At 38.2% G+C, this 144,179-nt stretch overlaps 1 protein-coding gene across 5 annotated transcripts; it reads left to right on the top strand.

Annotated features, from left to right (window-relative positions):
* Nucleotides 1-33,842: 33,842 nt before the first annotated feature.
* On the top strand, nt 33,843-135,713 carry OSBPL3 (oxysterol binding protein like 3). 5 transcript variants are annotated; one of them, XM_014054348.2, is made up of 23 exons: nt 33,843-33,963; nt 75,354-75,479; nt 92,306-92,422; nt 92,731-92,784; nt 92,964-93,077; nt 94,635-94,808; nt 95,693-95,816; nt 98,092-98,195; nt 98,310-98,402; nt 103,757-103,913; nt 104,545-104,675; nt 112,672-112,779; nt 118,361-118,495; nt 118,977-119,070; nt 120,376-120,626; nt 124,108-124,245; nt 130,308-130,371; nt 131,083-131,161; nt 132,113-132,257; nt 132,336-132,480; nt 132,993-133,119; nt 133,342-133,464; nt 134,682-135,713. In XM_014054348.2, exons 2-23 carry the CDS (start codon nt 75,387-75,389, stop codon nt 134,776-134,778), a joined length of 2,667 nt encoding a protein of 888 aa, XP_013909823.1. In that variant the 5' UTR covers nt 33,843-33,963; nt 75,354-75,386; the 3' UTR covers nt 134,779-135,713. The 5 variants fall into 5 exon arrangements, with proteins under 5 accessions (XP_013909823.1, XP_087568922.1, XP_013909825.1 ...); XM_014054349.2 differs by lacking the exon at nt 33,843-33,963 and adding an exon at nt 34,978-35,097; XM_087712796.1 differs by lacking the exon at nt 92,964-93,077.
* The last annotated feature ends 8,466 nt before the right edge of the window (nt 135,714-144,179 follow it).

Below are 144,179 nucleotides of genomic sequence, written 5' to 3'. Positions count from 1 at the left end.
TAATGTTAGCTAATTAGTCTTATATAATTTTTCAAAGCAAACATTGTATCTACCAGAAATTTTGTTTTTACCCATATACATTATTTCCATCTCACTTGACAATAATTTATTTCAATAATAGTTTCAAGCAGGAATGAGTCAATTTTAATTATTTAACAAACTTTAAACGATGGAAACAAACCATGAAAATAAATTGCTAGGGAAAGATTGGTTATCAATTTATTCACGCCAAGGAAGTGGGTGGATTATAGCATTTTTTCATGATTAAAGATGTGAAGTGATTTTGGAAACAAACTCATCTTACCAGAAGCATCCAAATGTTGTGATGATGGCCTTCTTAAAAAATATTAAAACATTATCTAAAATATAGGACTGAAAATAAAACTTTGAAATTCTTGATTGATTCACATAAAGTTGATAGTAATACACCCATCACTTATTTTCATTAACAAACACTCATTTAATGTCAATCCTTGACCTTTTGGGGGATCAGATTGTGAGTCAAGGATTTAAAGTAAATGAGTCAATGTAGATCACTGATTTCATGAAAAGATAATGTTGGCGGCTTCTATATAATCTACAACCTACAATTGTTCAAATAATCCACTGGTCTAGCTCCTGCTTTAGATTAAGAATTGAATGAATGAATGTTGAATGTTGATTTTATTTATATGCTGCCCTTTTCCCCCGAAGGGGACTCAGGGCGGCTCACAACTCAACCAGGGAAGGGGGATACAAACAAGAATTTAAAACGACATAAAAAACAATGCATGATTAAAACACAACAGTCATACCAATTCGAGACGGGGGCAACAGTTCTTTAGCCCCAGGCCTGTCAGAACAGCCAGGTTTTAAGGGCTTTGCGGAAGGCCTGGAGGGTGGTGAGGGTTCGAATCTCCATGGGGAGTTCGTTCCAGAGGGTTGGAGCAGCCACAGAGAAGGCTCTCCTCCGAGTAGTCGCCAGTCGACACTGGCCGGCGGATGGAATTCGGAGGAGGCCTAATCTGTGGGATCTAATCGGTCTAGTGGAGGTAATTGGCAGCAGGCGGTCTCTCAAGTACCCAGGTCCAATACCATGAAGGGCTTTATAAGTGACGACTAGCGTCACTTGACCTAATTGTAGGTCAATTAACCTAATTGTAGGTCAATTTAAAAACTATTCAGCTTGCCAACTAGTAACAGGAAACTTTCCACTCTAATATATTTGTCTTTGGATTTTTACTAAAAATGAAATCCAAACAGTAGTTGACAGGGAGGAGAGCATTATTTCTTCTGAGCATACTTGAAATGGCCAGTGCTTGTAATTTTTCCCTAGATCCTCTACACTCATGAAAGTCCAAATTTCTCACAATGTATTGCTTCTTAGGCTGACATATGGGACATTTCTTTGGGAAGGCAAAGCAGGGAAACAGGATTTTTGACCACTTTATACATTTTCAAGAGTTAGAATTTTTCTTTTCTAGAAAAGATAACATTAATAACTATCTGTATTTTTATCATTTAAGGTGACTTACATAACACTTTCTTTTCCTATTTTCTTCCCAATCAGAATCCTGTGAGGATATAGTGGGAACTGATCCAAAATCACATAACTAATTTCTCTGCCTATTTTATTTTTGTTCATATTCACTTCAGCAAGGATTGACTAGGAACAAAAGCTCAAATAATCTTAGTGATGTCTAGAGGGAAATTATTTTCCAATTCTAGCAGAGGAGAATTTTCTGATGAGCAAGATTTAATCTGCATTAAACTTTAAGCTTCATTTATTTTCATGCTTCATACTGAAAATTTGCAGACAGAAATATCACAAATAAAGGCTATATTAAAATGCACACTCTTGGTGGGATTGCTAAACTATATAATAAAATTAGGATTTGACATTCTGTGTATGATGTTTTATGAGTTGGTTCCAAGAATGAGATTTCTTGTTTCTCATTTAGTCACGACTAAAGTAATTCTAAGCACTGAGAATATACGAGTCTGCACACATTTATAGGAATATATGAGGAACAAAATTATTCAGCAGGCTTTATTAACTCTCACAGGCAATTCTATTAATTCTGCTTAGTCTCGGCCAGTTGCCATAAAATAGACTGATGGCTATCATGATTTCTATGATTTACCACATAACCTGTATTTACATAAAATAGCAGCTGTTGCATTATCAGAAACCATTTTATTCCTGTTAATAATCAACTTGAGTGTTGAGTGCTGAGAAAATTAGAAATAAATTGGGCTACTAGAAAAAAAAAGATATTTAGCATATTCAGTAGAATTCCCAGATTTATATATTACTAATAATAGTTCCTTAAAAATACTAAGGAAAAAGAAACACCCAACACTCCCCCTCCCCCTTCCTTTCTCCAAAAAAACAACAACCAAAAAAACAAAATTCAGTCAGAGCATGCTCAGTATCCATGAAATGTTGACTATCAGAAAAGAAAACATATAATAAAGTTTTATTTGTGGAGAAATGTTCAGTTTGATTTATTTATCACTTATAACTGTCAATAACCTTTTTCAGTGATGGATCTTAGATAAGGTGACCAGATTTTCAGATTGGTAAAGAGGGACACTCCCAGGGGGGAGGGGAGGGGGCTTGATTAAAAATTTTATACGGAGCAACAAAAATTTTCATACAACACAAAAATAATATTGTAATATTTTTTTTATTTCAACATAACTACAATTTACAAATATAAATTGTAACTGTTGCCAAACATCAAAAATGGAAATATTCAGTCCCTCAAATAACCAAACTTATTTATTGAAAGGCTTTGAAGGCAGCAATTAGTATTCTGAATTGCATCCAGAAGTTGACTGGTAATGAGTGCAACTTGCAGAGCAGTTATAACACATGGGCAAATTGCAGCATGCCCATAACTGTCCATTTCACTACAATCTGGACTAGTTTATCTTTAATGGCAGCTCCATGTAGAACTCACTGCATTTGTGAGGTGATTAGGGCACAAGTGACTGACTGGAGGGCTTTCTGATCAATACAATACAATACAATACAATACAATACAATACAATACAATAGCAGAGTTGGAAGGGACCTTGGAGGTCTTCTAGTCCAACCAGCTTTCTGTGCAATGTCTCTTTTGGCCACCCCTGCCAGCTGCTCTTCCTTGTTCATTTATTTAGTCATCATATTTATCACTTGTCACAAATGATTTTATCAACAAAGTTATAACAATTACAGCATGCAAATTAATATTTAATGGTATGAATATTAAAAACTTTAAAATGATAAAAGGCACAGTACTAAAACCAAATAATGAGATTAGGTGAATAGCCAGATGTTAATCACATTGGAGCCATCTCAATGGGTCCCCTGGGTCCTCAAAACTGAAAACAAAATCAGGTGTTGAGCTACTTTTGGTAAGTTAAAAAGAGGAAGCCAGTCTCAATTCAGACAGAAAAACATTCCATAAAGTGGGATCATAAGACTCATAACTGAAAGAAGTCCTCCACCTACTATCCCCCAAAGTTTCTTAGCCAATGGGACCTGCAGTATCTCTTTTCTGCTGGATCTGGGGGTGGGGGGGTAGGTATATGTAATCAGGAAAAAGACCATTGGCTTACCTGAATGGTCGTTCTCGAGGCGCTGCGGAGTGTCCAAGCTCGGGTTAACTTCAGCTTGCTGCCCAAGGAACGGAGTTTGAAACTTTGTTGTAGCTCCACCTCCTGGTTGCTCCAGAGGCTCAGTTTTAAAAAATGAAGGAGATCAATAGTCCATGACTGAACTAGTCCAAGTCCAAGTCCAAGACACGAAGGTGCTAAGAACACACCTCGTGGCCCCACCTTAAGGGTGGGTTTGGACACTCCGCAGCGCCTTGAGAACGACCATTCAGGTAAGCCAATGGTCTTTCTCCTAGGCGCTGCTTGGAGTGTCCAAGCTCGGGACATGCCAAAGCTATGTCGAAGTTGGGAGGGAAGAAGAAATGTCTGGGGCCGCGGTGCTTGCCACGACCCTCTGTAGAACTCTCCTCCCAAAGGACACCTCAGCGGAGGCGAAAGTGTCCAGTCTATAGTTGCATATAAATGGAGATGGACCAGACCACGTTGCAGCACGGCAGATTTCTTCAATTGGCGCTTGCGTAGCCCAGGAGGCCGAAGTTGCAGCGCTCCTCGTAGAGTGTGCTGTTATGCGCGAGGGAACCGGTCTGGCCTGAATCTCGTAAGACAACTTGATGCACGCTCTGAGCCAGCGTCCGATGGTAGAGGACATGACTTTCTTCCCCATGGAGGCTGGCTGGAATGACACAAATAAGGCCTCCGATTTAAGGAAAGGAGCCGTTCGCTTGATGTAAATACGTACTGCCCTCCGTACGTCCAATTTGTGCCAAGTGACTTCCCTCTGGTGCTTGGGACGAGGGCAAAAGTCAGGGAGTATCACTTCCTGCGCTCTGTGGAAGATGGTGTTAATCTTCGGGACAAAGGCAGGGTCCAGTCTCAATATGACTCTGTCGGAGTGGAAAATGCAAAGGTCGCCTCTGACAGACAAGGCGGCCAACTCCGAAATTCTGCAGGCGAAGGTGATGGCGATGAGGAAGGCGGTCTTTAGCGTAAGGTGGCGTAGGCCCACCGTCCGCAACGGTTCAAAGGGAGATGCAGTCAATGCCTGCAGAACAACAGTCAAGTCCCAGGTAGGGTACCTGTGAATGGTGGACGGGCAAAGGTTGGACCCCTTTACCTGAGGATGTCATGAAATCGGTAGCTGAGAGTCAGAAGACAGGATGGTACTCAGGGCTGCCACCTGTCTACGGAGAGTGTTTGGTGCCAGCCCTTTCTCCAAACTGTCTTGAAGAAATTCCAGGACTTGCGGAATGGTCGCGGAAGATGCCACAAGGTGATGGTTGAGGCACCAACTAGAGAAGGCCGTCCATGTAGCCTCGTAGATTCTGACGGTGGACGGTCATCTGGAGGCCTGGATTGTCTGAATGACTCTGTCGGAGAAGCAATGAAGCCTCAGGAGGTCCCCCTCAAGTGCCAGATGGCCAATTGCAGCCACTGAGGCTCCGGATGTTGGACGACCCCCTGGCTGAGGGAGATTTGCTCCTGAGGTATGCGCCACGGCCGGGACACCGACAGACTGACCAGGTCGGCAAACCAAGTCCTCCTCGGCCAGTGAGGAGCGACTAGGAGCACCTCCGCAGCTTCCTCCAGAATCTTCCGAATGACATGTGGTATCAGAGGGAGCGGAGGGAAGGCGTACAGCCGACTCGGGGGCCAGCGGGATCTTAAAGTGTCCGTGCCCTCCGCCCCTGGGCAATGGAACCGGGTGAAGTACCTTGGAAGTTGGGCATTGGCCGGCGAGGCAAACAGGTCGACAACCGGGTGGCTGAGCTTCTGAGACAGCTGGTAAAATAGTCTTGGGTGCAGACGCCATTCTGAGTTCTGGATGGTTGTTCTGCTGAGCCAGTCCGCTGTCACATTGTCCACGCCGAAGATGTGGTCTGCTCGTATTGACGCCAGATGACTCTCCGCCCAGCGACCCAGAGTCTCTGCTTCCGACATCAGTGCCAGAGACCGCGTGCCGCCCTGATGGTTGATGTAGGCTTTGGCGGCGAAGTTGTCTGTCAGAATCAGTACATCGCGGCCTCTGACCTGGTCGATGAAGTGGCGCAGGGCGAGTCTTGTGGCCCGGAGCTCCAGCCAGTTGATGTTGTGGGCGAGCTCCGCCTGCGACCACCTGCCCTGCACCACCGCTGTTCCCAGATGAGCACCCCAGCCAAAGAGGCTGGCGTCTGTGGTGATTATCAGCCTCTTTGGCTCCCTGAAGCGTGTGCCTTTGAGGAGGGCTTCCGTCTGCCACCACCGGAGGGAGCGGAGGACATTCGGTGGGACCCGTACCACCCATTTGGAGTTGCTGGCCTTCCTTTGGAGAGGGAGCAGGAACCATTGCAGTTCTCGCGTGTGCAGCCGCGCCCAAGGGACCACCGTGATGCAAGACACCAGTTTCCCCATCAGTTGTGATAGAGGATCGAGGCTGACCCGGTCGAGCGGATGCTCCTCACCAGGGTCCAGATGCTGTCGACTCGCTCTTGAGTGAGGAAGACTTGGCAGGTTTTGGAATCGAGGATCGTTCCAAGGTGCTGGGTCCTGCAGGTCGGGTTCAGATGGCTCTTGGTGAGGTTGACTGAGAACCCGTGAAGCTGCAGGGCCTTGATGGTGGTGGCGAGGTCTGCTTGGGCTTGCCCCCTGGACGACGAGTGGATAAGTATGTCGTCCAGGTAGCATTCCAATCTGACGGGCAGAGACCGGAGTCGTGCGGCTACAGCTGCCAGCAGCTTGGTGAAGGTCCGCGGGGCCGACGAGAGCCCAAAGGGAAGGGCCCTGTACTGGTAATGGTGATGGGCAAACTGGAACCTCAGGAACTGGCGGATACGCCTCCTTCAGGTCGATCGATGTCAGCAGATCGCCCGGTCTGCCGCAGCCCAGGATGGTCTGAAGGGACTGCATCTTGAAGCGCTTGTACGCCAGATGCTTGTTCAGTTTCTTGAGGTCCAGGATCGCCCTCACCCCCCCTGATGACTTGGGGACCAGGAAGAGGATGGAATAAAAAACCCTGCCTTCTTGCCCTCTGGGGACCTCCTCTATGGCTGCTATCTCTAAAAGGTGTTGTATCTCCTCCCTCATCAGTTGTAACTTGTGGGCAGACCTGGGGATAGGGCAACGGAAGAAGGTTCTCGGGGGGAAGGACAGGAACTCCAGGGTCAGCCCATGGCGGACCGTGTTCCTGACCCAACTGTGCGTCATTGTCTCCTCCCACTGGGCGGCATAGAGCTGGAGCAGGCCACCTATGGGGGGAGCCCTGTGATGGTCACTTTGACTTTCTAAAAGGCCTGTTGGAATAGCCTCCCCGGAAGGGTTTGCGGAAACCCTGCTGCTTCCCTCTGTCTCTAAAGGAGAGTCTATCCTGGGCGCGATCCTGTGAGGTGCTGTAGCCTCGACTAGGACCGGCAGTGGAAGTGGAGGGCTCACTATTCCGAAAGGAATTTTTGCGAGAGGGCTGACCTTTCCATTCGTGCTTTTTTGTGACCGGAGGGAGCACCTTGCGCTTATCCTTATTCTTGGTGAGGAATGGATCTAGGGCCTCTCCAAACAGCTTACCTCCCTTGAAGGGGGCGGAAGCCACCTTCCATTTCACTTTAACATCAGCCTGCCAGTGGCAGAGCCACAGCAGGCGCCTTGAGGTGACATTCGAGGCCAGCGCCCTGGATGAAAATTTGGTGGCGGCCAGGGACGCATCAGCAGATTACGCCACGGCGGCTATGATCTTGGTGATGTCCTGCCTAGTCTTGAAGTTGCCTGCCGGGAGGCCAGCCCGCAGTTTGCGGAGCCAGAAGAGGGCTGCCCTGCCAAAATAAGAGGAGCTGGCGGAAGCACACATGGCCCAGGCGGTGGCCTGGTGCGTCTTAAGAGCCGTGGATTCCGCCCTCTTGTCCTCTGCCATGAGGCCTTCCAATAACTCGGCTGGAAGGGAAGTGGGGGATGTGAGAGCCATAATTGGATCGTCCACCTGAGGAACCTTGAGGAGCTCCTCCAGGGGAGCCTCCATGGTGAATAGCTTCCTCTCCGTCCCACTGGGAGTGGCTTGAGTCCCCGGCTGCACCCATTGTCGCTGGATGATGTCCAAAAATAACTGGGGTGCCGGCACAAGGTCCAAAAGCGGAGGAACCTCATTAAAAAGGCCTGCGCCGGGGTCCTGGGGCCCTATGACTACACCCGTGACCAGATCAGATATAGGCTTTGCTGCGGGAGCTGGAAGACCCATCTGGGGGCCTGCAGCCCTGGCCTTCATAAGGAGGGGCTTAAACATGGCCGGATTGAATAGGGCTGAGCCCGTGGCCTGTTCAGCGGCAGGTTCCTCATCCTCCGATAGGACCGGAACTTCTACCTCAGGCTCCTCCTGATCTGACACCTCACTAAGGCCCGTGGGGGCAGGAGAGGGTGCCCTACCTTCAGAAGCCTTGGGGATCTTGGCCTGACTGGGGGCTGGCTTGTGCGCCACAGAGGACAACTGGGCCACCAGCTGTACCATGGCATCTGAGATGCCTTTGGATATGGCCCGAGCTACCACCTCCTCCATGGCCCTGGATAGGATGGACTCCTGACCCTGCGGGGGAGGGGGCTCCAATTCAGATGGAGCTAAGGATTCCTCCTCAGCATCTGAATCCATGTCTGCTAGGGAATCCATAGCCATGGAATGGGTAGGGGATCCCAAGGAAGCCCTATGAGGGTTGGGGGAGAACCCAAAATCCTCACTGTCTGGGCCTAGAGGGGATTCCCCTTGCTGGGATTCGCCCCTGGGAGACCCACCCCCGGTCTCGATGGGGGATGGCTCCATAGAAATCTTGCACTGTGCGGCCTGGGCCCTCTGGAACTGTTTCTCCAGGGCCTTCTGACGGTGCAGTGCCATTTTTTCCTCAGCCTTGGAGGCCGGGCCTACCTTAGGCTGCTTCTCCCTTGGGGAAATACCCCCCACAACTCCCTTGCCCAATGGATTGGGCCTGCTACGCTTACTGGGTGTGGGCCTGGTCTTTTCCCCTTGCCTCTCTTCCATGCTGATAGTACTAAGCTGTTGCTCCATTCTGGCAATGGCAGTAGACCAGGCCTAGGGTAGGCCAGAACCTCATCCACACGCTGGGCCTTTAAGACTCAGAGGCCTAGCCGGCTGAAGAGAGGAGAGGGAGGCTGGAGCTGGCTGAGAGGATCGGCCTAGCACCTGCGGATCCGCGCTGAAGGCAGGTAGGCGGGGGTTTGAAGCCCGGGTTCCCTGTGGTCGCTGGAAGGAGAAGGAGGGCAAGAGACAGCATGAGCACCCCACGTGAGTCTCCGGGCTTAAGGCAGCCCTCCGCGGCGATCCGCTGTTCAAGGGAGGCTGCGCGGCAAGAATAGAGGCCTGGAAATGAAAGCGCGCCAAAACGGGCCATTTAAAATGGCAGGCTCCCTTGCCGCGCACGCCTGGAGCGTTGTCGGGCCGGCACGGAGCCTAGCGCTCCTGTCAGGGGCTCAGGAAGGCTTTAGCAGCCGAATCGCCCCCCCCCCCCACGTACTCACTGAACCAGCGTTTTGGGAGAGACCCGACCTAGAAACAGCCCAGGTGGAGGCTGGGCTGCGATCACCCCAGGGAGCCTGCCTGTGCGATGGATTAAGGCAGAATTCTCGAAGAAGTAGAAAAGCAGGATAAAATTACCCTAACTGCAACCTATCTATCCAAACTAGCAAAAAAGGAGCTACAAACTCTCTAGGAAATACTAAATTGGGGTCCAGCTTGCTGCACAAGGACTGGAGCCCCTGGAAATACGTCCTGTTGGGCGACTGAGTTTTTTAAAACTGAGCCTCTGGAGCAACCAGGAGGCGGAGCTACAACAAAGTTTCAAACTCAGTTCCTTGGGCAGCAAGCTGAAGTTAACCCGAGCTTGGACACTCCAAGCAGCGCCTAGGAGAATCCAGTCCTTTCCAATAATCTGGTCCCATGCCATGTAGAACTTTAGAGATTAAATACGACACCTTGAATTTGACCTACAAATAGATTGGTAACCAATGCAGTTCAAGAGCAGAGATATAATGTACATTCCTATACAGGTACACATCACAGCCAGTACTGCTTCTAGATAATCTTCAAGGGCAGCCCCATGTAGATTACATTACAGGAATCCAAGTAGCCGATGATTAGGACCGAGTAATCATGAGTAGAGTCCCTTGATCCTTTATCTATGCACAGCTGATGAACAATACAAAATTGAGCAAAGTACTTATAATCACAACTCCCCCTCAAACAGGAATTATGAGTCTAGGTCAGGATGGGCATTTAATTTTTCCAAGGACCGTTGTGGAGGCTGAATCAATAGGGCTGCCACTGCCCTCCCCCTCTATTGCCACAATTCCTGCAAACCCCTGCACTGCCGCCATCACTGCCTCATGCTCCTTCCCTCATTTCAGATAACAAATTTTAAAGGAAAAAGAACCAAACAAGCTTACTGTGGTCTGAGCATGGTCAGTGGGCACAGAATCCTGAAAATGAAGAAATAAATTACAGAATGAGGAAAAGGAACGCAATAGATTTTGAGATGTTTTTATTTTATAAATTTAGTCTTCTCAATTTATTCCAGTATATCTATGTTCTTAAAGGAGTAAGTTTTATTTTAACATAATATAATCAATGTTGGCTTTGATTCCTATTAACTATCGTTATAAATATTGCTTTTTCAGAAAATTATTTTGGATTTCAAAAAAGAAGTAATACATAGTCAAAGACAATGAAATGCATGAATGAACTATATTTTTAAAGAAAACCTCATATGCTTTTCATATAAGTAAATCTATTACCATTTTGTTTCTTGTTCAGTTTCATTCACATTTTTTGGATTTATCTTTCTTAAAAGTATTACATGATGCTTTTTAAAAATTCAGTTGAAGTGAAGGTAGCTTATAAATTTCTAATGAAGTGGTACATTCTGGGGTTACGTAATTTATTCTGTCATATTGTGTTAAATGTATCATTCTTTAGTTTTTATGAGTCCTTCCATTTTTTATATAAAAACAATGTGACTGATTGTGTCACACAGCGTATTATTTAGATTAAATTGTAGACTTTTACTGCCTGACTCAATTTTAATAATATTTTCATCAAACATGAAAAACATATAAGATTTGTTTGAATCTTTTTGATACTTTATCCCTTCAAGGGAATTGGCAATGATGAATCAATGAAAAGAGATGATCTTTGGAATATAGTAATAATGCATGGACTGGATCTATGATCTTTCTTGTTAATATTCCCCAAGCAATAGAATGTTGTAGTGAAAAAGAGAAATGAGGTGATAAAATGCTTACTGAGAGAGAATCATGCCAAAGCTATACAATGAACATAGTTGCATATGAGACAATGACAGCAATAACATGAGACTGTGCAAAAACCGTAATTGTAAATGAGATATAATATCCCAATAAAACCCTATAAATCAGTAATGAAATTTCAAGGTATTACAAAAAGCAATGTGACAAAACATTTCTGCTAGATGAATAATATAGAACCACAATGGCAAACCTATGGTACTTATGCCACAGGTGGCATGCAGAGCACTCTGCAGATATGCAAACTATCATTCCAGCTCAGCTCTATAAGTATAAGTATAATCTTCATTGTCATTGTATTTAAAATGAAATTGGTTTTAACCTCAGTGGTACAAAAGTATAACAGAAACGAAAAAGAAAGAAAAAGAAAAAAAACTAGCGTGTGCATGGAGTGATTGTGGTTGTATTTAAAAGTCTCACAGCCCAAGGATAGAAATTATCTTTAAACCTGCTTGTTCAGCTGGCTATACTTTGATGTCTTCTACCTGATGGTAGAAGTGCAAAGAGACACTGACCAGGGTAAGAATCATCTCTGAGTATCTTCCTTTCTCTGCTAAAGCAGCGAGATCTGGCGATGTCATCCAGTGGTGTCAGAGGGCAACCAATGGTTTCTTGTGCCGAATTGATCACTCTCTGTAGTGCCTTCCTGTCCACAGCTATTAAACCAGCATATCATACTGTAATACAATATGTGAGGAAACTTTCTATGGTGGACCAATAGAAAGAGGTCATCAACAGTTGTTCCACCTGATTTTTTTGCAGGACTCTAAGGAAATGAAGTCTCTGTTGGACCTTTCCAATCACCAGAGACGTGTTGTTTTTCCAGGTGAGATCTTGACTAATAAGCACTCCCAAGGATTTAAAAGAGGAAACCCTCTCCACACAGCCCCCCTCAATATACAGTGAGGTAGGTTCCTCTCTGTGCTTCCGGAAATCTAGCACCATCTCCTTTGTCTTACTAGTATTTAGATGTAAGTTGTTTCTTGAGCACCATGTGGATACCTTCCGGCCTTCTTCCCTGTATGCTGATTCATCCCCTTCAGTTATGAGACCCAGCACTGCTGTGTCATCTGCAAACTTTATTATGATGTTGGATGGATCAGAGGATATGCAGTCATATGTATACAGTGAATACAGATAGGGGCTGAGCACCCAGCCCTGAGGGGAGCCTGTGCTGAGCTTCAGCATGGAAGATGTAGAGGACCCAACCCTTACTGTTTGTGGACGATCCATCAGGAAGTATTTGATCCATTCACAAGTAAGGGGAGGGAAATTCAGGTCAGTCAACTTTTCAATGAAAATACCTGGTAAGATGATGTTAAAGGCCGAGCTATAGTCTATAAAAAACATTCTGACATAATTCCCAGATTTCTCAAGGTGGCTCAGTGCAATATGTAGAGCAGTGGTGATGGCATCTCCTGTCGACCTGTTGCTTCTATAAGCAAACTGGTGTTGATCAAAATTTGGTGGAAGACAGGACCTGAGGTGTTGTAGGACCAGCCCTTCATCACTATAGACTTCAGTGCAATGGTCTATTGTCATTCAAGCTTTTTATGGCTGCTTTCTTAGCCTGTTGAAGGGAGAGGTTAAAAATCATTGTAAGGACCCCTGTTAATTGGTCAGCACAGGTTTTTACCACTTTCCCCAACACCTCGTCTGGACCTGCAACTTTGTTGGGATTTACAGCCTTCAGCTGAGCTCTCACTTGAAATTCATCCAGAGCAAATGGCTGGAGGTTACACATAGTTGGGCTAGAGCCACAGAGACTGATCTTTTGACCTCAAAGCAGGCAAAGAAGCTATTTAGCTCCTCTACTAGCAAAGCATTAGCATTGGCTATTTTTTTTTGTATTGCCCTTATAGTTGGTTAGGTGTTGTAGCCCCTGCCGCATCTGTCTTGAGTTATTATCTTCCAGATACTTCTCTACCATTTGTTTGTATTTCTGTTTAGCCACCTTAATTTCAAGTTTGCCCTGGCTTCATTGTATTTGTCTTCGTTTCCGTCCTTGAAGGTGGAGTTTCGTGCTCTCAGAAGTGATTGTACCTCTGCTGACATCCAGGGTTTACGATTACTATAAACTTTGATGCGCTTATTCACTGTTACATTGTTTGTGCATGTTTTAATGTATGAGAGTACAGTGTCAGTGAATTCTTGCAGCTCCAAATGTTCAAATATACTCCACTCGGTAGTCTCAAAGCAATCCTGTAACTGGCAGAGTGCTCCCTCCGGCCAGTTTTGACAGTTTTCAAGACTGGTCGTATCCTTTTTCCAAGAGGGATATACTTTGGGCACAATAGCAGATAGATGTGGTCAGACATACCCAGATGGGAAAGGGGAATTGCTCTATATGCCTGTCTTACATTTGAATATATATGGTCTAGAGTATTCTTACCTCTGGTGGTACACTGCACATACTGCACAAACTTAGGGAGAACACACTTTAGAATGGCTTGATTAAAACTCCCAGCCCTGTATGTGTGTGCATTTTCCACTGGCCAGCTGGTTTTAGAGACTCTGCTGTGCATGTATGGGGAGCAGGGGGCATGCAGGAGATGTGTGGGCATTCATGGGGGCATGTGCAGGGTCGCATGCACATGTGTGGGGGGCTGGAGGATTGCAGGGGTCATGCACGCATGCGTGGGGGCAAGGGGAGCATGGGGAATCACATGAACATGTGGGGTGTGGGGCGCATGGGGAGGTTCACACGCCTGTGACAACCAAAAGATTAGCCATCACTGATATAGAATAAAGTACTTAATGAAAAAAGCCTTTGTTTTTCTGGTGATGTAGAGGGAGGGGTCACGGCAGGGTTTTATCACAGCCTGATTGGTCCATTAGACTGAGAAAAAACTTCTTAGCCTTCAGCTATCCCATTGGCTCCCAGTTTCCTCTCAGTCTTTCTGGTCCTAGGGCTGTTGATTTGGCTCCCTAGGTAGGAAATGTTTTTACTAGTGAGATTTCTACAATTCCTTGCTTTAATTCGTGTTATTGGCTATTCTAAATTGTCTAAATTGCTTAAATTGAGTAAATTCGGCTGCGCCCAGATAGGACAGTCCTTGCTGCCCTAAAATGGTGGGGAAGGCCCGTAGGGCAGCTCCTCTTTCCTTCCGTGGGCCAGGCTCCCTGTGCTGATCCCCAGGGCCATTGTCGGGGGTGCTGGGGGCTGTTCGCAGCCGCGGAAGAGCCCACAGCACGGGCAGCTCAATTTGGAGGCTTTTGGCGCAAATGAGGCAAGGGGGAACCGAGTGCATCGCGCGCACTGATGCGACCTCCTCGCACTTACCAGCAACCCAGCCGAGCCTAACAGAGAATTTCCAGCCGCTTCTTCGTCGCAGACCCCCTCTGAGTCCTCAGAAACTTTTCGGAGGCTGTAGTGAGCCACCAGCAACTAGCTCTTTCAAGCGGCGGTGAAGCGGAGCATTTTAAAAACTCCGACGGAGCTCTGGTGGCCATTTTGGAATTGACATGTGGCCTAGCCCTAATGGTTGCCTGTGCCTTACCAGACCAACCCAGGTCCCGGTCTACTGCACCTAAGCCAGCTTGCAGAAAGGTCCCGGTCTACTGTACCAGACCATCTTAAAGAAGAACCGGCTGGAGACGCATGAGTGCCACAAAATGGTGGCCAGGGCTGACTTTCTGCCAGTGGAGGCTACCCTAACCCCCATGGGCATGGAGAGCCTCCCAGACCAACCCAGGTCCCGGTCTACTGTACCAGACCAACCCAGGTTCCGGTCTACTGCACCTAAGCCACTGGCTAGCACAAGAGCATCCAGAGCGGTTGAAAAGGATGAGCTTAGAAGGCAAAAGGCCTTGGAGAAGACAATTGCTAGGGCAGAGAAACAGGACTAATCCAGCAGGCCCTGATCCAGGTCTAGGTCCCCAGTAGGGCCAGATCCACGACATTCACCTTCTCCTCGGGGTCGCTTTAGTCCTTCCTCCCCATCAGCTTCCCCCTCCAGATCCTACATCAGTTCTAGGAGGGAGGGGTCTCCTTACTCCCTGCCAGGGTCCCCCCCTACCTCAGGTGCAGGAACCTGAAAACCCCTTGGGGGTTCCTCTAGAGGCGTCCGTCCTGGGTCTCATCAACATGATCCAGATCCCTATCAGGACATGGAGGATCTAGAACGCCTCCCAGAGAGTATCAAGAGGTTGATCTCAACTGCCATATCTCGTGGCATTGTGCAGAGGGACAAACCTTCTTACCATACCAAGTCTCATTATTCCTCAAGGACTCAGTCCAGGGACGTCTCTCCTTCCCTAGTTAGCGAGGGTTCCACGAGGGGTGATGGAAACAAAGTGATATGGGGTTTTCCGAAGATGAGGACTCCGCTCTGGATTCCCCATCCTCTTCTAACCTTCTTCCACCCACAGCCTTCAAGACCTTGCTTCACAAGGCATGCAAGACCACTAAAATAGGGATCGGGGATCCCACTGTTCCTCCTTCTAGGGATCCTGACATGGCAATGTTCTTCAACACTGACGTCAATAAAGAGGAGATTCCGGCTCCTCCGCTTTTTCTGGAGGTGCTCAAAGGGCCTTGATCTCGCCCTGCTAACTTCTCCACACCGAGAAGCAATGATCGTCGCGTCTACAATCTGGAGAAGGCATTCGCTCAGGCCCTGCAGTTGCCTGCAATCAACACTCCGATTGCGGCCCTTGTCTCGTCTTCCCCGGTCATATCAGGGGACGCGCCGGACAAGATGAAACCCGAAGATAAACAGGCAAAGCTTACCATCAGGAAAATTTTTAAGGCCATGGCCTGGGCAATTAGGGCCACAGCCGCAGCATCGTACTTTAACCGTAATACGGTGATGTGGCTGTGCCAACTCCGTATCCCGATAGAAGACAAGGAATTCCATCAGGACATCACCAAAATTATGGCGGCCTCATAATACTTTGCCAACGCCACCTTAGACACAGTCAGGTTTTCCTCTAGCGCCCTAGCCACATCTGTCACTTCTTGCCACCTGCTCTGGCTGAGAAGATGGCAGATGGACAATAAGTCCAAATGGAACCTGGCTGCCGCACCATATATGGGCCCGAGCCTCTTCGGGAAGACCCTGATTTTGGTAGAGAATAAGGAGAAGAAGGTGCTACCTTCCACGGCTAAGAAGTCAGAATCCCATCCCCACCCCTACCACAGACCATCATTTAGGGGCCCAAACCATAATAATTAGGCCAGATTCCAGACCTTCAGACAGGACAGGCAGTTCCAGCGGTCCACATATCAGGACCACAACAGGTACCAGCCACAATCTAAGCGGCCCGTTTGCAGGGGGGGGCGATTGTCCTTTCCGCAGAGGGAAATGACTCGAACCCAAGTCAACCCATAGGTGGCCACTTCGCTCCATATGCAGATCAGTGAGACAGGATCACCACAGATGCCTGGGTCAGAGCCACAGTTCGCCACGGCCTGAGGCTGGAATTCCTCTCCACTCCTCCGAATCTCTTTCGGATCTTCGCTCCATCCAGGAACCCAGAGCGCTGCCACCTGATGGATCTTGCTGTAGCCCACCTGCTAGAGATCAGGGTGGTGGAAGAGGTTTCCCCTTGGGAACGTGGACAAGGTCACTATTCGCACCTGTTCGTGGTCCTCAAGAGCTCGGGGGGTGGAGGGCTATCCTGGACCTCAAACGTCTGAACCAGTATCTGGTTTACAGATGGTTCAAAATGTCATCTCTAAAGGCCATCCTCCAGGGCATCCGCCAGGGGGATTTCCTGGCCTCCGTGGATCTGACGGAGGCCTACTTACATATTCCGATGCTACAGACACACCGGAAATACCTGTGGTTCTCCCACGGAGAATGCCACTTCCAATACTGTGCACTCCCATTCGGTCTTCACCTTCCTGAAGATCCTGGCAGCATTGGCGGCTCACCTCCGCTCGAAACCAGTGAGACTTCAATGCTACCTAGACGACGTGTTGGTTCAAGCAGGTTCCCTCCATCAGGCAATACGCAGTCTCCGGCTTACCATCCAATGCCTCCAGTCCCTAGGGTTCTCTGTAAATTTCCCGAAAAGTCATCTGTCCCCATCCACACAGATCCTTCATCTAGGGACGATCATAAATGCAGAATCAGAGATAGTGCAGCTCTCCCTGGAACACCTAGCCAGTCTTCGCCAACTAGTAGCTTCAGTCCGCAGAAGGCGGTCCGTTTCCATCCTGATCTTGTCTCAGCTACTTGGCAAGATGGTATCCTGCATAGGGATTGTTCCTTAGGCCAGGCTGCACCTATGTCCACTCCAGTGGGCCTTGATCCCCTTCCAAAAGAGGCACCTGAGCAATTCTAACTGAAGTTTGCGCCTGACACCAGAAGTCAGCTCGTCCCTCCTGTGATGGCTATCCCCAGCGGTACAATGAGGGGGCTCGTTCTGGGAGCCGGACAGGGTAACCATAACAAAGGATGCGAGCCTCTTCGGCTGGGTGGCCGTAATGGACACCAACATGGCCCAGGGTCAGTGGTCTGCCGCGGATCTTCTCCACAATATAAACCAGCTAGCACTCTGACACTTCCAGCATCAACTTCAGGGCCAACACATCCTACTTCTCCCGGACAACGTGGCCACAAAGGCACACGTAAATCGACAAGGGGGGACACATTCCCAGGCCTTGTGGCAGGAGGCCCTACGGCTGGGGATGTGGGCTGAGTGACACCTAGCCTCCATAGTTGCAGAGCACATCTCCAGGGAGATGAATCACCAAGCAGACTGGCTGAGCCAAGTGACTCTGGACAATGGAGAGTGGCAGCTCATTCCAGAACTATTCCAGAAGGTCTGCCAGAGGTTTGGCATGCCAGTGGTGAATTTATTTGCCACACCCAGAAACGCCCAACTACCGCGCTTCTTCTCCCGGTTCTGGTCCCAAGAGGCGGAGGGCACGGATGCTCTCAGGAGCCACTGGCCAGCGGGCCTACTTTATGCATTCCCTCCCATCCCCCTCATTCCTGGGATGGTCAGGAAGAGTCAGGGAACGGGCTCAGGTCATCCTACTTGCCCCCTACTGGCCCAGGAATCCATGGTTTGTGGACCTAATCCAACTCTCGGTCTCCCCACCCTGAAGGATACCTCAGGAGGAAATCGCTTTGTGTCAGGGGGTCCTGGTGCACCCGGAGCCCCAGTGGCTCCACTTGACCGCCTGGCACTTGAGCAGCAACTCCTGAGGAGCGTTAATCTGTCCGAGGGGGTCATTGCCACCATCGAAGCATCTAGGCGGCCTTCCACTACCAGAATATACAACTCCACTTGGAAGACATTTGTGTTCTAGCCATGACCTTGATCCCTCCAGGGCCTCAATCTCCATAGTCTTGGAATTCCTGCAAAAGGGTTTCGAGAATGGTCTGTCCCAAAACACTTTGCGCAAACAGGTGGCAGCCTTAGGCACGGTTTTGGAGGGGGAGGACTCTTATACCCTCACACATGCTCCCCTCATTAAATGCTTTCTAAAAGGGGCTGCAAACCTTCGTCCACCCCCAGTCCATAGATTCCCTACCTGGGATCTCCCGCTGGTCCTCAGAGCATTGACAGGGGAACCGTTCGAACCACTCAGGATGGTTCATATGTGCCTAGTCACCCTTAAGGTGGTGTTCCTGGTAGCTGTCACCTCAGCCAGGCATATATCTGAGTTGGGTGCCCTCTCTTCTAGGGATGACCTCTGTCAGTTCCATCCTGGCAGAGTGGTCCTCCGTCTAGATGCCACATTCCTCCCGAAGGTGAATATCCTGTTCCATAGGGCTCAGGAGGTTATTCTGCATAATTTTTGCCCGGATCAGTCCCATGAACGCAAACAGCTCTGGCATAGGCTGGACGTTCGCCGGGCTCTCCGGATTTACTTAAGAAGAACTGCGACAATTTGCAGATCAGAGGCTTTGTTTGTCTCCTTTCGACCGGGGTCCCTGGGATCTAGGGATTTTTCATCTATCATAGGGAAGTGGCTGAGACAGGCCATCATGGCTGCCTATGAAGCATCAGGTCAGGCTTCCCCTGCAGGCATCACTGCCCACTATACATGCAGCGCCGCCATGACTGCGGCCTGGGCCACCAGGAGCCCATTTGAAGACATCTTTCGAGTGGCCACGTGGGCCTCTCCGACTCCGTTTATATGACACTACCGGCTGGACATCTATGCCTCAGCTGAGGCATCCTTTAGTAAAAGGGTCCTTCAAAGGGTGGCAGTCACTCCTCCCTTGGGTCCTTCTCCTTCCCTCCCTGGGATTGTAGCTTAGGTATGTCCCTGCCGTGACCCTTCCCTCTACATCACCGGAAATAGAATGTTGGTCTTACTTGAATGTGTCTTTTAGGTGATGTGGAGGGAGGGGTCATGTTCCCACCCTAGCTAGTTGAGTTAGGGTCCGGGGGAGGGCCGGGAGGTCTCTCCTGGGATCTCTGTGGGTTTTGTTTGCAGACAAGGACTCTGTTCGCCATCGAGGAAACTGGGAGCCAATGGGATAGCTGAAGGCTAAGAAGTTTTCTCTCAGTCTAATGGACCAATCAATCTGTGATAAAACCCTGCTGTGACCCCTCCCTCCACATCAGACACATTCAGGTAAGACCAACGTTCTTTTTCTATTCACAATTAGTTCTTCAAAAAGGGCAGATTTTAGAAAATCATTATGATTTGCAACTTTTTCTTCCATCAAATAAAGGAACTTTTTATTCCATCTATTATACTCAAATCTTGCATATTTTTATTTCTAACAAGACTGACATAATTAATCTTGTCCCCATTCCTATTTGCGCTCTTAAAAATAAAATAATATATATGTTAATTTGGTTTTCCCTTGGCTTTTCCCCCTTCTGACTTTACTCTCATGTAGTCTATTTGTATATGATGAAATGTTTAAAAATGAGAAAAATATTCTCATTTTTAAAAAGAAAATTAACTGAATATTTTTTTTAATCTGGCCATAATCTACCCCTAGAAAATTCAAAGTGCAAATATTGATAACATAAGGATGCTAATTTAGCACCCATTTCATTGCTGTTAAAAGCTAATGATCCTGTCAAAAAATAGTGGTTGACATTTAATTTAATACCATAATCATGACTGAAAACTTAAAAGATTTGTACCCAGATTTTCAATATTTAAATGAAAATTTGACAGTGTAATAACAAGCAATGGCTGTCATTCCCCTAATAAAATAATGTAAAATCTCATGCAATGTAATCTAATTGAAATGTCTTGATATTTTCTTTATTTTTTTGTATCTTTTACAGTGTTTCAAAAATTTGGTGAAAAGATCATGGATGACTTATGCAATAAAGTACATGATACTTGACTAGAAGATGAGCTCTGACTAAATACTTTGAATGTTTTGGTAAATTTATTTATTTATCTGCATTTATATCTGCATTTCTTAATGTATTTTTTTCTTTTGTCTTTATGACAAAGTTGCAAACTTTATTAACAAAACATTGTTACTAAAGTCTTACTAATGAACTAGTGATAGCAAATAAAATGGTCCTGCATTTTAAAATAATTTCTCATTAAATTACAGGAGAGAAAATATGTTGTGGAAATTGCTGGAGAAGTTCCTATTTTTCTGGAGAAAACCTGCAAAAATAATCTCTTTTTTTTGGCCCCAAACTCAATGGAGAATTTGGAAATATAATTTTTGCTTAGGTTTAGAAATAAATCAACCACGCCCAATCTTACTTATAACTTAACAGCTTGTTTATAACTGCTTGTTATTTGGTAAATTTCTGCAAAATAACTCTCATAGAAAAATATTTAAGCAAGGTTCTATATTGTCTAACTAGAAAAAGGACTAAATGCACAAATACCCAATTTCTTTAGATTGTTTCTATGTTGCTATGAAATTTTCTAGCCTTTTCTTATGTAAAAGCTTCCATTTGGCAATTCAAAAAATATATATTTTTCCTGCTGTGAAAGGGGTCTGAGGTGAAAGAGGGAAATCCTTCTCCTGTACAGGGTTTCAATCAAAAACTCAAATGGTTTTGTTTTGTATCCTCTGAAGTAATAGATTTCTTATATAAAAAAATAAACTGGGAGTCAATCTCGACAAAGCAGAAAAGCGGGAGGGTGGGAGGAAAGAAAAAGAATAAAATGGTCTTCAAAATGGTCACATAATGGTCTTCTAAACTACAATGTACAGTGAAAATAGTGAATATAATTATGTCCTGTTAAAGGTGAAATGAGATCGATCATAATCCTTTAGAAAGTACATTTGAATCCATTTGTAGCATTTTAAATGTTGTGGTCAATATGTACCAGGACACTATGATAGAAAATAACTTAAATATTTTATTTAAGGAAAATCTAGTATAAACCAATTAAGGCAGAGATTGCAACAGATAAAATAAATGGTTTTTCCAGCAGTAATATATGCCAGTGAAAGCTGCTCCCTTAGGAAAAAAAATGAGGCAAAGAAGAAAATTCTTTGAATTATAGTTTTGGCAACAGTTACATTATGGACTTCAAACACTATCAAGCAGTTGGTACTGGAAGAAATAAAGATTGACTGTTCCCTTGAGGTGATCATTAGCAAGCAGAACTCACATAATTCAGGCATGTGATGCAAACTAAAAGAAAAAAAAAATGCTTGGCAAGGTTAAAGGAAAGTCAATTGATCAGGGACGGATGGAACTATCGATCCCTGACAGAAGAGATCAGGTATGTCTCTAGAACAGTGGCAAATTATTAGTGAAGACAGATCAGGATGAACAATATTCTTCATAACATCAGGTTAGTAAAGTCATAAATCCTGTGTAAAGTTTTCTGCAGTGGGGAAGTACTTTGCATTAAAGATGTGTGTGAAGAAGTAACATTGCTCCCCAATAGTCAGGGACAGCTGAATTTGGTTTCATTTAAAACATATTTAAATGATGCATATTATATGATTTATATTATCTACCTATGTTTAAGTAATTTTTCTTCCATCAAGTTAAACTACAGTGTGGACACAGATACATTTCTAGAGATTTAGGTTATATATTACTACTGCAAATATTTTGCATTCATATTGGAAATTATGGAATCATGAGTATTAATTTTTAAAAAATATATATGATGAAAGTTGTTTCTGTGAAGTGTTTGTCTAATACAAAACATTTGACAAAATACTACTTCATCATGAAGGCACTTCAGTATGTTTTAGAGTGTTAAAGAATAACAGAATATCAGAGTTGGAAGGGACATTGGAAGGCTTATACAGTGCAACCCCCTGGTCAAGCAGAAGACTCTGGACAAATGGCTATCAAATCTCTTATTAAATATCTCCAGTGATGGAGCACTCGCAACTTCTGAAGGCAAGCCATTTATCACGACAGCAAAGCTTTCATGAATCAGCTACATGTTATTTCAGAAAGTATTCACCTTACTTAGTACAAAAGAGGGACAAAGAGATGATAAATGGTATGAAGATATGGCAATGAAAAGTAAAAAATAAATGCAGAAAACGTGTAGCATCAATAAGCAGGTGTGTAGCTTGGGGAGATCCAAAATAAGCCAAGTCCAACAGAAGAAATTATTCATAATTGAAGTACAGTAATAAACTCTACCAGTTCACACCATAATTCCCAGATGGATTCTATATATCTCAAAGACCAGTCGGGAATTTTCAGTTTTAGAAGGAATCCCAAAATGTTTAGCATATTTAGTTCAGTTTTTTTTAAAGGAACATTTATCATGAGAACTGTATGTATGGTGTATATTTTTACCATTATAAATCATTTCAGTGTTGATTATGCCAATGTTCTTCCTAGGGAGAAAGTGACAAAGTGCCAGAAATCTAGCTATTTGCTGAAGTTGTTTTCACAATGACTTGTGAAAGATGATTGTTGAATTATCTGATTATTGAAATTGTTGTTCTGTTTTGGAAATAACACCAGAAAACATCAAAAACACGAAGTGGGAGAAAGAAACACTAGCTACACAGTCTTGTGTTCCTGTAATATATACTGTGTGTGTGTATGAATGAATGAATGAAAGAAAAAGGAAGGAAGGAAGGAAGGAAGGAAGAAAGAAAGAAAGAAAGAAAGAAAGAAAGAAAGAAAGAAAGAAAGAAAGAAAGAAAGAAAGAAAGAAAGAAAGAAAGAAAGATGAAATCTTTCTGGTACCTTTCAGTTCTTTTGGACTATATACCAGGCAGAATTGACTGTGAATAATGCGAATTGATTAATTCAAAAGATTTATGAGACTTGAAAACCACATAATAAGACCATCAGTGGGGAAAGTTGAATTAATTAACTGGTCAATATGCTGAGTGGATACTAGCATGCAGCACTTAATCTATACCAAGTAAAGTTTCAGAACCCAGAAATCATCATGGGGAGTGGCTAAATTATTATTTTTTTACATAGACCTGGAATAGTAGATTAGTAACTCACGGGAATGGTGTTTTCCAAAGACTGAAGGGATAGGGTGAGGTTAGATTCCCCTCTCCCATTTCAGGAAATAGTGTCACAGGGTCAAATTGTAGTAGGATACCATCTAAAAATAGTCAAAAACTGTCCCACTGATTTTTGCCTGTAAAATATTGGATTTCAGTATGTGGTATAAGGGAGCTCTAGGGAATGCAAAAAAAAAAAAAAAAAAAAAAAACAATAAAAGCTTATAATGCTTTTTTATTTGTCTTCTTCTCTGCTAGATCACTGTATTCCACGAGGGAAGGGGGGGAGCTCTTTACTGCTGTATATTCATTAAATCCATTCTGAACTAGCAATAATACATTGACTATTACTATGGAACATTGGTTCCGGTGTTGGAACAATTCCCTATTACCTTCCTCCCACGCTGAAAATAGGTACTTTATTTCTCCTCTTTGTCCTTTTATGTCCTTGCTAGTTTTAAATTAATGATTAGCCCAAGTTGTAATGTTTCTTCTACCAACTTCTGTCTATGTATAGCCTCTAAAACTTAACCAAATTCTCCTTATTAATTTTGCTTTGCCCTTTGTTCTACTTCTATTATTTATTTGGTGGCTGTTGTTTTAGTATGGAGTGAGAAGAAAAATTTGGTAAGAAATAATCATATAGCTGAAAAAATTAACTTTCAATTTTTTTTCTAAGCAGCCAGTATTTCTTGTTCATAAATGACTTCTTCTTTCCAGCTGTTGCATTATTGCTCTATTATGTTGTTTTCTTGAAAGGCGGAAAGAGGAAGAAAGGAGGTAGATAAAGAAACTGCCTCCATTCTTGACATAAGCATCATCATAATTAACAGGACAGGCTGTTCTGTGAATCTCATTTTCAGGTAAAGCATGTGCACAAATATGATATTTTCTCGAGATATTATTCAATAATGTCTTTCAGTGAGACATCAGAGCGGGTTGATAATGCTGCCAGAAGTACAAATTCAACTCTTCAGTTCTGGTTAGTGGACAGCCTAATCCTTTGTTAATAAGTGTTATTTGAAGAGGAATAGGTTTCAGTGTGGATTAGCTTTCACTCTCTCTTAGCTTCTTTGTTTTCCTTCCCGCTGTGTTAGTAGCAGAAATGTGTTGTAAGGTCCCTCTGCCCTCTTCTTGTTAAGAATATCAAATTGAATCTCTTAGATTCTGGCACTTACAATCTTATTCCTAATGGCATATCCAGATGGAAATGCCACGGAGAAAACATATCTGCTTCTGTTTTTCTGACTATAGGTGAATATTTCTGAAAAGGAAATAAAGGATTTGATGTAAGATCCAATATAGGTCTACTTTCAAGTTACGTTGTTGATGTTTTTTTGTAATTTGCAGTGTAACATTACAGTGTAAGATATACTTGGTAAACATGGCAACAAAAATTTCACGTATAACACTAAATATTCTACAATTTCAAAGTATTATAGTAATTTAATCCTAAGAAGCTCTCCCATCCTAATTTTGGTATTCCACTATTGCAACAATGAAAGGAATTGAGAGAAATCATCTATCCATTTGGAAACATCAATATGCTGGTGATATGTAATTGTATATCTCATTCCTGACTGCGAAGGTGAAAATGTCCTGCTCCATTGTCTGCAAACTGTTTAGGTCTGAATAGGAAGGAAAAGTCTCAGGCTTAATTCTGATTACATTGAGCAGGACTGGAACTGTTTTGGATTTCTAAATTTGGGGTGGTTTTAAATTGTTGACCTGGAAAGGATTGCATTTCCCCATTCAAGAGGATCCTCCTTGATTTTCAGAAACTGCTGAAGTGTGACAGAAAGCTGTAGGCAGGAGGACATTTGCCCACAGGTTCATCTAATTCACCAATTCCATCGTTTAACTGACCAACAAAGAGGTCTATTTAGATGGTCATTCGCGCACTGATAAGGCACTCTACATGGATTGTCATTAAAAACCATATGGAAGCCACAATCATTCCAATTGCATCAGTGCAAGCTGTAGTGTGCATTTCACGCCCATCATGTAAACTTTGCTTGACGAGCTGTACTTTTACCAGTTGGCTTTCAATTGCAATTTATGTTGTTGGTTGTCACCTTATAAAGTCCTCCATGGGACAGGGCCTGGGTTTTTGAAGGAATTGTTGTATCTAATGATTTCTGCCTTTCAGATATGATCAAACAGAGGAGGTGGTGCGCTCAGAGTGTCATCAGTTAAAGATTGTCATTTATAAGAACCAAAGAAGTATATCTTGTCTGTCATAGTGTCATCCTCTGCAATATTACCCCAAGGTACATATGGCTTTCACCCTTCAAATGTTCTTTATATCTCTGAAGATCTAATTGTGCTCCCAGGCCTGGCTGTCCATGGAGCCCTGGTAATTCTTGTCTGGCTGACTTGTGAAATTCACACAGTAAACTATAGTCATTAAAAGATCTAAATTGAGCCACAGAATTCATACAAAGTGTGTAAAACCAGACTATTCCTTCATCTAGCTGGCCATTGTCTATTGTCACTTGCTTGTCTGGAAAGGGGTGCACCTATGTCCCTCCCCAGACACTGTATGCAAACTAAAGAATTTTCTTCAACACCCCTAAGGATTAGAAGAGGGTGGTGTTTTTTCAATCTACTTTTAGTCGCCCACCCTCTTTAACAATATATCTATCATATCAAAACCTACTTTGAATCTCTTTCTTATGGTGTTCTATAACAACTAAGCCTGGTTGGTAAAATCTCACCATTTAAATGATCATTTTTCAGAAAGAAAGAAAAAGAAGGAAGGAAGGAAGGAAGGAAGGAAGGAAGGAAGGAAGGAAGGAAGGAAGGAAGGAAACCTCAAAGAAACTAACCCACACAAAACCAAAATCAAAATGGTCAGAAGCAGAATGGCTAAGCAACTCTTCTATCACTATATTTCTCCAAATCTTCCAGCCTTCCTTTTTCTCATAAAAAGGAGCCGCTTGAAATTGGTTATAGACTTTGAAGACTACTGTCCATTTTATTTATATCACTATACTATAACTGTCTTCATTTTGTGAAGATCACACATCTGGATTGACAGCCTCCTATTGATACACATGATGCTATAGGGGACGACCTTTGATTGGGTGAGTTTCCAGGCCCAAACCTGGTGATGATCTGTTAAGTTCTATACAGTTTAGTATCAGATTGCATCAGGCATCATTTGCCCAGCTGGTGAGAACATCTTGAGAGCCCTATTAAGCCCTATTAAGAATGTTCCCTCTATTTGAAGTGAGGGAGATATAGACTTCTTGCAATAACCCCATACTCTCCCACAAGAATCTATGGTCCAATTTGACACCAATTCTCCTGAATTTGGAGCAGGATATCTATTTCTATTTTGATTAAACTCTGTATTGAAGCTTAATTTATTTGTATTGCTAGTTGAACATTTTTAGTTCTGCATGGTTAGAAATGCTGTACTTTGTTTATTTACTTATTTAACAAATTTATATAGTTACCCAACTCACACATAGGTGACTGAATGAGCTGCTCTTATTTAAGAAGATTTTTTTTTTAGCTTTTGTTTTGTGGCTTAGGTCAGAGTCCATTTGCTGCAGTGAAATTCCATCTCCCCAAGCAAAGCTATAAAAAGACACTGTGAAAATGCCGTGAAATTAGCAATAATTAAGCCAGCCCACTTGATTGTTCTTGTGTCCCTGTTGTTCATCAACCATCCCACTCATCTTCAGCACTTTGGAGTAAAAACTATGATTAGGTTTGCACTCAACTCATGTTCTGAGCACTATTTTTTTCAGGGAACATGTTTTCCACATATATTTTTCCATACCATTTTATCACTATGACCTAAAAATATGGCACATTAACAGATGTTATTGAAAACAGCTTCCAAAAATATATTTTAAACTGCTAGGTGAAACAGTTTGGTTTGGACATCAAATATTCTATTTATAACTTATAATTATTAATTTATTGTTTGAAATACAGAGAGGAACAAAAAAGATGGAGGCAAAACAGACAGAAATAATTTTATTTATAAAAGAATTTATTATAATTATAATGTACATGTTAAGGTTAGAAGTTGGAAGATTAGGATTATGTATATTTAATTGTATTATTAATGTTAGCATTGTGTAAAAAATATATTGACCCAGTCAATACATTATCCACAAAATATGTATGGCTGTTAAAGGAAAACTACAAATAAAACATACGGTATATTAAAAAAAAAAGAAATAATTTTATGTTTACTTATTGCAGACCAAGAAGTCTAAGGAGTGTCAAAGACATCTTTTTATATATTCTGTAATGTATCTTTTACATAAAAGATATAGGCCTCTTTACATACCTTATAAAACATAAGCATATGCTGTAATATAAAAACAATTAGTAAAGGAAAGGAAGCCTTAATATAACCAAAACCAAATAATTAAGGGTTTAAAAAGTTGAAACTGAATGTAGAATTTGATTTTTTAAGTTGCTGCATAATCATAGAGTTATGTTAAGGGAGTTATTTAGATGAAGCCCAGCCTATGCTTAAGGCTGAAATTCAGGGGTATCCCATTTCATATTAATTTTATTAAATTTTATAAAATGTACACTTAAAAATAACATAAACTCACACTCAGAAGGAAAGATGAAGAGGAAAAAAAAGATAAAAATAGAGATGCAGAAACATATGAAGAAAAAGAAAGGAAAATTAACATATATGCAAGAATGACTACTTCTTGCAAGGATATAAGAAACATGTTCAATTCTTAGATTAACACTATAATATTGTGTCCATTTTCTCCCACAAAAAGAAAAAAAAACTATTATTTAATTTTGACAATCATCTATTCCACATGACATATTTCAATTCTTTATATTTTATATCATATTGGTATAAAAGTACCAACTGTAGATAAATTTTTTCAGTGACTTTTCTGACATAAGAATTTTTAGCTACTGTTGGCAATTCAGGGATATTTGAAGAATGTTATTTAAAAAGTCATCAGGATGGTAGTATCAAAGTTCTAACCATTTTATCGTGTGGATTGTGTGTGCAACACACATAACAATAGGCTAAGCTTTGATTGCATTGTCCCATCTATCCACCATTCTGACTTTTTGGACCATGCCCTTCAGACACCCCCACCCAAACTGAAATCGAAACACCTCTGTCTATCTCTCTTTGATTATCAGTATATTTAGTGCAAAGGAACCCCACCACCTCTCTGGAAAATAATTTTCATCATCAATCTGTTCTTTCTGTTAGGAAAAGTTTAACTAACGTTCAATCAGAAGTTTGTTCATTTATTTATTTCTATTTCGACTTCATTATTTTTATAAGTAACTTATAACTACGTTTCTCCCACTTCCTATTTTTTTCAATACAATTGTGTGTGACGGGTAGCTGGGAGAGACTGTGTCAGCATTCCAAATATCATCCAGAATTAAATCAGAGTTCAAAGCATAGCTTTCATCAAAGTTCTAATTTAATAAGAGAGACATGTTGGTACAAACTGTGGAAACCCGAATCTGAAAGCTTTCGGGTTTCCACCCAGTTGAAAGTTCAAAACCTTACCCCCATACCCACAAATCCATCACATGGTCTAATGTTCCTCTGTCATGCTGGCATTTCCACCCATCTAGTTCCGGTCAGGTGCAGAGACAAAGATGACCTTGGGCTTCTGGAAAGGAATGTTTTATTATGACAACATTATTCAATTCTACTCTTTACTATTCCCCCTCCCAGTTACCCCACTATTGAAACAGCATAGTAAAATAATAGAGTGTGTGGCAGGCCAAAGATCCTAAAAGGAATATAACTGCAGGCCTGACAGACTGGCTATAATCCAAGGTGACACTCCCAACTTTCATGCCTAAGGCTCTGCCTAAGGCAGAGCTAGAATTCTGAGTCTGTTTAATTCATTATTCCATGACTTTCTCTCTTGTACAGTACAGAACATTATTTTTGATGTTTTGTTCTTTTCTTGCTTTCTATTGGTTGCTTCTTAGGATTGAAAGTGATTGGCCTAAGTCACCCAGTTGGCTTTGTGCCTAAGGTGGTATCCCAGTTTCTAGCTTGATGCCTTAACTTTTACTTGTCCACCCAATTTTGAGTCAACTGTGAATGACCATTCGATAATGCAAATTTGAACAGCATTTCTTCTTTTTTATCCAGATATAAAGGTGTGGAACAGCACAAGGCCTAGAATTAAATCCTGTGACACCATCAAACTGCTGAAAAACCCTCTTTGAATTTGATTTTTGAACTAGCTGTGTATTATTTGTTATGCTATCAAATTTATGTTTAACTAGCTTAACTAGTAAAATTTTTTGCTACCAGTTCTGTGGGCATGGCTTAGTGGACATGGCTTGGTAGGCGTAGCAGGGGAAGGATACTGTAAAATCACCAGTAGGAGGCAGGGCTAGTCAGATGTTGTATTTACCGGTACTCCAAACTACTCAAAATTTCCGCTACCAGTTCTCCAGAACTGGTCAGAACCTGCTGAATACCACCCTTTGGAGTGGGAGAGACTTCTGACTTTCTGCCAGTTACCCATTGACAGTATCAGAAGTCACAAAACATGTGATTAGGGGGCTCTTGCAGGCGCCACAATTTGTGAATAAAAGTAATCTGAATATCCTTGAAATTTTAATTCCACAATAGTCATGGGTTCAAGATCTTTTTACACTTTTTTTTAAAGATCATGGATTTGAAGTACCATAATACAAAAATTATTCTGCTCTAATATACTGTTTGGACTAATTGAAGGGTATAAACAGATGCACAATAGGAGTTGTATTAGTATCTGCAATCCACTTTCCCATTCAGTCCTTTTCTCCCTCAAATAAAACTGACTGTCCTTTTGTCATAGAAGTTTGAATAAGTTAGAAAAGTAGAACTTTCAAAAAAGTAACTTTCAACCAACTTCATTCCTATCTCCATCAGAGAAGGAATGTATTTCAACTTGAATGTAAAGCACAATTTCACAGCTGGGTTTGTAGTTTAAACTGTAGCTTTGTTCACCTCCCATGTAGGATTTGGGCTTCTATTACCATCAACCTTAAGCAAAGGGTGAATAGTAAAGGACTGCTAAGACCTGTTTGCAAAACACATCATGAAGTCCATATATCTTGTAGTTACCAGTGTTTGAAAACACTCATCTACTAGTTAGATCTGACCCTTCTTAGTTTTTCTATCTATTTTTTCAATATCAGCCAAGGTCATCCAAGGGCAATGCAGCATCTTCAAGGGTGTTAATAAATAGCTATGAAGGCAAAGAGTTTTACAACTTAATTGAAGTTATATTTTGCTTTATTTTTTAAATATGAGCTATGGATATGATTATCATTTTAAGGAGTTTGGGCCACAAATAAATAATATCATTTTGGAATGGAAGACTAAAAACTGAACCTTTCACAGCAACTTTCAAAACCAATTTTTAGGAGAAAGGAGCTGATGTCGCAACAGAACGATGTGCGACCTCAGAGCTCCGAGATCGCAGTCGACACTTTTGCCGCTAGACGGTCCATTCGGACCTAAACCACCCCAAAGAGATGGTGACAGAGAAGAGTATGTCTTGCTGATCACAGGGACATCACAAAGTCCCTGATTGATCCACTAGAATCTCTTCTTGCCGGCGACAAAAAGCACAGTCTCAAGTTGCTGAAGTCGGGACAGCTCCGCAATGGGAGGAAAGGGGAAAGAGAAAGTGTGTCCATCTGGTGAGGAAATTTTATTTTTATAAAAGACTGCCCAAAAAAGATTGAAGTTAAATTAAACTGGTAAAGAAAAGAAAATAAGCGGCGAATCTAAGTATTATTGGACAGTGTGTTATCTTTTTTTTTTTTCTATCGATGGAAGTTTTTTGAAATTTTTTTACTTTTTAAAGTGAAAGTATTGGATTTTCTTCTTCTATTTCTTTTTTTACCTATGGGTTAAATCTTTTCCTTTATTTCTACAATATTGGTTGGGATGGATTTTTTTTTGTTTCATTTAAGAATTTTTTCTCTTCTAACCTGAAATATAAAGAATATATAAAAGGAATATAAAGAGGGTAATAATTCTTAGAGGGAAAAGAAGTTACACTGCCACTTGGAGGTTGAGACCTGGAAACATTGCTTTTTCTTTTTTCCCTTTGATCATTTTGACCTTGAACTTCAAAGGCTTCAGCTTGTTTATAGAGAAGAGCATGGGTTGTTTACTCAGGTGCTCTCTGGATGCTTGTTGGTAGCTGAAAAAAAGTGAAAACAAAGATTAGTTTTTAAACTAGTGGCAGTGTTTTTAGCAATTGGAAGGATGGCACTACATCAAAAAGAAACCATAACATTACAACAGATTATGTTTGGAATTCAAAAATTATTAGAAACAACAGAGAGAATTGAGAAGAGATGGGAAAAATATTGAAAATATAAATTTTAATGTGGTAAAACCTGATGGAAAAATGGAAGATATCCAGCAAATGGAAAAAGTGGAGGCTTGAGTCCTAAAAACCCAAGGGAAAAATGAACAAAGAGGTAAGATAACCGTGGATATCGACAGTGAACTGAGTGTGGTTGGAGATGGAAGGAGTGGAACAAGGAAAGGGAAGATAGATGGAAAGGTGCTTTACTTCAGATTTCAAGGTATAGAAGAAGAAAGAGAAGAATTGATGGACTTAAGGAGGGAAACATTGACAAAAACACTACTGGTAACCAAAGATAAGCTGATTAAAGAAGCTGATGAACAGTATTGAGATTTTACAAAATATGTAACAAGCAACAAGTTGGGAAGTGAAGTCCAAACAAATTCGATTAAGGAAATAACCAGAAGACTAATTCCACAAATGGCAAAAGAAATAGGACTACACTATTACTGGAAAGACACAGGTTGAGATACAAAAATCAATAAAACACTAGTTAAATTTAGAGCATTATGTTAAAAATGTAGTGATAATGGATAAAATTAGGTAAATAATTGATAATGATAACAATGTATGTATTGGTTTGATAAATTTTAAAAAGGGGGAAAAGTAAGTTAAACTTAGTCAAACTATTGTTAAATGACTGATAATGATAATGTAATAATTGGTATTGACATGCTAAAAGAGAAATTTGATATAAATTGTAAACAATTAAGAAAAGAGATCTAAAATTTTGTTATTAAACATAATTAATTTTTATTCTGAATGTGTTATAAAGGTACAATGTGGCTGGATGATATTGAAAATAGATAAGGGAATGCCACTATGTGGTTTTGTTTTAAATTTTGGAATGTTTGTTATAAAGAGACGTTAAAACAACTATAGTCATATGAAGGATGAGGTATGATGATAGCAATATATGTAACTATATGTGATGTAAATTATGTAACTTGATATGAATCATAGGTGATGACTCTGGAAGGGGTGCACGAAGTTCTTTGTAACCAATTGACACACTTTCTACAATTTGTAATGGAAGATGATTTTAAGGTGTTTGTGTATTAAAAAATAATATATATAAATATATATAAAACCAATTTTTAGATTTATCCTAAACTAGGAAGAGACCAGCTTTTTTGCTGCATCCATCAAGAAGAGAAAGAAAAGCAAAGGTTTTGAAAGACAAAGAGAGTTAGGGAGATACAGAGATATAGATTCAATTAATATTTGTTTTATTTTTGTTTTGATCCCCTTAAATAAATGTTAACTCCTGGAAACTGTCTGGACTAATCACCACAATTTTCTTAATAAGATTTTTTGGAAGTAGTTTGCTATCATCATTGAATTTGCTAGATCTGACAGACTCACTAGTCCAAGGCCATCCTGCTGATTTTGTACCTAAAGTAGGTCTAGAAACAATTGTCCCAGTTTCTTATCTGATACCTTAACTGCTACACCAAACTGGTACTTTCAATATTTAGACAGTGGCATTTTCATCTTACCTATTTTTTCAGCTATTGCACAAATGCATCATGGCAATATGTTTCTGCCAGGACCTCACAATGTTGTTTCATCTTCTCCCTAATTCATTAGTAATTTGTCTTAATACGTCTTCACAATTGATATTTAAAGAAATATTTTCTCTCAGGTTCAATTAGTATCTAGGGGAAGCCTCCAGAAGTAGAAAATCATTATCCACCTGTCTGGGGTGAATGTAGGAAGACAGTGACTGGGAACAAAGGCATTGGAGCAGTAATCTATAAAAGGATTTTTTAAAAACCCCATCCTTTTTTACACATCACACATGTCTGAAACTCCGAGAACACCTCTACATCCCTTAGGCATGAAAGCTAACCACGTGATTTTGGGCCGGTCCCTGTTGCTCAGCCAACCTACCTTACAGGGTTGTAGGTGGGAGGAGTATGAAGTATGTTTGCTACCTTGAATTATATGTGCAAACTCTAAAATTTCCATAAGCATTCTGTTTTCTATGGGTTGGGAAAAAACGCCGGTAATCAAAATCAAAATAATTTTCTAATGGCCAAGAACCATGCATTACGCTCCGTAGTTCCGCGGAGGAGTAAAGAATCGCCAGAGGAATTCTGACTACTCAGATCTCGTTTCGCTAGCCAAGAAAAGTCGAATGGCGTGCCAAATAATTGATGCGATTACTGGAAGAAAGCAAGGCGAAACCCCGCCTCTTTGAGAACAGCCAATAGTAACCGCAGCCTTAGCAGAATCTGGGCGGTGTTGACGGAACCTTCCTTTTGTTACTGCATTGAGAATCCATAGAAAGAGACGGGAAGACCGAAGCAAGTATTCAGAACTTTGAAATGAGCCCGAAGCGATCCGAGCATGTCTGGGGCTGTTTCCTGCTTCTTAATTAAAAAAATAAGGTACATCTCCTGAAATCTTTCTTGCATTTCTCTTCTTTCCCTCGGTTTGCCTGCGAAATGGTTTTAAGGTAGCGAAATGCTATTTTGGTCTAATTAGCCATGCTTGAATCGCCACATAATACAGTTTCCTTGATGGGGTATGGAAGCGAAGGAAGGGGTTGTTTTTTCCTCCAGCTTGGTTACGATCCTTTTAAGTTTTTCTCCGTTGCAAATATTCTTCCACGGTAACGCATTCATTTTTTAAACATTGCCTCTTGCCCGGGGACGATTGCTGTTTAGTGGCGCTGGTATTCCTTCCTTGTAATAAATACCTTGGATGCCGTTCGGGAAGGACCCCGGGCGAGCGTGAGGAATTCTGGAAAGTCGTGTTTCTTAAAACCTGACCGTTGTTTTACATTAAAAGCACGAGTTTGCATGTGTTTGTGGTGTAAAGCTCAAGAAATAATGGAAAGTAATTTATAATTAGATCATATGATTAAAAAGAGGAGAAGGGAACTAAAATTTTGAGTTTGCACAAAGCGCAACCTTTTCTATATTTAAAATATCTGGGTCTCTTTGGACTTAAATTTAAACCCACCTACATTTCAGGCTAAGCATCTTTTCTTCTTAACTTTGGAAAAGGCAGCACAGTTAGGGTAAATCATCCTTGCACACAGAAGTCTTATCCCGCCGGCAGGTTGACAGGTTCTTTGATTTGTTCCCAGTGGGTATCTGCCCGCCCGCATCATATCGCCCCTTGCCACCTGCCCTAGAAACGCTGCTTACTGACATCATGGAAACACCCCGCCGCCCAGGAAAGCGCATGCAAATGCTGTTCGCTCTAACGATTTCATTTGGTCAAAACAACTGTCAATCAATGGAAACGATTCTCTGCCCCTTCTGAAGACCCCCTAGGAACCGAAATGGGACGAGCTCAGGAGGCTCCACCCTATTTCCACAGGTAGCGTTGCTTAAAGTGAATATATTTCCGTTTCTCGCTCCCGTCCGCCCTGTTTTTTGCTTTTTAGCTTTGGCAGCTTATTCAGAGGAGGTGAAAAGCCTCTTGGGTGTTACTCTTTCCGCGCTAAAGATACAACAGCTTTGAGAAAGCTTATACTTGTCTAACCTATGTTTCAAATTGCTGCCAGATCTCAGGTAAGAATAAATTTTAGGAAAGCTTGTTATTCCGGATAGATTTTATTTTTGAATGTTATGAGGGCAGGAAAAAACTTTTAGCAGACTGAATTTTGTACAACTTTAATGTTTCTTTCCTGTTCAGTTTTTTTTTATGCTTCCCTCTATTCATTTTGTTTTGTAAAAGTAATTTTATAAATAGTTTTGCTCATGCACAGATAATTCTGTGTATATAGATATAAACAAGATCAGAAACTAAAGTGAATTTCTTTAGATTGATAACAGGGTACTGTACTTCTAAATGCAAAAAGTAGATTACTTCTCTGATTTAATCAGGTTTTGAAGACTTTTTCCTTCTGAGTGGAAGATTGCTGGTCTAAATGGTGAGGTTAGAGCCAATAAATTGGTGCTTTTTCTTCTGATCTAACATGGTTTATTACATGTTTAGGGAAGTCATATTGCAGATTATGAAACTTCTGGGCAGGAGCTAATAGAAGCTGTAATATCTCTGGAAAACATTAAGCTGCTGTAGGAGAAAACTGTCTAAGCAAATTAATAGAATGGTTAAGAACCTCTGCTGAAAATCACCCCATTCACCCTAACAACCATGAAGACATGGATTGTCAACCAGGATAGCAGTTAATAAGACAGCTGCTTCAGGACTGATCCAGAGAGCCATCCTTCAAGAAGTAATTTAAAAAGTGTTTGTAGTATTAAGTGTTGTGTGTTTTGTTTTTAAACTACCATAAATACATTACCTTTTCCAGAAAAAATAAGCTTATTTCTTGGAAATAAAGCCCATTCTTATATCTCAAATACAATGATATATTCCCAAAATACATCATTGATGGGCATTTGTGTTTATCTCAGTGGTTTCTTATTTCTTGACTGCAAAAAGGCTAGACAAAATTTTATATGTGGCATGAATGCCCCATACTGACAAAGCCACTTGTGAACTGTATATGTATCATCAAAAATCTATGAAAAAGCTCACATGCACCAAAAGCTATCTGTGTTTTTACCTGCCAAAGAGTGCTATGAAGTCAATATTTATGTATAGTTTATTGTTTTACAACCGATCCATCAAAAAAGATAGAAGCTAATTTATTTTTAGGCTCCCCATTTTCTTAGGCCAGTTTGCATCAAACCATTATGTTACAACAAAAACATAATTAAAATGGAAAAGAGAACTTTTTTTTTTTTTACAAAGACTTTTTTACGATTAGGAAGAATGTGGGAAATAGTTGATATCAGAAGACCTGGAAATTTGATGGAATTTCAGGCGGTCTAAGTTACAGAACTTCTGAAAAGTGAGTTTTAAAGCATCCAACCAACCGATCAATGCATCTGTAACTTAACAGAGGCAATTTTAATTGAAATTTTAATATAAATAGTGGGCTGGGGTAAAGAGAATTACAAGAAGGGGAATATATTTCATGTTGGCTCTTACACTGATAAATTTTATGCCTCTTATATTACTCCACAAATTCAGAATAAGATACTTTCAAGCACAGTTTAAAATTGCTATTCTGATTGAGTTTAAACTTTTATTCAGTTTATTGTGATTCTGTATAACAAACATAGATGAGTTTTTTAGTAAGTGTGAGGCTAATCATTAATCCATCACAATATCTCTATCACCAAAATTTTAGTGCAGTATTTTGAGAATCAAGATTGTAAATAAGAAGAAAGAATGTGTTTTCTTAGGCTCAATACACCCCCTTTCTTTCAGAACTCGTAGTTAAATGTCCGGTTCCTCAGAGGTATCATCATCATGCTCCTTTGAGCACTCGCAGGCTAGGTTAAAAAAATAATTTTGATTTAAAATTATATATTTGCAACAAGATGCAAATATATGGATGTGTTGTTTCCCTGGTTTACTTATAATATTAGCTTTTACCTAGAATTGAAACTCGCAAGTTTCAATAATTATGACCAGCGTTTTTTCATTTGCATTTTTTCAACAGATTTAGATTTTGAACATTATCCATACAACTCATAGTAAGATTATTAAGGAGTACAGTTTCTGACATTATCTTGTTTCATCTGCTACTTCATATAGATTTTCAATCATTTTGAGTGCTTCCAGAAGATTGTAACATAAATATTTCTCTCTATTGAAATCCAGTTGATATTAGATTAATTGCTTTATTAATCCTGTGTTTCTAAGAATTAATCTTATATTGCTAGATATGTTGACGGGGGAGGGGATGCTTGGTGAAAGGTGACTTTCCTTGGAAGAATTCAGCAGGGAACAACTTCTGATTTTGGCCTCTGACTGTGTACCATGGAAATAACAATGGGCAGCCAGCTAGCTATTGACTCTAACTTCAGAGGCTTTAAGAATAATTGTATTTTTCCTACTTGCAGAAAGTGCTGCTGGATTAGATACTTTGGGGATTTGATACATTATTTCCTTCTCCTTGTGGGATACTATATTATGAGGAGGATTAAGAGGTAATTAAATTCAGTTATTTGGATATTGCTCACAAAGCAGTATAGAATAATTTCCTAGTCACTCTTAAATTCTGGCATCCCTGCTTGAAATCTTTCAAGCTGACTGGTATTGGGTGCCTGCTTTGCACAATGTAGTTCAGAACTTGCAGTAGTGTTAAATGCAACTATGACAGTAACTTCAATAAAAATGATAAAAGGAACCAGGAATGCTAAAACTTTTGTTTTGAATGTTAAAGAGCCCAGCATTTTCAGGTAGAAAATCAAATATGTCAAAACTTTGAAAAGTTTCTGTTAATTCTTATAGGGAAGTAGAACAATGAACTCAGTGTGCTGCAAGTTTTCATATACCCTTGGCTCAAATGACAAATTCCAGGCGACAAAGTTTACTTGTTTTGGGATTATTAGCATATGTTTCAGATTATTGCAATATTGTGTTATGTGCTTTTCTTGAGTATGAAAATTGTAGGAGGAAATACTTACCTTTCAACTTCCATTGATAGCTGCAGATTCCCAAAACAATGATTCTAATTGCTCTGTTTCAGAAGAGTTTATACATTGGATGTTTACTGCCAAAGGGATGAATAAATGAAGTATAAAACCTGTGGTGATCTTGAGTTTCTTTCTAGTTGTACTTCAAGTAATTTAATTACCATATTATCCAAATTAATTTTTCCCTGTTATATTGCTCAAGAGCTCCAAGGCCTCATTTATTTTGATCAAAAATCTATGTAACAACCCTCCCCCCTCCCAATATATTTACACCTTAAGTTGTGGGAGTTCATATGGCCTGCATTTTAGACTTACTATGTTGTGGCCGTTGCCCATCACAGTTGTACTCTTTTAAAAAGATTTGTGAGTGTCCTGTAATTTCCTTTAGAAGCCATTCTTCCTCAATCTGCTGCCTTTCAGATATGTTTAGATTGCGGACTGTAGCAAGCTAATGAATGCTCACCACTTCTAACAGTCTTTACAATCCTCAGAAATAGACTACAATGATTTGCAAACCTAACCTAAGTAGGAATGATATATAGAAACTAATATGGTTGTCACATCTGGCACACCAAAATTCTTGTATTGAAAAGCTGGGAATTTGCTTACTATCAAAACAGATCACAAATATTTTCCCCTCCTTCCTGTCATAAAAGCATAACAGAATTTGCTTCCATTTCTTGACTATCAGAACCAGCTGCCTGAGGAATGCAGTGTCTGCTCTTCCTATTGGTATGGTTGGTATTGTAGGATACATGCACAACAGGATTATATTGTTTGAGCTGAACTACATCTAGTTTGTACTTGTTATATTTTTGTGTCTGAACTTTAATGATTATCTTCTGCTTTCACAATGCCAGGTTATGTTTCATAGGTTTGTGTATCATTATTGCCTATGTTGTAAGGGAGAAATTGCTCAATGAAAACATTGCTCTGAGAATAAAATAATCTTAAGGAAGGGCAAGAAAAACAGTTGCAACTGTGGTAAACCCACATATTAACTGCTTGCACAGGAAATATAGATGTCTGAAATGAAACTGATTTTTTTTTAAAAAACCACTGCCTTACATGTTATGTTTTAAGAGACTGACAAAACATTTGCATAATATAGTACTATTTGTAAGACAGGATTTGTCTGTTTAAAAAAAATAGTATCTCAATAAAGCTGTGAGCCTGTATGTCAAAACATAAAATTTATGCATCAGTAATGTGTACTTCCTAAATTTGTTTGCCTTAGATGAAATTGTTATAGTATTCCAATCATGTAAGTTTTTCCCAATAACTTAACATCCCAAGCTGTGAGGGAGAGAGGACCATACAAAGAGCCAAGGTGGCGCAGTGGTTAAATGCAGCACTGCAGGCTACTGCTAGATCAGCAGTTCAGCGGTTCAAATCTCACCGGCTCAGGGTTGACTCAGCCTTCCATCCTTCCGAGGTGGGTAAAATGAGGACCCAGATTGTTGGGGGCAATATGCTGACTCTCTGTAAACCGCTTAGAGAGGGCTGAAAGCCCTATGAAGCGGTATATAAGTCTACTGCTATATTGATACTTTTTTTCTGTCAACTTAAAAGCAGATTTCATAACATATAAACACACCCTTCCTTGATCCTATGCCCTGTAGAAATGTGCTTGCTGGGATTATGTTGCAGTGCAATAGCTTTACAAAGCTGTGGTGTGGAAGAAGACTTTATGAACATCCTCCATACTAAATGACAGTTTGTTATATAGTCATCCTGCCTTCAAATTCAAATTCCAGCTGTATGGGAAATTGAGGCAATGTTACTTCTAGCATTTATAATCCATCCTTCCTCATGGAGGTCAGTCATCACAACAGTATCCATAACAAATCTCAGTGACAACAAAATGACAATGTGTGCATTGTGACATCATTTAAACCGGCTTAGTACTGGCATTACAACACCTGATACAAGTATATAATTTGCATCATTTTCAGTTTGTCAATGTATATCAATATATTTGTTTTCATACTATCTACATTTATTATTTGAGACAATGTTCAGTTGGAGTAACAACAAAGACAGCTATTTCTATGAAATAAACATACTTCCAAAGCTCTTTTAAAGACAAAGAGGTTTTATGTGTCTCTGAAATCCACATGTTCCAAAGAGTGAGGGCTGCTCTTAATAAAGCGTCAACAATCACTGTTTTGGGCCATCAACATTATAAACACCCTGAATTGGATATGCAAACAGCCAGTGATTCATTCAGCAACATGCCATCCTTGGCCCCCTGTGAGTATTGTGTCATAAAAGTAGTTCTATTGAATTTAATCAGCAGATTTGTGAGTTGAACTCAATAAAAAGGAGAATAGACATTGAATACAATGAATGTATGCCCGGGTATGATATGCTTGATTATAACATACAATTTATGGTAATTTGTTGCCGTTTTTGAATTATTCACTAAACTACTAAAAGTGAATGGTGAGTCTACTTACTTTTTATATATAACAAATAATGAACTTGGTTGATGAACTTACTTTAAAATAATATCTCATCATCCAAATCAAAACAGCTGCCAGTCCAATATGATGTTCATTACATCATTTTATCATGTTTGAAAAACATATGAAAGATGTATAAATCTTTTTGTGTAGTTGGAAAAAAATGACTAGAATTATCTTCCAGTTGTTTTTTTTTAATGCTTGATTGCAAATGACTGTAGTTTTTCAGGTGCCCTTCAGCTGCAGCTCTTGCCTGTGCCAGAGACACTTTCCCATGATGCACTACCATATGTTTGCCTGTATGGGAATGCACTAGAAATAAGTGGCTCCCGTGTGACTGAAGCAGCCTCTTTATAATGTACAGATTTTACATTTAAGTTGTTATTTTGCTCTCCATTAAGATGCTTGTGTGTTTAGTTCTTTGATATTTCTGTCTAGTTTTCCAAACAAATTCCTGGTTTGGAAAAACTTTTAATCGTGGCTGTGATTTAGTTGATGTAGGCAAATAACACTCAGTATATAATTTATGGTGTCCTACTTCACTTCTGGTTATATCTTTAAAAGTTGCTATTAACAGCGTGTATATAATTGATGCTGTTCTTCTTAATTTCTGACTATATCTTTTTAAAAGCAACTATAAACCAACAAATGAATCGGAAAGTCAATTAGACCAGAAATGTTACATGCCATAAATACACATTATCTTGAAATGACACATATCTAAAAAGTCATTTATACTACTTGACCCAAGTGCAGTTCCTGTGATTTTAATTAAGCTGATCTGGAGTAAATGGATTGTGGATTATAGCCCAGATTTGCAGGACTACTACTATATGAGTTGAAGTTAAGCCAACCCTCTTTCATAACCAGATGGAACAAAGCATTGAGGTTCTGATCTACTTGACGTTGAAAAGTAGTATAAGTTATTTTATGGGAAACATCAAACTTCAGTATGCACTATTAATTTGAGGCCACTTTGTTAATAGTGGATGAATCTCGTGATCGTATGAAATAATGTAGGGATACAAATAACTAAATGTGTAGTTTTGGAACAAAATACTGAAAATGAAGATAGGGCTGCAGGCTTATTACTACAATCTGAAGCATGCCTAATAAACTGCATGATCCTGATTTCTTCAAGTTCATTACTCAGAATTATGACATCCAAAAGGTTTGTGGTGTTTTAGTTGCAGGGAACAACTAGAAAATCTGTTGCTGGAACTTTTATCTTTGTTTCTCCACTTTTCATCAATTCTTTTTGAGAGTTGCTCTGCTAAGCAAATGAAAGAGCTTGTCCAGCATGTACTTTTAGCTGTATTGGTTCTTCCTTGCAAGTCTATAAGACATCTTATTTTAACAAACAGTTTCTAAGGAAAAAAAAGTTGCATTTTGTTGTTGCATGCCTCTCTAGTTTCTGATATTACAATATTCTATTGATCATACTTATAGGTTGAAGCAAATAATTATTAATAAAATAATAAATACACTTCTGACTTTCCCCTTTCCTTCATTTATCTTCATGAGAACTAATGATGGTGTTGCCTGAGTAAATTTACTCAGATTACATTCCTGATCCAGAACCACATATCTTTTATCCAACAATTCTCTAGCAATTCCTCCTGTTGCTCAAAACCATTCCCTCTTCCCTCTATAAATATAAATGATAAGGTTCTGGATGGGACTTTTATAGCTGAAACATATGAAAAACATATCCATTTTTAAAAAAAATTCTGCTGTTTTGTAAATATAATAGTACTAAATTCAACCTAATTTTTAGTATCAGGCTTAAAATAAGTTTTCAGAATTTTAAATATTGCGATTGGGGAAACTATTCAAATCTTGTTTTTCTATATTCCAATCTTGTTTTGGGTATAATCTATACCATAACTATAAAAGATAATATGAAGCAACATTTCCATTCTCCATACCTTTTCATGAAATTATGACTTAACTATGATTTAATAAGGAAAATCACCTTCAAGCATAGTTTATAAAGAACTATTATCTTTGCTAACTATAAAATTATAGCTAAAGACAATTCATAATTCAGATTACATATAGGTACAATAATTCTAAAGGTTAGTTGAAAATTGACAGCTTTTGATAATTCATGTTATTTAAAGACAGTATGGTCTTCCTCCTTTCTTTCCTTTCTCCTTCCCTCCAAACTGGACAAGAAAAAAGGGGAGAAAAGTGTGAAATCTTGATGTTTGTCTAGGATATGTCTCATATGCCCATTTCATTTGAACTTCCCTGAGACTAGTGATTGAAGCTGTTTTCTGCAAGGGGGGAATCAGAGAGACAAAGGTAGGGGCCCTTTAACTCCATTTCATTTGAACTTTCCTGAGGCTGGTGATTGGAACTGCTGGCTATAAGGAGGGAGTCAGAGAGACAAAGAGGACTAGGTAGTAGCCTGTGCGCCGTTAGGCGCGCGAATCATATATCTATAAACCAAAATAGCAATAATGCATTCTGGATTAGTGCGCTTGAGATTGTGATTTTATTTTATTTGTTTTGCATCTGTTTTTTGCAGTACTCTTTTCAAATTTGGATACAAAATATCTTTGTAAACAAATTACTAGTCTACAGAGACAGATTGCCTATCTAGAATCTCTAATCTGTGCTCTCCAAGCAGAAATTAGGGGCCCAATTCGGCCATTCCACATTATGGAGATGCCACGCTATCAACCCCCTCTACCGAAAAGATCCTGCAGGAGAAGAGCAGTCTGGATAACCATGGGATCTGGCAGGGTGAGAGCTGTGAACCATAAACACAAAGCTTTTGCTGTGACCCAGCATAACAGATATAGTGCCCTTGCTGACCTTAATTAGGGCACTAAAGAGACAGGTCAAGGTAGTTGTGATAATGATGACTCAAATAAGCAGGGGCTCATGGTCCAAAATGAAGAACTTTCTTTGGAAAGGCGAAATGGAGACCCAGGTATCACACATCAGTCACACATGAAGATCAAGGTTTGTAAAAAGAAAAGTCACCTTCTGGTTGTTGATTCAATCATAAGGGATGTAAATTTAGGAAAGGATATGGAGGTTTTAAAAGAGGTCAGGTGTCTGCCAGGTGCTACTGTCAGCAGAGACGAGGCGTATTCTTAAGATAGTCAAGAATGCAAGTAAGGACTGTGACGATGTTATTATACATCTTGGCACAAATGATCTGTACCAAAAAGATATATTTTCTGTGAAGAATGATTTCCAGAGCTTGGGGTATGAACTTAGTAGTGTAGGTTGTAGGCTTATCTTTTCAGAGGTTTTTACCAGTATATAAGAAATAGAAAGGGAAGGGCAGTAGCAGACTTTAATGTGCGGTTAAAGGAATGGTGTAAAAGGGAAGGCTTTGGTTTTATTAGTCATGGTGTCTGCAGCTGGTCCAATGAAAAACTGTACAAAAGAGATGGTTTGCACCCATCCAAGAAAGGGACTGAGTTACTGGGATTAAGTTCACAGATTTTCTGGATAAACATTTAAACTGAACAGCGGGGACAGAGAATTAATTGATACAGAACATTTATGTCCCCAGCAATCTAAAAGTCATAGGGTTATCAGTGCATGTGTATATGTTTGTGTGGATAAAATTATCACTCCTGCTGTCAAGCAAAACCAAGCATTTAATAGTGAGTGCCAGCATGGCTGCATAAAGAACTCCCTGACAAATTGAGAGACAAAAAAGTTAAGTATAAAAAGTGGAAAGAGGGGGACATAACTAAGGCAGAATATCAGCAAATAGCCCAAGCTTGTAAAGATGAAGTAAGGAAAGCTAAGGCTTACAATGAAGAAATGCTTGCCACAAAAATAAAAAATAACAAAAAAGCTTCTTCCAATATGTTAAAAACAAGAAAAGGGTTAAGGAAACAATTGGTCCATTGCTGGGAGAAAGTGGCAAGAAGGTGACAAGCAACAGGGAGAAAGCTGAACTATTTAACTCATTTTTTGCATCTGTCTTTACACAAAGGGATAAAACAGTCCAACCTATCAAAAACAGCACCACAAAAATCAGATTAGGAATACAAATTGAAATAGGGAAGAAAATGGTAAGTGAGCACCTGTCTACCCTAGACAAGTTCAAATCACCAGGACCAGATGGATTACACCCCAGGATTCTGAAGGAAATGGCAGATGAGATCTCAGAACCACTGAACTATATTTTTCAGAGATCCTGGAGCACTGGGGAACTGGGAGAGGACTGGAAAAGAGCTGGCTGGTTCCCATCTTCAAAAAAAGAAAAAAAATAGATCTAGGAAACTACAGACCTATCAGCCTGACCTCAATACCAGGGAATATTCTGGAAAAGATAATCAAGTAACGAATTAGCGAACACCTAGAAGCAAACAAAGTAATATCCAAAAGCTAACATGGTTTGTCAAAAACAGATCATGCCAGACTAATCTTATTGCAATCTGTGACAAATTGACAAAATTAGCGCACCAGATGAATGCCATTGATATAGTTTACTTGGACTTCAATAAGGCATTTGATAAGGTAGATGATAACCTAGTACTAGGTAAAGTAGAAGAATGTGGGTTGGACAGCATCACCACCAGATGGATTCGTAACTGGCTGACCGACCGCACTCAACATGTAGTCCTCAATGGAACTGCATCTACATGGAGGGAAGTATGCAGTGGAGTACCCCAAGGGTCTGTTTTAGGCCCAGTACTCTTCAACATCTTCATCAATGATTTGGATGAGGGAATAAATGGGGAACTCATCAAATTTGCAGATGACACCAAACTGGCAGGAATAGCCAACACTCCAGAAGACAGGCTTAAGATACAGAAGGATCTTGACAAACTTGAACATTGGGCACTATATAATAAAATGAAATTCAATGATGAAGAGTAAGATTCTACATTTAGGAAAGAAAAAAGAAATGCACAGGTACAGTATACGTGGTACCTTGCTCAATAGTAGTAATTGTGAGAGGGATCTTGGAATCCTACTGGACAACCATTTAAACAGTTTTGGTCACCACAATGTAGAAAAGATGTGGAGACTCTAGAAATAGTGCAGAGAAGAGCAACAAAGATGATTAGGGGACTGGAAACTGAAACATATGAAGAACGATTGCAGGAACTGGGTATGTCTAGTTTAATGAAAAGAAAGACTAGAGGAGACATGATAGCAGTGTTCCAATATCCCAGGGGTTGCCACAAAGAAGAGGGAGTCAAGCTATTCTCCAAGGTACCTGAGGGTAGAATAAGAAGCAATGGGTGGAAACTAATCAAGGAGAGAAGCAACTTAGAACTGAGGAGAAATTTCCTAACAGTTAGAACAATTAATCAGTGGAACAACTTGCCTCGAGAAGTTGTGAATGCCCCAACACTGGAAGTCTTTAAGAAGATGTTGGATAGCCATTTGTCTGGAACGGTATAGGGTTTCCTGCCTAGACTGGGTTGGACTAGAAGACCTCCAAGGTCCCTTCCAACTCTGCTATTGTATTGTATATCTTTAACTACCAGTATGATTTAGGCTTATATCAGAATACAGTCTAAAATCTGAAAAAACTGTTACAATATGTTTTTGGCACTTTCATATTAAAAATGCTTAGTGGTTGATATATTTTTTTGTATAAAATCAATATAGATCATAGGATTTTTCCCCTTTTTATGTTTAATTTTCATTCTATAATTTTTTTAAAGTTTTCTAATTTTTAATTTTAATGTTGATTTTTCTATATTTCTATATTTTTCTATAACCATAATTTATTGGTTGTTATACATCATCTAGAACCCCTGTTTAAAAATATGAAATATAAATAAAGTATGTACATACGTATATAAAGTTACCTAAAATTAGACAACAAAGTTCACCTAAATTTCAGTTAGGCTTAAGAAATCACTTTCCTCAATTCTAGGAAGTTATTTTATAGTATTGTGAAATTTCCCTAATTGTAAACAGTACTTTTTCAGCTACAAAATGTGCACTTTTATTTCATTCTATTTTAGAGAAAAAATAAGAAAGAAGACATAATGAAAATCAGTAAAAATGGTTGCAACTGGTACAGACATAACTGGGTTAAGACATTTCTAATGATATTGGAGTATTGAGGAGTGTTCCAGATTCTGAATTTACTTTTCACAAAGAATGGAATTTATTTCCAAACAGATTGAAATACAATTCTCAAATTCATTTCTTGATTCCTAACACCATATTGGTCTGTGAAGTTTGTTATCTCATCCAGCTGATAGTCAAACAACCATCATTTCCTTCCTTCAGGTTGGATAAACGGACCAAAGGGTGTCTTCAGCATACTAGGGTTTAATGTAGAGGTTGAGCAAAACAGAGCAGATGGATCCTGTGAGCATTTTGGGACAATTGCTTAGATGTATAACAAAAGACCCCAGATGGACATGTTTCATAAGGAATAGTGAACCAAAGGCTCAGTCCTGCCAAAAATATACCATAGTTGGTTATATGAAAACCTAACCTTGCTCCATTTTGGGCTGTAATCTCCTGCATGTTACAGAAAGGTAACATCCAGGAGATTACTGCTCTTCCTAGCATCTAGCAGAGTTTTAAACAAACAGTGACTTTCTTAGTCTGAACTATATACCACATTTATTGATCTTTCTCCTTTGAACTGTTTCCCTTTTAATAAATTTATACCAGCCTTGTGAATGTCAAGCTGATCTCCAGTGCTAAGTACAAAAAAATTAAAGATTCAGAAGAGCAAACAACTGAGTGGCAATTTGTGTTAGCTCTTCAAACATAATGCACTAGATAAATCAGCACATTATATCCCTATGAACTTTTTTGATATTTAGAAATTCCAAGAACAGAGACAGAAAATACAGGAGGGGAGAGTATATAAATATGTCAACCAGTGTATTTCTTAAGAAAATAAATCAGTACATATACATTGGACCACTACCTAGGAAAAAGTTACCTAATACTATAATAAGTAGGTGACCTTTTTGAGCTGGAGAGTGCATTACAAAATGCCATGGGGCAGGCTTGTTAATTCATAAGATGAGTAAATACTAATTTACTAGAAGAGAAACTACCGAGAATGTTTCCTTCCGCCCACTTAATCTCCCAAGAAAGTCTCTATGGTTTATATAATTTTGTGTGTGTGTCTATAAGGGGCTTCAGCCCCTTATTATTTCCATTTTTTAAGAATGCCTGTGTTGGACTCATTAATATCTTGAGGTCAACTCTTTGCCAACTTCCTACTTTTAAAATTAAATGAATATAAAAATAGCCAGGTGGGCAGGAGGATTATTGAAATGAAGAAATGTTGGATTTACTCAGGGAAGGAGGAAGAGAATGCCAAGCTATTACGGTAAGGATATTTGAATCTTGTGAAACTAGAAAGCATGAAAAACAAACTTGGAGTAACTCTATTTTGATTCTGTTAGGTATAAGGTGAAAGAGAGAGGGGAATTTGATGAACCTTCAAGATTCTGTTACAGTATTATAACCACATAACAGTACATTCCAGGATTCCTAGTGATTTCATGATTTTGGCTATCTTAAAGGGCTGATAGAAGTGCCCATGGTACAACAGGACCGAAGCATACAAAATCTCCCTTCTGAGCCATGTTCGTTTATTTGTTTTTGAGCTTCCCTTTGATATTGCGAGTGAGTAAGGACATGAAGAGCAGATTATCTGCATTTCCTTTCACTTTACTTAGAACATCCTAAAATATATAGAGCAAATGGTTTCTATGAAACTACCACAGTAGAACTTGTTTGACAACTTTGAAGGTGTGGAAATAAAGGGGATTGATATTGTTTCTTCTCTTTCCCAGAAAGTACGCTTTTCATTTATGTCAGGAGCTTAATATTTGTATTTTGGGGGGGGGGGAATTGCAGTCAATATATGGATATTTGGTTAATGAAACATTGTACATGTAATCCAGCCTTCACAAATCCTTGTTAAAGTATGTTATTTGATGTCAACAAAGAAATTGAACCAATATCTTCCTTGGAGGTATGAGGATATGAATTACGTATATAGATTGTTATTGGAACACCCGTGTTGCAAATAATTAGGCTTGAGTAACATTTACTGGAGCCTGATAATTAAACTTGAACAGTCCAGTCCAGTGATTTCATCTAGATACCTAGTGTGTATATATTTGTATTTGCATTTGTCCTTCATTAAACTTCCTAATTATTCACTGATTTACAAAGGTATTTGAGGAAGAGTATATTTATGGCATATTTTCATCATTTATTGGATGGCACTACAAAGAGATGCATCTAGCATGAGATGTGTGGCACTATGTATCTCCATGGAATAAATATAATACTGGGATTGAAACTAAAAATTTCTAACAAACAAGGTTTATCCCAATGGCAAGAAATTTTAGCAAACACAGCGCCCAAAAACTGAGGGGCCAAAGTGGAGAAGCTGGGGGAAAACACAATGAAGAGATGCTAATGGATTTTAACCTGCCTTGAGAGGTAATTTTCATCAACACAATTCTATTTGTGAGAGATGTACAATACTTTTGAATACAATACAGTTGTTCTAATAGTTGTCTGCAGTTTATCAGGCCAGATATAAAAGCTATCACTCCAAAAAGAGGTGAAGTTAAAATGAACATTTCTCTTGTGCGCTGCTTGGAGAATCCAAGTATGGGTTAAATTCAGTCTATTCGCCCAAGGACTGAGTTGAAATTCTTAACCACGCCGCCTCTTCTAATTGAGGTTGAGTTCAAAAACTCAGTCCAGCCCAATTTAGACACGTTTTGGGGAGCTCCTCAGTTCTTGTGCGAATAGAGTGTGACTATTAGTTATCTTAGATTTTCTTAGTTTTGTTGTTTGCTGAGAAATAGTGCTAGGAAGATCTTTGAGCCGTTTTAAAGATAGCAGGTGAGGCTTTCGAATTTCCAGGTTCCGCATCGCTGAGGAGCCCGCAATTGTCAAGGCGTTTGTCCAGCGGCTGCTGGTGAACTCAGGGGAAGGTAGGAGGCTTCCTTTCCCCCCCCCGGCTGTCTTCACCTTCATCTGCGGCTGCCGGAGTCCTCGGCAGAGGCTCTGGTTTATGCCTGACAGTTCCCTGAGTGTCTGAGAAGCACAGTAGCCATTTTGAATGTATTTTTCATGCACTTTTCGCTGCCAGCCATTTGGAGTTGCCATGCTTTTCCTCCCAGCCTGCAGATTGCTGCAAGGGAGTCTTTGGCCTTCGTTCGGGGCTCCTCCTAGACCATCTATATTGCGGCCTAGGAGAATTTTGGCCACCTGGCCATACTCCTGTCCCTTGGACATATCTGCGCAGTGCACAGCAGCTCCCAGCTCATGCGAGTGCCAGCCTACTGCATGCAGAGTCTCCCCGAAGGGCTGTGTGAGTCTGTCTTCGATCTGGCTGAAGAACATCATGGCTGACAGTGGTAAGAGGGCACCAGAGGAACATCCTGCCTTCTCACCAAAACACAGTAGGCCAGACCCTCCTGTGGTGGATCTGGGCAGTAAGGGCGCCAAGGGAAAGGGGATTCCCAATAATTTGGAGGATATCTTGAAGTGTCCACAGGTGGAGGCTCCAGTGATATCTCTCACTTCCAACTCTGTCCTACCCGCTGACAACCTTGAAGGGCTCAAAGCCGAAGACAGAAAGGCTGAGAAAGCATTTCACAAGACACACCAGGTGGCCTCCTGGTCCATTAAGACAACTACAGCGGCTTTATTCTTTACTAGAGCCTCACTGCTTTGGCTGAGGCAGTTGAGAGCGAATCCCCACTCAGAGGGCTCCAGATAGATGCATGACCTTAACAAAATTATAGCAGCTGTGGAGTATTTGGCTGATGCTTCACTCAATGCTGCAAAATTTGCCTCCTGGGCTCTGGCTTCAAATGTGACCTCACAACGTCTGTTGTGGCTTCGTCACTGGAAAGCGGATGTGAAGTCGAAATGGAAGCTTGCTTCCGTTCCCTTCAAAGGAGGACAGTTGTTTGGTGAAACATTAGACAAATTCCTAATTGAGACCAAGGATAAATGTCTACTGCCTGGAAGGATGACAGGAAGAACAATTCCTTTTTTCTGAAGCAGTCCTTTCGGGGAAATGACAACTCGGGTGCGGGTCCCTCCTATCAGAGACCTTGCCCCCAGGGCAATGAGCGTTGCCAGGATAGGCATTTTCCGAAGCCCCTTTCGTGGCGGTTCAAACAACCGCTCCTACCATAGGTCCAAGTGATCCTCCCATAGGCTGCCATCTCCAACTTTATGCTGCCCAATGGGAGTTGATCACAAGGGACACTTGGGTTCACAACACGATCAGGCAGGGCCTGACCTTGGAATTCCTATCCCTTCCCCCATGAACCCTTAATCCACTGTCCAGTTCCCACCTCCCTCCCCAAAAGATAACACATGCTGGCAGAGATCTTGCATCTCCTCCAGATAAATGCCATAGAACCAGTTCCCGTAGAGCAGGGGGTTCTACTCCATTCTTTTCCTTGTCCCCAAAAGTTCCGGTTCTAGAACACGCAGAGGAGATGCTTTCAGTCAAGTGCAAAGCCTTTTCTATAAAAGTGGCCTGAGTTAAGCTACGAGTATACATTCCAACAGATCTGACGAGCTACCTATGGGATTGCCTTAACTTTCTGTAGGAAGGTAATTTTAAAAAATGCATGTATCTTCAATGGAGAAAGGGTTTAAATCAGAATAAAGTATATACTTTCCCTTCAAAATTGGAAGCAGCAAAGTACAGTGCTGCTCACCTGAAACAAACAATGTACAGCCTTCAGTGACACACAGAAATTATGATCTTATATAACTGCTATATTTAAAAAAACATGAGATGTAATTGCAACTCTTGAAGACTCAAAGGAAGAGTTCTTTTAAAATCCCATTAATCTTTTTTCCCTCTCTAACAGAGATTTTTGCTTCAGGGTTCAGAATTACATGTTACATAAAAGTTAGCTTCTATTCGGTCATCTCACTCCTACTTGGGCCCAATTTGACTGCTGGACTGAAGATAGTAATTTCTATTTATTCACTCATGATCATTAGCAATGTGTTATGAAAGCTGTCAAATTGGCAAGCATGATAGTGTGAAAGGAGGGAAGGTGCTTGAAGGAAGCAGTAAGCTGAGTTGGGCAAGTTGTTTGGATTTGCATGCATGCCTGTACTTACAAGTAGGGCTTTTAAATGTTAGTCCTTATTATATATCATATATCACAACTGATATGGAGATAAACTATTTTAACACTCTTATGAAATATTAATAATCTATTCTATTTAACAGTGAGGCAATCCAAAATTAAGAATGCCTGGTAGGATGTTTTTTTCTGGAATGGGTGAAAAGGCATCATTTACTAAAGTCCTTTCATAATGGAGGGGAAAAGATGAGTGATATATGCATTTTATTTTCACCATGCCCCAAAGATTTGCAGTGATTTTAATGAAACATTAAAAAAATATTGTCCCAAGAGTGCTTTTTCAAAAGGTAACTAAACTGTGTTTTTTTCATTGAAGACATTTTGATTCTCATCCAAGAAGCTTCTTCAGTTATCATTTTTAAATAAAACTAAATGCCAGGCGTTAACTTCAAGGAATGCTATCCAACGTTGGGGAAGCTTTTGAATGAGATGAATGGCATGTCACCCTGCAAATTTTGGTAGAAATTAGTTTAGTTTTAGTAAATTCATCTGAAGAATCAATTGGTGTATTTCCATTCAAGTGATGCTGCTTTCTAGGAGGCAGCGTGCCTTGCTAATTTTAAGTGATGACTTGCATATTTTATTTTTCAATATTTGCATGTGTCTTTCTCAGCTTTTTTCCGCAACTAGACAAGACACAAGACCTTTAATTTTCTCTTTTTCTCTGCTTGTTGATTCAACTTGCAGGCAAAATGAAAGGGGATAAGCAGAAGAAGAAAGATAAAATGGTGTGGAGGGAATACAGCCAGCTGTGATAGTACATAGGGATGGATCTACAATTTTAAGCAAACACATTTCCTGGATTCCTTCCTTCTTCCTCATAAACACTTCCCTAAACTTTGTAGAGCAACATTTCATTGAAAAATTGCAAAAAAGTTGCATCAGAAAAAGTTGTAATTAAAAATTATGTTAGCAAACGTGGAATACAAAAAATAAATGTGCTTTTTTGTATGTGTATTTGATTAAGATCCATTATGAGAAATGCAGGGAATCAAAAGAAAATTCAATGTACATGCTATAACATGGACTGGTTGTAATTAATACAACTGTGTTGGTATTTGAAGAATCCTCCTTAAGGTGGAATGGCTATACCACACTGCTTCATTCCCCAGCATAAATTTCTGTGTACATTCAACACAGGTACAGCATAGCTGTTGGAAAGGTAGAATGGCTGATAGGTTAGCCTCAATTCAACATTTTATAAAATATCTCACCAAAACAAAGATTATAAGCAACCTATATGAACAGATCTCTATATCCTATTTGTTGCATAATAGGACTTACTTGGGTCAACAGATATAGTTAAACACATAGCTGGGAATCATGAGGAGCAATGAAAGAAACCTTTTCATCTTTTTCCTGGGTGTATCTGTTAAATAACTGCTAGATCCGTAACAGCGAACCTTTGGCATGCATGCCACAAGTGGCACATGTAGCCATTTCTGAGGGCATGCGAGACGTTGCCCTGTTAGCTCTAGTGCTCATGGGTGTGCTAACCAGCTGATTTTAAGCTGTTTTTCACCATCCAGAGGCTTCCCTGAATGAACCATTCCCATTCTGGAACAGACTTCCAGTTTGGATATTGAGCTGTTTTTCACCCTCGCCTCTGGAGAGTCAAAAACCGGCCAACGTGCAAAGTGGAAGTCTGTTCCCGAACTTCTGGTTTGCGCATTCGGCCGTTTTTTGCTGTCCAGAGGCTTCAAGGAAGTCTCCTGAAGCCTCCGGAGAAAAATGGCTCAATGGGCAACCCAGAAGTTGGTAAACAGTCCATTTCTGATCTCTGGAAGGCCTCCAGGGGCGGGGAAGGCCATTTTTGCCCTCTCCATGTTCCTAGAAAGCCTCTGGAGCCTGGGGAGAGTGACAAATGGGCCTTCTGGTCTGACTGGAAGTTGGGCAATGGGTCGTTTTCACCTCCAGAGGGCCTTGTGGGGGCAGAGAATGCCGTTTTCTCCCACCCCAGGCTCATAGAAAGAGTCTGGAGTATGGGTAGGGCAAAAAATGGGTCCACCATGCCATCATGTGTCAAAAGCAGGGGGAGGGCAGACAATCACACATGCATGCGTAGGGGTTCGCATGCGCAGGGAGGACCCATAGAATTATGGGTGTAGGCACGAGCTCACACGAACCCCAGGCTCCCCCTGCTTTTGGCACATGATGGTAAAAAGGTTAGCCATCACTGTGCTAGATCTATACTATGCCAATATTGCATCATTAATTATTTCATTAGATATCATATTTTTCAGAGTATAAGACACATCAGAGTATAAGATGCACCTTAGTTTTAGGGGAAGAAAATAGTGGGGGGGATTCTGCCTACCAGGTATTCATCTGGCTAGTACCCTTAGTCTGGTCAAGTTCAGCACATAGTTTGCTGGTTATGAGTGTGCACCCGCACACTTTTTGTCCCCTGGTTGAGGATAAAAAACAGCTCTAAAGCATAGCTGATCATTGGAGAGAGAAACAGTGTGAAAAGCAGGCAAAGCATGGAAGATTGCTTCACTCATTAGCGCCTCATTAGGGCTAAAAAAAAACTTCGAAAAAGCTACATTTGGAGTATAAGATGCATCCAAATTTTCAGCCTCTTTTTTTGGGTGGGGGGGAGTTATCTTATAATCCAAAAAATGTGGTATATAGCTTTTGAAAGTTGGTTTTCATTTCATAAATATATAAAAAAGATTTGTAACTATATTGCCTTTTAGAAAAAAAATCACAAATAAAATAGCTCTATTATAATCAGCTAATTGTTAAGATATAATGATTTCTGTGTTCCTCAGAAATCTCCTTCAGATTTGAAGTTAAGCACTGCATTTGTGAGTCTGGAAGAAAGAAAGCCAACTATGATTATTTCTTAATTGTATTTTTCATTTATTTCTATCTTTTATGTGCTGCCCTTCAACATCACTATCTAAATTTACCTTAAGAACAAAAACAAAAAAATATTCTAAATCTGGTTAGAAATTGGTTTACAAGCCTGGAAAGATGGGCTCTCTTCAGCAAAGCAGTGTCTATAATTGCTTTTTCTGAAGCAAAGAGGTTACCCATTTGCCTTAGATGAAGCAAGCAGTATCTACATAATTTTGGTCCAGTGCTTAGGAGAAACTCCTCAACTTTTTTTAATGTGCTGTCATACCTATACAGGATAGAGTCAGAGTGATTGAATAGAGCTGAGATTTATTGGCCGATGCCCTTCCTCATGCCTTCACAGAGTTCACAGCAGATTTGTTTTTGCACTCTAGGAGAGAAATATCTGCTACCTAGGATAGAACTCTCAATTTTCTGAGTGGGAGGCAAGCATCTTCACCACTAAGCCACCAGGCCTGTTAAGAAACTACTCGCTATCCCCTAATTCTAACTGAAGTGCTTCTAGGCTCAGTGGAATTGGGATTTCTCAGTGCACAAGCTTAGCCTGAAATACCTTCAAAATGCTGAAGGTGCTTCAAACTGGGCAGTTTAAGGTTGCTGTGACATTTCTTTGGGTGAGCAGTCAAGGGAAGACTCCCAAGATGGCTGCTTTTGAAATTTACTGAAGAAATACTCAGCATACACCAAAACTGCCAAGTGTAACAATACTTGAGCTAATGTGAGATAAGATTTATCTATACCATCTCTCACAACATTTCTCAAAAAAGCTCCTGTTAGCTTTCTCTTTTAGCTGAAATAGTACAGGAAGAGGCTGAGAGGAATTTTGAAGAAGAGTGAGGTGAAGAAGCTGAGTCACTACACTCTAAATGAAAGGAGATCAGCTTGCTTTGCAAATTACCCATTAAAACTTTTTGCAGTTCTAGTTAAGAGTACATTAGGTATAAGCAGAAATAAAAATAAATACAGCATATTTTTATTATGCATATGACTGTATTTTTAATTGACCCTTTGTAAAGATTCAGATAAATGCTTTACTTGAAAGGAATGAACAAACCCTTTTCAAACTGCTATAAATTATATTGTAGCACATTGCGTACTATATGTAAAAGAATCCCTCTGTACTGTAGCGGTGATACCCAAAGGCCACAGAATGGAAGGCTGAAAGTTTTGATGCAGATTAGTTGAATGGGAGCACACCAGATGCAGTATGAATTTCTTAAAGCCATTTGCTGTGCCCATTTATGCAGCTCTAGGCTACACAGCTCTCTTCTCTGGCCATCCGGAAGCTTTCAAGAAAAGACTGGACTCATCTGATAGAAATGGTGTAGGTCTGGGATGGCAAACTTGTGGCACGCGTAGCCATTTGTCAGAGCACTCAAGGCATTGCCCTGTCAGCTGGACAGCTGACTTCAGCCTTTTTTTGAGGCCATTTTTCACCCTCTCCAGGCTTCAGAGGCTTTATAGGACCCTGGGGAGGGTGAAAACACCCCCCCTACCCTCCAGAGGCCCTCCGGAGGTTTCAAGAGTTTCCCTGAAGCCTCCGGAGTACAAAAAACCAGTCCTACGGACAAACCGAAAATTCGGGAACGGACTTCCGGTTTCCTCGTAGGGCCAGTTTTAGACCTCCAAAGCCTTCAGGGGCCTTCCGGAGGCTTACTTGAAGGCTCTGGAGGGCAAAAACTTTCAAGTGACTTCAGGTTTGCTTGTAGAGTCTTTTTCATCCTCTGGAGCCTTCAGGGAAGCCTCCTGAAGGACTAAAAATGGCCCTATGGACAAACTGGAAGTCTGTCCCCAAACTTCTGGTTTGCCTGTAAGGCCGGTTTTTGTGCTCTGAAGGCTTCAGGGAAGCTCCTGAAGCCTCCGGAGGGCCTTCGGGGGGGGGGAGCTGTTTTTGACTTCCCCAAACTCCTATAAAGTCTCTGGAGCCTGGAGAGGGCGAAAAATGCATGCAAAAAATGGGAAGGAGCGCCCGTCATGCGCGCATGCATGCTGGGTGTGGCACACCCGCACAAGACCCCCTGCGCTCCCCCCGCTTTTGGCACGCGATCCAAAAAAGATTCACAATCACTGATGTAGAGTTCCCTGCTTGGGCGGAAGGGTTGGACTAGATGACCTACAAGGTCCCTTCCAACTCTAACTTAATCTCTTAATAAATGCTTAGATTAAGTATTTAGCATAATTGAAATTAAAGATTCGAAGTTTTGTCATCAATGTATTCTTTTCTGTAAGACAATACCATTGTGTATCAATCCTAAAGATAATGAAGGATGAATAATCTTTTTTCATATACATGTGTCTACTTTATTCTCAGTAAGTCATCTTCACAAGAGATAGCATAACAATCAAAACAATCCCTCATTGTTAAGAGGACATAAAGTTGGATTCTGTTTTTATTTTTCCACATAACTCATATGATATATAAATAGATTGATAAAGCTGAGTGTTGTTTATTATACTTGGGGCAAACTAGATTAGATAATAAAGCTGCACATTTTCTTCCCTTCATGTTTGCTGCACTTCAGCCAGATGGTTGAATATGTTTGTGCTGCCAATCTGGAGCTAGATATAATTTGAGGTATATAACATTTCTGGTGGATAAACTATTTTGTGCAAGGTTAATGGTAAGTATTCCATAATGTAACTGCAACCTCTTGTTTTTTGTCTGCTTGAAAACAACTGTAGGATAAAAGTCATTTTGTAAAATAGTTTTATCCCACCATAAGATTAAAACTGTGAAGAGGAACACCTAGAACCCAACACAAACCCCACACAAACATCTACAGAGAAGGGTTTTGTCCACAAATGTACTCCCTCATCCAAAGCGATATACTCTATAATTTTATCTCTTTTCAAGTCAAAATATCCCAGACAAATTGATCAAGAGTTAGGAAACTTGCAATGCAAAGCCAAATTGCCTACTGCTTGATGAACATAATTCCCCAGTTCCCAGAAAATACTGCAGTATGCTACACATGTTTACAGGTGAGGGGATATCATACTCAAGAAAAGGATGGTAACAGTAGACAGCTGAAGATTTAATTTCCATTGAAAACCTTCACATTCAGTTTTAAAATGGTAGTTCTCATTTCAGACTGAAGGTGATACAGCTCATTGCAGTAAGGGGGTTGGGGGGTGGAGAGAAAGGCAGTAAGAAGAACAGAATCAAAACAAGATGATTCTCCATTGCTTCTTGCTGTAATTTTCAGCTGTCATTCCTTTTGGAAGAGTTAGCTTTATTCCGGTATGTTGAATTTGAGTTGTTTTCCAGCACTCAAAATCAGAGCATACACATTTGTTCCAGACAGTAGCACATTGCCACATTTTCTCAAGGGTGCAATGAGTCACCTTTGCTGGAAGATGAATTTGGGGTTAAGTAATTTTGATTGCATTTCCTTTGGATATTCCAAGCCATTTTGTTTCATAAACTGGTTCATTGCTTGCTTTGATGTGCCTGGTGGCTTTTGCTGTTCTTACATCAGCAAAATCTTGGGCATGAGAAGGGAAAGAGGCTCAAATATCTTTCATATTTAAAAATCAGTAAGCCTGGGACAAAGAACTAAGTGCTGCAAAGAATCTGATCCCAGTTTTCCCATCAGCTCCCACTCAATTAAATATATGTTCCATATCATACTTAAAATACCAACAACTTATTTCCTTTTGTGCATATGTGAATGTGCCATGTCCAAGAATTTTTAGAAGAAAGAAAAAAAACATTTCATTAACCCCACTGGAATCAAATCAATCCTTCTTATGGTTAGGAAAAACTATCAGGAAATTGACTGCTAAAATAGAAATATACAGTAATATATTATGAGGACCCAGATTGTTGGGAGCAATATGCTATAAACTGCTTAGAGGGGGCTGTGAAGCAGTATATAAGTCTAAGTGCTATTGCTAGTGCTACTGCTATCCAGTAGTTGTAATATACATATTCAATATTATATAATAATAAAAACAGCTCAATTCTCACTGGAAGTGGCTTATTAGCTGCTATTGTCATTCCTGATTGGTGGATCCCCTATCATATTATTTATTATTTATTTATTAGATTTTTATCCCACCTTTATTCCTTTTATGTAACTCAAGTTGGCAAACATACATAATATTCCTTCCTCCTCCTATTTTTCCACACAACAACAACCCTGTGAGATGAGTTGGGCCAGAGGTGGGATCCTACTGGTTTAACAACTGTTTCACTGAAAATGTGTTTTGCTTTGGACATTATCACTTATGGATGTACTCACTTTTGTTGCCAGCAGTTTAGACATTAATGGCTGTGTGTTGCGTTATTTTGAGGGGACAGCACATTTATAGTTATAAAAGCTGTATACTCACTACTTTATGTTGTTGCCAAGTGTCATTTCTTCAGTATTGTCACACAAAAAGATATACTTAAATATTTACAAAATGTGATATACTGTATAACTTAATGACCAGATAATTTTGTAATAAGATGACCATTGCAATAGTGTAGCAGATTTTTCCTTTACTAAATTTGCTTTGTTTTTTACATGTAAATTTCTAGCATTTATTCTGAAATGATTTAGCACCAATAAATTGGGGAACAAACTCTTATAATTTGTTCCATGTTCTTTACTATATCTGAATAATATTTCATATTCTGATACCTGGATATAACAAGCTATAAGAATAACTTTGAGGAACAGGAAGTAGATCCACACATAGCCCAAAGCAGGAATGTAATTTGAGAAAGCATACTTTGAGGGCATTTTTTTAAGTTAAGTGGAGAAAAGGGGCATTGTCTTATTCTGTTACTGTAACTTTAAATACATGTATTAGCATTCTTAACTTTTTTTCATGGTTTGGGCTACTTCAAAGGACTGACACATTGCATGTGGTCAGGGGAAGGTAAGGTGAAAAAAGCTGAAAGTTGGCCAATTTTTTATGGCCAGAGCGACACTTAAGGAAGACAAGTGCTGCAGTACACAAAGCTGTTTTTATTTTTCTCAATGTGTAGAGGATTTGAAGGGTGGGTTTTTAAACTTTTGTTCTTTAAATGATTATTGGGAAATGGCTAGGCTGTTGTATTTTGTGTGGGCATTTCATCAAAATTATTTCTCGGGGTAAGAAAGAATGACTGGCCCAACATCATCCAGTTGGCCTTTATGGATAAGGTGGGGCTAGAATTCCCATCTCCTGGTTTCTAATCTGGCCAAACTGGCTCTTATTTCCCCAGAAATTACTGAATCAAAACCTGACATAACAATAAAGCTTTGGAGACTAGTTTTACATCTGACAGCTATTCACAGTGGAGTCACCATATTTGCTATTGATATAACGAGTAAAATGAAACATGACCTTCACTTACATTTCATGATCATGAGCCATTAACCTCTTCCTCTGCTTAAGTCATATTCTGCTGATGAATTACATACAAAAGATAATTTCGTTACTGCTTGTGCAAGTTGCTTTAAAAGGACTGAGTTCCACAGGAAAAGTAGTTGCACAATAGAATTCCTGTATTTGAGACTGAAGAGCTATCAGTCAAAATAACTTTGCAATGTTTTCTTTGAGGAGCAGCACAGAATACTTTTGAACTAACAGTTTTATGCCTGTAAATTACTGAAAACGTACTTTTTAAGTGTTGTAAGGATATGTAATGTTGTGGCTTGTTACTTGATTATAATTACTTGAATGTGAATGTAAAAACTGCACTGTATTGCTAAGAATCCTTTTCCATTGGGGGGAGTGATAAAGAAGATTTTTTTCCCCTTTGAGAAAGAATAGGGGGCAAAATGGTAACCAAAAATCCTTTCTTCAAAGGATTTTGTTAATTTATTTATATCCCACCAGGGAACATAACACAATATTCTTCCGTCCTCCAATATTCTTTCGTCATTCCCCCACAATCACCCTGTGAGATGAGTTGAGAATGACTGGCCGAAAGTCCCCCAACCAGCTTTCATGTGTAAAGCAGCACTAGAACTCACAATCCCATGACCTCTAGCTTTGTCCTTAACCACTAGAGAGCAAAGTGGCTGTTCAATGACCTTTTAGAGCAGGGTTGTCAAACCTGATTTTGTTGAAGGCCGCACCAGGGTTGTATTTGACCTCAAGTGCCCTGAGGGCCCTGGCCAGAGTGGGCGTGGCCAGTTCCACATCACTCATCGAGGTTCCATTTTCAGCTGCAATGGCCTCCTGCAATCCTCTCGCCAGTGAAGTAGCTTCGGGCGGCCACATGCAGCCCCCCCCAGTCCATTTTCATTTGCAGAGGTTTGCAGGTCATCATGGCCGGAAACAGAGCCTGGGCATGCCACACATCTGTTTTCACTAGCAGAGGCAAGCCAGTCCTTTGCTATTCTCAGGACAGGCTGTGGGCCCCATCTAAGCACACTGCAAGTTTCGCACCTCTGTTTTGTGAATGTAACTCTTTTAACTTGCCACACAAAGCTTGATGCTATGGTCAAAATGTTTAAAATTGATCCCAAAACATTAAATAGAACAGAAATTATTTCTGTTCTATTTTTCATTTCATTCTCTCTTTGTTATTCTTTTGTTTCATATTTTCCGATTAGCCTTTTCTTTGTAAAATGCTATGAAAGGGGTATTTTAGTATCACAGTATGCTGCTAATAACACTAACAAAAATCTATTTCAGTGGTTCTCAACTTTTCCTTCATCACAGACCCCCTACTTTTTATGGCCATGGACCCCCTTAACTCAAGATTTAAATCATAAGATTTCTTCAAGCCTTCATGAACCGTCTGTGATGACATTACAATATTATTCTTAATCTGTAGTACTATAAAAGGAAAACATTGAAACTGAAAGGGAAGAGCTGTAGTCAACTGATCCATATCTCAGTTAGGTAAGATACAAACAAGACTTATTTTTACATATATAAAAACATAACTTTTATGGATCCACAACTTATCCTAATGGCTTTAAATTAAACATTAAATCAAAGCCATAACAATAATCTATACATCCGTGATGGCGCACCTATGGCATGCATGCCACAGGTGGCATATGGCGGCGCCTCTACGGACACACAAGCCCTAGCTGAGCTCCACTAAGCATGGCTGCCGGCCAGTTGATTTTCAGGTCTCTGCAAAACACTATACTACTACTACTACTACTACTACTGCTGCTGCTACTGCTGCTGCTGCTGCTGCTGCTGCTGCTACTACTACTACTACTACTACTTCTACTATAATTATTATTATTATTGTACAATAATAATAATAATAATAGTAGTAGTAGTAGTAGTATTATAATAATATAGTAGTATAATTATAATTATTATTATTATTATACAATTGTATCACAGCGGCCAGTTGTTTCGCCGGACTTGGCATTGGTTACTAGTTGGGCCCCACCCAGGGGCCTAGGACGTCGTAACGTATTTTCTTAATATCCGTGCAGATCCAAGCAGTGCGGCTTTTTGCATTTGACTGATGGTGATTTTGTCAATTTTTAACTGTTTTAAATGTAATTCCAGTGCTTTTGGAATAGCACCCAGTGTGCCAATTACCACTGGAATTATCACTGCTGGTTTGTGCCATAGTCGTTGAATTTCGATTTTTAGGTCCTGGTATCTTGCGATTTTTTCATGTTCCTTCTCGGCGACCCTGCTATCACCTGGTATTGCGATGTCTATGATTGTGACCTTATTTTTCTCAACCAGTGTGATGTCTGGTGTATTATGTGCCAGTATTTTGTCGGTTTGTATACGGAAATCCCACAAGATCTTGACCATCTGATTTTCTGTGACTTTTTCAGGCTGATGTTCCCACCAGTTTGTTGCTGTTTTAATATTATAATTTTTGCACAAATTCCAATGGATCATTTGTGCTACTGAATTGTGCCGCAATTTATAATCAGTCTGCGCGATTTTTTTACAGCAGCTGAGTATGTGATCAACAGTTTCATCAGCTTCTTTGCAAAGTCTGCATTTGGCATCATCAGAGGATTTTTCGATTTTGGCCTTAATGGCATTTGTGCGGATAGCTTGTTCTTGCGCAGCCAGGATTAATGACTCTGTTTCTTTCTTTAATGTGCCTGTTGTTAACCATAACCAAGTTTGTTCACTGTCCACTTTATCTTTTATTTTTTCCAGAAATTGGCCATGCAGTGCTTTGTTCTGCCAACTCTCCATTCTTGATTTTATCACATCTTTTCTGTATTCTTGTTTCGTCTGTTGGGCCTTCAGTAATTTTTTGTTCTTTACTTCAATTAATAGATGTTCTTGACTTTCTTTTAAATAATCAGCCAGTGCATGTTTTTCTTCTTCAACTGTTTGCTTCACTTGTAATAATCCTCTGCCACCTGATTTTCGGGGCAGATATAGTCTATCAGTATCACCACGTGGGTGTAAACTGTAGTGCATTGTCATTAGTTTCCTGGTTTTTCGGTCCAAAAGGTCCAAATCAGCTTGTGTCCAGTTAACTATACCAGCTGTGTATCTTATAACTGGTATTGCCCAGGTATTTATGGCCTTGATTGTATTTCCACCATTCAATTTAGATTTCAAAATTTTCCTAACTCTGTTGGTGTACTCTCGCCTGACAATAGTTTTTACTTCTCCATGCTTGATGTTATCCAACTGCAGAATGCCTAAGTATTTGTAGGCTTCATTTTCTTTGCATTGAATTAATTGGCCATTGGGCATTTCAATTCCCTCACATGCAGTGATTTTGCCCCTTTTTATGGATATAGTGGCGCATTTTTCCATGCCAAACTGCATTGAAATATCGGTGCTGAATACTCGGACTGTGTTTGTCAATGATTGGATTTCTATTTCTGACTTGCCATAGAGTTTCAAATCATCCATATATAGTAAATGCGAAATTTTTTCAGCTTCTTTGGCTGTTTGGTAGCCTAATTTCATTTTTTTAAAGATTACTGATAGTGGGATCATTGCGATGATGAAGAGAAGAGGTGAAAGTGAATCACCCTGGAAAATTCCTCGCTTGATATTAACCATTCCGTAGATCTCATTCCCTACTGCCAACTCAGTTCTCCATTGTTTCATCGCCTTTTCAGTAAAGGATGTAATATTTTTGCTAATGCCAGTTGTTTCTAAGCATTTTATGATCCAACTATGTGGCAGTGAGTCAAATGCCTTTTTGTAATCAATCCAGACCATATTCAAGTTCGTTTTTCTGTTCTTACAATTTTCTAATATCATTTTATCAATTAGAAGCTGATCTTTTGTGCCCCTGCTCCTTCTTTTGTTGCCTTTTTGCTCTACTGGCAAGATGTTGTTTGTTTCCAAATAATCCATCATGTTATCTGCAATAATGCCTGTGAGTAATTTGAAGGTTGTTGGCAAGCATGTTATTGGTCTGTAGTTTTCAGGTGTTGTTCCTTTAGTTGCATCTTTCTGAATCAAGTATGTTTTTCCAGTTGTCAACCATTCATCAATTTGGCCCTTTTGTAAAATTTCATTCAGTTGCCTGGCCAATATTGCATGTAAACTGGTCAGATATTTGAGCCAGAAACCATGTAATTGGTCCTTTCCAGGTGATGTCCAATTCTTTACCTTTTTTACTCGATTTTTGACCATCTCAGTTGTTATTTCTAATACTTGCATTTGTTTGTTGCCAATGCTTTTCTCAAAGTCATGTATCCACTTTGCTTCCTTGTTGTAGTCCTTTGCATTTTCCCACAATTCTTTCCAGAATTCAACTGTGGCCTGCTTTTCTGGTTTTTCACTTTTGGTGTCACCATTCACATTAAGACTTTGATAAAAACGCCGTTGGTCTGATCGAAATTGCTGATTTTGTTTATATTGGATGATTCGTGCCTCATATCTTTCAATTTTTCTAGCTGTTGCTGTTATCTGCTGTTTTACAATCTCTACAGCTTCATTGATGTTTCTTGTATCCAATCTATATCTTCTGATTAGCCGATCTATGATTTTGTTGTTTTTAAGCCGTTGCTCATGCATGTTCTTTAAGTTACTAGCATCTGCCCTTAATTTTTTGATTTTTTGTTCTAATCGGATTTTCCACTTTGGCTTTGATGCTTTTTCTGTTGTGTGACTAGGTACTTTGATTTTAATGCCTAGTTCATTAGTGACTATTACAGCTGCGCTGTACATTAACTGGTTTGTTTCCAAGATGCATCCCGGTTCAATTGTTGAAAACACTGCATTAATCATTTTCATGATAGGGGCCAAAATTTTCTTAGGCACAGTTTTTAGTGATGGTAAGCGTTGCCTTTCCTCATTAAGCAGAAAATGCTCCATGATCTTATCCTTCAATTCTTTTTGTTTTTGAGTTAGTTCATCAGTTGGTTCAGTGATAACTGGTTCTAGTGGTGGTGATGTTATTTCCTCCCCTAGGGCTTCTTCTGGGAGTTCTACTATAATGTCTTTAGTTGTGTCTTGAATATCAGTTATTTCCGCTTGTGATATTGTTTTTTGGGTCTTGCAATTTGCCAGAATTTCCTCATGTTCAATTTCACTGAACACTTTATTCCGTATAATAAATCGCCTTTGATCTGCTAGTCGTTGTTCACTAACATTTGAATCTGGATATTGTTCTTTCCATAATTCATACATTCGCTTTAAATAACCTCTTTTTTTTGGCTCTGAGTTGTAGTAACAGGCCATTATGGCACGGTTTTCATCTGCACTATATTTTTGTCGTTTTGTTGGCTGGTCCACTTGTAGCCCACTTGTCGACGGATGTCCAGGGACCCCAACATCCGCCGCGGCCCTTGTTAACCCGCGCGACGACCGATGCGGTATGGAATTCTTATTTGTTTTTTTCACCATATTGTATGGGTTGGCGGGTTTGTTTTTACGGGACCAGATGCCAACCTAACCCCAACCCTCCTCCTTTCTCATCCGGGCTTGAGACCGGCAATGGCGGAGTTGTTGTTGTTGTTGTTGTTGTTGTTGTTATTATTATTATTATTATTATTATTATTATTACAAGCCATCAATATACATCCAATAGGAACAGGAAGTCACTCACAGGAGCAGATAGAGGTAAATCCTAGAGAGACTGGAAATGCCTAACGGAACAATGGAGATGAATGCTAGAGAGGAATAAAGCTGCATACAAGGCTGACATAACTTCTGTAACAGTGTAGGCATGCAAAGAGGGGGCGCGTGGGGGGTATGGCCCCCCATGCCCCATTTTTGTTCCAAGGAGGCTTCAGGAAGGCCTACTAGGTCCAAAATGGGGTGCGGGGGTGGGTCACATGTGCAGGGGGAGGTGCAGGGGGCATGTGCACATTGTATTATGGATGTTGGCATGTGCTGTTGTGCACAGAAACACACTTTCGGCACATGAGGACAAAAAGGTTAACCATCACTCCCTACTTCAATACTGAATCACAATTTAAGACGTCTCTTTCTAAACCGGTCAAACATATTTTTGTAGTTAAGAAATAAATAGGGAAATATAAATAATTGGAAATTGAGGGCATTCCCCAACTTTCCTGTTTAGGGGAAACAACTAACAATATAATTTCTTCTGCTTTTGTGGTATGATAAGTGTAGGGATTTTATTCTTCCAAAACCCCTCTATTTTCTTCACAAATATAGAGGGGGGGGAGGAGAGAGAGAGGAAGAGAGATAACTTTTAGTGTCTCTTTTATGCTACTTGTCCATAGATATCATTGAGAATTTATTGCCCTATCTCCTCTTCTTGCAAGCCTGTGCACAGCTGGGGGAAGGGGAACATGGTTCCAAAAAATGCTGACTTGTTTCAATACTGCTTTTGCTTTTTTTAAAATATAAAGCAGCTTCCTCAACAGAAGCAGTACTTAACCCCTTATCCAACTCTTGTTCTTATTCATCCCACCCTTAAATAGCTTACCTTTATTATATTTTTGACTCCATGGCTCTGCTCAGAACCATTGCATTGCTTCCCCGTGTATGTAACTTGCTAAGAATAACAAGAGTAATTGATTTGTAAATAAATCAGTCTATCATCTTGTCCCTGTAGGGATTTTCCAAATCTAATTATTTTTGAGAAGTAATGCTACCTGATTTTTCATCCCTTTCAGACTAATGAGGAAGGACAGCAGGCAATAAATTATTCAAAAGCTGCAGCAATACAACTAACCGTAACTGCTGAATAAATGAAAGAACTGGTTGCTTTATTCATGAACAGTAAAGGGTACAAAATATTTTTGAAAGGAAGTGAATGGAATGGAAGAGATGAGGGGCGGCTATTGATATATTTTGAGGAAATATACTTGATTAAAGGTCTATGGTGCATACAAATAATCCAAGTACAGCAGAGACTCATTGTTTTGTCAAAAACAGCTGATGTGAATACCTGGTCTTGTGAGAAAATTCTTCATGTCTCTTTTGCTCTCAATCAGGAGAACATTCAAGCTTTAATGATAAACATGCAATAATTAAAATATTCCATTATTGAGGCATTCAATTCAATTTAGTTACACTTTGAAAAATACATTGTTTTACAAGTTTAGAAAGTGGTGGGTTTCAAAAATTTTTAGAACCTATTCTGTAGGTGTGGCCTGTTTTGTGGGAGTGGCTTGATGGTCATGTGATCAGGTGGGAGTAGCTTGGCAATCATGTGACTGAGTGAGAGTGGCTTGGCAGTTATGTGACCAGGTGGGAGTGGCCAAGTCAATGTCACTGAATTCTTTGCCCAAAAGAATGACCAGAAAAAGAAGATATAAAAAAGGAAATTTATTATTTTTTGCACTTACTACTTAAATAAGAATAAAATAAATACACAAAACAATAAAACAGATACTTACAGCGGAAATTGGCTGTCCTTTCCAGTCTTTAACATTACTGACCACCTTACACACCCACTTCCAGCCCCTCTGCCTCTTCTCCCTTCCTAGATTCACTCAGACTTTTTTAAAACTCACAGCCTGTGCACAGCACACACACTTCCAGCCCCTCTGCCTCTCCCCTCTTCCTGGATTCACTCAGACTTTTTAAAAACTCACAGCCTGTGCACACGACACACGCTTTCAGCTCCTCTGCCTCTTCCTTCTTCCTGGATTCACTCAGATGTTTTTAAAAGAGTGGAAGAGTGAATGTGTGTGCACAGGCTGTGAATTTTAAAAACATCTTATGTGTGCACAGGCTGTGAGTTTTAAAAATGTATTGTGTGTGCACAGGCTGTGATTTTTAAAAATGTCTGAGTGAATCCAGGAAGAGGGAAGAGGTAGAGGGGCTGGAAGTGTGTGCATGTGTACAGACTGATTTTTAAAAACGTCTGAGTGAATCAAGGAAGAGGGAAGAGGCAGAGGGGCTAAAGTGTGACAGGCTGTGAGTTTTAAAAAAATCTGAGTGAATCCAGGAAGAGGGACAAGACAGAGGGGCTGGAAGTGCGTGTTCCTATAGTATCGTCCAGCCCTTCTGCCTCTTCCCTCTTCCTAGATTCACTCAGATGTTTTTAAAACCCACAGCCTGTGCACACACACACACTCTTCCAGCAGCCCCTCTGCCTCTTCCTTCTTTCCCAACATCCTTCCCCTCCACCCCAGCCACTCACCAGTCCTTTCTTTTTCTGGTTCTTCTTCTGAGAACTTTTTGGCAGCATGGTGCACATGGGCAGGGCGAGTGAAAGCGTGAACGAGGGGAGGGAGCATTCCGGTACGGGGCCTCCTTACCAACGGGTACAGGAAGGCATGCTAAATTTCACCATCCGGTACTGCCATACTAGTCCATACCGGTTGAAATCCACCCCTAGGGGGGGAGGATCTTATTTCACACTTTTGACAAATACACTCATAGATGATGGTTGATAAATTGGCAATATACATCACTTTCAGAACTTTAAACTCATAATTTAAAAAATACATAAAACTTATATTGAATTATTTCAAGGAGCTTTTCCTAGCTAAAGAATGAAGCCGACTAGGATGGCATTCTAAACTTCAGATTCCACCACTGTGTTTGTTGTCTCTCTTGTATGTTAGATACATACTATATAAAGGAGAATGTAGTCCAGTGCAGACTAATAAACATTTTGAAAAATAAAGAAGAGCACTTAGAATTGCACTGCCAAATGAGATACAGTGCAATTGTTGTAATATGATTATAATATTTTACATTTCTCGGTTCTTGTTAATAATCTAGAGCTATTCAGAACAAGACATAGTTTCTAAACAACTTTCAGAAGTCTTCAAAAATGATCCTAGATGCAAATTAATGCCAAAGATAAGAAGCTAAAAATGTGGGTTTAAAAAAAATTAGAGCAGAAGTAATCTTGAATAATGTAAGAACCTTTCTTCCAATCATAAAGTGTTATAATGCTGCCTTTCACTAATTTGCTATGTGAAACAGAATGCTGAATTGATCCTGGATTAGGGCTAATGTGAAATCTTAAAGGATTTATATGATTTGAAAAACCCTTTATCCTTATATACTTTATTCAGGTCAATTTCTCTTGCTTTAAATAAGGGAAAAGTCAAGGAACTTTTTGTTACCTTTTCCTGATTGGATCTTAAATCAAAATCTTTGAACAAAATAGTTTTATGGTTGTTATGTGGATCACATCCAAAATCTATTTTTTCAGTATAGTGAAAATTTTTGTGCTAAGGACTTAAAATACTTGCACAGACAATAATAGAAAATGAGCTTTTTTTTCTTTTTCTTTTTTTTCTTTTTGTAGTGGTTAGGAAAGAATTGCTTGAATGATAAAGTAGGTAGTATTTATAGGCACTGTTTTGTATATTCTAAAAATAAAATGGATAACTACTAGGTTAGAGATGAGCCATAATTTATAAAGAACTATAGAAAGTGCTAAGCAACAGCAAAAATGTATAAATGCTCCATAGCAACTCTGTTGCCCACTTTTTCTAATATTTCATTCCAAGAGGATAAATGTGGAATTGGGAGTAAAATCACATCTTTGCTATATAAAAACAGTGTAACAGATTGTAGAAATCAGATTCTGTTATGGTGACAGCAAAGAGATTCCATAATACTGTAGTGTCTTCTTGAAATTATTGACAATTTACACTCTCTCTCCAGTAGAAGAGAATATATATAGCAATCATGGTGAAACTTTTTGGCATCACATGCCAAAAACGGGGGGAGTGCAGGGCGGTCTTGGGCAGGCGTGCCACACCCATAATCCTATGCATGTGACCCCATGTGCATGCACAAACAAACCATGTGTGTACAACCCCCACCCTCTCCTCTACTTTTAGTGTGCAATATTCCCATTTTTTGCCCTCCCTAGGCTCCAGAAGCTTTCTAGGAGCCTGGGGTGGGTAAAAACGGTTTTCCCCTGCCCCCCAGAGGCTTCTAGCGCCTTCCACTCACACCCGCAGCACCTGCTGCTCCCCGCCGCCTTCAGACACAATGGAGGCAACCTCTACTCTTGGTGTGACAGCCGTGCTCACACGGTCTTGGCCTGAAGCTTCATAAGCCAAGTGCAGTTCACCTGCACCAGGAGGCACCAGACAGCACCAACTGTCTCCCTGGTGGCTGGCGGGCAGTTGGGGGTACAATGCCCCAATACCCATGTCCTTCCTCCGGCGCAGAAAGGGTGTGCCATGGGTAAACAGGTTCCCGGGGGGGTTGAGAGAGAGATCGGGATGGCGGGGGGGGTGTTTCCCCTATTTGCCATGGGAGCAGCGTTGGGATGAAGCATGCCGCTGGCCGCTTTTATTCTTAAGGAGCTGGAGCTTCCCTGAAATCTCCCTCCATAGACTTGATGGGAAAGAACCTACCCCCCTTTTCCCCTTCTCAAATTGCGGCTTGTGTGATGTGAGAAAATGGGAGAGCGGTGCCTCTCAACAAGTCACCGAGCATGCCAGCTAACCGGAAAGACCAATCTGCCACTGAACTCTAACCACAGCCCCAGCCAGCAGGCGAGCAGGCACTTTCTCTCTCCCTGACTCCCTTGGACTGTGTGTGTTTCTTCGCTCAAGCACCGCGGTGACCCATGCATCAGCAGTGTGTGAAGCACTGGCCTTGCCCTCAAGAAGCTGAGCTTGGAGAGCTAATCGAAGGTGGTGTGCGCTCTCCCTCCCTCCCTCCCTCCCTCTCTCTCTATCGCCACGCACATGGCAATTTGAGAAGGGAGAAAAGTGGAAACTTTCTTTTCCCTCAAGTCCACAGAGGAAGCAGCACTGGCTGAGGCATGGCGAGAGAGAGGGACGAAGGGAGAGCATGCACCACCTCTGATTAGCTCTCCAAGCTCAGCTTCTCACCGCTGCTGCAGCCAGCACTTCACACCCGGCTGGTGCGTGGGTCACTGCGGTGCTTGAGTGAAGATACACATTCAGTCCAAGGGAGCCAAGGAGAGAGAGGGCGTCTGCTCGCCTGCCCCCCTGCTGGCCAGGACTACGATTAGGGTTCTGTGGCAGATTGCCTTTGGGTTAGTGTGGAGCCACCTTGGGCCTCCCTCTCTCGGTCTCCTTGCGTTGATTGAGTCTGATCTAAATACTGATATACAGTCAACATCTATAATATTCAGTGTAAGAATTAAAACAGCCATTATATAGGAAAGACCGACAGAAAACTAGGAGTCAGACGATGTGAGGGAAACTCCTTAATCTCCCAGCACACAGACAGACTCAGCCTTAGTTTCAACTGGGAAACTGTGAGCATCCTAGAGCAAGCTAATAGTAAACTAAAATATAAAATGTATCTCCTATCACAGCTGAAAGTTTGCAGGTGATCCTTGACTTACAACAGTTCATGTAATGATTGTTCAAAATTACAATGGCTCTGACCATTTTTCACACTTACAACCATTGCAGCATCCCTATCATCACATGATCAAAATTCAGATGCTGGGCAACTGGTTCATATTTATAATGGTTGCAGTGTTCCAAGGATATGTAATCCCCTTTTGCGATCTTCTAACAAGCAAAGTCAATGTGGAATCCAGATTCACTTAACAATTGTGTTATTAACTTAACAAATGCAGTGATTCCCTTAACAACTGTGACAAGAAAAGACGTAATATGGAGCAAACTCACTTAACAGATGTTTCACTTTGCAACATAAATTTTAGGTTCAATTGTGGCTGTAACTTGAGGACTACCTGTATTTGGAGGGCAATTTCTGTGAACTACTCCCGATCTAATCTTGGACTCTTACTCTGTGCTTGCAGAATAAATCCCAGCAGCACTTAATACTTCTTTACAAAATAAAAATCTTCTTTCTTAGTTTGCAAAATCTATCAGTAGATTTAAAGAAAATTTACCGTTTCAGGAACAGTTCATAAATACTGAAAGGAAGTGTTTTTGTTGTTGTTTTTATTGTTAGCGATTCAGAAGCAGTATGCAAATTCTTATTAATGTAGAATAACTAGAAAAGCAGAATCAGTTCATAAAAATAAGACTTGGAGAGTGATAGAAACTGATCGATTAATTGAAAATAACATCGTTTGCACTTGGATGAATTCTCATTTAGCTAGTAATCCTCAACTTTGTAACCACAATTGAGCTCAAAATTTCTGTTGCTAAACAGGACAGTTGTAATGAGTTCAGCCACATTTTATGACTTTTATTGCCATAGTTGTTAAGGGAATCCTTGAAGTTGTTAAGTTTGTAACATGGTTCTTAAGTGAATCTGGCTTCCCCATTGACTTTTCTTGTCAGAACATTGCAAAAAGGTGATCACATAGTCCAACACACTGCAACCATCATAAATACACGGCAGTTTCCAATCATCCAAATTTTGATCATGTGACCATTGGGATGCTACAACAGGCATAACTCTGAAAAATGGTCTTAAATCACTTCTTCAGTGCCACTCTAACTTCAAAAGCTTACTAAATGATTGGTTGCAATTTGAGAATTACTCGTACTTAGACTTTTAAAAGGATATTTTGTGCATTTGGAGATATAGAATCTGGAACAATCATGATGAATTTATACATACAAATTAGTTTTACTGGGTGATAAATTACAAATATTGTATGTCATTAAGTTGTTATTAATATTTTAAGCCTACCAGGTAAATTATAACTGTCAGGATTCCGACCGAGACCCTATTGAGTTTTCTTTGTTTGTATATGCATGCTTTCATTCAAGTGACGTATTAGTGGATATGACAGGATTTCCTACTTGCCATAAATATATTCTCATTTATTATGGAAGATAAATAGGGAAGATAAATTGGGAGAATTAAAGGAAATATGTTTAAAAGTACAGATGCCCAGCAGAAAATATTCTCTATTTCTATTGTGCAAATGAAAGATAATTCCAGCATTTAAAGAAAACCAAGTTTAATAAATCAGATATCAGTTCATGACCAGTTGAAAAGAGTCTATAGAAAAATATGAGAATTTGAAATAGTTAAAATAGTTACTATTTTATATAACTGTGAAGTTATATAAGTGAGGTAAGACAAGAATTCCCTTTTGTGGATAATTGCAGCTGAACCACAGCAGGAACTTCCTACAATGTTATAATTTAAAAGAAAATTCTAAAACTGGTTTTGGTGTGGCATCCAATAAATCACAGCAAATAAAATAATCAAATAACAGCTTTTATTCTGTTCCCTCAAATGAATTAAACTAATCGGCTCAGAATCCAAAATGTTTCAAAACATCAATTTGGAAATTCCCACTGTATCTCTGAGATTCCTTTTGATATAGTATATTATCAAAACAATTCTTTCCTGTTTGAGTTGTGAAAGGTATTGCTTTTTTAAATAATGTCTTTATACAGTAACGAGAATCTGTTTCCATGGTTACGGTACTATAGTTCACATAATTCTCAGAGGGGTCTGCTAGCAAAGTTTCTATTTCAGATATAGACTGCAATTCTTGGCTTCCGTTACTGTTTTCCTACCAGACCCAGTAATAAATGTAAACTGGAACATTCAGTCTTATTAAACAACAAGTATGATGTTTTATGACTGTGTGTTTGTGTGTGTGCATGCGCTCGTATGTGCATTTATGTATATATTTATGTATGAAGTTTATCTGAATGAATTTTTCAGAATTCACTACGATACTTTAATGATTTTATGTTATTCCATAAGTTTATATTCAGTTAATGTACATGCATAAAAGGTTAATTAGTATTTTGATGAAAAAGTTGCATGAGAAGAAACAATTAAAATGCTAATAACTATAAGCAATATGGGGGAAAAACCGCATGACCCAAAGAAAAGACATGAAAGAACTACGCAAATTATTAAATTATTGTGCTGATTCCTTCTGTAAAGTTTTATTTAAACTGTGACAAAGAAGAATATATCCATACATTAAGAAATAAAAGCAAAGTTGCAGAAAAGCTAGAGATGAATGGACAATTACCATAGTGTCACTATAACTGTTTGGCAACCAATATAAGCCTGGCAAAATCGGAAGAGTTGACAAATTGAACTATAATTGGAGACCGAAACAGATAATCATTTTCTTAGCTGAAAGTAATTACAACTTAGAGCATCTGATTATGGAAGTATGAATGGAAAGAGAAAATTCCAGGTGAATGTTAAATGTTAATACGAATGTAATTTCAGTAACTATACTGAATAAAAGTATAAATGGTGGCAAAGAAATAAAAGTGGTAGTAGATTTGCTTTCTTAAGTTCTGATGTAGGGTAGGGATGACAGTGAAAAATTAAAGAGATCAATATTAGAATAGAAGGTAATCATAGTAAAGATATTTTCAATGTGAATCAGAGGTTGGTTTCTGCCGGTTCGGCCTGGATTGGGCAAACCGGTATTGATGGCGGTGGGACGCTCCACCTGCCCACATGCGCAGAAGCATCGTGTGCACATGAACAAACCGGTAATAAAAAAATTGGAAACCTACCACTGATATCAATATATAGCTGTAACAATTTAATATCATAAAAAATGTGAGACAAAAAGATAAATGCTTTGAACTGTGGTGAAAGTATAACAGACTCCAAGAAGAACCCATCAGTCTTTTGTGGAAGAATAAAGACTGACATTGAGGCAATGTTCACCAAACAGAAACTCATATAATTTAATGAGAGAATGATTGATTAGAAAAATGAGAGTGGGGGGGGGGAACAAAAAGGGAATGGATAAATGACCTAGGTTTATTGCTGTTGATATTTTGACCTTAATTGTCCCTGTAATCACAAAATCTGACTTGACACGATTGCATATAATTAGTTAAACCACAGAACATTCATAGAAAACTAGAGTGCTTATTAATAAAACCATCTGAAGAGGAATATCCTCAGGAAGGCTATTTCTAATGTTAGGAAAATCATCTCGCTAATATTATATGGTCTGGTTCCCACAGTTTTTATTTTTATGTCTTCAGAGAAATAAATAAAATTATGGCAACATATAATTTTTCATTGAAATATAGTTTCACAGCTCCTTCAAATCTATTTTGTCACTATTTTTCAAAATTTGGGGGATATCTAAAATAGTTCCTTTAGTGATCATTCCAAGTTACAATAGCACTGAAAAAGATTTTTAACATTTATGATGTTATCTTATTGGTCACATGATCAAAATTTGGACATTTGGCAAGTGATTCATACTTAGGATGCTTGCAATGTCCCAGGCTCATTTAATCATCTTTTGTGACCCTCTAACAATAAAAGTTAGTGGGGAATCCACATTGACTTAACAACTATGTTACTAACTTAACAATATCAGTGATTCATTTAACAACTGTGGTTAGAAAGATCATAAAATGGAGCAAAATTAACTTAAAAACTATTTCACTTAGCAACAGAAATTTTTGACTCAGTTGTGGTTGTAAATCGAGGACTACCTGTATTGTATCACAGATTAACTTGCAATTTCATGACAAACTATTGAGGTTTTTTTCACTTGTAAAAACATAGTTCTTGTCTGGTGTTCCTATGACTATCAAGTGAAATGTATATATTGGGTCCATCCCTCCCTTTCTTAGGAAGTTCCGCTGAATGCTAAGAATGCCATTGGAATGTATGAGGGAAAGAAATGACTCTGCTCTTTCTCTTCTATTTCTTCCCACCTTTCTGATGCTGTTGTAAGTGATTTGATTCAGAAGAATTTTGTTCTACAATCATGACTGAAGAAAAGAATCTGGGGGTGTCTCAGAGTGCCTTGTCACATTCAAGAAGTACTAGCAGCTGTTCTTCTAAACAAGGAAGTCGGCAGGTAAATGCAAAGTTATATTAATCTTTGTTTACAATCTTCTAGATTTGTGAAGAACATGAATGAAATATATAGTATATTAAGTCCTGGCCATATGACTATTTCAAAGAATCAATCTGATACATTGAGCATGTAATATCAAGAAGTCCATCATGAATTTCGGATGTTTTGTGTCAACATGGCGTCATATACCGAATCTAAGACTTATCATTCTCTTGTAAATCACAGTATTGATATTTCATTCCTAGCAGAGCATTTTCTGGAGAATTCGTTTACTTGAAACAAGAATAATGTCACACATTTTTTAAAAAACATTTTTTACAGAAAAATTGGCTCATGTATATAAATGATTATATGTGATAGTAATCCTTGGGCAAATCAGTTTGGAAAATTAGGCTCAGCATAACAAGAAACAGGTTTATTATTAAAATAATAGTTATAACTATTAACTTTAATATAGAAAGTAAATAATTTTATACATTGCTTTATGTGATTGTATTTATACTCACCCTGCCTCATCTAAAATGATCTGGATCCATATTTATAAAATTTAGAAAAACAGATCATTTGAACAGCCCCCCATCATTAGAAATTATTGCTGAGTTTTTGTAATGGCTTCTAATTTATCAAAATCTTAGTAAGCTACCAGCAAGACTCCAGGATTTAATTAGTTAGCCATTTTATTTATTATATAGGACTAAGATCATTTTTTAATAATTTGAAGATAGCCATTTTCTTATTGTGAAGTAATAAATAAATTGCATGTTTTAAGGTAATGAAAAACTTTATTTGCTTATAAAGCAATGCTTCTCACTTATTTATTTTTTTTGTGTAATAGTGTTATATGAAAACTTCCACAAACGAAGCATTGGCCGTGTTGATTATGAATAATGGGAGATGTTTTCCAACATATAATTAGAGAATCATTATAATATTTTTGGTTATGTACAATAGATCACGGGGAAATATTACCACTTATTTTTTATTGGAAGTTGCTTCTGGTGCTTATTTTCCTCCTTCCTTTTCAGTAACAATATTGGAGAGTGTTTTTGTAATTTACATATTTATTTCAGTAGGAAAAATATATACTTGAATTAAGAAACAAAATAATAAAGAACATTAGATGCAATCCAGGGACCAGAAGTTCTCCCTAGATCTGTTCTTGTATAAAAATTCATTGACTTACTTCCTTTTCTCAAGAATGTAGATTAAATGTATTATTTCTCATGATGATATCAACGGCTAATCCTGGTACCAGCTTCATGTTTATAATCATCCTTTGTCTGTGTATTAACAACACAATTGAAAATTAATATTCTTAGATTTTAGATCAAGATCAGCTTGATTATAATGATCATGTGTTTTGTAAGTTATTTCGGTAGTATAGTAGGAAAAAATCAGTATTAAGATGAGATTTTGCTTTCATGTCATGTCTCACTGAGTCAATTTGTCTGTCTCTGTCTCGGACACAGACTTGCTCACATATTTTCAAGGTCTCTATGACACATCCTTTGAAACAAATAAAAGAATAAGAAAAGATTTGATGGATTACAGATCCATTTGCCTAGCAGACTGTTTTCAAAGGAGGCAAATCCAGTGCTTCTGTAAGGTTTATTGCCAAGTCATGAAGAGGTGGGGGGGGGGGACACGACACATCAACTTTTCAACCCTCAATAACTGCTGTTGAAAGAATCTGGAAGCACAAAGGTTCAGTAGACAAATGTAACTGAGTTTCATCTTTTACTATGTTTTTATGAACTCCAATTATCACAGAAATGGCTTTTATTGTAAATGCTCAGTTGTAAACTGCCCAGTGTCACTAAGGTGAGATGGGCAATATAATAATTCAATAAATAAAAATAAATAAATAAATGTTCCATTTAAAATCATTTACAGGTAAAGTATAAGAATAGTTCCCTTTCTATTCTGCTTATTAAACAAAAACATAGCTAAAATAGTTCAAATCATCAAATCTTTATAAGGTCTCAGAAAGCATTTGCATGTTGCTGAAACAATACTTCTTTCCAAGTGACTTTTAATCAACACCTTCAACTATAACTGACAAAGGTATTGATCATTTCCTTAGCAATCCCACACAAAAAATTGATCCTGCTTTTCCAATAAATGCCACTGCTTTTGATAAAACTTTATTGGATCCTTGGACTTCACAAGGGCAGGTGATGACCAATTTACTATATTCCATAAACACGTTTATTAAGTGGAAAAATTACCAAAATAAGGTACAGAAGTGTTGATTTTAGAATGGCATTACAGGTAGTCCTCGATTTATGATTACAATTGAGCCCAAAAATTCTGATGCTAGTAAGACAGTAGTTAAGTGAGTTTTTTACCATTTTACAACCTTTCTTATCACAGTTGTTAAGTGAATGACTGTGGTTGTTAAAATTAGTAACACAGTTGTTAAGTGAACCTGGCTTCCCCACTGACTTTGCTCATCAGAAGGTTGCAAAAGGTGATCACATGAACCCAGAACACTACAACCATAATACAGCTGTGAGAAAAAGTCCTGCACGCTTTACAGTTTATGGTTTACAGTTTATGACATTTTTTGGATAGGCCATTTATTTTATGATATTTTATGATAACTGCTATGGAAATATTGTTATATTTAAATAAATACTGGTGGTTTTTAAGTGAAAAGCATTAGCTTTTTGCAATTTGGTGCTGTTTGGATGAGGATTGTGAATTTTCTTGCATGCTTACAATGTATGCTTACAATGACTATGAAAACAGATTAACTGATGCATATCCAGTGGCATACGTGTTACAATTACTAAGGGTGATGCTAGTGTTTTGTTAACAATCCTGAAAAGGATTGTTTAGGTAACCAAACATGGTTACTAATATGAAACTGGCCAGGCCTTATTGTTTATCAACAGGTGGCATCGCTTTGGCATAAACTGTATAAGCCTTTGCACATGACCTTTGGTGACAATGTGGTGCCAGACTGCAATAATGGTTTCAATCAGCTCCTGCTTGGTTTTCGGATGCTTCTTGCTTATTTCGTAACCAATCTTGGCTCACAAGTTCTTAATTGAGTTCAAATCCGGGCTCTGAGCTGGCCAATCCAGGAGTCGAACACCATGCTTCTTCATCCACTGCTGTATGGACTTGGCTCGATGACAAGGAGCGTTGTCATCCTGGAAGTAAAAGTCCTTTCCTACAAATTGCTGAGCTGAAGGAAGCATGGTCTTTTCCAGGCCTTCAACATACTGCTTGGAATTCATGATTCCCTGCACAATTTGTATCCGACCAATACCAGAAGCAGCGATATAGCCCCAGATCATCATGTGCAATGGATGCTTCACAGATTCAAGCAGTACAGCCTAAATTCTTTAGCTGGAAATCTTCTGACATACTTATTACACTGATTCCCAGTCAAGTAGAAATTGCTCTCATCACTGAGGATGACCTTGGTCCACTGTTTGTTGGTCCACTTGGCATACTTCTTGGCCCATGCACGTCGATGAGAGAGGTGAGCGTCTGTGAGCAAAGTTTACTTCGCGCCCTGCAGCCTTTGGGCCCTCTGGGAAGCAGTTTGCAATGCACTGTGCTTGTGCACACTTTTACATCACATGTTTCATCCCAACTTCTTGTAATCTGAGGTGAGGTGAGCTTCCTGTCAGCCATTGAAATGCATTGCAGAGCCAGATCTTCCCGTTTTGTCGACTTTCTTGGTCTTCCAGAGCAGAGCCTGTCATCAACTGAACCAGTTATTTGGTATTTTTCAACCACTCTGCTCACTGTGGTGCAATGGCATTTCACTCTCTTGGCTATTTCTATACAGGAGTAATCCTCTTCATGAAGCACAATGATGCGATGCCGCTGCTCAGTACTGGTGAAAGCAAAGGCCTTCATCCTTGCCCGCAGCCAGAGCTAAATTAAATTTCTCGATGCTTTTCATGCCTATTTATAGTCAGACAGCATGACAACATTGATTAGTTCATAGATTTAGCCTCTGTGCATTTTGATTGGTTAGCCAAAGCTTGCTGCTGATTGGCTACTTTCGATCCTAACATTCTCGAAAATTCAAGTTGTGTTTGTTTTAGCACATAAACTGACTCAAAACCTTAAAAAGACTTTGGTTATATTAATAAAAATTATGCATCTCAATCCAACTACAGAAATTTTCATCAAAGTACTAATTTTGCGTGGTGAAAACCTATGAATGAAAAGTTAATTAAACATGTAAATACACCTTAAAACTGAAAGCGTACAGGACTTTTTAACACAGCTGTAAATATGAACCAGTTGTCAAGCATCTGAATGTAAATCACATGATCATACAGATGCTGCAATGGGTATAAGTGTGAAGTAACAGTCATGTTACTTTTTTCAGTTTATTGTAATTTTGAATGGTCACTAAATGAATGGTTGTAAGCCAACCTATGTTAAAAATGCAGATATGGTACCTTTTTATTTTCTTTTTTACTTTTCCACATTAAGAAAACTTTAATCCTATGTTTCTATAACATTGTATTTAAAAAGAAATAATTATGATCTCAAATTACATTTTTTACTTTTAAATGATTCACACAATTCAAAAATATGTGATGAATTTCTTGGGGAACAAATTATTGCTACAGAAGAAGAGCAAAGAATTAGTTGTGAACTTTTATAAATTTTGCCTTTTTATTTCTAAAAAGGATATTGCTTATGGGATTTTCACCTTTGGAATCCACTCATGGCTGTTTTCAATCCTGCAGACCTATGATTTTGATGAATTGGTTTCTTTAAATCTCTGCTTTCCATAGAAAGCTCTGGTCCTCCCATCATGCTGGAACTAGTGAGATTTAGAAAAAAGCTAGAAAATAAAAAATGTCAATACAATTATTTTCAGGTTTCTGTAGGGGTTCCACTGAATGTAGTGAGATATAGGAAGTAGCCATTGTTTTTAGGATTGCACATTTAATAGTATGCATCACAACCCCTCCAAGCTTCCAAACTTTCGCAGCTTAATATATGTAAAAGAAAGAAGAGCATAGTATCATAAAAAGCTCCCATGGTACAGAAATAAACAGCAAATTTGGGAACAATTGTGCCAATTTTATGAGCTGTAACAAACGCTTCTGTTGATGATGCTGATGCAAAATCCTGAACTCCCCCACAAAACTGCTTTCTATTTTGAGCAATTGAAAAATATGCACTACAACTGACTGCATTTTATTTTAGACACAAGTCTGGCACTGTCATCTGGCATGTTGATGGAGCTTTAAGAACAAAGAGTAGTTTGAACTTATGCTAGTTCACATGTTCCATTATTTTGTCCTAAAATAACATGCAGCTTCTATGAGATTCTGGTACTATCCATAGCAGAAAATTAGGGGTCCTATTTGATCATAGATTTCAGCACAGATTGTAACTGTGTCACTCCAAAGGTCTGACGTGCCCTATATTCTGTACGAAAAGTGGATCACTAAATTCTTTAGATAAGCTTCATGCTTTATATATAAAAGGAAATGCTGAACAGATGAGTCATATAGGCATTAGTGAACAATTTCCATTCTTGTTCTTTCAATTTGTATAAAACTTGTTAAAATATCTCATCTTAGGCAATTCTGTGGACAATTCCAGAAGTTATTGATCAGACTTCAATGTGACATTTCCAGGAATTTATGATGTTGACATGTCTGTATTTTTTTAAAAAAATAGCATCACATCGGACTACTGTCTGCCACCTTCCAGTCTCCTTAGGGCTCGAAATTCAATCCTCATGTTACGGCTTTTATAAAACACAAAGGGCACATAATTTATTTAGTCTGAGAATTATGTGAACTATAGTACCGTAACCATGGTCAGAATTATTTAGAATTATTTAGACATAAATAAAACCATTAAGTTTAAAATATGCGTTAAAGACTATTATCTGACTGGCCTTTTTATGCTGTCTCGAAAACATATTTTTAGTTTTGTTTAAAAAGATAACTATAAAAGATAACTTTCTACCTGGCTGAAATAAAAGATAGAAGATACTTGGGATTATGAGAGCATAAAACTATGCATATGTGTTTGGGTGACTACTTCAGTGGTGGATTTCAAATTTTTTTTACTACCGGTTCTATGGGCATGGCTTTGTGGACATGATGTGGCTTGGTGGGTGTGGCTTGGTGGGCATGGCAGGGGAAGTATATTGTAAAATCTCCATTCCCACCCAACTCCAGGGGAAGGATACTGTAAAATCTCTGAACAGAGATTCTGAACAGAGGCATGATATCATCTCAATTGACAGTTTTGGAAAAAAATGCTTTCTTTGGAAGATCATTTCTCTTGTGTTTATCAAAATCCACAGCTTGACCTCTGTGTATTTTGCTTTTAATTACCCATATCTGTAATTATAATTGGACTAGAAAAATACTGTGAACAACCAGCTGGATGGTTTTTTTTAAAGATATTTAACCATTACACTGTACATGCATACATTTTGAGTATATAGAGAGCTGAAAAGACCAGGTTGCCATGCAGAGTATTATAGTAACAGCAGGAGTGTTATTAGTTTCATTTTGGGTTAAGATAATTCTGTGAGCAGTTTCCAACATAACATATTAGCTAATTTTAATGGAAAATTCCTTCCAAATAAAGAATAAATTTTATCTTACGAACAAACTGTAATTTAGCATAATTGTATTCTTTTTAATATATTCAGCTACTGCTTGGATAATTATAGGTTTCATGCATTAATCTTAGTCCATATATTATAGTTTAGAAATATAACATTTCAGATTGTTGATTCATTTTCACTGCTTGAATTATTTCTCTTGAGGGGGCATATGGCTTTACTGATTCAAAGAATGATATAATACCAGTACCATATTAAAATGATTAATAAAAAGTCACAAAGAAATGTGTTATGTTCACAGTATAGGCATTTTGGTTAGAGAGATGCTACTTGTTTTCTGATGGTTTAAGGATCATATCTCCGTTTGGAGTGGGGAGGGGAAATGAACAGTACAGCTTAGAATAGAAGTCATTCTAACAGGACCCTTGGAGACATTAACAGCTCCACCTGCCTGATATTCCTTATAGATATCCTAGTCTGGATAAGTCAGAACAGTGGTGGGTTCCTACCAGTTCGGCCCAGTTCGGCTGAACTGGTAGTTGTTTGACAGCCTGGGTTGCTGGAACCGGCAGTGGCCCAGGCTTGCCACGCCCCCGAACTGGTTCTCTGGGCGGCACCTATGGCACCGCCATCTCATTTTTGGCTTCTGCGCATGTGCAGCCATCAGTGAATCAGCAGTAGCGACTGCTAGAACTCACTCCTGAGTCAGACCATGATCTGATCAGACTTGTCTATAGTTGTCCAATTCAGAAGAAGCATTAAAAAAAGGGATAAACTTCAGTCATATTCAGAAGCATTCTGGTTATAGCTGATTTAATATGGAATATATTTTTACCAACTTGTGAAATGATGGAACATTTCTAAGCAGCAGAACAAGTAAAAGAATCATGTCTGTTAAAGTATAAATGATCGCATGATTAGAAAATCAGTTGTTTAAATCCCCACTAAGAATGATATTTTCCTGTAGTCTTCAGATACAATTTATTGGGAAGCTTACAAAGATATTATTGAACCCAGACATGGGCTCTACACTATGATTATCACAAAAATGATTTCTGAATGCCAAATAAACCCAAGGGGAAAACATTTTGTTCTATTTTGTACCATTTCTTCATTTGATTATATATCCCATCTTTATTATAGTTTGGTTGTATTTCTAGTGTTTCTTATTTAAAATATTTATAGTCCAGCTACCATTCAGAATAGCGAAACAGTATCATTAACTGAAAAGCATCTAAAGGCTGATGTATGGTTAAGATGTGGAAGTGCAAGATTAAAGTTGAGACTTCAAATAGTACTGAAGGGTAAGTAATGTTGATAAAAGCCGGTTGCAAAAGAATAACAAGTTGTAGAGTCAGGATGCTGTGACATGAAAGTTCTTTCCTTCATTTCCACATAATGTACTTCAGAGGTTGTGGGGGGGGGGTCCTCTTGAAGATCTTTTGGGTAGGCATATACTAGAAGAGGTATTTCCTTATCTTAAGGATACACTTCCCTCATAAGATGGTAAAAGAAAACAATCCTTCCCAGAGATTTTACTAGTGAATGACTAATTTTCAGGTTTAGATTTCCTGGGAAGCCAGTGGAACAATGAAAACAACAAGGTGTCTCTTTAAAATGGCTGTTACAGCTGTACTTGATTGTCAATTGTCATGATTGCCAGTATGGATCCAAGTTCATAGATCTGAAGCAGGAATACAAGGTTACTTTTATAGACAATTGTGTAGGTATGAAGGGCCCAAGTGTCCCTCTCAAGACAGTGATAGCTGTTCTGTTATCCAGGGCTATGCCTTATAGAGGTATTACCGTGTTTTCCCCAAAATAAGACCGGGTCTTATTTTCTTTTGACCCTTGAAATAAGTGCTTGGCTTATTTTCAGGGAGGTCTTATTATTTTTGAGGTGCAGGAGGCAATGAGCATGGTCACCTCATGGCTGCTGCTGTGTTGCAATATTTTAGGGGAGGGCCTATGATCCAGAGAGGTCTTATTTTCAGGGAAACAGGGTAATAGACTGCCTGATAAGTGACCATGATCTGTATTCATTTCAAAAGAGATATATGTTCAAGGCATAAATGACATGTTATAAAAAAAAGAAAAGAAACGCCAAATAATTTAGTTTGCAACATATTTTGGAGGGAATGAACAGGTCCACTGTCTGTTATTTTTTTAAAAAAATCTTATCTATATTGCTCATGTGATGACTTGGTACTCTTGATTTTATGTGATGCACGTGATACATTTTGCTGAAGATTGTGGCACCTGAGTCCCATTTGAATCAAGTATTTTTAGATTTAATTTGAAGATTTCTTCATAAGAAATATAGGAAACTTCAGCATTCATAAAAGCTTAAATTGCAGTCTGTTTTTATCCTTATTTCTCTCATGCTTAAGTAGTCAAAGAAAACCTAAATTTTAATCTCTATGTAAATAATAACCAGTAATTTATTTTTCAGTGTAATATGCCACTATTTTACCATTTTGAGGTAGGTAGATATGGAAATTTTAATATATTTCACACAATAAAATCAAATACTGTATACATATCAAATATACATATGTTAATTAAGAATAGAATTAATGCTTTCAATAAAACACTAGAAACACATACACCTGTATATGTACATATGTATGCTTCTAGTGTTTTATTGAAATGAGTGGAAATTGAAATATACAAATGCTATTGTCAGATTTGTGTAGACTTTAAATACAAAAAGAGATAAAATTATCCAAGAAAGTGTTTTTGATAAAAATACATTCTATTTTTTATTCCAATAATTATCTGATTATTAATTACCAAGAAAAGCATTTCCATGAGAAGTTGCAAAACTTGCTAATCTGATTTTGGAATCACCTTGTTCTTGAAACTTTTCCAACAATTCTTGAAAAATATACTAGTTTCTCTAAAATGTCTCTGAAACTGGTCTGTCCCTCTGGCTTTTCTTCTAAACATGTATTCCTTAATTTCCTTTTTTGCAAGGTGAAAAATAAACTGGTAAGATTGAATAAATAGGACAGGCTCCCTAAAAAAGCTGTAAGTCTGATTTTTTAATATACTGTATAATATAAGTCTCAAATTTCACAGAAACCCCTTATGGATTTTAGATGATATTCTGCAGTTTAAGGATCCATTTTCAATTACAAAATAAAAAAAAATCTGTATTATATAATCAAAAGTAAAATGGTATGGTTTTCAGGCCAATGGCAATTGTTTTATAAAGATTGACATATGAAGATATGTTATTGGAGCTGGGCACAAACTATATTTTTACAAACCTGTAGTCACTATTTAGGATAGTTTTGGGGTGACTGGGTAGATTTGAGCATTTACTGACTATATGCCCTTCCTGATGCCTACAATCTTTCAAAAATCTTAATCATGTATGTGATTAGTGCAACTGACTGAATGTTCTTTGCAAAAGAAAAAAAAATATCCAGCAGATTCTGCTGGGTGGAATGTATCTTTATGCAGGGTTTGTGAAAACACCTTGCAATGTTTTAGATTTAATAGAAGCATGGAAGTCAGGAAGCAACTGATCATTAGTGAGATAGTGGTACAATGAAAAACAGAACATCCACATATATGGCCATCTAGTGAGTAATTAAATAAGTGCAAAACCATTCCACTCATTAGAATTTCACCAGAATTGTCTATACCAGCACTCTCATACTTAACAAAAACATTTAAATTAAAAAGTACATTACAGATTTACAAATTTAAATTTATAAATTTACAGATCTGCAGATCTGACCTGCAACATAAGTTAAATTTGAAATTTAACAAAGCTCCGAACCTGATAGTACTTCTAAATTTATAACAAAACTTTCTAAAAATGTTTTAATCCAAGTAATGAGTGAGATCCAGATATGTGAAGAATTTCCTTTGTATGAAAATTAGCTTTTATTTTTTTATTTATAAAGAAAAAATAATTAAATTCATCCTGAAACATACAAATGCCTTCTTTAATATGTAAAATATACTAAATAGCTTTCAAATTGATATATCCTGATTAAAAGGATTTTATATTGGAAAAGATATGTAAAGAATAATATTGATAAGATAAACAGAAGAATGAAAATTATGCATTATTTTTCTCTTGAAAAAGCCTTTGACAATTTGGAATGGCTTTTCATGTTTGCAACACTGAAGTACATGTCTTGTTGCTGTAATTTTTTTTCCATAAATACAGTATATTTCTAAAGAACAAAAAGCCAAAATTGTAGAAAGTACTGTTAGTTTGGAACAATATACTATATTGAAATAAACAAGACAGTATGAAAGAAATAGAATTTCAGGAGTTAAATTAATCACGAAAAAGACACACTAAATTTATTTATTATTTATTATTATTATTATAAACAATTGTATCACAGTGGCCAGTTGTTTCGCCGGATTTGGCATTGGTTACTAGTCGGGCCCTACCCAGGGGCCTAGGACGTCGTAACGTATTTTCGTAATATGCGTGCAGATCCAAGCAGTGCGGCTTTTTGCATTTGACTGATGGTGATTTTGTCAATTTTTAACTGTTTTAAATGTAATTCCAGTGCTTTCGGAATAGCACCCAGTGTGCCAATTACCACTGGAATTACCACTGCTGGTTTGTGCCATAGTCGTTGAATTTCGATTTTTAAGTCCTGGTATCTTGCGATTTTTTCATGTTCCTTCTCGACGACCCTGCTATCACCTGGTATTGCGATGTCTATGATTGTGACCTTATTTTTCTCAACCAGTGTGATGTCTGGTGTATTATGCGCCAGTATTATGTCGGTTTGTATACGGAAATCCCACAAGATCTTGACCATCTGATTTTCGGTGACTTTTTCAGGCTGATGTTCCCACCAGTTTTTTGCTGTTTTGATATTATAATTTTTGCACAAATTCCAATGGATCATTTGTGCTACTGAATTGTGCCGCAATTTATAATCAGTCTGCGTGATTTTTTTACAGCAGCTGAGTATGTGATCAACAGTTTCATCAGCTTCTTTGCAAAGTCTGCATTTGGCATCATCAGAGGATTTTTCTATTTTGGCCTTAATGGCATTTGTGCGGATAGCTTGTTCTTGCGCAGCCAGGATTAGTGACTCTGTTTCTTTCTTTAATGTACCTGTTGTTAACCATAACCAAGTTTGTTCACTGTCCACTTTATCTTTTATTTTTTCCAGAAATTGGCCATGCAGTGCTTTGTTCTGCCAACTCTCCATTCTTGATTTTATCACATCTTTTCTGTATTCTTGTTTCGTCTGTTGGGCCTTCAGTAGATTTTTGTTCTTTACTTCGATTAATAGATGTTCTTGATTTTCTTTTAAATAATCAGCCAGTCCATGTTTTTCTTCTTCAACTGTTTGCTTCACTTGTAATAATCCTCTGCCACCTGATTTTCGGGGCAGGTAGAGTCTATCAGTATCACCACGTGGATGTAAACTGTAGTGCATTGTCATTAGTTTCCTGGTTTTTCGGTCCAAAAGGTCCAAATCAGCTTGTGTCCAGTTAACTATACCAGCTGTGTATCTTATAACTGGTATTGCCCAGGTATTTATGGCCTTGATTGTATTTCCACCATTCAATTTAGATTTTAAAATTTTCCTAACTCTGTTGGTGTACTCTCGCCTGACAATAGTTTTTACTTCTCCATGCTTGATGTTATCCAACTGCAGAATGCCTAAGTATTTGTAGGCTTCATTTTCTTTGCATTTAATTAATTGGCCATTGGGCATTTCAATTCCCTCACATGCAGTGATTTTGCCCCTTTTTATGGATACAGTGGCGCATTTTTCCATGCCAAACTGCATTGAAATATCGGTGCTGAATACTTGGACTGTGTTTGTCAATGATTGGATTTCTATTTCTGACTTTCCATAGAGTTTCAAATCATCTATATATAGTAAATGTGAAATTTTTTCAGCTTCTTTGGCTGTTTGGTAGCCTAATTTTGTTTTTTTTAAGATTACTGATAGTGGGATCATTGCGATGATGAAGAGAAGAGGTGAAAGTGAATCACCCTGGAAAATTCCTCGCTTGATATTAACCATTCCGTAGATCTCATTCCCTACTGCCAACTCAGTTCTCCATTGTTTCATCGCCTTTTCAGTAAAGGATGTAATATTTTTGCTAATGCCAGTTGTTTCTAAGCATTTTATGATCCAACTATGTGGCAGTGAGTCAAATGCCTTTTTGTAATCAATCCAGGCCATATTCAAGTTTGTTTTTCTGTTCTTACAATTTTCTAATATAATTTTATCAATTAGAAGCTGATCTTTTGTGCCCCTGCTCCTTCTTTTGTTGCCTTTTTGCTCTACTGGCAAGATGTTGTTTGTTTCCAAATAATCCAAATATTATTATTATTATTATTATTATTATTATTATTATTATTATTATTATTATTTATTTATTTATTTATTTATTTATTTATTTATAATAGCTGCCCAATTCAGCAATGATTTATTTACTTTACTGATTTGATGTTTACTCATATCGTATTTACATTTACTCAGTCCAGCATCCTTTAACATTGTTGATAAAATATATGCAATTATAGTTCTGGGTCAGGTTATTTAATGAAACTGTTGACATGGAATTCAATAGAGAAGGAAAAGCTGTTGTCTATCAAGCAACAGATTTTAACATTTCTGCCAAGGTCAAATATTCAGGATTCATTTTTGCAAAAAGTAACAAAGATTTAAAGATAATTGCTTTCAAGCTATATAAATATATTATGAGACAGTTCCTGATGGGGAAAAAAATTAAAACTGCCTTGGTTTGGGAACATTATGACTGTCAAAATGAATATTATATCAAGATTCTTTTTCAAAATACTTTTATATTTATTGATAATAAAGTATAATAGTCCTCGCTTAAGAGCCACAATTGGGGCTGGCAACTGAACTGCTAAGTAATGTGGTCAGTAAGCAAGACATCACCTGACCAACTTGCTCAGTGATGGCAATTCTGACAATCCCTGTTGCCATTGTTAAGATAACCTCACCTGGTTGTTAGGTAAGCACCCACCCACAATTCAAGCCATTCCTGGCTTGGTTCCTCCTCCCAGCCTCTATCCTTGGTTCTTTCAAAATAAGAGACTGCCTTCTCTTCAAGTCCCTTCCCCTGACTACTTCCCTCATCTCCAGCCTTTAGGCTGCCCTGTACAGCAGCACTCCTTGATGCTGGGAATGCTAGAGCTAAATTAGAGACCCAGGATTGCTACCTTCATATTTTAACCCTGCTGGTCGAGCCCCAATCACTGAGTGCCACATTAACCCCATGCGGCATCCAGCCACCCAAACCTGTGTTACAAAGCCCCAGTGCTGCAACCTAAATCCCCTATCATCCTACACTGTGCCACCCCTGCTATCCTCTGCTGACTTTTGCTACCTTCGTCCTTCTGCTAATCCTTCTGCTGACAAGATACATCCAGTTTGGCCCTTTGTGAAGCAGCTTCTAGCTGTGCACAGCCTTGTTCCCCAAGCTACACATAGCCTTGCAAAGGACCAAGCCAGGCACTTCTCATCAGCAACAGGACAAAGAAGATGGCAAAAGCCAACTGGAGACAGAGGAGGCAAAATGGAGGGTTTCTACAAATTCTCAATTTCTACAATTGAGCATAAGTACCAGGCATTCCATTCTATTGTAACTTTGAACGGTCATTGAGTATGTGATCATTAACAAAGACTACCTGTATTAAATATTTGGTGTAGATAAGTAATGAATTGTATATGTTCCAATAAAAAACCAAGAATTAAATTCAAAAACTTGAAGGATCAAGAGAACAAAGTGACTGTTCTGAACTTCAGCTGTATTTTAATTCTACTTATTTAATATGAATTTCAGAGTGGATTATATTGCCCTATGATTCTGTAACTTTAATGGAAGGAACATCCTTCTGAGGTGGGTAAAATGAAGACCCAGATTGTTGGGGACAATATGCTGACTCTGTAAATCATTTAGAGAGGATTGTAAAGCACAAAGTGGTATATAAGTCTAAGTGCTATTGCTATTGCTATTCTTGGTCCACAAATTTATACATGAAATTGTGTCACCTACAAAATTTGGGTGTTAGAGACCTTTTTTTTTGTATAATTAATTGTATTGATGGACTGCACTATTCACTCTAGTTTTCTTTCAGCGTTATGAGTAATGTTAACTAAATATTCTTCTCTTAATGAATAAGCAAGAAACATGGATTTGGACTCTAAAATGGTCATGAAATATCTGATAATACTGAGAGTTTCTAAGGATGTAGTAGTACACGGTATATTAGCTATATGATATTTCAAATCTGTTGCTTGCCTGCCTGTATTTCTTTCTATGTAGTTGATTTTTTATTTGTATTATCTATTTCTTACATTTTTTAAGAATAAATAATGTAAAGAGAAAAAGACAAACATGAATAAGTTTCCCTCCCTTGTTTCTCTTGTGTGATGAAAACTTCTTGGAAAATCTTTATATGATTTTTTTTTTCCTCTTGTGACTAACACAAGATTGTTGCTGTCTGGTGCCTTCAAGTCAGAATTGACTCCTGGCAATTGCTTGGGCAAGTCCCTGAAGTTGTTTTTGCAAGATTTCAGAAGTGATTTGCCATTGCCTGCTTCCTATGGGTGAGGGAGAGAGGGCCTGGACCAAAGTCACCCAACTTGCTTTGTATCTATAGCACAGTGGTTCCCAAACTTGGCAACTTTAAGACTTGTGGACTTCCCGGTTTCTGGCCTAATGCTTGACTAAATGCTTCCCAAACGTTTTTCCTTCGTTACCCAAAAGTGCTTATCAGAAAGTCCCTATTTAAATATCCCTGCTGAGTTTGTGTGAGAAAGAAAAACCACCTTTACTCAGTGTTGGGTAATTATTCATGTTTGGAAAGCACTGCCTTAACCACTACACCAGACTGCCTCTCTAACACAATATCAAAGGGTTTTGAAATTTTTATTTGCTCTTCTGCCTATTGCAATGATTTGATTTGCAACCCATCAAGAGCCATTTCCTGCCTTGCATGTAACTACAGAAAATCCTTAACAATCATTGAACCAGTGACTACGTGACGTTACAATAGCTCTGAATGAATGGTACTTGCAAACAGGCCTCAAAGTTCCAGCACCCCCATGTCACATGATTGTAATCTGTGCATTTGGCAACCACTTAGAAAAGTTGCAGTGCCCCCTGGTCATTTGATTACCATTTCTGACCTTCCCTGTGGGCTTCCATAAGCAAAGTCAGGTCACTCCGGTAAGTCACTTCTAATCTCCTCCACCCAGTAGCAGTGGACCCTGACTACATTTATTCTATAGTAGCCATTTCTGTATTCTCACTGTCTGGCAGCAGTCATTTATCTGCCCACCAGTCTGGGACTTGCAGATTTCTGCCAGCTTCCCCATTGACTTTGCTTGTGAGAAGCTGGCAGGAGGTTTTCACTTAATGGCCCACAATCCTTGCTTAAGAAAGATAATGGTCCTTGAGACATCACATCACTGTGCTATTAAAATTCCAGTCTCATGTTTATCTGCCTTACAGATACTCCTTGTTGTTAAGCAGAGACTATCACATGTGTACAGCATAATCAGGCCTCAGAAACATCTCCCCTCCCCTCCGGCATCTCTATGATGCTTTAGTCAATTTGTACTCAGATCATGAGGGATAACAGGCATAAGTTGTCCTTGGCTGAAGTAGCATAAGTGTTCTGATATCATCCAAGAGCAACCTAAGAATGTATAAAATTTTGTAGATTTTGTCCTTTTTAAGTAAAGTTAAGATGACTGAAAACTTGAAACTGAAACAAGGGACAAAAATGGAAAACTGTGAATTCCAGTTCTTCTTTAAGCCTGGAAACCGGCTGGGTGACTTTCAGCCACTCGTTCTCTCTCAGCCCAAGCCACATCAGAGGATTGTTGTGGGGGAGAAGTGGGGGTGGCAGGAAAGTTTGAACAGAAAATGTCATGCTAGTAAAGTTTCCTGCTGATTCAAGAATGTATGAGTAACATTTTATCTCAATTGTGGGAAAGACTTAAGGTCACTAAGTAAAATAAAAACCAGTTAAAATTGACATTTTGCATTCAAATGAATGTCTTTGAAAAATCGATATAATCAAATGAAATGTTTCCTGAAATTGATTTACAGTACATTGATAAGATGTAATTGTATCAGTTTTTTTTATTTTTATATTGTCTTTATTATTTTTATAAATAACTGAAGGCAACAAACATACATAATACTCCTTTTACTTTTTAAAAAAAACACCTCATCAAGTATTTTGGATTCTGTTTCTGAACAGGACAGCTGGGAAATCATAGAAGGACTTCGTGGAGTCATGAGTTGCACCCAGGAACCTCAGAAGCAGGAAGGCTATTTGCTGAAAAAAAGGAAATGGCCTCTGAAAGGCTGGCATAAGGTGAGAACCAGTCTTCACCGCTGGTATTTGTTTCCAATGCCATTTAAAACATTGGCTTGCTGTCCAGTGGTGGGATTCAACATTTTTTACTACCAGTTTTGTGGGTGTGGCTTTGTGGGTGTGGTGTGGCTTTGTGGGCGTGGCAGGGGAAGGTTAATGCAAAATCCCCATTCCCTCCCCACCCCACTAACCTGCTTTCTAGCTCTGTTCTCCTATTCAGGGCAAAAACAAAAAATCAGCTGGAAGGCAGCGGGGGCAGGGCGAGGCCAGCCTATTTGCCTGATTAAAAATCTGCTTTTCTATTGCAGAGATGGTTCTTTCTGGACAAAGGAATTTTGAAATATGCTAAGAACCCAGCCGATGTAAGTGTTTCAATATGTAGAGGTTGTCATATAAAATAATATTTCACAGCTTGGAAAAAGTAATAAGTGATTGTTTCCAATAGGCATCTATAGGAAGAAAATGATAATTCTGAAAACCAATATCTTATGTTGTTTTCTCCTAAGACAAACGAAATAACTTTAAATGGTTTTTTTACTAGACAGAGAAAGGGAAGTTGCATGGATGTATAGATGTTGGCCTTTCGGTGATGTCTGTGAAGAAATCAACTAAATGCATAGATTTGGATACTGAGGAACACATTTATCATTTGAAGGTAATCCTAGTTAGGAATATATTCTGAAGCTAAAAATATTATACAGCTCTTGGATACCATTATATGCAGGCTTAGAATCCTCTTGAAATTGCTTGATACAGTAATACATTTCTTTGCAGTTTGCTTAAAATGCAGGTTCACCATTTAATCTTTAATAGCCTTTTTCCTCCATATACATTAATATTTTGCAAAAGACACTGCAGCCAAATAGAGCCTTCATTGTAATAAAAAAATAAAATAAAATGCAAAATTGGTTGTTAATAAATAATGAATTGTGTCAGGATCAATTCCATATGTAATAATTTAATTTGTTCCTGCGGAAGATAGTTGAGAAAAGCAGCTCTAGGAGAAAACAAGTGAGCATAGTTAATTAATAAAGTGAGAATGAAGTGTAACATAGATATATTACTGTTTGTTTACTAAATTGCTTTAGGTAAAAATGTACATTTTGTGTAGCATATTGTATCAGAAAATGAGAACTATATTGAATCTATTTTTAATCCTGTTGGACAGAATGAACCAGAAAACATGTTGCTTTTTAACAGTATGAGCACAAATAAGATAAATTAGGCTTCCACTACTGATAGTGGTTTTTAAAAGCTTGATGTGGTTTTAAATGCTCAGGTCTAGATTTTGTGGGCCTTCTGTTTTTATTTATAGATTGGGAGACTAGTTGAACTTTTAACTGTTTTTTCTGTGGTTCTCAGACTGATATATATTTGATGAAACCAAAGACTGCATTTGCTAACTTTCATGGACAAAACAGACTCTTATTTCCACTATCACCAAAGTGGGTATATTTGGGAAGGTTTTTTTTAAATTAAATTTTGCATTGAAATCTTTGACAGATTTCTGCATGTGTATGATCCAACTTTTTTCCACTGAGAGGAAAAAGAACCTTCAGTGGGAAATATGACTTTTTTGCTTTGATTTTGCTGATCTGATTGGTCAGCCAATTTTTTTTAAAACCTGCAACTGAAAGCTAGTGAGAGACCAAACCTTTGAGCAACTTCCTATTCTTCATGATTGATATTTAATTAATATCTTCTGCTTTTGGTGCTGTTGTTTACATGTTCTAGGATGTTTGTTTTCTAGATACTGTACATTTTTGCTTCCAAGTGTCCTCTATCTCCTATCCCTTAGGTTGAAAAACAGAGCTGATTACAATAACTTCATTAAGAAAGTAAATCTGTTTCATCTGCTGCAGTAAAACTTCTGTTTTAAGGAGTAACATTATCCTATCCTCATGTAAAGCAGCTCAATCTGTCAACAAATATAGTACTTAGTGATAAATTATTGCTTTATTGTTTTGACTGGAGAAAGTAAGACCATATAGCAATAGCCCTTAGACATGTACCACTTCATAATGGTTTACAGCCCCCTCTAAGCAGTTTACAGAGTCAGAGTCCCCATTTTACCGACCTCAAAAGAATCAAACTCCTAGCAGTGAGCAGACTCAGCCTGCAATATTGCATTCCAACCACCACATAACATGAATTATATATTTATGTTGGGATTTAGTAATTATTGTTTCTATCACCTTCAATTCTCTACTAGGCAAAATCTCAGGAAGTATTTGATGAATGGGTAGCAAAACTGCGTCATCATAGAATGTATCGTCAAAATGAAATTTCCATGTTTCCATATGATATCAACAATCATTTCTTCTCAGCCTCAACATCTATAGCAGATTCAGTAACTGGTCTTTTGGAATCAACAGCAAACAAAAAGGTAGATTTTGTTTTAACTGTAGATTAAGGGGCATCCATTCAATGATTAATTTATTAGTTTATTAATTATAATTAATAATTAATAATAATTAATAATAATTATTATATTGATGATAGGATTTGAGGAACATATATAAAATGCAGTGCATAAACCATTATCAAAATGTTATTGGCTTTTTGTGAGTTCTCAGGATCCAATGAAAGACAAAATGTAATTTCCTCCTGGCATTTTTAATTCTGTTTTAATTAACATAGAAACGGGGAACAAAGTAGGTTTTTGTTTTTAATCAGCATTCTTTTGCAAGGTCATCTATGTAAGATAAGCAAACCTGGGCTCTTCCATGTTCTCCTGCCCATTTTAACTGATTGGCAGGGAGGGAATAAGGTCAAGACACAGTGTAATAGGAACTCTTTCCCTCTTGAATGTTCTGTGATAACATAGGTTTGCATTCTACGTTGTTGATTCAACAGGCATGTTTACTGATATATTTTGAAGTACTCTAATTACCTCTATTTAGAGTTAGGGAAAGAGCCAAAGATACTGGCGGGTTTCTGGCTTTTAGTACTTGATGTTTCTGTTTCTGTTTCTGTAGATTTTTTTGTTTGCTTTTTTGATAACTTCTAAGAATTGAAGACAATATTTAGTGAGTATTTTTGGTGTAAATCTTTATTCATCTAGTCAGCAGATTAATACAGTATGGAGAGCATCATACATATAATCTTAATTTTGGGCAAGCTTTTTTAAAATCAACTTTTTGAATATGAATGTAAACCTTGATAAGTTGATTTTGAAGTTCCCTTAATCATAAGTCACACACTGTCAATCATTGGAAAATTGATTATTGTCATATTTATTATTATTTATGAAATCTTGTCATATAACAGAGAGGCAGCATGACACAGCAAAATTCAGTGCAGGCGGGAAGTTCTATGTCATTCCCTTGTTTAAATGAATCAAGAATTCCAACTTGTTTGAAGTCATCTGAAGATATGGAAAGATGTTCAAAAGGTAAAAAGAAAGTGGAATGATTTAAATATTCTACCCCTTCCAAATTTTCTCAGATAATTTTATGACATATGCCTGTTATCTTACAATGTCTACTTTCTAATGTTTAAATTAAAAATTCAGTCCATGTGATATTGAAATAAATACTACTGGTACATTACCTGCTTAAAGAACCTAAATAATTATCTTTAAAAAATGGAGCAGTTGTGCAAGATGAGACTTTCAGAAGAAACATATATTTCTTTGTGTTCTTTCTGTATGAAAGTACAAGAGTCCTTTGTGTAAATTGGACTTTCTTACAAGTATTAATGAAATATCATTCCTTATCTTTGTAAAATAGCTCTATTCTGCTTAGCTTGGAGCTGCTGTAATTGGTTCACAGGAAATCAAATCTGTAAAATATAATGTAAAATTTATTCCCTTGGAAAAAAATACAAGTCCTTACCGCTTTTCAAACAAAATGTTCTTGCTTAGAAAACAAAACTGTACTATTGGAATGGGACCATCCTTTATTAAGCTTTTCTGTCCCTAATAAACAATATATAATAACCCTATTACCTTTTTCCCAGGTGTTGATCAGTCATATGTGAAGGCTAATTTGAATTCTCTTTTATCATTAGCAGTTTTGACTAGGAAATATTCTTCTTTATATATTAAATGAGGATATAAGGAAGGGAGCCTTAATTATTTAGGAAATATTGAAATATTGAAGGATTAGCTGTTACAGTTTAATTCAAATAAACTTTTTGTTTTATGTATAGATCTTTTTTTAATTTGTTCAGTTATGTCCAAATATCAGATTTATTCAATAGTTATTACCTAGAGAGATTATAGTATACATTACAATAAATATTATATATTTGCAATAGAATACTAATAAACATACTTTTACTGATAATTCTGATCTGATTGAGAGAAAGCTGTTGAAACCATATTGTTCATTTATGTTGGGAATTCTTTCTAGCATCTCTCTTTTTTTCTAGGCAGTTTGATAAATGGATAGCTGAGCTATGCCACTTCAGAATGTACAGAATGACTTTGCAACATATATTTGAAGTTACAATTAAATCCTGAAAAAGCTACTTATGACCCATTTTAGAAGTTTTGACGTCTGGTTCTCCCACATACCCATGACTTCATTTGGGTACTCAACAACTGGCCCACATTATTACTGTGATTTTGAGTTTTTCCTCAGAAACCATTTAATTCTAGCAAACAATGGACCACTTTACAACTTCCACATTTGCTTTACAATTGCCATGTTCATCTTACAACTGCCACATTTCCTTAACCACCAGGGGGAAAAAATCAGATCCTGTTGGGAACCACCCAGCCAGGCAGGAGTAAAGTCTCAAGTGGGGAATTAATCTCAAATCCTTGCACAATGACAAGATAACCAAAACTGAGCCCTTCTCTCCCAAGCTTCAGTGAACCTTATCCATATTTTCTCAGAAAACAGAAGAGATTTTTTAATAGAGAGGATATAATAAAACAGTTAATTTAATTTCTACACCTGGGGATCAGGTTGCTTGCTTCTGACAGGTGATCCACTTTGTGACCGTCATGATTTACAGCCACAATTGCTGGCTAAATTACAGTTATAACTTGAGAACAATGTGTACAATGTGTACAGTGAAGGTAATTGGCATCATTGATTAATTGGCATCATTGTGCTAAAAATAAGCAATAATGCATTCATGTCAACTAAGTAAATTATTCTAATGTACTTTTACAGTTTTAAGAACCAGAACTGTCTTGTTAACAATAAAAGTAACACAGAACTATGGGACACCCTTGAAGATTTAGTAAATTATATCTGCTAAAGCTGTAAAATATTGGAAAAGTCTTTGTTCTTGTTACATAATGCCAAAGGAAATTAAAAAAAAATATGTTCAAAGATGGCATTAAATTCTTTTTAAAAATTTCTTTAATAGTTTTAACACATATATTTTAGGAAAGCATTATTTCAGATGCTATTGTCAAATAACTCTTTGTATTCTAGTTCATAGAATATTTATATTCTAAAATTTAGAATATAAAAAATTACATCCCAAGCTTTCTTTTAAATAGTTAATTCAACTATTAAATTATTAATTCTATGCTAATGGTAGAATAATAATAGCAGGTACTGAAATATTGAATAAAAACTTTTGCATTCTGTCAGTATCTTATTTAACAATTAAGTACAGCAAGACGTTTGATGGTTGAGCCCACTATTTTCTTTCTTTGCTTTTTCTCTCTTCTTTTCCACCCAAGCCATTGTTTTTATTCCAAACAGACCTCTCCCATTGTCAGAACTATCTCTTGGAGATGACCCAGCTTTTACAAAGCATGGAAGTTCTCCATAGGACATATTCGGCACCTGCCATAAATATTCAGCAAGTAAGTTGAAGAAATTGCCGCTTCTGATGGGGGTCACTCTGCTTGCTAAAGCTAGATTTCTTCCTAGAATGGTGATAAGTGATATGTTTCTCTTTTTCACATTCTGTTGTAAAGGGTCTCCTTTTTGAAAGTCCCAAAAAAGAAAAAAGAACACACCGAAGATGGCGTTCTAGAGCTCTTGGTAAAGATGCTAAAGGGATGTTGCAGGTAAACCACCTCTTCTATACCTTAACTTCATTTTTAGTCTATGATAGATGCTGTTTGCTGGCAAAAACTTACTTTTTCCAATAGAACTTATAGTCTTAGTTGTTATTCTTATAATAGGAAGAGATTTCATTTGGCTTGTGAAGGCAGCATGGAATGAGTGGGGCTTCTAAATTTTAATCAGCCTATTGAGCTTTTTGGTCAATTCACTTTTAATGAAGAATAAACAGTTATTTCCTTATAAAGAAACCTGCTTATAAAATTCTATCCTTTAGAAGAATGTCAAATCCAAAGCGGGGGAGGGGGGAGTTCATTCTGTGTCCGGTTTTTTGTGCATCGTTTCCTACACAGTATGTAGGAAGGCACCAATTCTTCAAATTAAGTGGAAATTTCTGACACAGGGCAGAAAACCTGGACAGAAATATTAACATATCCATAGTTAAACGTGATTAAGTATGCTTCTTGTGATTTTAGAATGGCTTAGTCCAATAAAAAGTTTCTCATTTACTGAACACATCTCATCAGAGAATGTCTCACTATTTTATATCTCACTATTATATTCAATCCATATTTTTTCAGAAGCACACATTCTTTACCCCATCTCTTTTTGATTTATCACCTTCAGTGTTTCTGACCTATTTTTCTTTTGTCATACCCAGCTCTCACTTCTATACAACTAAGTAGGAAGAAATCTGTTGTTATATACATACCTATTTTCATTTCTTTCAATTAATCATTTATTTTTTTCAACAGACTACATACTGCCCACTAATTTTCTATCAGCTTGTGCCTGTTTTAAAAATTTCTCCATTTTCCTATATCTTCTAAACATTTTACAAGATATACTAATTTATTTGCCTTCTCTAGTTTTTCACCATAATTTTCATAATTCACATACATCAAGACAATTCACTTTATCATATAGTTTGTCTAGATCAATACACTTATAATAAACTTGTTTTTAAGAAGAGTCTAGATAGTCATTTATCTAAAATGGTATAGGTTTTCCTGCTTGAGAACCCTATTCTGTTCTTTTCTGTTCCGTTCCATTCTGTCCCATCCCTTACCATACCATACCATACCACCCTAAACTTTCTCTCACTAATGTTTCTTAATTTCTTAAATTGCATAAAGGAAAAATCTGATCTCAACCCTTCCTACCCAGCATAGTCACACTGCACTTTCAAAATGTTGCTTATTATACTCTCTTCTATTCATTAGTTAGAGAGACCATATTTTCATATGGTCTCTCAATAAACTAATCTTTCTATAAATGCTGCATTTATTCTTGCTGAATTTTCCAGAACACAGATGCGATTTTCACATCTTTTCACACTAGCCATTACCGGGGGAAGGAGGGTTCGCTACATCATAGAGTCCCTCCTTCCGGCCCTATTAGTCCCACTCCAAGGCCAGATGGTGGGAATAGTCAGGACCCTGGTCTAAGGCTGCTGTTGCTAAATGCCAGGTCGGTGGTTCACAAGGCTCCCCTCGTCCGGGACCTAATTTTAGACGAGGGGGCGGCATGTATTACTGAAACCTGGCTGGGCCCTGAGGGAATAGTCCCCCTCACTGAGATGTGCTCAGAGGGTTTTCAGGTGCTGCACCAGCCACGACCCCAGAGAAGGGGTGGGCGAGTGGCCATTGTTATCCGAGGGTCTCTAGTTCCTCGTAGGATCCCTGTTCCGGAGCTTGTCAGGTGTGAGTCCTTACTGATAAAGCTGGACCTTGAGGGTCAAGTGGGCTTGTTGCTAACATACCTGTCTCCCAACAGTGTTGCAACAGCTCTCCCCTCGCTCCTCTAGTCAGTAGCCGAGCTGGCAGTTGAGTTCCCCAGGCTTATGGTGCTGGGGGATTTCAATTTGCCTTCGCTCAGCAAGCACTCTGATGGAGCACAGGAGTTCATGGCTTCCATGGCAGCCATGGGCTTGACCCAAGTAATTCGGGGTCCGACTCATTCGGCAGGTCACACGCTCGACCTCGTATTTCTCTCGGAGCAGTGGAGTTGTGATCTTGGTTTGAGGGGTAGTGAGAACTTGCCCCTGTCATGGTCAGACCACTGCCTACTGAGGCTTGATTTTCGGAGGCCAATCCCCCACTGTAGGGAGGGGGAACCGATTAGGTGGTTCCACCCCAGGCACCTTATGGACCCTTTGGGCTTTCAGACGGCGCTTGGTGTTATACCTGATACTCTCGTCCGCAGTCCAGTGGAGGCCTTGGTTGCTGCTTGGAACTCAGTGGTGGCGGAGGCTCTTAACCGGATTGCGCCTTTATGGCCTCTCCGAGGTAGCGGATCCAGGAGGGCTCCTTGGTTCACTGAGGAACTCTGAGAGATGAAACGCCAAAAGAGAAGCCTAGAGCACTGCTGGAGATCCAGTAAGTCCAAGTCAGACTGAGCACTGTTGAAAGCTTGCATCAGAGCCTACCTTCTGGCAATTCGGACTTCAAAAAACACATATTTTGCCGCTCTGATTGCATCCGCTGAGTCGCGCCCAGCCGCCTTGTTCAGAATAACCCACTCCCTCCTGAAAGGGAGGGATGCGGGTAACCCTTTACAAGGTAGAGCTGAGGAGTTTGTCCAATTTCTCGCGGATAAAGTTGCTCGGCTTCGGGCAGACCTGGACTCCAATTGCTCAGAGCCAGCCGAGATACCGGGGGAGGGTCTTGAGCAGAATTTATGGATTGATTTTCAACTTGTTACACCTGAGGAAGTGGACAAGGCCATGGGAGCAGTGAGTGCCTCCACTTGTGTGCTGGACCCGTGCCCCTCCTGGCTGGTCGCGAACAGCAGGGAGGTGACACAGGGCTGGATTCAGACGATAGTTACCGCCTCTCTTCGGGAGGAGTTGTTCCCGTCCCCCCTAAAGGCGGCAGTGGTGAGACTCCTCCTGAAGAAGCCATCTTTGGATCCAGCCATTCTAAGTAATTACCGTCCAGTCTCCAACCTTCCCTTTGTTGGGAAGGTTGTTGAGAAAGTGGTGGCCTCTCAGCTCCGGCGTTCCTTGGATGAAACCGATTATCTAGATTCCTTTCAGTCTGGATTCAGGCCTGGCTACAGCACGGAAACTGCTTTGGTTGCACTGACCGATGATCTCTGGCGAGCCAGGGACGGGGGTCATGCCTCCGTCCTAGTGCTCCTTGACCTCTCAGTGGCCTTCGATACCATCGACCATGGTATCCTTCTGCGACGGTTACGAGAGGTGGGGGTGGGAGGCACCGTTCTTCAGTGGTTCTCCTCCTACCTCTCGGACAAGTCGCAGTCGGTGTTGGTTGGCGGGCAGAGGTCGACCCCTAGGCCCCTTAAGTATGGGGTGCCACAGGGTTCGGTCCTGTCCCCCCTTCTGTTTAACATCTACATGAAGCCACTGGGTGAGATCATTCGGCGGCACAGGATAAAATACCACCAATATCCGAACGATACACAGTTGTATCTGTCTGCCCCGTGCCAACTCAGTGAAGCGGTGGACGCGATGTGCCAGTGCCTGGAGGCTGTTAGGGTCTGGATGGGTGTAAACAAACTTGCACTCAATCCCGACAAGACCGAGTGGCTTGTGTTTTTCCCTCCCACTAATTGGCCTTGTTTTCCAACTCTCAGGCTGGGGGTTGAAATTATACGCCCCTCAGACAGGGTTCGCAATTTGAGAGTCCTCCTGGATCCACAGCTGACTTTAGAACACCATTTGTCGGCTGTGACCAGGGGGACATTTGCCCAGGTTCACCTGGTGCACCAATTGCGTCCCTACCTGAACCAGGAGACTCTCAGAACAGTCACTCACGCCCTTGTGACCTCAAGACTGGACTACTGTAATGCGCTCTACATGGGGCAGTCCTTGAAGAGCATTCGGAGACTTCAGCTTGTCCAGAATGCAGCCGCTCGAGCGATTGTGGGTGCACCTCGGTTCACCCACGTTACACCTATCCTCCGCGAGCTGCACTGGCTGCCTATTGGTCTCCGGACGTGCTTCAAGGTGCTAGTCGTTACTTTTAAAGCCCTACATGGTATCAGACCTGGGTACTTGAGAGACCGCCTCCTGCCAATTACCTCCCAAAGACCTATCAGATCCCACAGACTAGGCCTCCTCCGAATTCCATCCACCGGCCAATGTCAACTGTCGACTACTCGGAGGAGAGCCTTCTCTGTGGCTGCTCCGGCCCTCTGGAACGACCTCCCCATGGAGATTCGGACCCTCACCACCCTTCAGGCTTTCCGCAAAGCCGTCAAGACCTGGCTGTTCCGGCAGGCCTGAGGCTGATGAGTTCCCAGCCCCACTCGAATTGTTGTGACTGTTGTGATTTTTTAAAATCTGTTCTTTGTAATTTGTTTCTCGTCTTGTTTGTTCTTGTATTGTTCCCTTCCCCTTGGTTTGTTAGCCGCCCTGAGTTCCTATGGGAATAGGGCGGCATACAAGTTTAATAAACCTACAACCTACAACCCACATATATATTAAACAAATTGTTTACAGGCACTCTATAAAAAAAAACACGAATATTTTAACATTTGTTCAGTTATACTCTGTTATCTAAACATACATAATTACCATTTTTTAGCATTCTCATGACATTAACATCTTCCTTTTCAAACATTTCTTGGATTTTAACATCTTCAACATATCCTAAAATTTCCATGCATAATTTCTCTTTAAAAAAATAAAGAAAAACTCCTTCAGTATTTCCTTACTTCATTCTAAATTATATTATATCCCCCAAATTTTATTTTTAATCCCATGCATTCCACTGGGAGGTCCTTTATTAGTTTTATTCACCCATTCCATAGTATATTTTTAATCCTCAAAAAGGCTATGTTTCCTCTTCCACTTCATTTGAACATTTTTACAAGAAATGTTTTTACACTTTCACAAAATTCTGTAATTTTCATAATAAACACTAAACTATTGAAATTGATTTAAAGAAGTATCTTAGGTAGAGATCTAAGTATCACAGTGTTATTTTTAACAGAAAGGGAACACGTGTTTTTTAAATAATCTATTGTGGGAAAAGAAACTGCAGGGCAAAAGAACCAAACAGACAGGTGTAATGGCCATTTTTGGCATTATTTCAGATATAGCAGCAAGGTTAATGTTTTGTTTCATTGATGTAGGAGTTTGTATACATCATTTTTGTTTATTGGTTAAGGTGTTTCTCAGCTAAAAACTGAGAAACTTTGAATTCTAGTGTCACCTTAGGCACAAAGCTAGCTGGGTGACCTTGGGCCAGCCACTATCTCTCAGCCCTAGAAAGAAGACAATGGCAAATATTGAAATACTGCCAAGAAAACTCCAAACATATCCAGGTAGTCTCTGAAAATTGGCATAACTGAATGGAAACATAGAAATAATTATAATGTATGTTCTTTGCAGGTACCAGCTGTTCTTTCTGCTCCATTAAGGCTGCATGCTTCAAATCCTAATTTATCTACATTAGATTATGGGGATGAAAAAATGTATTCAAATGGTTCTGAGGTGACATCAGAATTTTCTAAATTGCAAGAGGACTTGTGTCACATAGCTCACAAAGGTAATTGGGATTTGTCCCCAATAAAAAGATGGTGAAAACAGTTTGTAGGTTAATGAAAATTAAACTTGGTGAACACTGTATGAATACTGAATGTTGGACTATTTATGGAGACCACAAGAGGTATTTTATAAATATTTATCTTCATTATTCCCCCCCCCCCAACAACAGACATTTGTTAAAACCTTTATCTAAACATGTAATAGTAGGTTGCCTTAGGTTTACTTGTACAGAGTCTCCAAGTGGCTTGCTGAATTTCAGCTTTAGCATGGTGATGTAAAGAGTTGCTATGAGAGTAAGCTATTTTAATTGAAACAAAATAGAAAAAAATGTTGAGGAGCTCCAAGGCAAAGAAAAATGGCATTTGTCATCTATTTATTTACAAAATAAACAAAGCAGTAATTTAACTATTGTGCCAATAAAGTTTTTCCCATCTAAATTTATTTGATTGATTTTTCAGGGACTTTTTTTTTTCAAATGAGACAAGTATTCTTTTATACCCAACTTTTAAGGCATTAATCACAAGATTTGGGTTGATTTGCTTGCTTAGTGTTCTTTGTCTTCATTGTGATAGTTCTACATTTTGACCTACAAATCATTTCATTTCTGTAATTTTTTTCAACTATTTTTGTAGTGTACTTTACCTTAAAGTCAGCTTTTAGTACGATTTCAACAGAAAAAGAGAAGCTGAAGCAGATGTTTGACCATGATTCAATCGCATCTCCATCTGCTCAGATAATTGGACTGAAGAATGCCTTATCATCTGTAAGTTCCCACATTAATTGGACTTCTGTTTAAAAAATGTGTCTTATCAATTACATTAATTCTTCTTGGTTTGATTTTTGCCTTCATTTAGTTTAACTGAACTGAGCTTTGATATACACTTGTTCATTGGTTTCTATAACAAGCTGCGAATTGTGATCTTGCCAAGAGCTGCCTAAGTGTGGTAGAAGCTTTTGGAGAAGGCACGATGTGTGTCCTTGTGCTGAACACACAGGCATCTATTTCATTTTTTGTGAAGTGGTACACTTAGAGTGAATAGATTCTATCTCCATAATAGTTTTATCTCCAAGTAGTGGGCTGTCATATTTTATCACAGAATTTAGCAAAGTTAATGATTAAAAAAAAATCTTTCCAATGCCCAGGATAATCTGTGCTAGTTAATCTCTCTATTGTTGCTCAAACTATAATCTTGACTCCCAATGGTAGACCAGAGGATTGTGAGACCATCTACCCATTTATCTGTTCTCTTTTATACTGTATACTCTGCTTTTGAATTTATATAATAAAATATAAATTGATAGAATGAACTGGTTTTATTACTTTACCCACAATAGGGCAATCTGGCGTTTCCCTTCACCACCATTATTTTCATTCCCTAAGTCTTAAGAAACATCTTGAAAGCAATCCCTGACAGTCTGGCTAAATAAGGTGGAATAAAATCCCATCATTAACTTTGAGTTCATTGATCTTTGAATAAAACCTACTGCGTTTCCCCAAAAATAAGACAGGGGCTTATTTTCTTTTGACCCCCAAAATATGGCTTGGGCCTTATTATCAGGGGAGAGCTTATTGTTTTGGGGTTGTTCTCTTGTGAGTGGGCTCCCAAAGAGCCGGACACAGCCTCAGGGGTGAACAGCTGTGTTACGCTGTTGCAGAAGTGCAACACAGCAACCATGAGGTGACCATGCTCATGAGCAGCTGTCTGGCAAACCCCCTTTCCAGCCAGATACAGTGCCATTCACTGACATAGGGGTATCCCGAAGGTACCAAGACGTGTGAGCACCTGTTCCTTGCTCCCGCGGCTTGGCGCCTTTGGAATACCTCTAGGTGAGTGAATGGCACTCTGCATAGCTGGAGAGGGGAGTTGCATGAGTGCCTGTTCTGTTTCTCATGCCCCTCCCAGGCTCACCATGCCCTGTCTTGACAGAGTCTTCTAGCAGCCAACCCACAACCATGGAGCACACTTCCAGAGCGGCCACTGCCAGAAGACACGGCAGCCAATCTCCAGGGTTTGGAAGCGAGAGAAGAAGCCACGCTGGGATGGCGGTGCTCTGGCCTTGCAAGGAGAGCTGGCCCAGGGTATGGTGAGGATGGGAGGCTGCCGAGCGGGGAGCGGAACAGGGGCTCACACAACCCCCCTCTCCAGCCATGTAGAGTGCCATTCACTAACTTAGGGGTATTCCAAAGGCATCAAGTTGGTGGGGTGGGGAATAGGCACTCACACGGCTTGCCTTTGGGATAGCCCTAGGTCAGTGAATGGCACTGTGCCCGGCTGGTAAGGGGGTTTGAGGGTGGCTGCTCATGAGCGTGTTCACCTCATGGTTGCTGTGTTGCGTTGCTGCAACAGCGCAACACAGCCGTTCACCCCTGATGCCATTCACCCCTGAAGCTGTGTCCAGCTCTTTGGGAGCCTGCTCGCAAGAGAGCAGCCGCCCGGCAACCTCCTCTTTAGCTGAGCACAGCACCACTCACCGACCTAGTGGTATCCTGAACGTGCCAAGCAACATGAGTGCCTTTCTCTCTTCCCCCCTCCGTTTCCGTGGCTTGGCACCTTTGGGTTACCGCTAGGTCAGTGAGTGGCGCTCTGCCTGGCTGGAGGTGGGTTGTTCAAGGGTTTATTTTTGGGGGAGGGCTTATATTTTTGCCCACCTGAAAAATATGTCATGGCCTTATTTTCAGGATAGGTCATATTTTCAGGGAGACATGATATGATAAACAAATTTCAAGAGGTCAGCTTGCGGCGGAACCCTTATGTGGTGACTTATCTGAGTACCAAGCAAGATAAAATTGATTTTGGACAACTTGCTACTTAGATTGTTGATGATTAATGATTGGAACCACCAGCAATCAATTTTGAAAGGGGGGAAATGTATCAGTTGTTCTCCTATTGTAAAGCAAATGGTTCATATTTGAGACTGAAACTGGAAGGAAATTGCGAAATGATGAATTGTACAGTCTTCCCCAAATATAGTTCCAAGATTGGAAGCATGGTGCAGAATGGAGTAGTGGAATAAATCATAACACTTGAAGTTGCAGTGCTTCCCACATTCAAAGATACTTTTAAAGGGATAAAGGCTGTTGGTGAAGCTGTAATGCAATATATCATTAGTTATTTTAGAATGTATACTATATAAGAGTATTATGAAAAATGCTATTTTCCCTCTTCATTTTGAAGCAAGGCTCTATTTTCATCTGTCTGGAATTCCTTATTTTTCCCCATTCTTCCATATCCATAAGCAAAGTCTGCCACATATTATTGTAAGATCAGGTTATGTTAATAATTTTAGAAGATTATTTATGTGTGAAAATAAAAAGCAATATTTAAACTGCACATCAATAGCTTTGATGCTAAGATGTAAACAACTGTAGAATGTTTGAAGCATATGCACAGAATGTTCTATATATTAATAATTACAGTATCCTTCCTATTCATTTAGCTCTTAAATATTTTACAGCCTTCAGCTCGTATTTACTATACACTCTAAAGAACAATAATATTGTATTCTGCCTAAATTAGAGAATAAAAAAATAGGCTGGAGCTAAAATATTCTAATAATTTATTCAGCTCTGGTAGGTGCACTCCTTTCATTTGCCCTTATTTCCCTTAACTTCTTCCTTGCCTCAGAAAACTGATTGTAGAAGGGTTTTTTTTCCAAGAGACTTTTCTTATCAGATTGCTTCTTAGACCTAATTTACTACAGATCAGAAATTAGAAATATAATTTGAAGAAATTTGCTATTCCAGCTTAAGCTCTGGAAGTAGAATTTATATTGTTTCATGATGCATTGCTGTTTTATGGATTTGTGAGGCAGTGGTTCATATACCACAGTACAGTTGAATTTTGTTTTTTTGTTTTGCATTGCATTGCAGAATGCACAATAGTTTTATTAGTTGGTGATGCAAATCACCAAACAATTGCCCAAAGTTTGGCAGGCATTTTGATATATTAAAGTTAAGCAGCTCAGGATATCCTAAAGAATTAGCTAAGAAACTGTAGATAGGAATAACCCTGCTAATTCTTTCTTGGAATCAAATGTACCTCATACATGGTTATGAAATGTGGACATTTTTCCTAGATTGGACAGAAACAAAGGAGGCACAATATCTAGTTATAACGCAAGTATGGATTGACCAAAAATGTTTTTAAGTTTCTGAAGAAAAAGAAAATAGAATAAAAATAATTTATATTATAAAGTAGAGCATAAAGTAGAGATGTGCCTAATTTTCACAAAAGTTAGGAAATGAGGTACATGGATTTCTTTTCGGAATTCACTCCATTTACTCCTATGATTTCATGTCGCATTTTTAAGGTGTCTATCAATGGTACGTTATGACATTTTAATAATATTATTTATATGATTGAAGTTTAGTTAAAAGGGGTAAAACATGGTACATATCGATCCAAGCTAATGAAATAGTACAAGCCACATGTAGTCCATTGGTGCAGTTTCATTGCTCTAATAGATAAAGGAAGAATAAATATTCAAAATAAAAAAAATGAAAATACTCTTATTTCAAACCTTATAGAAACTGGCATTTGGAACTAAACAAATTTATATTTTGTTGTTTAATAAATATCCGTGAGTGTGCACGCGTGTGTGTATCAGTGTCAAGCAACAATCCAGGTTGTAAATGTCTCGTGCTTATAAATCATGACATTTTAAATATTGATACATCTGGATACTGGATTTATAGCTATACAATATGGCACTTAAGATAGCTAGTCCTTATTTTCTTTAACATCCACTCAAATCCTAAAGGTATAACATGCTTTCAGTCCATTCAGTTAATGAATAAACTGATTCTCCATGTGTCTATGGAGATTCTCAGTCAACCAGGTTATGGTTGTCCCAAAGGTGCTTTTTCAAGAGGCAAAACCAGAAAGTCCAGTTGCCTCATGAAAAAACACCTTTGAGATTATTTTCCATATATTATAGGCATATAAACACCAGTAAGATTAAAATAATATAAGGAATTTCCATGATAATTTGTTCAGATACATTTTCAAAGTGAGAAGGAAATAAGAGGGTTGCCACTTCCTCAGATCTCAAAGCATCATTGAAATAGCCAAGTCTCAACGGTTTTGTTAGAGGCCAGGAGAGTAGGAATATGTCTGCTGTCAGGGGAATGTTATTTGAGAAAAGGAGATAGCATTGGAGAAGGCTGGACTAAGATTCCCCCAAATTAAAATATGTGAGGGATAGAATAAGAGTAGGGTCTCTCCTGCAGCTCTTAATTGATGGACAAAAGTTGCTGGAGTAGGCAGTCTATAGATACCCAGGTATCTACAGGAATCATGAAGACTTTCAAAAGTGATATCCACAGTAACACTTCGAATTGCACCCAGAAATATACTGTTTACCAGTTCAGAGATATCACATGGGCAAATCAACTGGAGCCAAAACTGCTTGAGCTGCTATATTAATCACTAGCTTTAATTTCCAAATTGTACCTAAAAATTGGAACTATATATGGTGTATTACAATAATCCAAAATGGGGGAAAGCGGGCACTAAGGTATGAATAATAGTGCAGAAAACCTCCCAACCCAGAAAAGTGTATAATTGGCAAATAAAATGGAGATGTGCAACAATTCTCCCTGACACAATTGCTACCTGCTCTTTTAGAAGTACTGAGAGTCTAAGTGGGCCCTAGATAACACATCAAATTTGCATAGGGAGACACCACTCCATTATAGAGTGAAAAATGAATAACACTGAAGTCAGAGAAGCTTCACACTCAAAGTTGCAGTCTTTGTTTATTGAGATTGAGAGTCTTCTTCCCTATCAACATTCAGCTTCTGGGCATCAACACAGATTCTCATCCACTTTTGATGTTCAACCTAGAGTTGATACATGCCACTATGCCAGCAGGTGATCGCCCATGTGCTTTATATAGATGTCACATAGGACAGGTGAAAATCTCAACATTTGAGACATACCAAACTGAGCATCCTAATTCTTGACATTTTGCACCTCATAACCATCAGTTGGAACTGCTCACTCATGATCTCATACTGTGCCCTGACTGGAAAGGGTACAGATCATTTGTTTCCTCCAGAGCCTTTTTCAAGGTACAGCTACAGAGTATAAGTAATTTGCTTTCTCTGCAGCACCCACTTTCTTAATGACTCCCGCCCTCCAAAAGAAAAAAAAACAGTTGGAAACCAGTCAGTACTTAGCTAAATTTGCCAGGTTGAGCAATGACTTTTTCAGAAAGGGGGGCACTCTCTTTCCTGGAGGATTTCACTAATCAATAAGAAAATGAATCCAGGCTACACATGCAAAGTTGATATCATGGAGAACTTGGTCCATTTTCTCAGGATCCGTAGCTCTGAACTGTCCCAGATAACTTTCAGAGAAATAGCTTGTTACCTCTCTAGAACTGTTATGCTCGTATCAAAGGCTGAATGAATTTGAATGATTTTATCTTCCACACAACTCACAAATTCTTCACATTTTAAAAATAAATGTTGTTCCAGCCTAGCCTTCTCTAATACTAATAATTCTGAGGTGAATAGATCTCTCTGAATATAAAGTAGATTTCTAAGTTCCAACCTGGTATTCAAAGGTTGCTCCTGATTTTAGTTGGTTTTTTTTTTTGGGGGGGGGGGGTAATAAGTATGTGTTATAAATTCATTCATAATTTATCTGATATCCTTTTAAAATTTCCAAGTCGGAGGCTACCACTTCCTCATATGAAAATAAATTTATTAGTTTAACAAAGTAATATATGAAATTTACTTTTCCCACTATTCGGCATTATTAATAGGCTGTGTTTTATATAATTATTATTGATGGAGAAAACGTGACCCTCAAATAGAGTGGATATATTTGGATATTGGCAATGGAAATACTTTCAGAGTACCTACATCAATTTAGGTCCTTTATTTATTTATATATTATCCGCTGTCAGGATTAAATTTGAAACTCCAAGGTGGCGCAGTGGTTAAATGCAGCACTGCAGGCTACTTCAGCTGACTGCAGTTCTGCAGTTCGGCTGTTCAAATCTCACCGGCTCAGGGTTGACCCAGCCTTTCATCCTTCCGAGGACCCAGATTGTTGTTGGGGGCAATATGCTGACTCTGTAAACCGCTTAGAGAGGGCTGAAAGCCCTATGAAATGGTCTATAAGTCTAACTGCTATTGCTATTGTATTTTCTTCATTTTCTTATTTAATAGTTATATCAATTTATACAGTAGTAATTCTGGCTGGCAAATAAGTTTTAAATAAAAAAACAGAAACAAATGATAGACAACAATATATCTATCCATTTACCTACCTATAATGCTACATTTGATATATGCATTGACAGTGACATTCTGAATAATTAAAACTTTCCAAAACTGTATTCATGGTACTTGCTATTTAATGCATTGAAGCTTATTCCCAGATAAATGGATATAACATTGCAGCATCATTTCTTTTGACATGAAAGATAATTAACAAATTCCCAAGTAGTTACTCATAGTTGTCTTAAAAATTGTGTTCTGCTTGAAGAAATCATGCAACACCCACTTGGTGAGGAGTCTTGTTTGATCTTGTCCTGGTTAGTCATATAGAGATTAATGTGAGTTATTTCCAAATGGGTGTGCATTTCCTGTCTTTTGCTTATGTTGTAGTTAAGTGGGTTGTGCACCACACTGCTGCTACTATTGCACAGAAGCAAGTTTGGTTTGCATGTGTTGAACCTTCTTTCTTGAATCAACTAGTGGTTTCCATAATCTTTGCCTAATAGAAGAGAAAAGTCATCTTGTGGTGGCATTTTCATCTAGCAGTGATTATTTTCTAACATAAGTCAAAGTCAGAAGAATGTTTGCTGTCTTTGGAGGGAAGAGAAATGGATATTCACACCTAGTTGGTGTTGATGGCAGTATTCATTAAATGGAATGGGGAGGCATTTGGAAGATAATTAGCACATATACTTCCTAACTTATTAGTCATACTTTTTCTAAAAATTATATTTTCAGAATATAGCACAAAATAATAATAATCCAAGGATCTGTCAGGAATGTAAGAAGCCTGCCATATACTTTAAAAAAATGGAAGAATCAGTTATCCATAAATCTTGAATAATCTTATTTAAAACCATATTTGCTTTCATCTACCACCTATGTTTTCTTGAAAACCCTTAACTTTCAAGTGCATGTGTAATGTAATGTAATGTATAATGTCAGTTGTATGTTTTTCATTACAATCAGATTTAGAAAACAAGGATGGTAGAACCTCAAAACCTTTTCCTTCATCTATTCATTAAAAAGTAACTCATCTCTGACTTCTGACTATATATATATATTTAAAAAACGTTTATATTAATACTTTGATTAATTTGGTATCATGTTAGAGAAATATTAAGCCTTTCATCACTAGATGCTGTGGTCCTGTACTAAATCATTATTTCCCAATAAGCTGGCAGTGTAATATGCTACAGATTTAATACCATCTTCACTTCTCAAGTGACAGCAGTTCCTACTACTTGAAAATTTACTATCTTGGAGACTCTATAGCACAAGTTCATCCCAGAGTTAACCCCATCTTTGCTTTCTGAGCTGTTGGTTTGTAAAAGTTGCTTTTCAGTTGCTATACAGCTCTTACCATTTAAATATTACCCTTTCATCTAGAGGGGAAAAAGGAAAAATTATTTGGCCTCAAATACTCTTAGCATTCCATTTTCTCTCTTTGTTTTTTAAAACCAGAGAGACAACTATATGTAATTAGCTGAGATACTATGTACTTTATTTTTTCTCTTAAATGTTCCAGGCCATAGCACAAAACACAGATCTTAAAGAACGGTTATGCAGAATACATGCCGAATCTATGCTCCTTGATTCAGCTGCTAATGCAAATTCGAGCCCAGATTTTGTAAAGGTGGGTATAGATTTCCTGTCTTTTTGCAAAGCTCCTTGTTGCACCTCTCCTCCATTTAGTTGGTCATTGTCTTGCCCTAGTGAAACTTCTCATCACATAGTATGGCCACCCAAACAATGACATCAGCTTTTGCCATTCTTTGTAGTGTTGCTAAAGAGTTTGTATATTCTATGTTTTAGTTTTTTATATATCAAATTCTTCTATACAATTTTTGCACTTCAAATAATTGTCAGAAACTAATTTGCCTTTGTAAACATAACCTTTTAACTCAGTTTGGGAGAAAATAACACTGTGGAAAACCCATCAAGATAAGGATTATTGTACACCAGTCCACTCAGATTGATAAAGGGGCTTTTGGCACATGGGGGGTGGTGGTAAAAAAAGTTGAACTTCAAAATGTTCTTATCAATTGACTAGTTTCCCTTTTCTTGCTGAATATGTTTCTGCCACTAATAACATTACCTAGAAACAGGATGGAAATTAATACAGATTCATATAGATATAATAAGTCAACCAAACCTTATTTAAGTAGGTGCCCTCCAAATATATTGGGACTAAGCCATAGGTTTGGAAGAACATCACCTTAGGGAAGGCTGAGATAGAATAACTTTGTAACAATGGAGTAAGTGAGATTAAATGACTTTTTAAGACAAACAAAAATGAATTTAATTTGATCATGACAAATAGATAATATAGGTGAGTTCCAGTCATATATTTTATGCTGTGAGAATATGCTGTGATTTGAACTGAACAATTGGAGAGGTTAAATGTTAGTGGATCATAGTTTATATTCCTTTTTTATGAGATATCTCAAGGCATTTGCCACTGTGTGCAATGGAATTTCTCCTACTATTTCATAAAGGCTATTGCTGTAATCAGAAACCAAGGACTTTTTTTGACATTGGTGCCTTTTTAATGCTTATGGTGCTGTACAGAACACTTGCAGTTCATTTGCTGTAAGCTAGGCACACACTTCAGTTTTCCTCATTTATATTATACTGTTTTGTTTCTTTGGACATTCCATTTTGTTTACATTAAAAGATAATCGCACGTTTGTGTTTGCTGTTATGTATATTGGGGAATAAACTGCATCCAGAACTCTGTTTTCACCTTGGGTGGTAATTTAGAAGTGGGAAACTTTTGGGGCTTCGTTCTTTTCTTAGGCTAAGGGATCTGCAGGAAACAAGGTAGTCAGTTATAATGTTAGAATGGGCAAGGAAGCAATTTCATTTGTTTGAGGGAATGCTATTGCTTTTAAGCTTTGAAGAGTCTAAGGCAGGGGTGTCAAACTCAAAGCCTGCGGTGGGATCTGGCCTGTAGGGCTACTCTGGAAACAGTGAAGGTCCAGCCTGGGTGCCTCTGCCAGTGAAGACAGAGCTCAGAAGGGCTCCGTTTTCGCTGGCAGAGGGCTGCAGAAGTCCATCACGACTGAAAACAGAGCTCAGGAGCCCCCCCCCCCATCTCCATTTTCAGTGGCAGAGGTTTACTGGATACCATTGTAGCCAAAAATGGAGCATGAAAGCCCATTTTTTCTGGCAAGGTGCTCGAGCCACAGGCACCACCAACATGACTGAGGTCAAGGTGGCCACTCCTACCCTGGCCACGCCCATCTCTGAAACACAAGGTCAGACACAACCCTGGTGCGGATCTCAATTATATCGAGTTTGACACTCTTGATCTAAGGCGTGTTGCTTATCCTGATCAAATTCAGAATGCCAATCCTGCTTTTAAATGGTGGAGCATACACTCTCTCTGCACAAATAGGGTGGCTAGAAATGTTTTCCTTAAGAAAAGGAAATGCACCACTAAAAAGTACAACAGAGGGCACAAATTTGCATATGGTGATTTATATTTGCAAATCCAGACTTAGAAATCATGATTAATTCTTTCTAGTATATCAACATACTGGGAAAAATGATGAATCTGTGAGAGGTGTGCTTACCCACTCAGCTGGGTGGATGCTATTGTTGAGGGCAGTGTCAAGGTTCATACTATTTCCTTCGCATTTTATTTACTTACAAAGTTTACTGTAATTATTCATAAGCGGTTGTGAAATGGGAAAGGCAAGACACGTCCTTTTTTTAAAAGATCTGTGTGAGAGAACAATCTCTGACTATTTCATATCCACATATGCTAATTATCTGTTGTTTTTATTTTAAAAAACTGGGATTGTTAGGTTGGTTCTGTTAACATTTTCCTTTTCATTAAATATCTTAATAAATTATTTAATTCCCCAATCCTCCCTCCCTCCCTCCCTCCCTCCCTCCCTCCCTCTCTCTCTCTCTCTCTCTCTCTCTCTGTAGACTTTTAGGCAATTCCAATCTACTGACTTCTCAAATACATAATTTAGGATTAAAGGCAGATATTAAAAGTTTAAAATTAAAACCATACAGTACATCTTAATATAATAATCTTACTGATATCTTCTAAGAATTCATAATTACAAATACATAGTCTAATAAGCAATGGAGATAAGTATGGAGTTAATTTCATTTTATGGGTTAATCCAATTTTCCAGTTGCCTGTGAGTGCTGATTTTATCTCTCCTTTTCTGTGAGAGAGAAAAAAAAGTAAGAGTTTAGAAATTGCTAAACCCAAACTTTACACTTTGGTAACATCTTTTCTGTTTTGCCATTATTTTGATCCATTTGGATATATTATTGATACTGAATTTAATGAATTAGTGAATTTAATAATAATAATAATAATAATAATAATAATAATAGTAACTATATTGAAATTATAAAAAGATATTACTTTTGCAAAGTAACAAAGTCATGGAGAGAAGTGTTCCTAATGGATTTCATATAAACCAATATCTTCACAGCAACTGATATGTATATTAATCAAATCCTGAATATGAAACAAATTATCAGAAAAAAAGGAGCATAATTGACAGGCTTCATAGGACACATTAAATTAACTAATTATGCTTTTCTCTTTGATCCAAAAGTCAGCAAAATATATTTTGTCCAACAAATTCCTAAGGAATCTTTAACTGGAAAGATAAGTATCTACAAAAAAAATAATCACAGACATTTTCATGACAGGAAAAGGGGCCCACCTGCAAATATTCTTTATTCTCCTCTACTTAGTTTCCTTGAATGTCAGCTGTTTCTGCTGGGGGGATTTGGGGTTGGGGGTAGGTATCAGAAAGCTAAGACCCACAAACTGCATACCTTGCTTTTGTGATCACAGAAGCCTTCAACATCGTGCTCCCAAAATTTGAAACATATCAAATAAAAGCTGCATGTTTATGAAAAAGATAAATTCACTTATGTTTACAAAAAGAACTAGGGTGGGGGGAATGTGGTGGCAATTTCATTCCTGTTCCTTTTGGTGACAATCTTTTACTGCACTGAAACCTTGGGTCATTCAGAAAATGTAGAAATTAATAAAGATGTGCTGTTTTACACAAAAAAATTAACATTATTTAACTGGACATATGAAGTCACAAATCAAATGAGAAATGTCTTTAGGCTTCCCTGTGTCGATAACTATATTAATTTAAGTATTATGAGAAACTATTTTGTGAGGAAAAATCAGATAGAAATAACTTAACACCTGCCTCACTATTTTTTCTTGCTGAACCCAAATTCTTCACGATCTTGATCTCAAGGGATAAATATTATAGCAATGGCATTATAAGGCAATATAAAGATTGAGATGAAAGGACAGAAAATAACTGCTCATTATATTCAGCATTTCTATTTGATTGTGTCAGTTTCTTTACTGCCCCTGTCCTTTTATATATGTTAGTTTCTTACAATGCACTGTACTTCACAATTCTGTTTTGTTTTGCTGTTAATTTGCTAAGATGGGCTTTTTGACTTGCCATCTGACCAGGATTTTGACACCTTTGCCTTAACTTGCAGTGATGTCCCATTTTCTGTGAAAATATATAACTAGTGTTAGTTTCTTTAAAAAGCTTAGAATGATTTCTACAAGCAAGTAAAATACCCATCTATCTTTTCTGACTCAAACAATGGAAGACTCTAGCTTTGCAAATCTGCTCTCTGTGCATCATTATCCAGCTCACATCAGCTTTCCCTTTTCCCTTTGGAGTATCACTTTGAAACTAAATGTTTGTCCACCCTTCCATCCTGGTGGGCAAATCTACATCATTCCTATGCTATATATAGGAAAAAACACCATTGTATTTAAGAAAATAGTATTTTAGTAGAAACATAGTGTCAGCCTCTGTTTTGCTTGCTATCAGCTGCCATAGGAACGGGGTGGGGGCATGGTATTGGGGACCGGAATTATATTGTACTGGAGGAGTCTTGTTCTCACCATCTTCTGCACATGCTGGTGGCTGATGTTTGGACTTAGTCAAAGTCAACCGTTTCACATACCAACTTGATGAGTGTTTGAAGATGCACCCCACATGACACCTTAGGGAGTTGCAGATTGGACACTGGGTTGGGGAATTGGGGGTAGGGTGCTGGGTAAATGTTATGTATATGTTCCCGCCTTTCTGGCTCAGATCTTTCTTTCCTTTTAGCTGCATTCATTTCATATCTAGTAAAAGTACTTTATCTCTAGTAAAACGGAGTTGAGGTTTTTCCTTCTTGGATATTAAAGGAAGCATATCTGACACATAGGGAGCTTCTGCAATTACATACATGCTTAGCTGACACAGTCAGCTTCACAGTGATCTCTATATTAAAATCAGCATGTTTATTGAAGGACTGTGTAATCTGTAACTAACTAGTATCATTTCGTGGATGGGGGGGGATGCTTAGTTAAGGAGCTCTTGACTTCCACCCTGAAGTTCAGCTTTGCCACTAGAAGTTGAGGTATTTAAGAAAAATGTTACACATATAAAATTCTTATGGTTCCATGTTTTCCTTCCTAAAGTAATTTGTGTAGGCATCCTTCAAAAAGCCTGATCAAGCAGGCCTTTATACAGGTAGTCCTTGACTTAACAACCATTTGTTTAATGAACTTTCAAAGTTGAAACAACATTTTAAAAAAGTGAATTACGACCATTTTTCAGTTTTATAGCACTTACAACATCCTCATGGTCATGAGATTAAAATTCAGATGTATGGCAGCTGGTTCATATTTATAACATTACAGTGTCCTGGGATCATGTGATCACTTTTTGCAACTTTCTGACAAGTAAAGTCAATGGGAAAGCCAGATTCACTTAACAATTGTGCTACTAACAGTTCAGTGATTCACTTAACAAGTGTGGCCAGAAATGGGACAAAACTCACTTAACAACTAACTGTCTTGTTTAGGAGCAAAAAAATTTGAACTCATTTGTGGTCCCAAGTCAAGGGCTATCTGTATAGCCACATGTACTTAAAGAATATATGTTCTCTGCTGTAGTGCCTGACCTCCGGGACAGTATATCCCAGAAGGCCCAATATGTTGTTCCAAATAGTATAGAAAGCCAGCTGTGGGCAGACTGTGATATGAACTCTTGTAAAACTTTGTATTCTGTTTGATATGGTTTTCTGTTTCTCTTTTTCATCTGTGTAAAGAGCCCAGAATCAGTTGTAGTCAGACATTCTTTTAAATGTATTTTAATAATAAATAAACTATTGATCATGACTGTTTTTATTTTTTGCAGGAAAGTTCTGAACATCAAAATAGGAGTTTGGTTCACCAAATATCCAATGAAAGCAGACTATCAATAACAGATTCACTCACTGAATTTTTTGATGCACAGGAAGTTCTACTGTCTGCCAGTTCTTCAGAAAATGAGGTCTGGAAAGTATTTCAGAAACATTGGATTGGTTTCAAAATCATGTAACCTTTATTATCTTAACAATCTCAGTGGCAACACTATGCACATTACTTCAGCACACAAAACTTACTTACTGATACTTTCTAAAGTATTTTAAGAGAATAGGGGGGTGAAGGAATGAATACAAGATGTACTACTTATGTGAAGATATTCCTATGCTTTTCTTAGGAAGAAATATTTAATTAACTCAAATTTATTTCCATTTGGCACTGGCTATGTAGCAAGGTTTTCCATAATGTGGAAATTATATTCAAGCTTACTTTAGTCTTGTCCTTTCCAGAGGCTAACAGTTGCTTATAGAGGAATTTTATTGTTGCAATATCCATTTCAAACTTGATTGATGTATTTTTATTTCCTTTGCATAAATGTAGCAGTATGTGAAAAGAGATTTTTTTTCTGATTCATTATCAGAATAAAAGAATGTTTCCTTCCTCCCCAGGTATCTGATGATGATTCATATGCCAGTGATATAAGTGATAATATTTCCGAAGACAACCTAAGTAACGACATAGAGAATGAAAGGCAAACACTTGGTAGGCGTCTTTATTTATTTCTGGTCTCTAATTTGTTTTTTAATTTTGAACTACCAATAATTAATTACCTAGAAATATGCAGATTAAATTCAGGATTCCATTTTAAACAATTGCTTTCTGCAGTTCTGATACTATGTGCAGTCATATCCAAAGAAGAAATAACTCACATTTTAACGTGTAGCTTTCCGTTTTTCTCTTCCATCTCTGATTATGTCTTTCTCTCTTACACACCCTTCTCCTATGTTGCATCTTGTATAATGCATGACTTGGGAGAGACCTGTGCAGTTTTACCAATCCAAGTCATTCTCAACATCTTGCAGTGTGTAAATAACCAAGTTGTGGCAAAAGATTTTAAAAAGGGATTTTACTGAGCCTATTCTCTCAAATGATGTCCAACTGCATAGGAAAGGCGTGATACTAAAGTTTATGTGCAGTAGCCCCCACCCACCACTTTTGCTATCTATAATCCTTTTCCTTCTAGCAAAGATCTCTGCCTACTGGGGTGCTCTTATTTTTTTATGAAATGTAGAAATAAGGAAATGCTCCAAAATGATTAAAAAAACGAGCCTTAAAATGAGCAAGCTTTACTTAGTATCTTTGAAAATCCTTATTCTATAGGAATCCTCATTCTGTAAGAATGGCAAGTGGTGATATTCTACTTTATTATTAATGGCCCATGTTTTGTGATTTCAGTCTGGGAATCTGAAATCTAATTAAAACAAAATGTGTTAAGTTATATAAAATGCAGATTTGGCAAATTTTAGCAAGCATAATTATAGTGATAGAGGTAAAGTTTATCTTGCTTTTTTATACTTCTTTCTCTTTAAACTCACTCTAGCATTGTCAATATGGAGGGAATAGAAAAAGTTCATTTATGTAAATAAGATCTTTTTAAACAAATAGTTGTAAAATGAGTGGGAGGGGTATGCATGGATGGGATGGTTACATATATAGATAGCTATGTGAATGAGTAAGCTAATTTTTATATGTATTAGAAATGTAGTTTTGGTTTTGCTCACCAATTGCATGAACCCGGAAGAGAATGAAAGTGACTGACTGAAACGGATTCTATCTCTGAATGAAATAGTTGATTTTGGAAGCCAGGAAGTCCAGAGTTATTACATTTTAGGTTGTCCTTAATCAAAACTCTATGATTCAGCACAATTTGCTTCTCAAAGCTATATTTAACTATCTTCTATTCTGAGAAGTTTGGAACCGATATAATATGTAAAAACAATGTTAACCAAACAGTGAATTCCAAAAAATGTTAAATTGCCAAACTTATACCTAACATCTGTTTTCAAGATTGTGCCCCAGACGGTATTGTGGAATGCTATACAAGGCGGAGGACACGTCTACCAGCCCCATGCCCCAATACAAGTAATATCAGCCTCTGGAACATTCTACGGAATAATATAGGAAAAGATCTCTCCAAGGTGTCAATGCCTGTTGGGCTGAATGAACCTTTGAACACTTTGCAGAAGCTTTGTGAGGAACTGGAATATAGTGAATTGCTAGATAAGGCAGCATTCACACCTAATCCTTTTGAAAGGATGGTAAGGAGAAATATGCTATACTGAAAATGAGAAAATTATTTACTTACTTTGTATTATATTACATTATACATTATATTACAGCTTTACTTATTAGTTTACTGGCCACCAATCTTATATAACATACTCTTGGGCAGTTCACAATAGCATACAGAACAGTAATACAAAGAACAATAAAACCATTTCAAACAACCAAGGTGTCTTAATATTCCTAATCCAAATACACTTGTTCTGGGCTCAAAGGAGCAAGACCCAGGTCAGCTTCAGGAAAGTGAGGGAAAACCAATATGCATATTTCTACTCAACTTTTAAATAATCTTAACAGTCAACTTGGCTATTGAAATCAAACTTAGCTGTATGCATGGATTTCAGATTCAAATAGAAATACAAATTCAAAATGGATCTTGACTGACTTATACAATACAATAGCAGAGTTGGAAGGGACCTTGGAAGTCTTCTAGTCCAACCCCCTGCCTAGGCAGGAATAGACAAATGGCTATCCAACATCTTCTTAAAGACTTCCAGTGTTGGGGCATTCAGAATTCCATAAGCAAGCTGTTCCACTGATTAATTGTTCTAACTGTCAGGAAATTTCTCCTCAGTTCTAAGTTGCTTCTCTCCTTGATTAGTTTCCACCCATTGCTTCTTGTTCTACCCTCAGGTGCCTTGGCGAGTAGTTTGACTCCCTTTTCTTTGTGGCAACCCCTGAGATATTGGAACACTGCTATCATGTCTCTCCTGGTCCTTCTTTTCATTACACCAGACAAACCCAGTTCCTGCAACCATTCTTCATATGTTTTAGTCTCCAGTCCCCTAATCATCTTTGTGGCTCTTCTCTGCACTCTTTCTAGAGTCTCCACATCTTTTCTACATGACCAAAACTGAATGCGGTATTCCAAGTGTGGCCTTACCAAGGCATTATAAAGTGGTATTAATACTTCACGTGATCTTGATTCTATCCCTCTGTTTATGCAGCCTAGAACTGTGTTGGCTTTTTTGGCAGCTGCTGCACACTGCTTGCTCATATTTAAATGGTTGTCCACTAGGACTCTAATATCTCTTTCACAGTTACTATTGTTGAGCAAGGTACCATCTATACTGTACCTGTGCATTTCGGGTTTTTTGCCTAAATGTAGAACCTTACTCTTTTCACCATTGGATTTCATTTTTTTAGATAGTGCCCAATGTTCAGGTTTGTCAAGATCCTTCTGTATCTTTAGCCTATCTTCTGGAGTGTTGGCTATTCCTGCCAGCTTGGTGTCATCTGCAAATTTGATGAGTTCCCCATTTATTCCCTCATCCAAATCATTGATGAAGATGTTGAAAAGTACTGGGCCCAAAACAGAGCCTTGGGGTACTCCATTGCATACTTCCCTTCATGAAGATGCAGTTCCATTGAGGACTTACACATTGAGTGCGGTTGGTCAGCCACTTACAAATCCATCTGGTGGTGATGCTGTCAAACCCACATTCTTCTACTTTATCTAGTAGTGTGTTATGGTCTACCTTATCAAATGCCTTACTGAAGTCCAAGTAAACTATAACGACGGCATTCCTCTGGTCCACTAATTTTGTCACTTTGTCAAACAATGCAATAAGATTAGTCTGGCATGATCTGTTTTTGACAAACCCATGTTGGCTTTTGGATATTACTTTGTTTGCTTCTAGGTGTTTGCTAATTCAATGATTGATTATCTTTTCCAGAATCTTTCCTGGTATTGAGGTCAGGCTGATAGGTCTGTAGTATCCTGGATCTGTTTTTTCCCCTTTTTTGAAGATGGGAACCACATCAGCTCTTTTCCAGTCCTCTGGTAGTTTCCCGGTGCTCCAGGATCTCTGAAAGACATAGTTCAGTGGTTCTGAGATCTCGTCTGCCAGTTCCTTCAGAACCCTGGGGTGTAATCCATCCAGTCCTGGTGATTTGAACTCGTCTAGGGTAGACAGGTGCTCACTTACCATTTTCTTCCCTATTTCAACTTGTGTTCCTAAGCAGATTTTTGTGGTGCTGTTTTTGATAGGTTAGACTGTTTTATCCCTTTGTGTAAAGACAGATGCAAAACATGAGTTAAATAGTTCTGCTTTCTCCCTGTTGCTTGTCACCTTCTTGCCACTTTCTCCCAGCAATGGACCTATTGTTTCCTTAACTTTTTTCTTGTTTTTAACATGTTGGAAAAACTTTTTTTGTTATTTTTTACTTTTGTGGCAAGCCTTTCTTCATTGTGAGCCTTAGCTTTCCTCACTTCATCTTTACATGCTCGGGCTATTTGCTGATATTCTGCCTTAGTTATATCCCCCCCCCCTTTCCACTTTTTATACTTATCTTTTTTGTCTTTCAATTTGTCAGAAGAGTTCTTTATGCAGCCATGCTGGTTTCTTTTGGGAGCTGTTATTTTTCTTCTTCATTGGTATTGTGCTAGACTGGGCTTTTGTAATCTCATTTATCAAAATTTCCCAAGCTTCTTGAGTTGTTTTCCCCTTGAGGATTCTCATTCATGGAATCCTTCCCAACCTTTCTACGTTTGTTGAAATTAGCTCTCTTAAAGTCCAAGACTCTAGTTTGACTTTGTTCTACTACTTGTGTTTGCATAATGTTAAATTCCAATACTGCATGGTCACTTGCCCCCAGGGTTCCTGTGGCTTCAACACCTTATATCATTTCCTCTCTATTAGTGAAAATTAAGTACAATATAGTTGATCCCCTTGTTCCCTTCTCTACTTTTTGGGAAACAAAGTTGTCTGCTAGGTTTGTTAGGAACCTGTTGAATCTTCCACTTGGTGCAGAGTTTGTTTCCCAGTTGATGTCAGGGTACTTAAAATCGCCCACTACTATTGTGGTGTGCTTCCTACATACCTTAGTTAGCTGACTAGCAAAAAGTTCATCTACTTTTTCTGCTTGGTTGGGTGGCCTGTAGTATAGACCTATGGCAATGTCATCTCCCCCCCCCCCAATCTTTAATATTGACCCAAATGCATTCAAGATAGTTTTCATCATTGTTGTGCTCTATTTCTGTAGAGAGGTAATTATTTCTTATATATAGTGCAACTCCATCTCCTTTTTTATTTGGTCTATTTCTTATAAATTGAATATATTGAATATACTGACCTTTCCCTATCTCATTATACTGAGATAGCTGAACAATGAAAATAGGGATAGTTGGGGAAACATTATTCCATGAAAGCTGGTTCATATAAAACCTGCCTATAGATTTTTCAGATATGGCTATCAAAATACAGGGAAAATAATGTACTTAGAAAGATTGCAATTATTGCCCCTTCGGCTAGGAAAAGAAATCTTTCATCTATCACTGCTCATAGATGCAATTCATAGAAGGAAGATGTGAAAGCATTACTGCATTCAAGAACACATTAGCTTATAGGAGGTATGAATCTTGATGTCAATGTGAGATCAAAATCTCATTAAAAAATTAAACAACATTAAAAATCTACATATCTTTCCATAATGATCTATTTATTATGTTCTTAGGTTTATGTGGCTGCTTTTGCAGTCTCTGCCTACGCATCTAGCTACTACAGAGCTGGAAGTAAGCCATTCAATCCTGTGCTTGGAGAAACCTATGAATGTATCCGTGAAGATAAGGGTTTCCGATTTTTTTCTGAACAGGTAATGCAATTTTATCATGATAGAGAACTTCATGTTCCTACAACTTAAATTCAGACTTGCAAAGAAGATAACATTGTGTAGTTACACGATAACATAGGCAACATTTTGGCCCTCAAGGTCTTGCCAGTTTATAGTATCTATTGAAAAACCAATGATAATTATATAAAAAATGGAGCATAACGTACGTTTGATTCAGTGGAGATTCTGCAGTTCATGAAATTGTGGTTGGAGGTCAAGAGAGTTATGAAGACAGCAAGAGATAAAGAGAATTTTGAGGAAAGTTATTGGAAGAAGTGAAAATGTTACTGGTTCTGGTTTGTTACATTCTCCATATATAAAGTTTTCTGCTTTTTAGGGCCAAACAAAGAAGCAAAACAAAAAATCAAAGCTATTTTGGGATTTGCTCCTTTCTTCCTTCCCTATTCCAGTTATAGTGAGAACAAAGTTTCTCTAGTTTCTACTACCTTAAAAGTTGTTAGTAGGACACATTCCATATGTAGTTCTTACATGAACTGCATTCCTAATGGGTAATACTATTCCCATTCCATAGCAACCTGCTTATATGTTATATATTTCATATGGGATATGCCCTTCAGGTGTCTTACTATGTAAAGCGATCCAACAGAGACAGGAAAGTGTCCTTTGTGATTTTGAAACCATGTACAGAAGAATTTTGTATTCTAGCAGACTTGCTTTGTATCAACTTAATTGCTTTTTTTTTTCATCTAGAAAGTTTTTTTTTAATTGCTCTTAATTTTTTTTAACATGATGGGGTTGTGTTAGCTGCTGAGTAATTATTTTTAGAAACAAAATTCAGTTCCAGATGTTTGATATTTATTGTTGTTATTCTGAACTGTCCTAGGAAGATTTGTATTGAACATATTGAGTTTTGTTTTTTAAAATGAAGTTTTTTAATTTTTGTTACATATTTTAACTTCTTTTATAAACAAACTGTTGTCTGGGTTTTCTCCTTTTACATCTTCTCTTATGCATAGTTCACTTTACATCATATTTCCTTTTCATATTTGTCATCTTATTTTCTTTCCATATTTTCCAGTTTAACTTTTAATTTTTTTAAAATATATGAACAATATCATTATTTGCCTCTCCAAGTTAATCAAATTTAACATTTCATTTCCATCTATTATTCTGTTTTACTATCAATAACATATATCCTTAAATTTAATTTTATATGGTAAACATTTCATTTAATTAATTAAATTAAATTAATAGTATTGATCTATTTCCCTCACATCATATTAGCTATATACTCGTGATGGCGAATCTATGGCACATGTGCCTGAGGTGGTACACAGAGCTGTGTGGGCACATGTGCAATCACCATTTGCTCTTCTGGTTTAAAAAATGGGCCATTTTTCAGGCTGTTTTCAGGCCATAAAATGGCCCAAAAAACAGCCTGAAAATGGCATGAAAACGGTCCAAAAACAGCCTGAAAACAGCCCAAGAAATGGCCTGAAAACAGCCAAAAATGCCCCAAAATTAGGCATGCGTACAACGGCCAGCTGGTCTTCAGATTTCCGGCACTCCAGTGCATGCACATACACGTGTTCTGGTTTGGACACTTGCCATTACTCCTATATATCATTGGCAATATTTATCGTATTTCATTCTATTCTACTAGTAAATCCTTTTCCTTCTTTGCTCCTTTCATTTTCTCTTAGTCTCTCAGGAACTTCACTTCTCTTATATTCTCTTCTCTCTGTCCATTTGCCTAGCTTTTTCTTGTTTTTGTAATGTCTATATTTTTTCTTCTCAATCTTTTTTCTCCTTTTAGTTCTATTGTTTTAGTAACTTTCCCCAGTCCCCCCCCATCTTTCTCCATTATTCCCACCTTTGCTGTTTAATTTACCCTTTTGGGGAGCCACTTCCCCTTTATCTCCTTTTGATGTGTCACTGTAAATCCCACTACAATTATCTGAATATTTTTCTTTTTCAATCTCTCTTTCTTTTGTAATATCTTCTTCATTTAGTCTCTTTTCTATCTCCTTTTCTCCTCCTCCTTGTTCTAGGTGTTCCCTCTGAGTTTCCACTTTTTCTTTACCATTGAGCATTTCACATGCATTTTTAACATGTCAAGTAATTCATTATACATCCAAAATTCCATAGTGTCTGCTTAGTTAATACTAAATTGTTTAAATTTTTTGTGCTATATCACAAATCCTTCTTGTTATTTCCCACCGCTTCAAAGTATCTTTATCTTGTTACAGTCAGGGTCAGATCTGCAGCTGTACTTTCCTCTGTTTTCTATTGAGTAGTGTAGTATTCTTCTCACCAGTAGATTTCTCCCTCTCCCCAATACGCAATATGCTTTAATCAGCTGGCTGTCAGAAGCTGTCAAAATTCGTACTTAATTCACAAAAAATAGAAAAAGATAGAAAAAGAAAGAAAGGAATTTCTCCCCGAATTCTTTTTATTAGTTTTAATGTTTCCTGATCCAAATTTGGGAATAAAAATCTTCTAGGACTTTCCGTTTAATCTCCACCCTTTCTTTTTTTCCTCCATTAAATCCCCCATCTGCCAGATAGCGCCTAATTTCCTCTCCGGGTTTCTTTTTTAATCCAATTTTAAAGTTTCTTTACTTTGGGTTGATCGCTCTTTCACCCAGATCCAACACTTTGTACCAGCAATGTTCCTGCTCAAATTGCTTGGTCCAGTTGCCCCAACTTTGAAGCAGCCATTTGGCTGCTGCCGCTGTTAGTTTGGACAATTTTATCTCCAATCTTTGTAGGAACTGCCAGTTCCTCTTTGGTCATCGAGATGTTTCTTTTTTTCTCCTGCTCTTCCAGAACAGTTCTGGCCCCAAAGTCCCTGGCAGTGGTTTGTCTGGTTGGGATTTTGTGGAGCCCATCAGACCTCCGCTATTTCCAAACCAATCTCGTCCAGCTTCCAGAGATGTATATTTTGGCATTGATTCCAAAAAAGTGGGAAAATGCAGGAATATGAATGTAATAGTCATCAAGAAGAGGCAGGAGCAGCCTTTAAGTCTCCCCATGGTCCAAAGCACTATCCAGCCTTCATATAGAATTTTAGAAAATGATAAGTTCATTGGAACTTATTGCCAAGTCAGTCTTGGCTGTTTTATGGCATTTTGTAGAATTGTTTAAAGCATTTAATTTCAGTCTATTTGGAGAATGAAGTGCAAAACTGATGCTTTTCTTGGTGCAAGAGGCAATCTACCCTAGTTGTAGGGAAAGTGGGAAAGAAATATTTCAAAGATATTTTACCTTAACTGGCTTAATGTAAGTCTACCTAGGAATGAACTACTGTATTTTCAGTATTATGTGTTTGTACCAGGGATGAAATGCTCCCGGTTCGCTGGAAGTAACAAATGCTGCCGGTAGTAACAAATGCTACGTGTGGCACAGCTGATTGTCACAGCTGATGAACCTTTTTTAAAAACTTTTAAAAACATTTTTCACTACCTATTCGCCCAACTGGTGGTAAAAAAATGCTTTACATTTTTTTTTCTTTTTTAAAGGTTCCAATTATTAGCTTTCTGACAATCGGTTGTGCTGGGGGATCTCACTGTTTTCTTTTTTTCTTTTACTTTTTAAAAGCATTTTTACTATTTATTAGCCTCAACTGTGACTCTGTGAGGTTCCTGCTTGTTGCAGGGGGCATTTAGTGTGAAATCCAGTTGCTTCTGTATTGTGTGGGAGTCAGTTGTGTAGGTTTTGTGTTAATTTTGTGTAAAATGTGATAGTTGGTTTTTGAGCTGTTTGTGACTCTGTGAGATTCCTAGTTGTTGCCAGGGCCATTTTATGTGAAGTCCAGCTGCTTTTACAATGTGTATGAGTCAGTAGTGTGGCTTTTGTGTTGTTTGTGTGTAAAATGTGAAAGTTGATTTTTGAGCTCACCTGGTCACATGACCATGACCACCAAACCATGCCCACCAAACCAGTAGAGAAAATTTTTAGATTTCACTACTGGTTTGTACGCTTGAATAGCATTAAAGTTGCCTTTCTGAAATACATGAAGTATTTTGGTCTTTGAGTCTTTCAGATATGCGGAGCTAATATTTATGTATCTTTGTAGTATTTGCTGGAATTTAAAGTATCTTGATTGTTACAGAAATTAGTGAAATAGAAATTCTATTAAGGATACAATTAATAAAATTAATAAGTGATACAAGAAATAAATATTTATAATATTTATAATTAAATTTAGTAGTTTAATATTCAATGCCTGGATTACATTTCTATAGTCCTACGAAAGTGTTCAAGCTATCATGAGAAAGTTGCATTTGATTTAACAGTTTTTGCACAATGATTGGGATATGTATTGTAGATTGCACATTGACATTTGCACACACACACACACACACACACACACACACACACACACACACACACACACACACACACACACACACACACACACACACACACACATATATATATATATATATATATATATATATATATATATATATATATATATATATAGCATCTTGCAGTTGCTTGTACTTTTTGAAAAGTAAAGCCCATCATCTGAGCATTGGTAATTCAGATTGTGTTTAGGGATTACATAGAAGACAAAACCAGATTTCTGCCAGGGGCAGAATGGCTCCTTACTCTTTGTTCCACATGTGAATGATTCATTCAAGAGATTATGAAAGACCATTTTAAAGGCAATATATATTCCCAGATGTCTATCAGTCATCCTGGTCATGGTAGTCCAAAAGGTGCTCTTTTTCAAGAGGCAACTGGACTTTCTGGTTTTTCTTTGGAGACTTTTTGCTTCTCATCCAAGAAGCTTCTTTACCTCTGAGCTTCTTCAGCTGAAGACGCTTCTTGGATGAGAAGTGAAACGTCGTCAAAGAAAGTCCAGTTGACTCTTGAAAAAGCACCTTTGGGATCTTTCCAGATGGTGTCAGTATAAATAATAGTGAACTGGGTAAATGATATTAATTTTTAATCCTTTTGCAAAAAAATCAGTAATAATAGTATCAATATTTCTTCAAATAATTATTTTAGCATTAATTCCTGAAATTAGATCTATGTTTCCATGTAAATACTGAATGCTTTTTTGAAATAATCAGTAAATTTACTTGGAAAAAAGAAAAACTTGGAGATTTTATGAAGACATTTTCTGGCATTTTAATGATTGTACCAGTGAGTTACGACTGGTATGCCCTGGTATGGGTGTACCGGTGTCTGCCGTTCCGGTACAGTGCTCTGGAGGGCCCACCTGCCCACCCCCTCTCCTTACTTCTATTTGAGCCAAAAGAGGCATTTGTACACGGAGCATACGGCGCCTGTGCAACGCTCTGCCAAGCAGCTGGAGCGTCGCGGGCAGTGGGTACACATGCACTCACTGTGCACATGCATGTGGTGGGCTCCCGTCTGTGTTGCAGCGTACCGGTTGCAATGGGATCCGGAACCCACCACTGGCTTGTACATAAAGGATGGAACATATCCATAACTTAGTCATGAAGAGGAAATAGTTTGCATGAAAGTCAGGAACACAAGGTTCTAGAAAAATCTTATTGCTGGAAAAAATTGTAAAAATAAGTTTGAGAACAACATGTGTTTGCTTTTAACAAAAATAGACCCTTTTATCCAAAGTCCATGACTTATTGTATCATGGTTTTATACAAATCTTAGAAGACTTGATTATGAATCTTAGCTGTATTTTTCCATTTGTTTTGTTTTCCCCACTTACATTTTTCTATATCTTGGATTTTATTTAATACAGGTCTTTTTAATTCACACTTCACCTAATATATAATTTTATATAAAGGATTTTTTCAAACACGGTTTCTAGCAAGTCAAATCAAAATTCATTTACGATTCATTCTTCTTTTGCTTTCATGGCATTTTTCCTATCATTTCACTGAATCCTTAACCTATTTTATTCATTTCTATTATTTGTTTTAAATTTTTTGCACTACTTTATTAATGAGTGGTTTTTATTTTAATAGCTCCCCCTTGTGGGGTATCTTTTTTTTCAAAGAAAAATGAAGCCATTTCAAAAATAAATATGAGAACAGAAAGTAAGGTTCTAAATGTAATTGTAACCTTACCTTCCTTTCCCGTTAGGTCAGTCATCACCCAGCTATATCTGCATGTCATGCTGAATCTGATAACTTTATATTTTGGCAAGGTAACTCATTAATTTATATCATCAATTTTTGAAATGCAAGAACGAAAGAGGAACATGTTTGGGTAGTATTATAATAATTTGGATAATAACCCAACTTTCTATTGAGACTTTAAAATGCAGTTTTCCCCCACAACTGTGGAACCTGTTTTAGGATCAACATGGAACCTTCAGAAGCAGGATGGAAGTTTCTGAGAAAATAACATTGGCTGTCATGCACCATCCTCCACAAAGAGAATGTCCCGCTATATTCAGCAGATTTACTTTGAAGTCAGATTAGTTTAGGGAAGCAACCTAAGTAAATACATTTGCCCTAGTTGTCATTTCTATATTTTTTAATCTTATTAGTGATGATGTTTATTTTATTGATATTAAGTTTGAATGGGATTTGCACATTTGGTTTTTATTTGCATTGTGAAATACTGTGATTGAATTGCATACAGCGTAGAACATAATAAATGTTATTGTCAGCAGGATGGCTCCCATCATAATATACATCAATGTTCAGCTCTGCTGAAAAGATAAAAAATGCATGTTACATTGGTTTTATATGTTTAACAGCACTGTTGTAACCTTAAAGGTTGGTGTTATCTTATGATATTATTTTGATAGTTTAGGGCTTATAAACTGAGCCCTAAAAAAGCTTAAGTATAGACAGAGTATCAAATATTAAGGATTTGTTTAATTTTGTTGATTATTTTTGTTTAATTTCAGATATCAGATGGAAAAATAAATTCTGGGGAAAATCCATTGAAATAGTACCAATTGGCACAACACATGTAATTTTGCCAGGGTAAGATTTCCAGTAGCAAATATGATAGTTGGATTGCTAGCAAGATCACCTTTTACAACTCAATAGTTCTTAAGCCTCATTTTTCACTTTCTTTGGCCTAAAAAAACATAAATTATAGAAACTGACTTTTCCATATAGATTTTCTCATGTTGATAAAATAATCTTTTCTGTGGCTTGTTTCCTATTAATCAGATAGTTAATGTGAGCTAATTTTGTGACATTTAAATTTTAAATTATTTTTTTCCATTTTAGCATTTGCTTAAAAAACTATATTCTTGATTACTTAGCATTATTATTATTGCTTTATGGAGAATTAGTGAAAGAGCAGTATTTTTAAAGAACTTTGATTTAGCTACTTTTTTAATTCAGTAAGTCATTTACCCTATTCCCCTGAAAATAAGCCCTCCCTGGATAATAAGCCTAATTGGGCTTTTGAGCACATGCGCTTAAGTAAGCCCTCCCCTGAAAATATTGCAATACAGCAGCAGCCATGAGGTGACCATGCTCGCCATCTCTTGCACCTCAAAAATAATAAGACCTCCCCGAAAATACGGCCAAGTGCTTATTTCGGGGGTCAAAAGAAAATAAGACCCTGTCATATTTTCGGGAAAACATGATAGTAAGTCAGTATTTTTCTCAGGAATATTGGAGGGGTGATCACATTGTGCAAAGCCATAATTCGCTTAGTCATTGTTTATTTATTTACTGAATAAACTGAGACTGGATGAATTTATGTTAAGTGATAAACATATTTTATAAAACACAGGTGGATTCACATGCTAAGCCATAATGCTATAAAGCACCATATTGTTTAGAATATGTCAAGCAAGCAGTTTAGGCTGTTTCTGAAAGGATTAAATCATAATATTTTATTGAGTATTTTAGAAAAATACTTTATTATCTTTATCTTTTTCTTTCTTGATGTGCATATAATTCTTCATTTGACTCCAGTTTTAAGGACCATTATGAATGGAATAAAGTAACATCTTGCATTCATAATATTTTAAATGGACAACGATGGATAGAACACTATGGAGAGATTATAATCAAAAATCTGAATGATGATAGCTGTCACTGCAAGCTTACTTTTGTAAAGGTAATTGAGACTTATTTTGGTTTTTATCTTCTATTTTGTTTTGAACTTTTAATACAGATTTTGCTCATTTTTCTCCAGACTAAATATTGGAATCGCAGTGTTCATGATATTGAAGGCAATGTTTTAGACAAAAATGGAAAAGTAGTACATCGACTTTTTGGAAAATGGCATGAAAATATTTATTGCGGAACACCATCTTCACCAAACTGTATCTGGAGAGCAAGTTAGTGACTGATCGGCCATTTAATTTTTAAGTTTGACATATTATTGTTGTTATTATTTATTATAGTTTGTTGCACTGTCAGACGTTCAGACTGGATTTGGCATTTTTGTCTACCTAATTAGTCCTTTCCAAGGACCTGGGATAGACAGATGTGGATGTTTGATAGTATTACGGATAGCTGCAGTATGTAAGCCGATCAGATTCAAGAAATATTAGATATGAAAAAATAGTACCACTATTTTTAAAGTATATCAAAAGCATTAAAATGCGCATAAAATTTATGTTGCTCTTTTAACTGTTGCTGAGAATAAGACAGTTTTAGAATTATTGCAACTAGCTTCAGACATAGAGTTTTAGAATTTGAAAGCTGAGGTACCAACACAAACACAAAACCAACCCTTTGGCACTTGCTATATATGTTTTTGTTTTTAAACTAAGGCTTTAATATTTTAAGGGTCATGGGGAAAAGGTATAATTTTTACATAAGAATTTATTATGTTTTTCATTTGCAGATCCAATGCCTAAAGACTACGAACAATGGTATGGTTTCACACAGTTTGCATTAGAAATAAATGAATTTGAGTCCATCAGTAGACCACTGTTACCACCTACTGATACCCGATTTAGGCCAGATCAAAGGTAATTTTTTAAGCAAAAACTATTATATAAACAAAATGCAGGAAAATGTTATTATAGTCAAGACTTTTTGCTTCATCAAAAAAAAAGATAATTCATTCTAATTATGGAAAAAGCACTGATGATAGCCATTTGTGCCCAAATGCCCTGTGTAATATGATAAGAGATTACACAACCTTAGTATATATCAATATTGTTTGCTCATGTAATATTGTATTATAACAGGTTCTTAGAAGAAGGAAATATTGAAGGGGCAGAAATACAAAAACAAAGAATTGAAGAGCTGCAGAGAGCACGGAGGAAAGTTCTAGAAGAAAGCAATATAGAACATCATCCTAGATTTTTCAGGTAATTTATAATATGACAGGTTAGTTTTTTTTATTGAATAACAGATAAATAAAATAAAAAGTTCTCATGTAATACTGCTTCATGATGAGGGCTTCTTTATAGATGTTTTCTGGTTAGAACAGGCTATAGGAATGAAACAAATAAAACAATGTTTTATCTCATAATAAAATGACAAAATTTTAAATAGAAGTATGTCAGAAACAGCATGAAATACAGATAGTTCTTATCACCAAAATTGAGCCCAAATTTCTGTTGCTAAGCAACATAGATGTTAACTGAATTTTATCCCATTTTATTACCTTTCTTGCTATAGTTGTTAAGTGAATCGCCACAGTTGTTAAGTTAGTAACATGGTTATTAAGTGAATCTGGCTTCTCCATTGACTTTGTTATCAGAAGGTTGCAAAACACTCTGTGACCTTGCAACTGTCATAAATATGAATGAGTTGCCAAGCATCTGAATTTTGATCATGTGACCATGTGCAACCGCCATAAGTGTGAAAAGTGTGTAAGTTACTTTTTTCAGTGCCATTGTAACTTCAAACCATTACTAAATGAACTGTTGTAAATGAAGAACTACCTATAAGGAGTAAAGGGGAGAAATTCATGAATAGAATATTGGAAAAAAATACCTTGTTCCACTCTCTCTGTTCAGAAATTCATTTCTTTTATTATTTTGATACAAATTACTCCTAAGTCTTTTTCACTGTGTAACAGTTCTAAGAGGTTGAAGTAGAATTAAATGCAACAAAAATGATGGAAATTTGGTATCTCCTTACCGGTAGTCTAACACGTGACGCACCAGATATTGCTCAACTGCAACTGCTAATATCCTACTGCATTGGGGATGATTTGAAGAGAGGTTCAGCAACATCTAGACATTCTATTGTTGTTGTTGTGAAGTTGTGTCCGACCCATTGTAACCCATGGACAACATTCCTCCAGGCCTTCCTGTCATCTACCATCCCCTGGAGCACATTTAAGCTCATGCTAATTGCTTCAGTGATTCCATCCAGCTACCTCATTCTGTCATCCCCTTCTTCTTTTGCTCTCAATCTTTCCCACCATTAGGCGCTTCTCCAGCGAGTCCTTCCTTATCATTAGGTGGCCAAAGTATTTGAGTTTCATAGACACTCTATTACCTCTGTCTATTAGAGAAGAGAATAAAAGCAGATGTGTTAGCCACGAAACAAAATTGCTTTCTTTACTATTTTACAGGAAATCTGCAGATGACTCTTGGGTAAGCAATGGAACTTACCTGGAACTTAGAAAAAACCCTGGATTTTCCATGCTGGATAATCCTGTGTTGTGGTGAAAAAGAATCAAATGAAGAGGATCTTTAACAATCCTTTTGTTTGTAAGGAAGAAAATAATGCATATAACTTTGATCTTATAGACTATTACTTAAGACTTTGGCATGCATGTATATTTACTTCATTCTGTTTCTCTTCTATTTCAAAATTAATATTTTTTCAAAGTTACAAAAATAATTTTCTTTATATATAAATCGATGATTACTGAATGTTATTTTTAAATGGAGACAAGAGAGATTAACACTATTTTTCCAAAGGATGATGCAAGTAAGATTTAATGCCTTATAAAGTTGTGTGACAAATATTATGAGTCAGCAGCATTTTCCCGCACAAACACAAATAGCTGACATTGATCCCTCAGCAGGGCAATACCAAAGCTGCTGTTTATTTATTATGTCTATTGTTTGAATTTAAACACTGGACTATTTTTCAATAGATTTGGTACCTTAATATTGTATCTAATTTAAAAAAAAATTCAAAGAAATAATGTAAGTGGTAGTAGTATTGGTAATTCTACTGCCTTATAAAAAAGATAAAGAACTTTGGGAAGTTCTCTTATGACTTGATGAAATGAACTGAAAACCGTTGAAGAATTGAAGAGTTTAGCAGAACTTTAACAGAAGAGATTCCAAGAAAATTGTGTACCAAATTTTTATCATAGGATGTATATGGATAATGCTGTATAGAAAGCCACTGCAACTCCTTTGAAAGAGATACTTTAAAAAGCATACAAAGCATGGTCATGTCTTTTTTTCCTTCTCGGCTTGTGTGGCTGTTTTGGAAAGTTGCTTCAAGCTGCCTTCTTATGTGCATGGATGCACAGATATTTTACTTGATATGGAGAGAGCCATTCAAGTCTGGAAAAAGGCATGGTTGCTTGAGTGATTCATCTGTTCTCTCTCTCTCTCTCTCTCTCTCTCTCTCTCTCTCTCTCTCTCTCTCTCTCTCTCTCTCTCTCTCTCTCTCTCTCCCTCCCTCCCTCCCTCCCTCCCTCCCTCCCCCTCTCCCTCTCTTTTGAAAGTCTTAAAACTCTACAAACATAGAAAAATACCTCCTCCATTCAATCCCATTCCTTGATGGTATCATGCTACTTGGCAGACTCCTGTGAGTTTCCAGAAGCTGGAGATATGAAATATATAACCTTGATCTTTCAAACAATGCTCCTATCTAATCTAGAACATGGATAAAAATGACCAAATGAAATAATCTGACCTAATACTGATAGAACTTTTTAGTTTCACTCTGTGGATTTTCCTCTTTAAAAAGTAATTAAGACAATATAAAAATCCTTCATTTTAACAATTTGCAAAACAATTATGTTAAAAGACAAATGTTTTTCTAATACAATATTTTGGTATTTTCTACCTCTTCTAAACAGCTTATTTAATATGTTATATTTTTTTTTAAATGACCATCTGCCTTAGATAAACATTTGAAAATATATGACCTTGCTTTAAATCTAGTATTGGGTGATTATTTGTCTTGTACCAAATGGTTATGCGTTTTCCAGTACCTTGATTTATATTGTAATATGTTCATTAGCAGACTTAGCCAGTATCAGAAATAAACAAAAACAGCATTTTGGAATAAAATTGACAACCTTTTCTTTATTAAATTAATTTTATTTTAGTATTATGTATTATATTTTAAAAATTACTGTCTCAACTCTGACTTTTTGTATAAGCTTCAACATTTTGTAGTCTGCAAATCAAGTAATAATGTTGGCATACAGTGTTGAATAATTTTATTGGCAAAATATTTGTTACAATTTATAAATATGGAGGATAAATCAATTGATTTCAAAGAATACATCAAAAATTACTGCATTGATCCAAACCATTTCTAGGGAACAACTAACTCGGGGCAATTGTCTCAGCCTTCATATTTGGAGAAACAAATAGATTACTTGGTTTGAATCTGGACATTAGAAGAGTTTCTTGCATTAGCATTTATTATATAGGTAGTCCTCATCTTACGACTAAAATTGAGTCTAAAATTTCTGTTTAAGTCAGAAGTTGTTAATTTTGACCCATTTTATGACCTTTCTTGCCAGAGTTGTTAAATGAATTATTGCAGTTGTTGAGATAATTGTTAAGTGAACTGACTTCCCCATTGACTGCTTGTCAGAAGTCACAAAAGGTAATCACATGACTGCAGAATACTGCAACTGTCATAAATATGAGCCAGTTGTCAAGCATCTGAATTTTGGTTATGTGGCCATGGGGCTGCTGCAATCGTGACTAACTGAACAAGTGCAGTGATTCACTTAACTAGCAAGAAAAGTCGTAAAATGGGGCAACATTCACCTAACCAATGTCTTACTTAGCAACAGAAATTACGGCTCGATTCTAATCCTAAATTGAAGATTACCTGTAGATCATCATCTGAAAACAACCAGTTCATTCTAAAAATTCCATCAATTCTACATGATACAGCATTGCAACAATTTCATCAAATCACTTTTACCAGGAAATGGCAAAGCAGGGGATTTCTCTTTTTCCACATTTGCAACACCTTTATTTTAGATTCTTAAAATGGAATGTACAAGAAGTACGGGAGGAGTGTAGCATTAAGCACCTCCTCAGAAATTTTGAATCTTGGCATAGCCAGTACATAGATCACCTGAACTTAGACTTTTAGAGCAAGCATCTCTTTTTCTCCTTTTTATCAATTAAGTATTTGTACCCTATGAAGCTTCTCTTAAATATCTGTCCAAGAAGCTAAAATAGGATTGTTCTGCCTACACATACACATACTCTGCCTGTCTTCACACATTCATTCATCTTTTTACATTAACTCAAAAAGTATTTTAACAATATTTTGACTGTCAGTTCTGTATTTCATATTATGTGATTATGATGCTTTTAAAAAAGTGATTAAAGTTTCCTGCAGCATTCTTTAGGATTAGTAATTCTAAAATATATTAATTCTTATGAATATTTATGTTTTTTAAAGTTTCCAAACAACCTCCTGTATTTTGACAAGCTTACTGCATACATTTGTAACATATTTTCTTTAATTTACATCATTTTTGTATTCTATTCAGCTATGAATTTCACTATTTGCTTAGGGTTTTTTTAATGAAAGGAATTGGGAAATTCATGCTGTAGGTAGAATCAGAAGCAGTGCTTTCCTCTTGATTTTTAAGCTCAATTTATAAGAAAAGAAGACAGGTTTTAAATGACAATGATAAAATAAGAAAGAGTCTTAGGGCACTTTATTTATATACATCCACTAGCTATAGGAGCCAAGCAGAACCAATCAAGACAACAATTCCCTCTGATATGCCTTTCTCCAGTAATTTAGCTTTAACACAGAGACACAGAACTCCAATTGCATACATTGTCCTTACAATGGAAAATATCAGATCAGAGCCAATTCTGCAACAATTTTTATGGCAGTGACTCATTAAAGAATCACTTGGTTGTTAAAAAAAAATCCAGCTTCCCAATACCGTATTTTTCAGAGTATAAGACGCACCTTTTTCCCTCAAGAGGCTGAAAATCTGGGTGCATCTTATACACCGAATACAGCATTTTTACTTCCTGAAACCCTGCCCTTCACCAAAATGGCCGTGCATAGCCTAAGAGGCTTCAGAGTGCTCCTGGAGGCTGGGGAGGGCAGAAATGACCAAAAAACAGACCGTTTTTGCTCAATTTTGTCCCCTCCCAGCCCCCAAGAACACTCTACAAGCCTCCTACAGGCTATGTATGCCCCTTTGTTTTACGAAAAAAGGCGAGGAGGACAGCAGAATGGAAAAACTTTTTTTAAAAAAATTGCCTCTTCAAAATCTTGGTGCGTCTTATACTCTAAAAAATATGGTAGGAGTTTTTTTGCTAAAAATCAGCAAAAAAATGTAAATCGGAATCATATGAGTGCAGGATGTAGCAACGTTATAAATGTAAGTTGGCTGCCAAGTGCCTAAAGTGCAACCGCAGAGTCATAAGTGTGAATATTGCTCAAAAATAATTTTTCACAATGCCTTTGAATTACCATTAAATGAACAGACATAAATGAAGGACAACCTGTAAGGGTCATTCACATTGGTGATTATTTAAAGTATTTATAAAAGGTAAAAAGAACCTAACTAATGCAAATAATGGTTAAAGACATATTACACCATCACCATAATATTCTACTAGCCCTTCAGGTTTTGCAAGACAAATGCTTAAAACATTGTGGTGTAAGACCATATAAACTCTGTCTGCTTATATTCCTAAATTTCAAATGATCCAGTTCTGTGTTCTGAATCATCAGGATTTTAATATCAATTTCTAATGTATGTAATTTGTGGGCACCAAAAGGGAGGAAAGTTCTCTGAGAACTGATATTATTTCATATTTACATAAAAATATTATATAAGCAGGTGGATGGTTTGTCTAGTATCTGACAATTCTGCACTGAAATAATTCTCTTTTTGATGGCAGTAATCCAGGTAATCTTACAACATTGGTACAGAATTAACTCATGTACAAATTCAGTTTTAAACAAAATGTGTTCAGCTACTTTATTGGCTATAAACTACAGCAATGGAAAATCCATGTCTCTATAATCTCTTAAGGGCCAGTAAGCCACACACACACATATGGATCAGGACATAAATTGCCATCTAGGTTGCAATTATAAGTTGTGCTTTGTTTTTGAGTATGCAACTGTTTATCTAAAATTAAAATGTGAAAATATAATAACATACAAATACTTGAAATTTTTGCAAATATAAATTTTGAAAAGGAAAAATTAGTTCTAAAACATGAAAAACTGAAATTTTGATTTGATCTTAAAATTATGAGACATTACAATATGAACTTCAAGTTAAATTCTCAGAAATTGGAAAACCGGATTCTCAGTTTTCTGAAGTTTAGAAATCTTGAAGTACGACATTTGAGATATGCATTTTTGTACAATAATTTAAAATTAAAAGAAATTGATGGTGGAGCATTTCATATGACTGGGACCACTACAAAAAAGTAAATCTTAAAATGCATAACTGTACTTTTTTAACCAGACCATGAATCTGCAAGCAGCACTTAAGATGTTTATATGTCCAGTGAGGCTCATTTGGGAGAATAAAATTATTATCTATGCTTGGAGCAGGGGTGAAATCTTCCTGGTTCGGCTGAACCAGCATGGATTATTGTCGTTGGTTCTGCAAACCAGTAGTAAAAAAAAAAAAAGTCTTCCAAGGATCAGGCGGCTCACAGCTGATCTACATGATCATTGGGGGAAAAAATCTGCTTTTTAACGTCTTTTTTTCCTGCTGGTTGGCCATGCCCACACAGTCACATTACAACCCCCCCGAAACCAAGCCACACCCAGTGAACCAGTGGCATAAATGTTTACATTTCACCACTAGCTTGGAAGCAATTGGTTGACATATTTAAATATACAAAACTGCAAATTTTAAAAATTCATTCACTTGAAATTTAAAAATAGTCCAACGTTCCTTTATATTTTAGCCATTGTAGCATTAATTAGATGTACTTTATATCTACTCATACAATGATTCCTACATTTTATTGTTGCCAGTTACTTGTGATTGAGTTTGTAGTGGTTATTCCAATCTTTAATAAATATTCAAGACATTGTCTAAAATGAATGCTATTAAATAATTGTTTAAACTGAGAATCTAGATGAAAAACCTAAAACAGCACAATTTTTGCAAAAACAAAATAAGGCTCTATATTGTGGTAACGCAAGCTTGATCCTACACTCAGATCATACCAAGTAGCATGCCCAGATCTAAATGTGTCTTTCCTTTTTTTTTTTGTCCTTTTAGCCAATACTTTTTGAAATCTAGAACACATATATGTTTGCTGCAGAGAGAATCCACCTCCCTGATTCTTATGTTACTACCTAGAAACTTGGTGCTTGCATGCAACAAGCAGAGAGAAAAAATCAGTTCCTCTGCAGCCATTGGAAAGTTTCATTTCCTCCAATTGCATATTCACATTGTGAGTAAATGCAATTTCTTATGCATTCTCTATCCTAAATTTTGCTTCTTTGTTACAGAAGATGACTGCATGCTTCCTGTCTTCCTGCTCATTGTTTAGCTAGCATTAATTCCATTTCTGAAAACATCACTTACCGTGTTTCCCCGAAAATACGAAGGATCTTATTTTCTTTTGCCCCACCAAATATGTCCTTGGGCTTATTATCAGAGAGCACTTATTGTTTTGGGGTTGCTGGGCGGCTGCTCCCTTGCGAGCAGACTCCCAAAGAGCCAGGCACAGCCTCAAGCAGCCATGAGGTAACCACGCTCACGAGCAGCTGCCCAGAAAATTCCCTCTCCAGCCGGGCAGTGCGCCATTCACTGACCTAGGGGGTATCACTAAGGCGGGAAGCCACATGGCGCTCTGCTTGCCCTCCTGCTCCCGCGGCTTGGCACATTTGGGATACCCTCTAGGTCAGTGAATGGAGCTCTGCCTGGCAGGGGTTGTGCGAGCGCCTGTTCTGCCCCCAGCAGAACCAAGCCCTTGCACAGCTCTCCCAGGACACCACCGTCTGACGCCACCACGCTCCGAGCATAACTTCCAAACTCCAAAATTCGGCTGCTGAGTCTTCCAGCATCGGCCGCTCTAGGAGTGCTCTCTATGGTGGGCCGGCTGCCGGACAGAGAGTCTTCCGGACAGAATCTTCCAGCAGCAGGCCCACCATATTTAACTATTTAATAAATTTATAGGCCGCCCAATCCCGAATATAGAGCACTCCTAAAATAGCCGATGCTGAAAGACTCGGCAGCCGAGTTTTGGAGTCTGGAAGTTATCCTTGGAGCGTGGCGGCGACGCGCAGTGGTGTCCTGGGAGAGCTGTGCAAGGGCTTGGTGAGGCTGGGGGTAGAATAGGCGCTCGCGCAACCCCCCTCTCAAGCCGGGCAGAGCTCCATGCACTGACCTAGGGGGTATCCTGAATGTGCCAAGCCGCGGGAGCTGGGGGTGGGCAGAGCATCACGTGGCTTGGCGCCTTAGTGGTACCCCCTAGGTCAGTGAATGGTGCTCTGCCCACCTGGAGAGAGGATTTGCCACGCAGCTGTTCATGAGCGTGGTCACCTCATGGCTGCTTCGCCCCTGAGGCTGTGCCCAGCTCTTTGGGAGCAAGGGAGCAGCTGCTCGGCAACTCCCCCCTCCGGCCAGGCAGTACGCCACTCCCCAACCTAGCGGTATCCTGAAGGCGGCAAGCAATGTGAGTGCCTTTCTCCCGGCTCCTGCGGCTTGGCGCCTTTGGGATACTGCTAGGTCGGTGAACGGTGCTCTGCCTGGCCGGAGGGGGGGTGTTATCCAGGGGGTTTCTTTTCAGGGGTGCGCTAATATTTTTGCCCACGCAAAAAATGTGGCAAGGCGTTAGTTTTGGGACAGGTAGTATTTTCGGGGAAACATGGTACTAAAAAAAAGGTAAAGCAAAAGCAGATTAGATATACAATTTCTTAGGAATTATTTGAAGCTTGCACAAGTGTGATGTGATAAGATTCAAACTTTTTTCTCAAATGATTGCAGTCCCCAACATTTATATAACAAAACCCAGCTTTGAATCGTAACTTTAAAACTAGTCCTGCAAATAATACATACAGTAGTACCTGTTTCATTTTATTATCATTTTTCTGTGGTATACACTCAGTTGTTTGCAATTCTTTTTTCCAAAATTTCATCAACCTTGCTACATTGTTTCAGGACTATTTCATATTAAAATATTGACTTCCTGAAAAAAAACTTCAATGAAATAATATATTTTAAACTAAACATGCTTAGGAATGTTTGAATAGCAGCAAAGATGTTTCCTTTCAACATTAACAGTAGCACTCCACTATAAAATCAATAGTCAATGTTTTCTAAGTATAAAATTCTACATAAAGTTGATGCAATTTTCAAATCTGAGCACTTGCATTATTTTACCGATGGAATGATTTAAAATTAATTATTTAAAATGGTTTCCACTTTTAACTCTATTTGAACTGCAATAAGAATATTGCATTTCTTTTAAAATAGGATGTTTGGATGGAATAATTCTAACATACATCAAACTCATTGGGCTGCACCTTGATTTTATTCATAGATGAATAAATCTCACTCTAATCTGAAAATTAGGTTAGTCATAACCAATGGCGGGATTCAGCCAGTTGGCACCACTTCAGAACTGGCTGTTAACTTTCTGAGCAGTTTGATGAACTGGTTGTTGGAAGAAATCATTAGGGAAGAGAACCGTTAAATTATTTGAATCCCACCACTGGACATAACTCAATTCTATTGATTTCACTAAATCAACAATTTAAGTTTGAATTAATCTGATAGAAACTCTCAAACCGTACTTACTTCACCACAAAGGGTATTTTGAACCATCTGTGTTCTGCATATAAAATAAAAACTTTCATATTTGGAATTGGGGGAATTTTAATACATTGGATATGTAAATGCCCCTTACATTTTATTTACTTAAATATTTATATTGTAGAAAATTAAGTTGCACGATGTAAGCAAATGAAGTGAGGCTTTCTAATTTGGGTAATATAGTAATGACATTCTTGTACTTGGATATTTTTTTGACATCTATAAGTTTTAAAAGGGCAGCTAGGCTTGTGTGAAGAAGGTAGAGCGTGATAAAATCTGCATCCATTTTAAGACATAAATCAAGCAGAAAAATAATGTAAATTAACTTTGGATTTTTCAGTAAATCAATCTTTATTAGTTTCTTCCTTAAAAAACTATTTTTAAGTTCTCACTCAAAGAGCAACAAATCTATTGTTCTTTCTCTATAATTACATTAATACTTATGTCGATTTCTGTTTTTAAATGTTTCAGAATCTTCTTGTTAGTGTGAAGTATTTATCCCATATCTCCTTAATTCTCATATATTCATGCATGCTTGATCCATTTTATTCCAATATTAATTGTTCAAATTAATATCATACTATATTGATTTTATATTGGGAGGATATTAACCCTGCTGATGTACTATCTTGCGATTAAAAATCTCATTAATTGCTGCATTATGTAATTTTTTTTTTGAAGTTGCAGTTTTCTTCCAGGTTTTCTTATTATATAATGAAAGAAATCCTGATCTGACAATAGATTTTATCTCTGTAACCATGTTTATTATTAATAAATATTTAACATCTCAAGCACTGTGTTGCATCTGATTTTTTTAAAAAACATTATTGGAAGTATGCTTTCAAGTGAACAGGATAATTGGAGGCCTGATATAATACACCCGTATCATTGTGTTCCCAACAAAATATGCTTTGAAGTTTATATAATATCTGTCCACTCTACAAATTAATAAAATTAATGAAAGAAATACCATGTTATAATACAAATTTAACAGATCTCATATAGTGTAGGAATGTGCAGAGCTTTGTGATCTTACTGGCAAGCATAATTAAGTTGGAACATAGCTCCAAGTGAAAACTCAAATAG

This window comes from Thamnophis sirtalis, unplaced genomic scaffold (assembly GCF_051295495.1).
Source record: "Thamnophis sirtalis isolate CommonGarterSnake01/CBP01778 unplaced genomic scaffold, rThaSir2_p1.2 scaffold_4, whole genome shotgun sequence".
Taxonomy (NCBI): domain Eukaryota; kingdom Metazoa; phylum Chordata; class Lepidosauria; order Squamata; family Natricidae; genus Thamnophis; species Thamnophis sirtalis.
This window is presented reverse-complemented; position numbering and strand designations above follow the sequence as displayed.

Coding starts and splice junctions, on each gene's coding strand:
- OSBPL3 (XM_014054348.2), top strand. CDS start 75,387: ATGACTGAAGAAAAGAATCTGGGGGTGTCTCAGAGTGCCTTGTCACAT. Junction 104,676..112,671: donor TGAAGAATGCCTTATCATCT/GTAAGTTCCCAC, acceptor TAAATGTTCCAG/GCCATAGCACAAAACACAGA. Junction 124,246..130,307: donor TCCGATTTTTTTCTGAACAG/GTAATGCAATTT, acceptor CTTTCCCGTTAG/GTCAGTCATCACCCAGCTAT.